At 37.5% G+C, this 144,179-nt stretch overlaps 2 protein-coding genes across 5 annotated transcripts; both read right to left on the bottom strand.

The window, feature by feature from the left end:
- Positions 1-63,051: 63,051 nt before the first annotated feature.
- cog3 (component of oligomeric golgi complex 3) lies at positions 63,052-82,578 on the bottom strand. The gene is made up of 23 exons (XM_067408797.1): positions 82,394-82,578; positions 80,436-80,582; positions 78,792-78,853; positions 78,413-78,578; positions 77,924-77,998; positions 77,761-77,853; positions 77,552-77,677; positions 77,402-77,482; positions 75,476-75,519; positions 75,215-75,341; positions 73,341-73,432; positions 73,016-73,155; positions 72,616-72,776; positions 69,245-69,347; positions 69,051-69,157; positions 68,760-68,849; positions 66,550-66,670; positions 66,248-66,336; positions 65,977-66,111; positions 65,711-65,786; positions 64,184-64,311; positions 63,960-64,058; positions 63,052-63,772 (listed from the first exon to the last, which is right to left on the bottom strand). Exons 1-23 carry the CDS (start codon positions 82,565-82,567, stop codon positions 63,746-63,748), a joined length of 2,463 nt encoding a protein of 820 aa, XP_067264898.1. The 5' UTR covers positions 82,568-82,578; the 3' UTR covers positions 63,052-63,745.
- Positions 82,579-83,425: 847 nt separating this feature from the next.
- On the bottom strand, positions 83,426-130,389 carry mid1 (midline 1). Of its 4 annotated transcripts, none has more exons than XM_067409731.1 (10): positions 130,134-130,389; positions 101,589-102,319; positions 93,747-93,842; positions 93,318-93,425; positions 91,906-92,054; positions 90,406-90,533; positions 89,906-90,049; positions 88,719-88,880; positions 88,367-88,574; positions 83,426-87,474 (listed from the first exon to the last, which is right to left on the bottom strand). In XM_067409731.1, the coding sequence occupies exons 2-10, from the start codon at positions 102,264-102,266 to the stop codon at positions 87,126-87,128; spliced, it is 2,022 nt and encodes a 673-aa protein (XP_067265832.1). In that variant the 5' UTR covers positions 102,267-102,319; positions 130,134-130,389; the 3' UTR covers positions 83,426-87,125. The 4 variants fall into 4 exon arrangements, with proteins under 4 accessions (XP_067265832.1, XP_067265833.1, XP_067265831.1 ...); XM_067409732.1 differs by lacking the exon at positions 130,134-130,389 and adding an exon at positions 127,921-128,051; XM_067409730.1 differs by lacking the exon at positions 130,134-130,389 and adding an exon at positions 115,623-115,744.
- Positions 130,390-144,179: the final 13,790 nt, after the last annotated feature.

Here is a 144,179-nt window from a genome sequence, read left to right as displayed (position 1 = left end):
GGCGTTGGTGGCTAGTGGAGACCAGGACAGAGACTTGGGCTGGTGACGGAGGAGGTTGGTGAGTGGACTGACGATTGTGCTGTAGTTTTTGATGAACCGGCGATAGAAATTGGAGAAGCCTAGGAATCTTTGGAGTTCTTTGATGGTGGTAGGAGTGGGCCAGGACTGTATAGCGGAGACCTTCCCCTCGTCCATCCGGATGCCACTGTGGTCAATCACGTACCCCAGGAACTGGACGGAGGGTTGGTGGAATGAGCATTTTTCAGCCTTGAGGAAGAGATGGAACTGCCGTAAGCGCTGGAGGACCTCCGCAACGTGGTGGCGATGTTCGGCCAAGCTCCGGGAGTAGATGAGGATGTCATCTATATAAACCAGAACGGACTTATGGAGAAACTCCCGGAGCACCTCGTGGATGAAATCCTGGAATACGGAGGGGGCGTTGACCAGGCCATACGGCATCACGAGGTACTCGTAGTGTCCAGTGGGCGTGACGAAGGCGGTCTTCCACTCGTCCCCCTCACGTATCCGGATGAGGTTATACGCGCTGCGGAGGTCCAACTTGGTGAACACAGTGGCACCGCGGAGATGTTCCAGGGCCGCTGGGACGAGGGGAAGTGGATAGCGGAACTTGATGGTGATCTTGTTGAGTGCACGGTAATCGATGCAGGGCCTCAAGCCTCCGTCCTTCTTTGCCATGAAGAAGAAGCTTGAAGCAGCAGGGGAAGTAGACGGGCGGATGTAACCTTGTTCGAGTGCCTCCTTGATGTATTCCTCCATGGCCTTCTCCTCCGGTATGGACAGGGGGTATATGCGTCCCCTGGGCACTGGTTCACCCGGCAGCAGATCGATGGCGCAGTCCCATGGCCGGTGTGGAGGAAGCTTGGAGGCGCGTTGCGGGCAGAAGACGTCGCTGAAGGGGGCGTAGTCAGGGGGAACATCCACGGAGCGCTTCTCAACAGGGCTCTCGATGGATGTGGCATTCACGAGAAGAGACTTGGAGAGTGGAGGTTTTGGAACAGGAAGCGCTGGGAAGCAGTCTGGGAAGCAGTGATCGCCCCACTTCAGGACTTCGCCCGTGCGCCAGGAGATGTTGGGGTTGTGTTGTTCCAGCCACGGGCGCCCTAGAACCACGTCAGCGGTGGATTCCTCCAGAACCAGCAAATGGATGTGTTCAGTGTGCAGGATACCGATGCTAAGTTGAAGTGGACCCACGCAGTGACGGATGTGTCTGCGGCTTAGGGGTTTGCCCGTGATGGAGTGGATTTGATAGCTCGTCGGTGAAGGAGAGATCTTAAGGTTGAGTTGTCTACAGAGGGTGCCTGAGATGAAGTTTCCGGCTGACCCTGAATCAAGGAGCGCCACCACTGGAACAGAGATGTTAGCAGCAGTAAGGGTTACAGTTGTAGTGAGTGGTTTCATTTTCTGAATGGAGGGAAATATTGCACTCACCACGGGTCGAGGAGGACGGATTGGGCATGTGGAGAGATTATGCCCCATTGTTCCGCAATAGAGACAGAGATTCAGGGCCAGCCTTCTTTGTCTTTCGTTTGGGGTGAGACGAGAGTGATCAATTTGCATGGGTTCGTTGGCTGGTTCTGGGGAGCTGACGGGTTCGGACCGACGGAGGAGGTTGGTGGTGGATGACTGGCCCTGGTGTTCTTGAATGCACGACTGCATACGGGACCCCACGCGGATGGCGAGTTGGATGAAGCGTTCTAATCCCATGGAGTCCTCGTATGCAGCGAGATGCAGCCGCACGGAGGGTTCCAGCCCCTGACGGAACGTGGTGATGAGGGCTTGCTCGTTCCATCCGCTGGTGGCGGCTAGCGTTCGAAACTGCAAGGCATATTCGTTAACAGATAGGTTTCTTTGCTTTAGATTATAAAGTTTCTCACCAGTCGAGGAATCAGTCAGAGGTTTCCCGAATACTTCCCGGAAGTGGGAGACGAACGCTGAATAGGATTGGACGACTGGGCCTTTCTGGGTCCATAACGAATCTGCCCATTGCAGAGCCTTCCCTTGTAGTTGTGAAATAATGAACGCTATTTTAGCCGTGTCTGTGGTGTAGAGGTGCGGCTGCATCTCCAGGACCAGCTCACATTGGAGAAGGAATCCGCTGCATTCCTCCGCCGATCCAGAGTAGGGCGCCGGTTTGGCCATGGGACTGGCGGTGAATGCAGGTGAAGGAGTGGTGCTGGTGGGTGCGGAGATAGCCGTGTTGTGGGATGACGATGTTGAGGGCTGTGGTGTGAGTGCTCGACGCAGCACGTCCACGAGTTCCTGGAATGGATCGTTTGTACTCATGCCGTTAGTTGTTAAGGTCCGGTCTTCTGTTATGATATAGACACGGAGGCAGAGATAAAAGCAATCCAGGTGAGTTTATTGGAACAATATGAGAACACAGAGTGGAAATGGCTGTTATCGGGTTCTTGAGAGATGAATAGAGAGTAATACTGTCCTTGTATAGTTGATAATCCAGGAGCTGAAGTGAGATGGAGGGAGACGTTGGAGACACTCACACACACAGAAGGGTAAGCACACGAAGGGACCAGGAGACGATGGAGATGAAGGAGATCGCTGGAGCAGGTAAGTATGATGAAGGGGAGTCCTTAAGGTAAGCATAAACACAAGGTATTGCAAACGAGACCGGACAGTGAGTGTGTGTGAGTGTGGTGGTTTTGAAGTGCTGGTGATTGCAGAGTGAATGAGAAGCAGGTGGCGGTGATTAGTATGCTGGTGATTGGGTGCGTGGGTACTGTGGTGAGGTGGAGCCTGGCGTGTCTGTGACACACAACTGTTAAAAAAGGTAAAAACATTCACTGATGCTCCAGAAGGAAACACGATGCATAAAGAACCAGTGCTTTTCCTGGGCTCTGAATAAGACCCTGTTTCTAAAAACTCAACACACAAGTCACAATAAGTTAGAGCAAAACTGTTGAAGGAAGTGTTGTACTCACCCTTGTGGTATTTGCAACTGAACGTTGTCCTGGTGCTCTCTTTCTCCTCTAAGAAATAAGAGATACAATCAGTGGATACTTGTGTTCTGCAATAAAACTTCTGTTGTTTGTGTGTTGCATGTGTTTGCAGGCACGTGACGCGATTTCATTATCAGAAGAGTGTGCGTGTACTGTACGTGCACCGCACATGTTCATTTAATTTAGTTTTTGCAGTAATTAGTTTATCCACAAGGTGGCAACCGTGACCTGGAGGTGTCGATTCAGAAGGTAGTCAAAGAAAAACTGCATAAACAGAACAGACCGGAACGCATGCAAGCTACAGCGACAATGGAGGCTTATATAGACGAGAGATTGTGTGAAGAGGTTAGAAAGTACCTTCATTCGTACAACAGCATGAAAGAACACAAAGATGTTTACATGGGTTGAACTTAGCGAGAGATTGCTCAAAACTGCGCATGCGTAGAACGCCTGTGTATGCGTATGAGTCAGATGAAGTATATTTTCCAAGGCTGTGCGTTTAACTGTGCTCATACACTAGTGCAGGGGTACTCAACAGGCGGCCCGCGGGCCGCATCCGGCCCGTCAGCATTAAATTTGTGGCCCGCATCATGCTACATATAAATGTATATTTATTATAATTTGCGTCCAAAATTAGCGTGAATATTACTTCGTTTTTTTTTACACGTACACAAGGGTAGACGTACAGTGCGCGTGACGCTGTAATCATCAGCAGAGAACGCGTATAGTGTACGCGCGCAATACAGTTTTTCTAAACGCAAAGAACAATATAAACTGAAGGCACTTTGCGCGCATTGAATAGTTTTTGCACTAATTTATTTTGTCCACAAGGTGTCAGCACTGAAACGGGCTGTTGTTTCAGTCTGAAAAGAAACGGATAAGACGGAACAAGAGTAACAACAAACACAATAGCCGACCGTGTTGAAGAGCGCTCGTTTGAGGGGATTAAAAGATACCAGCAACTCTAATTTTAAACAAGTACAAAAACATTTTACTGTAACTATTTGAGCGAAAAAGACTAGACAAGCATGAATCTCTCTAGTGCGCATGTGTCGAGCACTTGTGTTCGTGAACGCCATCAAAGGCTCGAGACTGTGCGCGCAAGTAAAAAACAAAGTAACCTTATTTTTCCATGATGAAATGCAGTTTACATTCCTCAAACTTTGCAGTGTGTAAGTTGCCGAGCAGCATGAAAAACAAACCTTTTATTCTTAATGTCAATGTGTTATAAACAGAAAGCAAGCAGCGCTCCCATTACAGATCTGTCATCACATCATTGAGCTCACGGAGAAAATCTGATTTATCATGTTTACAACGTTGGTTATAGTTAGATAATTCATGAGATTGTGATTGAACATTAAAAAAAAAGAAAAAAAAAGATTTTTGGATTCTTACCAAATTAAAAGGTAATAATAATATAAATAATAAAACGTTTATTCTCTGAGTATAAATAGGTGCTATAAAAAGTGTTAAAAAGGTGCAATGGAGTATAAAAAGACTATAAAAAAAAGTGCAATGTTTTCGTCTTACGGACAAACTCTTATCAGCCAGTGAACAACAGCCAGACCTTACATTTCTTGTGAAAAGAAATGAAATAAGGATGAATAAGGAATGAATAAGGATTTCTTTTCATCAGTTCTTGTTTTTCTTTATGCATTTGTACATTAAGAATACAGCAAGACAAGCTATTAATCATTTTTTTAAATGCCATTTATCATGTTGTGACACTTTAAAAAGGACACCATACTATTAAGACTTAGCTAGATAATAAACTGCACTTTTAGTAAATAAACAGTAAAACTACAAATATTGTCTTAAGTAGGCCTAAAAAGTCTTACGATCCAAGTAATAACTTGTGGCCCTTCGCGTTTCATTTGGTTGAAATGCGGCCCTCTTGGCCTCTGAACTTGAGTACCCCTGCACTAGTGTATGCGTAAAAAAACAAAGAATACCCAGAGCTTAAAGGGTTAGTTCACCCAAAAATGAAATTGTCAATCGGTCTTTGTCAGGTGACGTCACACTCGTGAAAACCGAAGTGCATTATGGGTGTCGCCGCCATTTGTGAGGTATCCAAACAATTTCTGTATCAGTGCAGAGCTTCTTTTCATTGTAAAAATGGCACACTTTTGTTGAGTGAAAAGCTGCAATAATATGTCCCACGATAGAAAATGTCAAAAACTTTACTACGAGATTAGATGTAGTCGGTTTCCTACTTAAAAAAAGGCTGTATGGAGAGTATGTAGAGGCAATAACAGGCGCCGGATCGCAGCGGTGAGACGCAAAACATCACTTTCATCAAGATATCTCCATTAATGTATGCTTGCTTTCTATATTTTCACAAAGGTAAGTTAGAAATTTCTGTTTTCTAAAGTAGCAAACGTTATAGCAACACGTTGTTTTGGATTGTATGTGCTATGAAACACTTGGGTAAAGTTGGTTTTATATTCACACATTCGGACATCCGTATTCAATAGCCTTGTTAATCACACTACATTGGACATTCTGTGGACATTCACAAGTAAATATGCCATTAAAACAATACTTGCCTATTTTGATCGACTGTGAAAAATGTTGTAAGTTGACAATTGTTGGTTGTCAATATCATGTCGCTGCTTAAAATTCACAAACATTAATTTATTGCACATTTATTGGAAAGTCTGAATTTATCAGAAGTCCCAATGTGCAAATATAAAACCAACTTTACCCAAGTCTATGAAACAATAGTCAATTTAAACGAAATCTCTTTACTTGAATGTCTACATGTTTTTAATTCTTAATTTTGCTAAGGCTTTTTACATTTTTATTTTATATACTTAAGGTATGACATTTTTGCTCAGTATCCATATACTGATTCTAATATTCTGACTAATTTTTACAGCTGTGGTCTTATGTTATGTAGCTAAAAACCTTTTAATTTCATTGCAGCTCAGCCTGCTTAAAGATTATGGAGACTGACCCCAACTGGACACCATCCCTCCGTACATTAGGGCCACATCAGCATTAAACACAGGGTGTGTCTCAATCAGCTCCCTAGTTCAGTAGTTAAAGTACAAAAAACTCTATGGGCGCCGCCATCTTGCCTGCCGCCATTACTGCGTGCCTAAGAAGTGTGACGGTGTGACACTTGCCGGTGCCCTCTGATGACATTTCAATGAAAGCGCATCCTGCTCATTAAAGAAAATGTCTGGTAAAATCGAACATTGGGTAGATGATGTCAGGCAGTGGCCAAAACTTACTGATAAAGGTAATTATTGACAACATAATATAATAATGTAAAAATGTAATGTAATTAAGAAGTGTATTAATTGATGACAACAATAAAACCGAAGGCTGTCATTACTAGCTGTGTAGCTAATATATTCACAAGCTTCACAAGTTTCAAATAATTATTAGGCCATCCTTAAAAATATTCTTGTTTGCCATAACCCGACCGACCCTTTCAATTTAGGACCGACCCAATTAATTATTTTTCCCCTTTTAGTCCAACCGACTTGCCGATTGTAATTGCGATAAGACCCACAGATTTTTTTTTTACTCTTCAAACAGCTAATACAAATGCAATAAAATGTGAGACACACGCAGTTGACGCTTTTCACACGCTCTCACGCCACACATCCTTTTTCTCACGCAAAGAAAAATCGTGAAGTAAAGAGGACAGAGAGACCGACAGACTAGACAGAGCAGGTTACTTATGATAGAAAAAAAATCTCAGCTCAGATTCTGTCAATTTTATTACGAAATTCAAACAATAAATACCGTTTTGGTGCTTGTAAATGTGACATGCTAGAAATACAGATTAAAAAATATTACAACATCAAACAATGTATAATATGTTCTTTTAAACATGTTTTTCAAAATGGATTTATGTATTCACACTTACCTTCGTCTGAGGTAAATCTCTCAGAAATGACCGAACGCTGTCAGCTAGCAGCCCCTCACACATGGCTGATATGTGTACTGTATTACTTCTTGATTACATTTTTACTTATATCATTAAATAAAGTTGTTATTATAATAAAAAATGCATTATATTTAAATTATTTTTAAATAATACTGCCAGCTGATAGGGCTCTATGTATGTTTACAGCATTAAGTTAGGTGAGTTGTGTTTTTCTTGAGAAAAATTAATGCCTACCTTGTGTAGCCTAGCTAATATTTATCCAAATGTGTCAATATTAAATCAAATCACAATAATAATTAAATAATAATAATTGAATAAAAATAATAAAAAAAGTGTAGCTTATTTTTTTGGCTGTTACGGCAAACCAAAATATTTTTAAGGATGGCCTTAGCAACGACCAGTTGTAGCAATAAAATGCATGTTCTTATAGATATTCAAGATTATTTTATTAATCATCTGGCATGCGATGAGCATCTCAGTTATGTGTTTCATCCATTTTTGACGCACATCTTGGTCCTCCGCTCGACCAGGAACTCTGTGCAATCCGTATGGCCGTAAACATGGGCAGTCAATGTGCAAAGCTTCGTGGATTACACAAACGGTTTTATTCAAGGCCTGTAGTTTTGTGCTGTTGTTAAAACAACCAACCACACAACACACTCTGCCCAGCATCACTGGACAGCATACGTACTAAAAATATATAGCTAACATCTGTTACAGCCTACGGGAACAACACGCTACTTCTGCTACTTCCTTAGCAGCAAGGCACGCAGTAATGGCGGCGCTGCTTTACTTCCGTGTTTCGCCGGATTTGTCTATAGGTTTATAGTGTGTGTGTGCGCAGAAGCTGTCTGAAAGTATGTGCATATAAATGAATGCATACTTCTGTGAATATGTAAGCATATATTTTGAGTATGTGTTTCCGTGCCTTACTTGAGGCAGATTCTTTGGTCTTCTTTGGGATATCTGAAAAGGAAATGTGGTTATAATAATACTGAAATATGTGGTATACAATATGTTAATATGTGGTAATAATACTGAAACTTTGCATGGCCAGTGTTGGGTGTAATTGTGTCTACAATCAGAATATATTCTCCTCTAATTCAGTAATAAGGGATTTCTCTTCATTTTCTCTTTTGTTATTTAAATTTTTTTTTTGTGTAATTATGAATCTGAACACTCCTGATGCAGTGGCACTTTTATGAGCTATTCTTTAAAGACCCAAAGGATGGAGCTATTTATTGGTTTACCAGGAATTACAAAAAAAATAAATAAATAAAATTGATTGGTCAAAATAACCAAGAGTCCAAGAATGAATAATGATGTTTTAAAAACGTAGTTCAGGAGGAACAAGTCAAATAAGATACCCAATCATTACATCATTTTAATCATTACGTCATCTCAACCAGCTGTCAACAATCTGTAATCAACGTATCTACCCAATCGGCATGAGTTCAGGCCTGTATATAATCACAGTCAAACTCACCCAAGGATCCTCGACAGTTTCCAGCATTTGGTCCCGCCCTAAGTTCCTAATGTGACCGAGCGTTCGTGCAGGGTTCGCCTAAAATACTTGGAAATAAGAAAACAATAAACGACAGTCGTCCGAACTTTCTTTTACTTTATTCTCTGCCACACATGTATATCCACCTGAAAAACCTGCGGTACTCCAGTACCCAAAAAGTGCACATGCCCCAAACCTATATACGGCAAGCCCAGAGGGGGAAAATACTTTGCACGCACAAATACACAACGAGCGCCAGAACATACAGAATTAATACATCATGACAGAATCAAATAAAATCTGTTACATACGTCCCCCCCTCACCAAATAAACATCCCCGTTTATGTATCAGAATAACAACATTCACAGTCGTAAACAATAAACAGCTGTGAACAATGAAACAGAGTACAAAGCACTTTTGTCTTTTCCCTTGTTTTCCCAGCAATAACATGCTCAGCAATAGAACAAACTCTCATTCACAGAGAAATGCAGCCCTTCAATACAAAACAAAATCATTTAAATGACTAGGAGGTCTACGAACCCTCCCAGTTGTACTCATGTCTGGTACAGACCCCTTAACTGAACACAGTGGGTCAGACAACACACTCAGATCCACCTGTGGAGGAACACACACCTCTCCACCAGAAACTTCTGACTCCAGGGAAAGAGACTCGGGCTGTGAGTCCTGAGCATTAGACAGTGTCCGGTTCTGTGACAGAGGAGACACAGGCAATGTGTAAGGCCGCAACCTATTATAGTATACTACCTGCACCCTTTCACCAGAGTCAAAAGGATTTTCAATCCTGTAAGTCAGACCTTGTTCCCCACCTGAGTCCATGACCTGTACAATTTTAACAAAATTGTCTCGCACGTTCCCACACACATTCAGAAGAGAAATGGGCAGAAGCTGGGGCCCTATGCAGTTGCAAAAGAATATCTGATATTAAAGCAGAGGGAACAACCATTTGGACTACAGGGCTACTTGTGAGGGGACAGAAAACTGTGCAGCATAATATAGAGAGATAGAGAGATGGTTAAATTCCGTCCAAAGCTTCCGTAAACACTGAGAAGTCCCTTGCAATTTTCTCCTGGATGGTCTTTGGGGTTGCATCACCCAACTCAAAGCAGTCTCAATATCGGGGTCAGCCTGCTGCATTGCCCTAATATCTGATAAGCTGTGAGACAAAGCATTCACGGAAGACATACTGTCTGAATTGTCAAGTGAGTCCTCAACAGTCGCATCTCCTGCCGAATAAGTGACTTGAGATGAACATTGAATGTAGTCTTTTTGATTAGAACTCACCACATTCACTTCCAGTACCCCCACAACACTGGACTCTGCCTCGCTAGGGCCAGGTGTATCAGGGCGGCGAGAAAGCGCATCAGCATTCTTGTGCTGTTTTCCATCTTTGTGCACAATGACCTAATTCAATGGATCAAGCTCCAGAATCCATCTCCCTCTTCTTCCTGTTGGATCATCATCAATGAACAAACGCCGAAGTGCTAAGAGTGGTCGATGGTCTGTGATAATGGTAAACGAGGCAAGTCCAATGTAATGCTTGAATTCCCTCACTGCCCATACAATAGCCCACAACTCACGATCGAATGTGGACCAATGTTTCTGAGTGGAATTCAATGCCCGGCTGGCGTACGCGACCACATGCTCGAGTCCATCTCTGTCCTGGGCGAGAACTGCACCAACGGCCAAGTTGGATGCATCAGTGTAGATTTTAAATGGCACGCTAAAGTCAGGCAATATTACCACAGGATCGGATGACAACACATTCTTCAAAAGGTTAAATGATTTTTTGCACTCAGCTGTCCACAGAAAGGGCACGTTTTTCCCAACAAGTTGATTTAGTGAAACAGCGAGTTTAGAGAAATCCTTGACGAAACATCTGTAATAGGAACCCAGTCCCACAAAGGCTCTCACCTCAGAAGGAGAATGGGGAATAGGCCAGTTTAAGACTTTCTCCGTGTTCTTTGGATCAGGCTGAAGACCTTTTTGAGAAACGACATGGCCCAGAAAGACCACGTGATCTCTGGCAAAGTGACATTTGCTTGGATTCAGTCTCAAACCAGCAGATTGGATTCTCAAAAACACCTCTTTCAGACTTGACAGGTGCTCTTCAAATGTTTTGCTATAAATCAAAATGTCATTGAGATATACCATGCAGATGTGCCACGGGAGCCCCCTGAGGACCAGCTCCATCAAACGTTGAAATGTGGTGGGGGCGTTGGATAGGCCCATCAGCATGGACCGCCACTGATAGAGGCCCTATGTGGTTTCTCTTAACACATGAAATACATGCTGCCACGACTCAGCACCCAGCTGAAATGTTAGAGTGATGGTGCCCAGTGTATCTAGCATTTTCCCATTCACAGCACGGGCTGACACATAGTCTTTTTTCAGTGGACGATTACAAAGTGTTGGAACTGACATACGGAAGTCTGCACTTATGAGAGATAAACTGGAACCGGAGTCGACTAACATCTGCACCTCCACACCTTCAATCACTCCTCTCACATATGACACTAGCACATTCCAACCAGCATCCCCAATCACATTAATGTCTTTCGAAATGGGGTCACTATCATCAACATTGTCCATTTCAGGGCCCACAGGCAGCATAGCTGGTGTTTGGGCCGCAACATCAGCTAAAATCCGTTTCCCAGCCCATTGCGGCGCTCTGCTCCACCAGGAGACATGAAACGCACACCCCGCTCATTCTCATAGCTGTTCCATCTGCGAGGACTGGGGCTAGGGCTGCGTTTAGCAGGGGACCGAGCAGAGTATTTATAACTACGATCATTCATACCTGATGTGTGCTCATCATGCTGTTGGAAATATTTTTTCTCAGGTGAACGACCCCTCCGTGCGGCAAAGACACGTGACTGGCATCCACGACCCCCGCAGACACACTGGCACATTCCACTAGACTGAGAGCGATCTCCACTCCACTCATCCATAGCTCTAGGACTCGCTCTTGTGTTCAGTCTTTGGTTTTCGTCACCCAAGCGCATCACTTCCATCCTCATGTCTCTCATTTCTTCTGTGAATCTGCCCGAGGCGGTGGTGCTGGAGCCTAGTGAAAGGTGGGACGGAGACCCGAATGCCGTGCTCCTGGGACGAGGTGGGGTGGCTGCCGTCCAGGAGGGAGCGGAGGAGTCGCCGCCGTCCGCCGTGGGCCGGAGCCTGGTGCCGTCCGCCATGAAGGGGAGGAGCAGGGGACGGGGGACTCGCTGCCGGCTGCCCTCAGCCGGAGGAGCCATCGCCGGCCGCCAGGAGGCGGTCGAGGATCGGGCCGTCCAACGAGCGTCCAGTGCCATTGCATGTGGCACCGCGAAGAAAAGCCTCTCGACAGGCTGAGGAGCGAGCGGCAGTGTGTCTGGGAACCTGGACCCAGAATTTTTTTTCCTCTTTCTTTTTCCTCTCTCCCCTCTCTCGTCCTGTCGCTCCCCTTGCTTCCATCTCCTTTCTCTCGTCTCGTCTGTCCTTACCCCCAGGTGCTGCGGCCGCCGAGACAGGCCCCGGGGGGGAGTAGAGCGCAGTCTCGGGAGTACCCCCCGGCCTGCGAGGGGCGATGGGGGTATGTGGCAACCAGGGCGGGCGAGAGCCGTGAGGGAACGGCGCGATGCTGGTGGCGCGAGTGTTAATGAGCTTCACCTGGGAGGCGCACCGGCCTTGAGTCCCTCACGGAGGAGCTCCGGGAGCATAAAAGGAGGAGCGACTACAGTGAAGCTCATTAGGCCTGGACTTTATTTTATGTTTTGTTATGTTTGTGTGGCCAGCAGACGTCCGCGAGGGTCTGCCGGCATTACTTTCGTTTGGTTCGTTTATTTTATATTAAAGTTTGGTTCAACGTTCGCCGGTTCCCGACTCCTTCTACCCGTATCTATGAACCTCGTTACAATGATGCTTCGCCTAAAGAAACCCTTAAGTAACACTTAAGGGTGTTGCAGAAAATAACCGTTAAGTTTAAGGGAAACATAAGGGCGATCTTATGGGAAAATTACACTTAAGGTGCTTTATGCAACCGGGCACTGGTATTGTGTAACAATGGCTGAACACACCTTATTGAATTGTTCGCTTGTTGGAGACCTGGAAATATAGAGAACTGTCTTTACTCTCCACCATTCTCTAAAATTACGCACTTGCTTAATAATATATTTTTGTTTTTTTAGATGGACAATCTGTCTTAACAAGATGTGTATCAAAAGAGGTCAAGGGCAGTTGGGGTAAGTGTCCCAGACAGAATCAACTTAAGTTTTTTAAGAATAGCAGACATGTTTTTGTGGGTAGATTTATTCAGGAGAAGATGATTACAGCATTGGGATCCACTTGGATAAAATGAGAACCTAATGCTTGGAGATCACCAAATCCTTTTAGAGGACTAAATGACACAAAGAGTGAGAGGACAAACTATATGAAACATCACTCCACAAAGGAAATATTATCATGATATCCTGCCCTTAATGTCCCCTCAGTAAATTGTGTTTCAAATTATAACTTGAAAGCAAATAATAATGGAAATTATGTATCATTTAATACGTTTATATTGAATACATACATATTATATTGAATATAACATTATTCTCTTCTTGTTTAGGAACCACGTACACCCAACCCTGTGCTGTATATACTGTATAAATGGATGTGCCTTGGATGAAGTCTGTTTTAGAAATAATGATGCAAGGGGAGAAGGTCTGTGAAGTAGACGATTCTAATGACAATGTACTTCATCTTCAACCTTGAATATGCTTCAAAGCCGAGAAACACTCTAACATTCTTTGAAAAATAAAAATGTCCTGTGTAATGTCCTGTTTAAACATTATCTTAAAAATTATATATAAATTAAAAATTAAAGGATTAAAATTAATATAAAAATGATATTCAGCTACATTCTGTTAAAGGTTGATGGAAATTTAAAGATTGATGAATGAAATTATTTATTTGATTGTTTATTTATTTATTTGAATGATAAAAAACAATATTCCTTTTTTCTTTTCTCTGTCCATTGGTGCCTGTGCTCATATTTATGTATTAAACATTTTATAGACAATCATTGTGTTCTGTATTCAATGTTTTGAAATGGGATTAAGATATAGTTATATAAGTTATACATACCACCATATACCTGCCAGCAGGGGCTTACCCATCCGATTGCTGCCAGTATTGAACTCCTGTCGGATGCCACAAGAGCCCTTACCAAACATTAACCCCTCTGCCAGCAGGGGGGCTTACCCGTCCGATCGCAGTGAGTATTGAACTCCCGCCGGATGCCGCAAGAGCCCCCCAATTACTAAACGTCCTCCCCACCGTCAGCTAGGGCTTACCCGTCAGATAGCAGTGAGTATTGAACTCCCGTCGGACACCTAAAGGGGCCCCCTCAGCTGAAGCTACCCTTCTAGTCGCCACAAGTAACGAACTCCCGTCGGATGCCATTCCTTCTCAATGTTCTGGCTGGTGGGGTTTTACCCATCCGATCGCTGCGAGTATTGAACTCCCGTCGGATGCTGCAGACGCCCCCAGCCAAAACATCTAAAACTTATCTTAGTTTGCTGGTCGAAGAGGTTTATATTCATTGGTTCACTGTGAGTATTGAACTCCCATCAGATAGAACCCTCCTGATCCGGCAGACGGCTTTCTCCTTGCAAACATCAACTTTATTTCTATATTTTTGGGGGGTTACAGTTCCCGGCTGCTGTCCGTAGCCAACATTTTGCATTTTTGGGGGGGTACTCTGTGTTCGGGGCGATTACCGAGCTCGGAGCCCTCTCCCCGGACAGCACGCCAAATACTTTACCAATTAATTTACCTGACTTATTTGTAAGTGTGAACTCGTGAATTATTATTTTGATTAAAGTGCACCTATTTTAGAGGTCTCCTGCAACAGGTTTACATGCATCAAAGGTCAAAAAACCCTTTCATTTTCTCATAATATACATTTCACTTCAAAGTTTTCAAAGATTCTCAAACGGCTCGTCTGAAGATGCTGTGTCCCAATTCAACTACTTATGCTATGCCCTAAAAGTATGTTCTGTTTTTCTTAAGTAAAAAAAGTACATACTGAAGAGTAGGTAAGCTTTGGAACACTACTTCATGACAATTTTGTCTTTAATGGACAGTTCCTTTTCTTAGTTGCATGAATCCCAGGGCTGGACTGGGATTTGACTTGTAATGAAGAATGTGTGTTTTTATGGCACCTTTCTAGTGATTATAGTAGTAGTCAAGTCAAGTCAAGTCACCTTTATTTATATAGCGCTTTTTACAATGCAGATTGTGTCAAAGCAGCTTTACATTGATAACTGGTACATAATTTAGCTGCACAGCAGCTCTTAAATACTAATGTCAATGCAGGCAGATCAGAAGCACTGTTGAATAAATGTCAATAATACTATTGAATATCAAATGTCAAGTGTCCCCAACTAAGCAAGCCAAAGGCGACAGCGGCAAGGAACCCAAACTCCATCAGGTGACATCAGGTGGCAAACAAGTGGCAAATAGGTGTTAAAATGGAGGAAAAAAAAACCTTGGGAGAAACCAGGCTTAGTCGGGGGGCAGTTCTCCTCTGGCGAACAGTGATTTGTTACAATCAGGTTGCTATCATAAGTCTGATAGGATCACATCAATCAAAGTATTTATTTCAGTTCCATCCAGTTGAGGATCATATTCATGTGTCATGGCGCAGGTCCTTGGTCTCAGCTGGATACGGCCCAGATTCGGTTGACTATGGTAAACCTCGGGATAAACAGAAAGACTAATATTAGCGTAGATGCCATTCTTCTTCTGATGTAACGAGTACATCTGGTGTTATAGGAAGTGTTCCCAGTTCCGGCTAACCTAATTTATGCAGCCTAATAATTCTTTAACGGATTTGAAAATATAAATTGATAATGTGTTATGTGTATGCCAGGTTAAAGAGATGCGTTTTTAGTCTAGATTTAAACTGACAGAGTGTGTCTGCTTCCCGAACAATGCTAGGAAGATTGTTCCAGAGTTTAGGTGCCAAATAGGAGAAGGATCTACCGCCTGCAGTTGATTTTGATATTCTAGGTATTATCAAGCTGGCCTGAATTCTGAGATCGCAATAAACGTGAAGGACTATAATGCATTAAGAGCTCACTTAGGTACTGGGGGGCTAAACCATTTAGTGCTTTGTAAGTAATTAACAAGATTTTAAAATCTATACGATGTTTAACAGGAAGCCAATGCAGTGATGACAGAACTGGGCTAATATGGTCATACTTCCTAGTTCTAGTAAGAACTCTAGCTGCTGCATTTTGTACGAGCTGTAGTTTATTTATCAAGCGGGAGGAACAACCACCCAGTAGAGCGTTACAGTAATCTAGCCTTGAGGTCATGAATCAGTACATAGAATGAATGGTCGGCTGAAATCGGGGTGAGCCAGCACAACAGATTCTAACAGGGCTGTCTTTAGCATTTCGAATGCCACACTGTGCTCTTGCTTCCAATCATCGGGGTTCAGTCTTTTGAATGATGCAATGCCTCTGACAGGGGTCTTCTTCCCTCTGGGTGCAGCAGTCAAAGCGAACAGTGGCTTTGCGATACTGGAGGAGTTCTGAATATAACACCATACCCAAAAAGGACTTTATCTTTTTCTGTGAAGGAGTCACTCCATCCGGCATCATGAGATACAGATACAGATATGGCAGATATGGCGCTAACCTTGTCTGGATCTGTTGCTACTCCAGTGCCGTCAATGACATGCCCTAGAAATTTCACACTTCTTCGAAGAAAATGGCACTTCTTTGGCGCCAACTTCAGTCCATGTGCACTGAGCCTAGAAAACACCAGCTCAAGCCGCTCAATGGCCGCTTCTTCATTTGGAGCATACACAAGAAGATCGTCAAGATAGCATAAGAGAGTGAGAAAGTTCTGATCACCAAAGATGTTGATCATGAGTCGCATAAAGCTGGCTGGACTGTTACAGAGCCCTTGAGGCAGACGGTTGAATTCATATAGGCCCATTGGAGTCGTGAAGGCAGTGAACTTCTTGTCCTCTTCAGACATTACAATGTTATAAAAACCAGAGGTTAAGTCCATCGCACTGAAGATCACATTCCCTCCCAAAGCTGCCAAACAGTCTGCCTGGTGAGGCAAGGGGTGGGCATCCTTAACAGTCCGAGCGTTCAGCCAACGGTAGTCAACACACACTCTGAGGTCTCCATTTTTCTTCCATACCAACACAAGAGGCGAAGCCCACTCACTAATAGACTTGCGTATGATTTCCTGTTCCTCCATCTCAGAAAGAACACTCCTCAGTTTCCGGTACTGCGCTGGTGGAACACGGCGGTATGGAAGCCTGAATGGACGATCGTCTGACAAGCAAATACGGTGGACAAACTCCTTGGCTTCTCCACAATCTAGTTTGTGTTTGGAAAATACGTCCTCATGCCTCCTAATAAGCTGTACTAGCTGACTCTTCCAATAGTGGGATACTTCACATGACTCAATGTCTAAATCGCCAAGACCAAGTTTCTGAAGGCTTTCACGAAGCTCGAAGGCAGAGCAATCTCCATCAATGCCTCCACTGATGTTCTGGTTCTGCACACTCATCATCTTATCATTCTTGCGATCAGGGTGCACATTGAGGTCCTCAACAGCCACAACAGGGAAGACGTCAGCTATTTTTGAGTTCCTTCTCAGTGTAATAGCCTTATCAAAGGGATTCATGATCCTGACTGGAACCCAATCATCACCAGACATAGAGGCAATGACTCTTCCCACCATGATGCCTTTCTTGTGGGTCTGCGCCTTAGGTGGCTCAATCACAACAGTACTTCCCATAGAAATAGGGGTGTTTGATGGAAGTTTACCCCACACAAGGTGTTCTTGTTTGGGCAACAGAGTAATGGCCTGGGCTAGTTTTGCAGTGCCCACAATATCAGGGATTTCACCACCCTTCCACCTGTTAACACTCTGAGGTCTAAAAACGCGCTGGCACGTTTTGCAGGTTTTTTTTCACATTGCAGCAAAACAGACTTAAAATACTCCGTCATTTCTTGTCATAGAGACATAAGTAATATATCAATTGAAACTATAGAATATCTTCTTTTATTTATATACACTCAAAGTAAAAAAAAAATGTTGTGCTTTTTGTAAAATAAAGAAAATGAATATGATGCGTGATCTCTCCTCTCCCTCTGAACGAAGTCCAATCTGATAATTCTCAGAAAATGAACTGTAACTTAGTGAATACTAATCACAGAAAAATTAAACTTATGTCTAAAAAAACGTTAAGATGTCAGGTTTTAAATCATGTAAGTCAAATCGAAAACAAACATTCTGTGTTTATGTAATCTGTATGAAAAGAGAGCCATGTCAGAAATCCGTGTTTCAGCTCATTATCCGCTAATGCGGCCACGTCCACGGAGCCAGCACTATTCAGACGCAAATTCAGAGGCAATACATGCATTCATCATCTCAATTGTGTATTTATTGTCTTGAAAAGTGTTTATCTGGATGTAAAAGTCATGGTTAGCGATCTCTAGAAGACTTGCAGTTAGTTCCTGTTTACTTTTCTTCTACAGATGAAGTTTAGATGAGTTTTTGTTTCTTTAGCGCCCTCCTGCTGCAGTATGTATTGGAAACTCCATTCATGGAATAGTCTCTTCTTCTTTTAGATGAATTTGTGAACTAAAATGCACAGAGCGCCCTCCGACTTCAAGGATGAATTGAAAACACCAGCGCTCATAGTAATGACAGTGAATATTAAATAAAAATAACTCCTCTGTATAGAAAATTGACATAAGCATATGAGAATCCAATATTTCTCCAAATGTGCATGTTTTTAAACTAAAAGCCTATATTCAGACTCTTTGCATCACAGAAATACATTATATTTTAAAGTATAATATAAAACCATTACTTTATATTGTAATAATATTTTTCTGTATGTTTCATATATCATAATGAGCTTGAGACATCACAGAAGGTTTTTTTTCACAGCCTACCTGACTGAAAGGCCTCATTAATATGCAAGTCATTTCAGCTCATTACTATCCAATTCTTTTGTCTTCTCAGGTTAGAATGGCCCATTTTCAGTGGTGATTCATGCCTCCTCGCATACTGTATTTCTTGGCAAAAATTGTCTTACAAAAACTAAATCAATATATTGTTTTATATGAAGGAGTAGGCAGCATAATTTTTACATAATTTTGAAGCAAAAACTCTAGTTTACAACCTCCAATACCCAGAAGTCTTGTAAACACAGATTTACTATACTTTTTTTGGCCTTATTTCAGTGACTTAAGTTTTTTGTTTTTTTCAATAACCACGCATAAATGTTATTCCTTCAAAAACACAAACATGTGCATACATGTTCCTCACATATTATTGTAGCCTAGTTTGTGCTGAATACAGTGTAATTACACTTTTGTCATTTATATGTTTATGAACAAATGAAAAAAGCACAAATGTCAGGGCATGTCAAAACTTCTCCAAGCCCCAAATCAGCCTCAGACTCCAGAGGGTTAATGCCCGACAACATGTTCAGGAACTGCTCAACATCAGGTTCTCCAGATGTTTCAGGACGAGTCATGACATTCCAATAGCCAGAGGTTTGTTTGAGGTGAGTAAGTATGAACTTAATGACATTAGTTCCCAGAATCAATTGATCTCTCTGTCCCGGGACGACTAGTGTAGGCACACTCACTAACTTGCCATACACGTCCATCTTCAGCTGATAGACTCCTTTTGGTCTGAATTTTCACACCACCACAGCCAATGAGAAGAACGTCCATATGTGGCTGATCTACCTGTGCAGACATTCCCATGTTCAAAAGTTCACGCTCTGTTTCTTCATTGATCGTACACGCCATAGATCCGCTATCCAGTAGAGCTTGGACTGTGAGTTTGTCATTCAACAGAACTGAAGTACAGAACAGACTATCTGCCTTTTCCAACTTTGTGACATTCTGGAATAAGACGATACTGTTACTGGAGACAGACTTGCAACATTCATCAAAAACATATAAATCATCATCCACATTGAGGGTTTGACATTTTGCACTCACATAATCCCCTCCCATACGTGAGTGTATTAGTTTCCCTGAGCATGCAGGTTTGAAGCAGATGGACTAGCAGGGCTGACGACTTTGTGGCATTGTTTCTGCTGATGCCCAATCTCCAAGCACAACAAACATCTCCTTTCTCTCATACAATGTGAACGTGTGGAATGATTTCTATCACCGCAGACTCTGCACGGGGGAAAGCTGCGCCACTGAGTTGTTCTCGGCTGTAAGATGGGAGCATTCTGACTTGTACGCTCTAGTACCTTTTCCAGCATACTTAAGACATGATCCAAAGTGCCAGCTTCTGAAGTTGCAGGTTCAGCAGCCTTCAAAGGACTATCAGGGACATAAACAGGAGCATCTGCCATCATATCATCTCCCTTGGTGACAGCGTGGGGGTAGGTTGATACTTTAGCTGCAGCGACTTGGACGGTGTTAACATCATGCGCGACAGCGGACAGTTTTTTAGACTCGACTTCCCTTTGGTGTTCGTCAATGGCCTCCTGAATTTCAGTGACTGACCATTTACTGATAGGTTTACACCTAAACATACTAGAGAGGTTTGGTTCTGAACAGTTTCTGATGAACATCATCGCAATTTCAGAACTCATGTTTTTCATCTTTTCTCCTTGTTTCTGCAAATGGCTGTCTGCTAATTCAGCAGCTGCATTTAATCAAACCCAGTAATCAACAGGGCACTCATTTACTTTGGGTCGTGTCGCGTAAAAGTCAGCAAGTGGATGACTGTCACATATCTGCTGTTTCTGTTTCCCCTGTGACCCAGTTTTCCCCAGTCTGATTAGTTCACTTGTTCCACCTGTGTCTAGTTAATTATCTCATCACCTTGTTTAGTTCCCTTTGTTAGTCTCTTGTGTATATATACCTAGTGTTCTCCTTCACTCCTGGTCCGTTCTCGTTGATGTGTAAATGCTGTTCCCTTTGTAGTAATCTCCCGTGTATTATTAAAGTATCTTATCGTTAGCTATTAGCTAGTATAGCTATTATCGTTATCTTCGTCTCTGTCGTGTCTGGTTGTGCAGCAACCGTAACAGAAGAACGGACCAATACTGTTTATTTTTTGCGGTGTTTTCTTTCGTTTATTTTTTCCCCGTCTTTATGGAACCTGCTGTTTCCCTTTTATGCCTGGAGCAGAAGGACCGCTCCCTGGAGGAACACACCATGGACTTTTTGGAGTTGGCGTGCCTCACAAACTATCCTGACCGCTCGCTCTGTGTTTTCTACATCGCCAGCCTGAGCGAGCGGTCCCGTGCACGCCTCCCAGGGAGCGGTCCACATAAAGATTTCGCCGCATGTGTGGAGTGGGTGCTGAAAAACAACAACTCGGCGTTCACCATCGGCCCAGCGGAGCCTATCAGCACCACTCCACCAAACCCAGCGCCCAGTCAGCTTACGCCCAGCCAGACGGAGCTGAAGCCTGATTCCACCACAGACACGGAGCCTGTGCCTGCCGCGGAGAAAGCGCCAGCGAGCCCAGCTGAGCCGTGCTTCACCCCGGAGCCAGAGCCCGTTATGATGTCTGACCAGGTGAGCGAGTCGGCAACAACGCCCGTCCCCGATGGAGTTTTAGTGGAGCTTGAGGGCTCGGAAGGAAGCCCCGCCTACACTCCCACTGCTGAGTGCAAAAGCTATATGGACACTGGGAGACAATTTAATTATTTTGAGGAGGATTTAATAGACTGGTTTTCTGAGGTCATTTCTGCAGACACCCCTGTATCTCCTGTTCTCCAAGTTTCTCCAGGATTCCCTGTATCTCCTGTACCCTATGTATCTCCAGCGCCTCCTATGTCTGCAGATTACCCACCCAGCCTCCCTCTCCCACCTCCTCTATTTCACCAACCTACTTCTACTGCTGTGACTCCTCTGGTTCCTGTCCGCCCCTCATCTCCTCCTCAGCCGCCTCTTCACGATGCTGCGGATTCGCTGCGGGGCTTCCAGTCTCCAGCATGGCCTTGGCGTAAGGATCCCCTGTCTTCACCTCCAGCCACAGAAACCCAGACTCCACCTGGATCCTATGACCCGTTGGTTTCGCTTTGGCTCATCGCGCCCTCAGCTCCACTGTGGCACGTCATCCCACCTGCTCCTCCAGGCTTCCTCGTCTCACCGGCTGCGCTTTGGTCAGGCATCACCCTGGTTCCACCTTGGGATTTCTGGCTGCCGGTTGCACCTCTGCCCTCCATCCCTCCGGCTCCACCGGGCTCTGCCTTCCCTCCAGCTCCTCCGTTATCCTCGGTCGCACTGGCTCCACAGAGGTCTTCCTTTGCCCCATCTCCGCCTCAGTCCCATGAGCCGTCAGCTCCACCACGGCCCTCCGGATCTTCGGTGTCACCCAGGCTCCGTGTCTCTTCGGCTCCGTCTGGTTCTCCACCGTGGCTGGCAGCGCCGCAGGATGAAGTACCCCTGTCTCCTCCATGGCTCCTCCCTCCTGCACCACCGCCAAGGAACATCATGCTGACTGTGGCCTGGGTCATGTTCCGGCTTCCTCTGCTCCAGGCTGTCCCCTGGATCCTCCCACCCTCCACTCCCCCTTGGACTGTTTTTGTGTTCTGTGGACTTGTTTTGCTCCTCCTCCAGAGCCCCCTCCCTCCCTCCTCTGTTGGACTCTGACGGCGCGAGGACGCGCCTATCCGGGAGGGGGCGAACTGTCACATATCTGCTGTTTCTGTTTCCCCTGTGACCCAGTTTTCCCCAGTCTGATTAGTTCACTTGTTCCACCTGTGTCTAGTTAATTATCTCATCACCTTGTTTAGTTCCCTTTGTTAGTCTCTTGTGTATATATACCTAGTGTTCTCCTTCACTCCTGGTCCGTTCTCGTTGATGTGTAAATGCTGTTCCCTTTGTAGTAATCTCCCGTGTATTATTAAAGTATCGCTATTATCGTTATCTTCGTCTCTGTCGTGTCTGGTTGTGCAGCAACCGTAACAATGACATGATATAGGACTTTCACTGAAGTAGCGTCTTCAACACATCATAGATGGTCTCAGGGGAGATGGCTTCGTTAGGGCTGCTTTTGAGTCTGACCTTGACAATACTCTTGGCCCTGCCTAGCAGGTGGCTCAGTATCTCATCTACCTGATCTGTGTCAGAGCAATCCGCTTCGTGGAGATACAATTCCATCAACTCAATCCATTCTTGAACTGTGTATTTGTCTGTTCCATCTCCTCTAAACATTGGAGGCTCTTTGACATCTGGCTTGACTATCAGGCTGACATTAGTTAGATTTCGGCCTGCTTTAGAGGGTTCTGGTGCAACAGCACTGAATGGGACTGAACTGGAAGGGGTGACTGGGCTTTGACTAGTTAATAGCCGGGTGACGATGGAATCACCTATCTGACTGCCTAATTCACCAATAAGTTCACGTAACTGCTGTGCAATGTTATCATTTGCATTACTAGGAGTAGAGGCGGTCGGCCCAATAGGTTGATCTAGTAGGGTATCATGTGATTGAGGACTATAAGCTAACACTCTAGGTTTACCAACGGCAGTTTCTTCCACCCCCAACAACCCTCTGCCCCTCCCCAGATATGGTGTTGTCATATCAGAGTCTTTCCATGCCCCGGCCATGGTGTAAATATATGACAGTGACAGAATAAACACAAAAGAAAACTGGCCTCATTCAATGTCCAGTAAGTATGATGAGGAAAAAACAACAGTTCAATATGTCAGTCCACGGAAAAAGGTCTCTGTTTTTTTTTTTTTTTGGTTTACAGTTACCAGAACAATGGTGAAATTGATTCCTCGATCTCCAGATGCAGCATCAATACGTCACGAACACGTTACACAACTCCGCCGATCGGCTGCGGCTGATCCAGTTGATCCAGTAGGTCACGGCACCATTTTTATGTAGCAGTTTTACTCTGGTTGTGTTTTGTTGCTCTCAAAGATGACAATACAGGTGGAGCAGGTCTCAGGAAGGTTTATTCTGAAGAAACAGGTCTGCAGAAATACACAGAGCACAATTAATGCTTTTTGGGATACACGTCTCTCCCCTTCAGTGATCCATACAGCATGGAAAAAGCAGCACTCTTGTTTGAAGAGCAAGAGAAAGCACAACCGACCTCGTCAATAGCAAATGCGTTTCTAAAGATGGCTATTTACTCAATTAACAGTTACAAAACATAAGACAAATAGGATAAATCAAATAAATTAAGTAATCTAGATTTAAAAAAAAATAAAGTCACAAAATACATGTCACCATTATATGGCAGAAAAGAAAAAAGAAAAATAAAGTTTTCTCACCGCTTACTCGCATCAGTGAATTAATTAAATGGGGGGAAAATGTCAAAAGTTACAGATTTTGCACAATTTAAATTGAAAATATTAAATTTGATAACATCACATTTGCATACAGACCTCACTCTTTTTTTGTATCTATCAAACTCGTATAAACTCGATAGTACACACATTTCAAACATTTCTCAACATATAACACAATAAACAATGAACATACCTGCAGAAATATACAGAGCACAATTAATGCTTTTTGGGATACACGTCTCTCCCCTTCAGTGATCCATACAGCATGGAAAAAAGCTAGTAAGCAAAACCAATCTAGGTAAAATGTTCAAAATACAATTCAATGCGTTACATTTCATGACATCACCGTCTTACATTACACTTAAACATTATTTATCTCATGAAATTAATCGATGATATTCTTTACACTTAGAGAAATCTCCTTACCAGCACTCTTGTTTGAAGAGCGAGAGAAAGCACAACTGACCTCATCAATAGCAAATGCGTTTCTAAAGATGGCGCTGTTCACAAATCGCACAAGGATATTGTGTGCATCACCATTATGTGCCCCATAAAATATTCTGCATTAACGGTTCCTACTAGAATTAATTATGCATGTTATGCCTCATTATAACATGAGAATATAAGAAAATAACAAGTTTTGATGAAGTTCATTAACATTATTCTTTATATATATATATATATATATATATATATATATATATATATATATATATATATATATATATATATATTGTAACATTTGAACCAGCTACAAACGCATGAACTAACTGTTCTGCATTCTTCATTGAGAGCATATGTCGTAGTTTAGATATATTTTTAAGATGGAAGAAAGCGGTTTTACAGATGCTAGTAACATGGCCTTCAAATTAAAGATTGGTATCAAAGAGCACACCCAGGTTCCTAACTGACGACGAAGACTTAACAGAGCCGCCATCAAGTGTTAGACAATATTCTAGATTATTACGTGAAGAAGTTTTTGGTCCAAAAATTAGAATCTCTGTTTTTTCTGTATTTAGTAGTAGGAAATTACTGGTCATCCAGTTTTTTATATCAGCTATGCATTCTGTTAATTTTGTGAATTGGTAAGTTTCGTCAGGGCGTGAAGAAATATAGAGCTGAGTATCATCAGCGTAACAATGAAAACTAACGCCATGCTTCCTAATGATATCTCCCAAGGGTAGCATGTACAGAGTGAAAAGCAACGGTCCTAGTACTGAGCCTTGCGGTACTCCATATTTAACTTGTGATTGATATGACATCTCTTCATTTACTACTACAAACTGATAACAGTCAGATAAGTATGATTTGAACCATGCCAATGCAATTCCACTAATGCCAACATAATTTTCAAGTCTATTTAAGAGAATATTGTGATCAATAGTGTCAAATGCAGCACTAAGATCCAGTAACACTAATAGAGAGATACAACCACGATCTGATGATAAGAGCAAATCATTAGTAACTCTAATGAGAGCAGTCTCAGTACTATGGTACAGTCTAAATCCTGACTGGAAATCCTCACAGATACTATTTCTTTCTAAAAAGGAACATAGTTGGGATGAAACTGCCTTTTCTAGTATTTTTGACAGAAAAGTGAGATTTGAAATCGGCCTGTAATTGACTAATTATCTAGGATCAAGTTGTGTTTTTTTTAATAAGAGGTTTAATAACAGCCAGCTTAAAGGTTTTTGGTACGTATCCTAGCGACAAAGATTAATTAACAATATTAAGAAGTAGTAGTAGTAGTAGTAGACCTGTTTGTCCTTTCAGGAGCTTGCCATCTCTTGTTATTTCACAGAATAGTGCTCCAATTGTGGAAAAGAGATTAAACATTCTTATGATGGTGAAAAATAGTAATTCAGTTTTCTATGTGAATATGGGAATTTATTCCTGTGAATTTTCAGCATCATTGATGATTTGCTGCTCAAGAAACATTTATGATTATCAATGTTGAAAACAATTCATATTTTGTGGAAAACGTGATACACTACAATTCAGAAGTCTGGGATAAGATTAAATAAGTAGAAATGTATACTTTTATTCAACAAGGACAGATTAAATTGATTTAAGCAGCAAATCATCATATTAGAATGATTTCTGAAGGATCATGTGACACTGAAGACTGGAAAATTCAGCTTTGATCTCATGAATAAGTGATATTTTACCATATATATTCACATGTAAGCATTCATTAAAAACCTCGATCACTTCAGATCCAGCGGCATGGGAACTCAAATGCTTCCACTAAGAAGGAGCAGAGGGCATGGCATGAGAACTTATCCGCCCGGCTCACTTATTTTGGACTTTCTCAGTGGGGCTGGAATATAATGACTCGAAGCTTATTGAGATTTTTAATGAATGTTTGGACTACCCTTTGCCTTCATGGGAGATTAAAGGATTTAAGAGCCTTGATTATGGGGATTGAAGTTCATTGCTGAGTGGCAAAGGTCAGGGAAGGAGTGTCCTCTACACTGTAAGAAGAAAAGGTTCAAAAATGAACCTTTTGAGGTTCCTGGCAATTGTGGGGAACCTTAAAGGTTCATTTTTGAACCTTTTTGAAAAGGTTCTAATTGGAACTTTCACTTAAAGGTGCATTAAAGCCCTATTAAGGTTCCATTTTGAACCTTTTCCTTTTAGATAGCAATAACATATATTAATAATAATTATTAAAATATAATATAAATTATACATTAGCTATATGTCTTATATATAACTTATATAACTATATCTTAATCCCATTTCAAAACATTGAATACAGAACACAATGATTTTCTATAAAATGTTTAATACATAAATATAAAAGAAAAAAGGAATATTGTTTTTTATCATTCAAATAAATAAATAAATAAATAAATAAACAATCAAATAAATTAATTCATTCATTCATTAATCTATACATTTCCATCAACCTTTAACAGAATGTAGCTGAATATCTATAATTTTAATCATTTAATTTTTAATTTATATATAATTTTTAAGATAATGTTTAAACAGGACATTACACAGGACATTTTTATTTTTCAAAGAATGTTAGAGTGTTTCTCGGCTTTGAAGCATATTCAAGGTTGAAGATGAAGTACATTGTCATTAGAATAACATGGTCATATGACCTGATCATATCGCCTACTTCACAGACCTTCTCCCCTTGCATCATTATTTCTAAAACAGACTTCATCCAAGGCACATCCATTTGGTTCTCATTTTATCCAAGTGGATCCCAATGCTGTAATCATCTTCTCCTGAATAAATCTACCCACAAAAACATGTCTGCTATTCTTAAAAAACTTAAGTTGATTCTGTCTGGGACACTTACCCCAACTGCCCTTGACCTCTTTTGATAAGACAGATTGTCCATCTAAAAAAATATATATATATATATATATTTTTAAGCAAGTGCGTAATTTTAGAGAATGCTGGAGAGTAAAGACAGTTCTCTATATTTCCAGGTCTCCAACAAGCGAACAATTCAATAAGGTGTGTTCAGCCATTGTTACAAAATACCAGTGCCCGGTTGCATAAAGCACCTTAAGTGTAATTTTCCCATAAGATCACATAAGGTTTGGAAAATTTCACCTTAAGTGTTACAAGGAGTGAGCAGGTTCAATCCAAGTCATCTAACGAGACACCATCGACTGCTTTATATGATGAACAAATTGTAATTTGGAATCTGTGAGGATTTCCAGTCAGGATTTAGACCATACCATAGTACTGAGACTGCTCTCGTTAGAGTTACAAACGATCTACTCCTATCATCCGATCGTGGCTGTATTTCTCTATTAGTGTTATTAGATCTCAGTGCTGCTTTTGACACTATCGATCACAACATTCTTCTAAAAAGACTTGAAAACTATATTGGCATTAGTGGAACTGCTTTGGCATGGTTCAAATCGTACTTATCTGACCGTTATCAGTCTGTGGTAGTTAATGAAGAGATGTCGTATCGATCACAGGTTAAATATGGAGTACCACAAGGCTCAGTATTAGGACCGTTGCTTTTCACTCTGTACATGCTGCCCTTAGGAGAGATAATTAGGAAGCATGGTGTTAGTTTTCACTGCTACGCTGACGATACTCAGCTCTATATTTCCTCGCGCCCTGACGAAACCTACAAAATCACAAAACTAACAGAATGCATAGCTGACATTAAAAACTGGATGACAAGAAATTTCTTATTATTAAATTCAGAAAAAACTGATATCCTAATCTTTGGACCAAAAACTTCCTCACGAAAAAACCTTGAATACTCTCTAACACTTGACGGGTGCTCCATTAAACCTTCGTCCTCAGTTAGGAACCTGGGTGTGCTCTTTGATACCAATCTTTCATTTGAAAGTCATGTTTCCAGTATCTGTAAAACCGCCTTCTTCCATCTAAAAAATATATCTAAATTACGGCATATGCTCTCAATGGCAAATGCAGAACAGTTGGTTCATGCATTCATGAGCTCAAGACTAGATTACTGTAACGCTCTACTGGGTGGTTGTTCTGCTCGGCTTTTAAACAGACTACAGTTGGTCAAAAATGCGGCAGCTAGAGTTCTTACTAGAACCAGAAAGTATGACCATATTAGCCCAGTTCTGTCAACATTACATTGGCTCCCTATTAAACATCGTATAGATTTTAAAATCTTGCTACTTACTTATAAAGCTCTAAATGGTTTAGCTCCCCAGTACCTAAGCGAGCTCTTAATGCATTATAGTCCTTCACGTTTATTGCGATCTCAGAATTCAGGCCAGTTGATAATACCCAGAATATCAAAATCAACTGAAGGCGGCAGATCCTTTTCCTATTTAGCACCTAAACTCTGGAACAATCTTCCTAGCATTGTTCGGGAAGCAGACACACTCTGTCAGTTTAAATCTAGACTAAAAACACATCTCTTTGCTCTTGCATACACATAACACATTATCAATACATTAACATTTTTCAAATCCGTTAAAGGATTATTACGCTGCAATAATTAGGTCGGCCGGAACCGAGAACATTTCCTATAACACTAGATATACCTGTACATCAGAATAAGAATGGCATCTACGCTAATATCAGTCTCTCTGCTTATCCTGAGGTTTGCCGGGTGCTGGATCCAGGCCGTATCCAGATCAGATGGAGAACCTGTGTCTGGACCTGACTACAACATAGTCCAGGAGACAATGGGCCTAAAGATCCAGTTCTGGCTGCATCTATAATTCAGATTTTTAATCCCCGTGTCCGCTTACATATATTTATATATAATCTATTTTTAATCTCTATAATAAAAATGTACAATTCAGATTTTGATCTCCATATACATTTACATATATTATATATATCTTCCAAGGGGTTTTTTCCCTCCTAGGACTTTTTTCCCAGTGCTAGCACGCTGGGTTTTTCTCCTAGGGGTTTTTTTCCACCCCTGGAAGTCAGCCGACATTGGCTTAATGTAGCACCATCTTGTATATGTTACATATTACCACGCTTGTTTGTACAGTTTATTTTTAACCACTTCCCTTTTTTCTGTGCTTCTAATATGTAAAGCTGCTTTGAAACAATTACCAATTGTAAAAGCGCTATATAAATAAATTTGACTTGACTTAATTTAGGCGTTTATTCACATAAACATAAACATTGATGGAATTACATATGTATTTATATCTCTTATGGTCAACGGATGTGGAAACATGTGCATCACGTGTAAGAACAAATCTCATTGGTTCTTGTGCTTGCACGCACATTCAAGCTTCCAAAACAGCCTTATACATTTGGATGTCTTTCAATGAATGGACATAAATGATGAGAGAATATTAAAAATATCTTTATTTGTTATCCAAAGATGAATGAATGTCTTATGGGTTTGTAATGACATGAGTGTGAGTGAATGACAGCAGAAATCCCAATTTTGGTATTAACAAATAACGTGTCCATGGCAATGGCAGCATTTTATAATGGCAAAACCTGGATTGCTGTCGTGAAACACTTAACGGTTTCTTTTACCTAAGAAAACAGGTATTATACAACACCCTTAAGTCATTCCCTTAGTTAAGGAGAAATCACACCTTACAGTATTAGTTCACTTTCCAATTCAAATTTCCTGATAATTTACTCTCCTCCATGTCATCCAAGATGTTCATGCATTTCTTTCTTCAGTTGAAAAGAAATGAAGGTTTTTGATGAAAACATTCCAGGATTTTTCTCCTTATACTTCACTGGATCCCAAACGGTTGAAGGTCAAAATGTCAGTTTCAGTGCAGCTTCAAAGAGCTCTACATGATCCCAGATGAGGAATAAGGGTCTTATCTAGCTAAACGATCGGTCATTTTCTAATTTGTTTTTAAAATGTATATGCTTTTATATAAACAAAATGATCTCCTTCAAGTGGTTCTGTCACTTCCGTATTCTTCAAACAGCATACCCTGTACATCCTTCGCCTTCCCTATTCAACTTATGGAATGAATGCAGCACCAGTTCCATTTTTTCCGTAAGTAGCATAAGCTTTTTGAATAATAAAGAAGTGCGGTTTTGGCTGAACCACTTGAAGGAGATCATTTGTTTATAAAAAAGCATATGCATTTGTATTTTTTTTAGAAAATGACCAATCTTTTCACTAGATAAGACCCTTATTCCTCGTCTGGTATCATTTAAAGCTCTTTGAAGCTGCACTGAAACTGTAATTTTGACCTACAATCGTTTGGGGTCCAGTGAAGTCCACTATAAGGAGAAAAATCCTGGAATGTTTTCATCAAAAATCTTTATATGTTTTCGACTGAAAGAAAGACATGAACATCTTGGATGACATGGGGGTGAGTAAATTATCAAGAAAATTTTATTTGAAAGTGAACTAATTTAAGATATTTTTGTTGATATGTTTTTAGTACATTAATGGATCTTGAGAGAGGAAATGTCATTGCTCCCTATGAAGGCCTCACTGAGCCATCAGATTTCAACAAAAATATCTTAATCTGCATTTTCAAGATTAATGAAGGTCTTACAGGTGTTGAGGGGCATGAGGGTGAGTAATAAATGACATTATTTTCATTTTTGGGTGAACTAACCCTTTAAGGTGCTTTATGCAACCGGGCACAGTTCTTAAGAGACAAGACCGGAAGAGTGTATGTAAGAACATGTCAGAGAGCCCTTCAGTTTAAATATATTAGCTATGTAAGTGAAAAGGTGTTATTTCATTTGGCATACTTACATCTACAATACTTGCCATATATTTAGTGTCGTAAGTCCTTGGACCCATGGTAAAATAACCCATTTCCTTATTTTGCCAAACCTGCTACGAATTTCATTTAGTCTTTCAATACCAGTCAAATGTGATCTTTCTTGAATTAGTTTTTAAGCATCTCATGCCATGTGTCACTTACCTGGCTCCTTACCTGTTCGTCTCATAATTGAGATCCCTCACCTTCATCGTCTTTTGTCTTCAGTCCAGACCAATCCGCTTACCATCATCTACAAACACAAAGAGACTGTTATCATCCAGCTAAGTTCATTCAACCTGTCATCATTCAATCTACTAACCTGTTTATTCTCCCCATCTCTGCCACCTGCAGTAATAAACCTTTGTGAACTGTATTACCTCTGTTGTCTCCTTCTGTCCGTGACACCATGACTCCTTTAAAAATAATATTATTTAAAATACTATCAAAGGTTTTATGAAACTGCAGGGCTCTTTGACACGTTCTTACATACACTCTTCCAGTCTTGTCACTTAAGACTGGTTTTTGGTAACCAGGGCTAAACTAACCTTGTTGTGTTGTTTGCTTGTTTTACCTGAAATTAAAGAAAGGCAATTTTAATTTTTTTTATTTTTAAGTGGTACACCCGGAATTATTTCTCCAGGGCGTTAAATTGACAATATTGTGGCCGCATTAACACGACGTGTCTGCTTAGGCCCGTCGTCATGTATTCATTATCACACACCTTAAAGTTATTATAACATTAAATAGGTGTTTCATAACTTTTCAAAAAGTTAATAGTTTATTTGAGACGTTATGTTGTCTTACCTCAGATTTTTGTGTCGTTCCGCTCATTCCCACTCGGTCCCGCTGTAATGTTTTTTTCTACGTGACCACTGACATCATTGCGCGAGAGAGACTTGTGGAGATTCAGTGCATTGGGTTGCGTACCAAAGCCCAGATATAGAAAACATTTAAACCATTTTGAAGGATTTGCTTATTCATGCTTGAAAGCGAAACAATATTAATAATCTCGTTTACTTTTAGTGAAAATAATGTACTTTGGAATTGCTAGTTATTTGTCAGTATTCTTATTTTGTAAAAACGTTTAGGCACAAGCAATCTCAGCACATAAATGATTAACAACAGTTGTAGTAAAAGCAATAGTAGTAGTAGTAATGATAATAATAATAAACTAAATAAAGAAAAAAATAATCTTCCTGATGAAACCTTACACAATACAATTATGAAATGTTTTCTAAAACATGAGCTAATAACAAAGTAGATAAAGTTGGAACAGAAGGAGAGATGAAACATGTAAAATAAATTGCCTGTGCATCACACCTTACTCATGATTTTTGCTCCAAAACTGCATAGGGTCCTTTTCAATTGGGGAATATTTATATGGTTGAATATTGAACACAGTCTATTTTTAGGGCTTAGAATTTACGTCACCTCTCCATTTAACATTGAACAGCTTCTTGTCCATTTATGAATGTAAAACTGAATTTTTATTCTTGGTCTTCTTAGTTTATGCTTTAAAAATGGACAAAAACATGGTGTCTTTCAATGTTATGATGCAATTTATAGAAATGTGCGCGGAGGTCGGGGGGTACAGATGAAACACTGTATCGACTGTACACTCCATAGAATCCAATCATATTAGAAAAGGTTCATAAACAAACCTTAACTACAAACAGGTTCTAATATGAACCCTGTTACCACAACAAAGGTTCTAAAAAGAACTTCCAAATAACCAGTTTGCCTGTAAGTTCAACGTTGAACCGTTTTGATAGTTAGAAGTTCATATTTGCACTATAAAGTTCTTTATTGAACTCCAAAGGTTCGACCTTCAAAGAGTGTAGTGGTCAACCTGGGCACACCAGCTAGTGACTGTGACAGTGCTACGATTTGGGACACACTTGCTGCATCCCAATTCGCATACTATCTGTCCTAGATAGTATTCAAAATAAAATTAGAATTAGTGTGTCCCAAATTGTGTTGAAATAATTAACATTTTTTCAATGTCTGTTTATCTTTGTCCATTATACACTTTCTCGAGCCAACCTGCTTGTATTTTTATATTTTGGTGGGCATTTTATTAATGAACTAACCCTTTAACATACATTTTTGACGTGTCAAACATGTCAAAGTAATCAGTTATGAATAAACAGTATCCCATAGAAAAATAAGCAATTATTAACTGGTTATGTTTTAGAGATATTTGCTCAAGATTGTTTTGATGTGTGTATTTATCACACACAGTTGAAAAAGAAAAACACTCACCTGAGTGAGGTGGAGATGTAGCACAAATAAGTGAGTCTGTAAGGAAACACAGTAACAGATCATGAATGAACAAGTGAAGCAGATCATATCTTTTTTCAATGGAACTACCTGTCCTGTCCTGTCACAGTAGTTTGATGAGGTGTTGCAATGATCTAACACACCCAAATACTGTAGCAAACACACAGTATTGTTTAGAGGGTTGAATCTCAAAGCTGCATTCTCCAAACTAAAAAGTTGCTTTGTTTCGGCTCCCATTCTGGTGACCCCTGATTCCTCTCGTCAGTTTGTGGTGGAGGTCGACGTGTCAGAGGTTGGGGCTGGAGCTGTTCTCTCCCAGCGTTCTTCCGCGGACGGTAAAATGCACTCTTTTTTGCGCTTATTTTTCCCATCGTTTGACTCCCACCGAACGCAACTACGATATTGGTAACAGAGAGCTGTTGGCAGTTAAGTTGGCCTTGGAACAGTGGCACCATTGGTTAGAGGGGTCGGGGGTACCTTTTATCTTCTGGACCGATCACAAGAACCTAGAGTAAATTAGAACCGCTAAATGCTTGAACTCTAGGCAGGCTCGGTGGGCTCTTTTTTTTTTCGTCCGTTTTGATTTTTCCATCTCGTACCCCCCGGGCTCCAAAAACACCAAGCCCAATGCCTTGTCTCGTATTTTTGATTGTTCCGAGCATCCGTCATCTCCCGATTCCATCGTACCGGAGAGACTGGTCATCTCTGCGGTCGTCTGGGAGATCGAGTCGAAGGTCCGCAGTGCCTTACAAGGGGTAACGCCTCCGTCCGGTTGTCCACCGAGTCGTTTATTTGTTCCTGAGAACTTGCGGTCCGATGTTATCCGTTGGGGTCATTGTTCCAGGGTCGCTTGTCATCCAGGGGTTAATCGTACCGCTTATTTGGTTAAGCAACGATTCTGGTGGCCTTCTATGGCTCGAGATATTCGTAGTTTTGTTTTGGCCTGCTCAGTTTGCGCAGTTGGTAAGACTTCCAATCGACCTCCAGCGGGGTTCCTACAGCCTTTGTCAGTTCCTTCGAGACCCTGGTCCCATATTGCGTTAGATTTCGTTACTGCCCTCCCTTCCTCCCTCCCTCCCAGGGCAACACGGTGGTTTTAACCGTGGTGGACCGGTTCTCGAAGGCGGCTCATTTTATTCCCCTGCCCAAATTACCTTCTGCCAGAGAGACAGCAGTTACTGTCATTGATCATGTCTTTCACATTCATGGCCTCCCAAAGGACGTGGTTTCTGACAGGGGTCCCCAATTTGTGTCCAAATTTTGGAGGGAGATTTGTCAATTACTGGGGGCGAATGTTAGTCTTTCCTCTGGTTATCATCCTCAGAGCAACAGTCAAACTGAGAGGGCCAACCAAGATTTGGAACGAGTGTTGCAATGTTTGGTTACTCAGAATCCTTCCTCCTGGAGCCAACAGCTCTCTTGGGTTGAGTACGCGCATAACTCGTTACCTGTATCGTCCACGGGCCTAACTCCATTTGAAGGTAGTTTAGGATACCAGCCACCTGTTTTTCCAAGTTTGGAATCCAAAGTCGCGGTCCCCTCCGTTCACGCTATTGTCCAGAGGTGTTCTCTACACAGAACATTCCTCTCCGCACCGTTTGTAATAAGCTTGCTCCTAAATTCATTGGCCCATTCACTGTCACTAAGATCCTTAGTCCTGTGGCAGTTCGCCTCAAACTTCCTCCGGCGTACAGGAGAATTCATCGGGTATTTCATGTAACCAAAATTAAGCCTGTTTTTCGTTCACCCATTAATCCACCTGCCCCGGTTCCCCCCCCCCTGCCGCGTCTCGTAGATGGGGAACCTGTCTATTCAGTAAAACGTATTCTGGACTCAAGGCGGCGGGGACGTGGATTTCAATACTTGGTGGACTGGGAAGGTTGCGGTCCGGAGGAGAGAAGTTGGGTTCCTGCGAGAGACATATTGGATCACTCTCTTATTGATGAATTCAATCAACAGGTAACTGTCCACGGGAATGCCAGGAGGCGTTCCTAGGGGGAGGGGTACTGTCACGGTTCAGAGGTATGTTGATTCTTGTCCTGTTTTTGTTGTGGTGTGTGTGTGTGTATGTCTTGACTGTCACGTATGGTTTCTGGGCAACTCACGAGCACTGATGAGCAATCAGCTTCAGCTATTGCTCGTCAATGCTGCTATTTTATGTCTCTGTATTTGTTCGTTCATTGTCGGATTGTTCTGTTGGCTCACACTGTGTTCCTTTCAGTTCTGCCTTTTCGTCTCCTGGGTTCCTGTCACTGTTCAGAGTGGATGTTTATCTGTCTGGTGTTCTGCGCTGTATTGCGTTTGGAGTTCAGCCCATTGTAGTCCCTGTGCTGCCAAAGGACCAGCTGTACCACAAACCTCCGACCATTCACATTGTTCATCTCTTCCTGTGCATATCCTCAATAAAGGAGCTTGTCACTTGCAATTGAATCTCGAGTTTTCTATCCTGACACCTTTGTCTTAGACTTAAATATGGAATAAGATTCCATTTTCAAGGTCCTTCTTTATAATGGAAAAAAGAGGGGTATAGTTTTTCTTTAGAATTGTTGATAAATCTTTATGGAGAATTACACCTAAATATTTGAGAGAATCTGCTTGCCAAATTTAAATTTCTGCTTGACTTATCTATAAGACTAATGGATAAGTCTTTCTAAAAATCAGCGGAGGTCTCCAGTAGGAAAGCATTTCAGTCATCTGTCAATTTGTATCCAGACATTGGACCAATATCATTGAGGAAATGCATCACATTAGGTATAGAGATTTCTGGTTTAGTCAGGAACAGTAGGACATCATCTGCGTCTTATGTTGATCGTCTTATGTTGTCCTGAGATTGTCTATTATTAATAAACCCTGTTTGATCGTTGTGAATTAAATTTGGGAGTATTTGTTCCATTTTTTTGGAACATAATTGAGGTGTATATACAATAATACACATTCAGAATCGAAATTGGTCTATATGATGCACAGTCGAGCCAAGTCAAGCTTCTTTGGGTGTTAGAGATATAATGGCTTCTTTCCAACTTGGGGGGGGTCTGAGCGTGTTTAAGTGCCCAATTAAAGGTTGTTGAAAGCAGGGGAGTAAGTGTTTCTTTCAATGCTTTGTACAAAGTATACTTTCTAAGTTTCCAAGCTAGTGGTTTAGAGAATTTTCATAATATCTTTGTTTAGTAAAGAGCATTTTCTTAATTATTTCCTGTGTGGTCAGATCATTAATTTAGTCTCTTATCTTTTTAATTTCCTGTAGCAACTGAGGATTTCTATTCTTTGTGTGATTGATCTCTAATTGTTTTAGTTTGTCCTGCAGATCGTTCAATTTGTTTCTTCTTGGTTGAGGTGATGGTGATAATTTTACCCCTCAAAATGGCCTTAGCAGCATCCCAGAGGATGGGTGGAGAAGTTTCACCATTATCATTTTCCCCTAAATAAATTGTGACATCATCAGATAGCTTTTTCTTCATCTGAAGGTCATTAAGCAGACTAGCATTAAACCGCCAGAGAGTATTTTTATGTTTTTCCTCCAATTCTATAGTAATGTAGATAGGGGCGTGGTCACTCAAATAATTCACAGCACATAGAAACTCTTTCACCTAGATATTATCACATAGAGACTGTGTCTGTACCTTGAACTAGTAAATACAAAAAACTTCCGAAACCTTTTAAGGGTAAAAATTTAATTGATGTTCAAAAAATTTAAATCACAGATAAATCAGATAAACAAATGATAAAGCTTGGGTTACTGAATATTAGATCTCTTTCTTCAAAAGCACTTATTGTAAATGAAATTATCACAGACAATAAACTAGACTTGCTGTGTTTGACAGAAACCTGGCTAAAACCAGACGATTACATTACTTTAAATGAATCTAGTCCTCAAGGTTATGATTATCGACACAATCCTCGACAGAAAGGCAAAGGGGGAGGTGTTGCTGTAATTTATAGTAATATATTCAGAATCATTCAAAAGAATTTCAAATATAATTCCTTTGAAGTGATGGTGCTTTATGTAACATTATGTAAGTTGACATTTGTGCTGGCTACTGTATACAGGCCACCAGGACACCATACAGTCTTTATTAAAGAAATTGCTGATTTTCTATCAGAGTTAGTACTAGCTGCAGATAAAGTCCTTGTTGTTGGTGATTTTAATATCCATGTAGTTAATAATAAAGACGCATTTGAATTGGCATTTGCAGACATTTTAAACTCTATTGGAGTTAGACAACACGTGTCAGGACCCACTCATTGTCGTAATCATACCCTAGATCTAATACTGTCACATGGAATTGATATTGATGCTGTTGAAATTCTACAGCAGAGCGATGATATATCAGATCATTATTTAGTCTCATGTATAATACATTTAGCCAAGGCTACAAAACCACCACCCAGCCATAAATATTGTAGAACCATCACGTCTACCACTAAAGATTGCTTTATAAATAATCTCCCCGAGCAGTTTCATTGCCTTAGTATACCTGACCACTTAGAATAACTCAATGCTGCAACAGAAACTATTGGCTCTCTCTTTTCCAGCACATTAGATGCAGTTGCTCCTTTACGTCTAAAGAAGATTAAGGAAACTAATCCAACGCCGTGGTATGATGAGCACACTTGGGCTCTAAAACGAGCTGTTAGAAAAGCTGAACGTAGTTGGAAGAAAACAAAACTAGAAGTTTTTCGCCTTTCGTGGAAAGAAAAAAATGATTGAGTACAGAACGGCTATAAGAAATGCTAGATCTACTTATTTTTCAAATCTCTTAATAGAAAAAAAACATAATCCTAGGTATTTATTTGACACAGTGGCTAAATTAACTAGAAACAGAGATTCAACTGCTGACGTTTCCATAGAGCACAGCAGTAATGACTTTATGAACTTCTTTACTTGCAAGATTGATAATATTAGAGAGAAAATTAAAAACATGCAACCGTCTACAGTTTCGCTTCAGACAGTGCACTGTAGTGTCCCTGAGGTAAAACTAGAATCATTCGCCGCTATAGGAGAGGACGAATTATCTAAACTTATCAAATCATCAAAATCAACAACATGTATGTTAGACCCAATGCCGACTAAACTACTGAAAGAAATACTTCCAGAGGTCGTAGGTCCACTTCTTGATATAATTAATTCATCCTTAACACTAGGATACGTGCCAAAAACCTTTAAGCAGGCTATTATTAAACCTCATATTAAAAAAACTCAACTAGATCCGAGAGATTTAGTAAATTACAGGCCAATCTCGAATCTACCTTTTCTGTCAAAGATACTAGAAAAGGCAGTTTCAACACAACTATGTTCCTTTTTAGAAAGAAATGGAATCTGTGAGGATTTCCAGTCAGGATTTAGACCATACCATAGTACTGAGACTGCTCTCGTTAGAGTTACAAACGATCTACTCTTATCATCCGATCGTGGCTGTATTTCTCTATTAGTGTTATTAGATCTCAGTGCTGCTTTTGACACTATCGATCATAACATTCTTCTAAAAAGACTTGAAAACTATATTGGCATTATTGGAATTGCTTTGGCATGGTTCAAATCGTACTTATCTGACCGTTATCAGTCTGTAGTAGTTAATGAAGAGATGTTGTATCGATCACAAGTTCAATATGGAGTACCACAAGGCTCAGTACTAGGACCGTTGCTTTTCACTCTGTACATGCTGCCCTTAGGAGAGATAATTAGGAAGCATGGTGTTAGTTTTCACTGCTACGCTGACGATACTCAGCTCTATATTTCCTCGCGCCCTGACGAAACCTACAAATTCACAAAACTAACAGAATGCATAGCTGACATTAAAAACTGGATGACAAGAAATTTCTTATTATTAAATTCAGAAAAAACTGATATCCTAATCTTTGGACCAAAAACTTCCTCACGAATAAACCTTGAATACTCTCTAACACTTGACGGGTGCTCCATTAAATCTTCGTCCTCAGTTAGGAACCTGGGTGTGCTCTTTGATACCAATCTTTCATTTGAAGGTCATGTTTCCAGTATCTGTAAAACCGCCTTATTCCATCTAAAAAATATATCTAAATTACGGCATATGCTCTCAATGGCAAATGCAGAACAGTTGGTTCATGCATTCATGAGCTCAAGACTAGATTACTGTAACGCTCTACTGGGTGGTTGTTCTGCTCGGCTTTTAAACAGACTACAGTTGGTCAAAAATGCGGCAGCTAGAGTTCTTACTAGAACCAGAAAGTATGACCATATTAGCCCAGTTCTGTCAACATTACATTGGCTCCCTATTAAACATCGTATAGATTTTAAAATCTTGCTACTTACTTATAAAGCTCTAAATGGTTTAGCTCCCCAGTACCTAAGTGAGCTCTTAATGCATTATAGTCCTTCACGTTTATTGCGATCTCAGAATTCAGGCCAGTTGATAATACCCAGAATATCAAAATCAAATGAAGGCGGCAGATCCTTTTCCTATTTAGCACCTAAACTCTGGAACAATCTTCCTAGCATTGTTCGGGAAGCAGACACACTCTGTCAGTTTAAATCTAGACTAAAAACACATCTCTTTAACCTGGCATACACATAACACATTATCAATACATTAACATTTTTCAAATCCGTTAAAGGATTGTTACGCTGCAATATTTAGGTCGGCCGGAACCGAGAACATTTCCTATAACACTAGATATACCTGTACATCAGAATAAGAATGGCATCTACGCTAATATCCGTCTCTCTGCTTATCCTGAGGTTTGCCGGGTGCTGGATCCAGGCCGTATCCAGATCAGATGGAGAACCTGTGTCTGGACCTGACTACAACATAGCCCAGGAGACAATGGGCCTACAGATCCAGTTCTGGCTGCATCTATAATTCAGATTTTTAATCCCCGTATCCGCTTACATATATTTATATATAATCTATTTTTAATCTCTATAATAAAAATGTATAATTCAGATTTGAATTATCTGATTATTGAATTACCCTCCAGGCTGGAGGTAAGGGTTCCCTCAGAGTGGTTTACAATCAAGTCTATAACATGAGTATAGAAAATGAAATCGCTCATTGGTTGGGCATATACATTTAGAAAAGTAAATACCTCTCCATTAATAGCACCCTTAACGAGTACCAATCTTCCCTCCTTATCTTTATATTCAAAGCTCTGTTCAAAAGTTATTCGGCTTGAGATCAATATGGCAACTCTCCTCTTATGTCTACCCTTGAACAAGGAAAAGTACAGTTTATTATAACCAAGTTTAGTTAGTTTTTGTTGTTCTGAGTCATTTAAATGGGTTTCTTGCAAGTATGTGATGTCTATTTTTTTCTTTCCTCATTTTCGTTAGTATTCTTGACAGTTTGATTGGGCTTAATATGCCGTTAACATTAAAGGATGCTACTCGTAACTTATCAGATGCCATTGTTTCACTTGAATTGAATTCACCACCATTAAAACATCAATATGCTAAAGCTCTTTGGTCAAACAGAAAACATTAGGACAGGAACAGCAACAACAATTAACATAGAAAAAGAAAAAAAGGATTTGTACAAAAAACGCGCGACGATTCCAAAACCTGATCAACTAAAAGATCAAAACTTGGAGACAGAGCCATCTCTAAATGAGGGCCCTCCATACCAAGACTTCTGGTAACCATCCAGGCATGAAAACATAGGTAAGCCACTATGCTCTGCTGCCTTCATTAGTAATATATTGAATTTTCTCAAACCCAACCCTCCACATTTGTTACTCGCAGGAGTACGTATTTGTTGACACATAGTGAAAGTACTATGATCACAGAGCCAATGACAGGGTATTTGATTATAAGTGTCCAGTAACTCAGATGCGTTGTATCAGATAATTACCCAAATAAAGAAGGTAATGTAATCATCTGAGTCTCATTTGCCCCAGAACATAAAACAGAAAAAACAAAACGGCCATATAGCTACATTTCTGGGCTGCTTCAGAGCAAAAAAGTCTCATAAAGTACACGGATCTCTTTCAGTCCATCTGCTCAGTCCTTTGCACTGCTTTGTTGCATTTTTTTCAGGAGGCACTCTGCCTCCGTTGGTGATTTAAACACATATTTCTTTCCTTCGTATGTCAACAGCAATGTAGCGGGGAAGGCGAAACCATTAGGTTAGGTTAGGTTAGGTTAGGTTACTTTATTAATACCCGCAGGTAAATTTGTTTTGCAGCATGATGAGTACAAAGGCATCGATATCACAAAGACAAAAAAACAAATAAACAAAAACAATAACAAAATAAACAGTTACATGATACATGTGCAAAGGCTCCACCACACAAGATTTGTAATATATACATAAAACCTGTACCTTCATATACAAATGCACATCCCTGCATATATGTATATATATATACCTATACCTATATAAACATACATACCCAAATAAAAACCTTAATTATTATTTAACACTGTTAAAACAGCAGGAATAAAGCTGCTTTTATACTGCTTTGTTCTACATCTTGGGGCCAAAAACCTCCTTCCAGAAGGAAGAAGCTGAAACTCACTGCGCAAAGGGTGGGAGTCATCATTTAAAATAGAGGCAGCCATCCTCTGTAACTGTCTAGTGTACAGGGATGCTGGATACAACTGTGACTCACCAACCAACCGACTAGACCATTTAACGATCTGGTTTAAAGAATTTCTTGCTTTTAAGGATGTATGACCAAACCATGCCACCAAGGAAAAGGACAAAACTGACTCAATAAAAACATGATAAAACATGGTCATTATCGTTTGGTCAATATGAAAGTGTGCTAATTTCCTTATACAAATAAACGCTGGTGGCCTTTTTTACACACAGCTGCACAGTTAGCTTCAAAGTTCAAATTTGCATCAATAATAGTCCCAAGATATTTATAAGACTGCACAGTCTCAACTATCATGCCTTAGTTTCTTTCTTCTTAATTCCTCGCAGACCTGCTGGAATTCTGCTCGCTGCTGCGAATGGGGTATGGTAAATCCTGGGCAAAGTAGATCTTCTTCCCCTTGTACTGGATGTTTTTCTTAAGCCTGTTTTTGGAAACGAAAGTGAAGATTATTTGCATAATTACTCTGAATCATACTTGGATATGTTACATATACACTGTTTCTGGAAACCCCCAAGGTCTCTGTGGTTCTACCCATTTGTATGAACCAGTTTATCTAGCTCAGTGCACCTGCAGTTAAACAAGGCAGGGCTACCATTGAAAAATGTAATATGTCCTCATGCTCTCACACAGTGAAAAATCACAGAGCTAGAGGACACTGACAAACAAGACAGAGGTTACTTTGATATTAAACAAAGTCTCAGCTTTTGAATTCTGTTCATTCATTATGAAATTCAAACAATAAATCTTGTTTTGGTGCTTTTTAATGTGATGTGACAGGTCACTGTAGTGCCTCAATTGAAGCGGCACATGAATCGATCATCTCTTCATCTTTCCTATTAGTTAACAGTAAATAAGCACAAATGAACATCAAATGGTGTGTTGAAAGATACAGTACAACTTACCAAAATGTATCATGTCTCCCCCAGGTGAAAAAAAACCATACTTGAATGCACGAAAAAACACTTAAATACAAGCAAGTACATTCTTATTTATTTTTTTTGCTAAATAAAATTGTAAAAGTTATACACTATAAATACACTAATTAAAGTACATTTCTACTTCAATAATACTTCAGTGCACTTAAATTGACTTTTTTTAGTGCATTGAAATCAAGTATACTACTGCAAAAATATAAAAAAAGATTTTTATTTGTGTATTTCTTAAAAGTGTGCTTTGAATGCTTTAAAATTTAGTTCAATCTTAGTAGACTTTTATATAGTAATCCTTAACTTAAATTTAATTGATTATACTAGTTACAAGAACATTTTCCCAACTGTGGTACGTAAGTACACTTAATATAAATGCACTAATTAGCACTAACACTTAAACTGATTGAATAGTCATATAACGTAAACCAAATATACAAAAGTGTTTTATAAGTGCATTAGAGGAGAGCGGGGTAAGTTGTCACATGGGTAAGTAGTCACACTCTTCATAACTCCAAAACTACTACAAACTGATAACGGTCAGATAAGTATGATTTGAACCATGACAGTGCAATTCCACTAATGCCAACATAATTTTCGAGTCTATTTAAGAGAATATTGTGATCAATAGTGTCAAATGCAGCACTAAGATCCAGTAACACTAATAGAGAGATACAACCATGATCTGATGATAAGAGCAAATCATTAGTAACTCTAATGAGAGCAGTCTCAGTACTATGGTACGGTATAAATCCTGACTAGAAATCTTCACAGATTCTATTTCTTTCTAAAAAGGAACATAGTTGTGATGAAACTGCCTTTTGTAGTATTTTTGACAGAAAATTGAGATTTGAGATCGGCCTGTAATTGATTTATTCTCTAGGATCTAGTTGTGTTTTTTTAATAAGAGGTTTAATAATAGCCAGCTTAAATGTTTTTGGTACGTATCCTAATGACAAAGATGAATTAACGATATTAAGAAGAGGATCTATGACCTCTGGAAGCATCTCTTTCAATAGCTTAGTTGGTATAGGGTCTAACATACATGTTGTTGATTTTGATGATTTAACAAGTTTAGACAATTCTTCCTCTCCTAAAGCAGTAAATGGCATGAATTTTTCCTCATGGATACTACAATGCAATGTCTGACACAATACTGTAGTAGACGGTTGCATGGTTATAATTTTCTCTGTAATATTATCAATCTTGCAAGTAAAGTTCATAAAGTCGTTACTGCTGTGCTCTTTGGAAACGTCAGCAGTTGAAGCTGTATTTTGTTGTTAATTTAGCCACTGTATCAAATAAATACCTAGGGTTGTGCTTATTTTCTTCTAAAAGTTTTGAAAAATAGGCAGATCTAGCCATTTTAAGGCCTTTCTGTACTCAATCATTCTCTCACTCCATGAAAAGTGAAAAACTTCTAGTTTTGTTTTCGTCCAGCTGCGCTCCATTTTTCTGGCTGCTACCTTTAGGGCCCAAGTGTGCTCATTGTACCACAGCGTTGGATTCATTTCCTTCATCTTTTTTAAATGCAAAGGAGCAACTGAATCTAATGTGCTGGAAAAGACAGAGGCAATAGTTTCTGTTGCAACACCAAGGTCTTCTAAGTTGTCAGGTATGCTAAGGCGATAAAACTGATCAGGAAGATTAATTATAAAGCGATCTTTAGTGGTAGAAGTGATGGTTCTACCATATTTATGGCAGGGAGGCAGTTCAGCCTCTTTAACTAAATGTAGTATACATGTGACTAGATAATGATCTGAGATGTCGTCACTCTGCTGTAGAATTTCAACGGCGTCAATATCGATTCCATGTGACAATATTAGATCTAAAGTATGATTACGACAATGAGTGGGTCCTGACATGTGTTGTCTAACACCAATAGAGTTTAGAATGTCTGTAAATGCCAATCCTAATGAGTCTTTTTTTATTATCTACATGGATATTAAAATCACCAACAACAAGGACTTCATCTGCAGCTAGTACTAACTCTGATAGAAAATCAGCAAATTCTTTGAAAAAGTCTGTATGGTGTCCTGGTGGCCTGTATACAGTAGCCAGCACAAATGTCAACTTACATAATGTTACATAAAGTACCATCACTTCAAAGGAATTATATTTGAAAGACTTTTGACTAATACTGTAAATATTACTATAAATTACAGCAACACCTCCCCTTTTGCCTTTCCGAGGAGGATTGTGAAGATAATCGTAATCTTGAGGGCTAGACTGATTTAAAGTAATGTAATCGTCCAGTTTTAGCCAATTTCTGTCAAACACAGCACATCTAGATTAATTTCCATACTGAACTTGTGATCAGTGTGACAGGTTATGTTTGGAGAATAAGTTTCTATGGCTACTTACATATTAGAAAGCTACCTCCATTTTTGGAAATGTAAGTTAAGATTATTTGCATAATTACTCTGAATCATACTTGGATATGTTACATATACACAGTTTCTGGAAATCTCTAAGGTCTCTGTGGTTGTACCCATTTGTATGAACCAGTTTATCTAGCTCAGTGCACCTGCAATTAAACAAGGCAGGGCTGCTAATGGAAAGTAATGTGTCCTCATGCTCTCACACAGTGAAAAATCACAGAGCTAGAGGACATTGACAAACAAGACAGAGGTTACTTTGATATTAAACAAAGTCTCAGCTGTCGAATTCTGTTCATTTTATTATGAAATGAAAACAATAAATCTTGTTTTGGCGCTTTTTAATGTGATGTGACAGGTCACTGTAGTGCCTCTTCATCTCCTCATCTTTCCTATTAGTTAACAGTAAATAAGCACAAATGAACATCAAATGGTGTGTTGAAAGAGACAGTACAACTTACCAAAATGTATCATGTCTCCCCCAGGTGAAAAAAAAGCATACTTGAATGCACGAAAAAACACTTAAATACAAGCAAGTACATTCTTTTTTTTTTTTTTTTTTGCTAAATAAAATTGTAAAAGCTATACACTATAAATACACTAATTAAAGTACATTTATACTTCAATTATACTTCAGTGCACTTAAATTGACTTTTTTAGTTGCGTTGAAATCAACGAGAGGAACATTGCCAAACGTAACAAAGTAAAAGTACAGATTTTTTACAGATGACTTTATGTATTTATTTACTGAGAAAATCGAAAGTATCAGAAATACAATTGTAAATGTACAACCTTTAACAGATTTTTATGATTCAGCCTCAATTATCGCCCCTCAAAAACAGTTGCAGTGCTTTACAACTATAGGACAGGAAGAGCCAAATAAACTTTCACTGCGTCTAAAACGACAAGATGTTTACTAGATCCAATACCCACTAAACTACTGAAAGAATTGTTACCTGTAGCAGAAGAGCCTCTTCTCAATATTATCAACTCGTCTTTATCTCTAGGTCATGTCCCACGACCATTCAAGCTAGCAGTTATTAAACCTCTCATTAAGAAACCACAATTAGATCCAAATGTATTAGCAAATTACAGACCCATCTCAAATCTTCCATTTATGTCTAAAATACTAGAAAAAGTAGTGTCGGTTTTTTGCTCCTTCTTGCAAAAAAACTCTATCTATGAAAAATTTCAGTCAGGATTCAGGTCTCATCATAGCACAGAAACTGCGCTCGTTAAAATTACAAACGACTTGCTTCTAGCTTCTGACCAGGGCTGTGTCTCAATACTAGTGTTACTTGATCTCAGTGCTGCGTTCGACACTATAGATCATAAAATACTCCTAGATCGACTACAAAATTACACTGGTATTCAGGGACAGGCATTACGGTGGTTTAAGTCATACCTATCAGACCGTCATAATTTTGTTTATATAAACGGGGAAAAATCTAAGATCACGATAGTAAACTATGGAGTGCCGCAAGGATCTGTGTTAGGCCCTCTGCTATTTTCAATCTACATGCTATAATATTATAAGAAAACATGGAATTAGTTTCCACTGCTATGCCGATGATACTCAGTTATATATTTCAACACAAACAGATGAAATCTCTAAATTATCCAATCTGACAGAATGTATTAAAGAAGTAAAACATTGGATGACTAGCAATTTTCTTCTATTAAATTCAGATAAGACTGAAGTATTACTTATTGGGCCAAAAACCTGTACACAGAATCTCTCAGACTGCAATCTGCATTTAGAAGGATGTACTGTTACTCCATCCTCCACAGTTAAAGACCTGGTGTTATATTAGACAGCAACTTATCCTTTGAAAATCATATTTCATATGTTACAAAAACAGCCTTCTTTCACCCCAGAAACATTGCTAAGATACAGAATATGTTATCTATTTCTGATGCAGAAAAGTTAGTTCATGCTTTCATGACGTCTCGACTAGATTACTGTAATGCATTATTAGCTGGCTGTCCTGCTTCCTCAATAAACAAGCTACAATTAGTCCAAAATGCAGCTGCTAGAGTTCTTACCAGGTCAAGAAAATATGATCATATAACACCAATTTTATCATCTCTACACTGGTTACCTATTAAGTTCCGTATTGATTATAAAGTATTGCTAATGACCTATAAGGCTCTAAATGGTTTAGCTCCTGTGTACTTAACCAACCTTCTATCGCCCTACAATCCTTCACGCTCCTTAAGATCACAAAACTCTGGACTTCTGGTTGTACTTAGGATAGCTAAGTCCACTAAAGGAGGGAGAGCATTTTACACATTGCTACACATTACAAAAGTGTAAATACAGACCCAGTTACTGAGATACCAGTCAACACAAGAAGAAAGGAATTAATTCATATTTTGAAGTTTCATTATTCCTGAATTAGGTTTTCCTGCCCTTTGTGTACTTGCAGTAAATAATTCAAAAAACTATTTGGTAATTTCATCTAATACAGTTACAACTAGAAAACTAGAAAATAGTAGATACATACCCCATTATTAAGAGGCCAGCCAACACGAGAAGAAAGATGTTAGCAGTTTTAAAGCATTTAATCATTTTTGCATTAGGTTTTGTGTCCTTGTTCACTCGGAGAACTGAATGTCTGACAGGGTTAGTGACAGATAAGTAATTGATTAAACAAGTGAATGTTTCTTATTCCTGCTGGACTGGTATAGCGAGGAAAAATTTATGCAAACCAGGGCTGAATACAGGTGCTGGACATATAATTAAAATATCATCAAAAAGTTGATTTATTTCACTAATTCCTTTCAAAAAGTGAAACTTGTATATTATATTCATTCATTAGGGTTAAGGTCAGGCGAGTTTGCTGGCCAATTAAGAACAGGGATACAATGGTCCTTAAACCAGGTACTGGTAGCTTTGGCACTGTGTGCAGGTGCCAAGTCCTGTTGGAAATGAAATCTGCATCTCCATAAAGTTGGTCTGCAGCAGGAAGCATGAAGTGCTCTAAAACTTCCTGGTATACGGCTGCGTTGACCTTGGACCTCAGAAAACACAGTGGACCAACACCAGCAGATGACATGGCACCCCAAACCATCACTGACTGTGGAAACTTTACACTGGACCTCAAGCAACGTGGATTGTGTGCCTCTCCTCTCTTCTTCCAGACTCTGGGACCCTGATTTCCAAAGGAAATGCTAAATTTACTTTCATCAGAGAACATAACTTTGCACCACTCAGCAGCAGTCCAGTCCTTTTTGTCTTTAGCCCAGGCGAGACGCTTCTGACGCCGTCTGTTGTTCAAGAGTGGCTTGACACAAGGAATGCGACAGCTGAAACCCATGTCTTGCATGCGTCTGTGCGTAGTGGTTCTTGAAGCACTGACTCCAGCTGCAGTCCACTCTTTGTGAATCTCCCCCACATTTTTGAATGGGTTTTGTTTCACAATCCTCTCCAGGGTGCGGTTATCCCTATTGCTTGTACACTTTTTTCTACCACATCTTTTCCTTCCCTTCGCCTCTCTATTAATGTGCTTGGACACAGAGCTCTGTGAACAGCCAGCCTCTTTTACAATGACCTTTTGTCTTGCCCTCCTTGTGCAAGGTGTCAATGGTCGTCTTTTGGACAACTGTCAAGTCAGCAGTCTTCCCCATGATTGTGTAGCCTACAGAACTAGACTAAGAGACAATTTAAAGGCCTTTTGCAGGTGTTTTGAGTTAATTAGCTGATTAGAGTGTGGCACAAGGGGTCTTCAATATTGAAAATTACAAGAAATAAACATTTGAAATATATCAGTCTGTATGTAATGAATGAATATAATATACAAGTTTCACTTTTTGAATGGAATTAGTGAAATAAATAAATTTTTTGATGATATTTTAATTATATGACCAGCACCTGTATATAGAATGAGGGTGCATTTCGTTTTCATGGGGGGCACAATTTTTATTTTCGGAGAAACAGACATTCACTAATAATATCCCGTATTCAGCCTAATATAACTGAAATAGTGTCACGTAATGGCACAGAGACAAGAAGGTAAGGGGTAATCCAACACGTAATCCACAAACAGGCAAGGGTCAAAATCCACAGAGCAGTCCAAACAGAAAACAAAGAAAACAAACAGAGAAACCGGTGACCATAAATGAAACCACAATAACAAAAGTAGAAACAAACCAGATATAAATAGACAGACACTAATGAACATAACACAAGACAGCTGGGTGCAATGAAGAGGTAATGAGTCCAGGAAGTGAGTTCTGGGAAATGAAGTCCAAGTGTAGAGTCCGGGTTGGAGTGCCCTCTAGTGGCTAGTATAGCGCACTCCAACTAGTGATTATGACAAATAGAGCATGTTCTATATTAAAACAACACCAAAACACAAAATATGTATTTTCTGATCATAGGTGATCATATTCAATCTTTTTTTAACATTTAAATAGATTTCTTTGGAAGAATTGTGTCACCTCACAACCTACAGTGGTGGTCAGAATTTTTGGCACCGTTGGTAAATATGATCAAAGATGACTGTAAAAATAAATCTGCATTGTTCATCCTTTTGATCTTTAATTAATAAAATTTGCAAAAATCATTGAAGGAAAAGAATTGAAAGTGTGGGAAAAATCACTTTATGAAATAAATGTTTTTCTCCAATACATGTTGGTCACAATTATTGGCACCCCTAGAATGTTATATGAGTGAAATATCTCTGAAGTATATTCCCATTCATATTTACATTTTTTAGCACACCAGGGTGATCATGAGCATGAAATTGTCCAGCCATGACTCCCTGTTCCACAGGAGTATAAACATGAGGAAACACAGAGGCCAAATTCCCGTAACCATTCATCGCAATGAGTAAAACCAAAGAATATAGTTCTGATGTGCAGCAAAAGATTGTTAATCTTCACAAAATAAAAAGTGGCTGTAAGAAAATAGCTAAAGCATTGAAATCCACCATTTCCACCATCAGGGCAATAATGAAGAAGTTCCAATTAACTAAAGATGTTACAAATGTGTGAAGATGTGTGTTGTTTTATGGTGTTTCATTTTTACCTTAACACATTTAACCTTATTATTTATTATTCTCAGGTTAGCTTGAGTAAGTAAAATCTGGGGTAAATCATAAGCATTCAAACAGTAATTTACAAGTTGTTCAGAAGACTTCTCTGTGGTCTGTTCGTGCTCAAGGGTTTAGAAATAAAAATATCGACAGTTATTTGCAATTAATGTAGTAATAGTTTTAATTACAATTTAACAAAAGTAAAGGCAAACAAAGGTTATTAACAAAGTTAACAAAACAAAGCAAAGTTTCAATCAAAGGTGTAATAAGCTGGGTTTCTCGCATCGAGAGACACTGCTCACTCAGTATCTGTCTAGCCAGTCTTCTCATCAGTCTTTTATACTCAAACAGTTCACTGCCGATGTTAAATTTTCTTCTGTTGTCATCAGTTGGAGAGCTGCCAAGTCTTCCACAATCCTTTTAAGGTGTTTCTGACGTAGCCTGCGTTTTCTCCTATCAGCTCTCCTCTAGGCTCTTCTCTGTGTCCGTCTCCTTTTCGTCTGTAAAATATGCCTTATCTACAGCATTACAATTCCCTTTTATCTAATACATAAATGTTCTCTACTCTGTTACTTTAATATAAATTTCATACTATATGCTACAGTTTAATATTTCCTTTTAACATAAACATATACTGTAAGTAAAGTAGTCATATACAAATTAGTTTAACATGGTTAAGTATACATGCATACATAATAGCAATTAATATCATTCTTAGACATAGTTTGCTTTTCTACATTCCATCATTACAATACATTTTAATGCATCATCACTAATTGGGTTACATAACACTACTACAAAGCAAAAACAACTTTAAACAAAACAGAGTAATTGTATAATCATCATATTCATCAACAGTGTCTAACATGACAAACTGGGGCCCAGGTCAGGAAGCAGACAGACCGGCTAAACCGACTATCTGCTAGCTGCCTCATGTTACAGAAGTCAGATAATTCACAACACATAGAGACTCTCATACCTAGATATTATCAAATAGAGACTGTGTCTGTACCCCCGATTAGTAAATACAAAAACTTCCAAACCCATTTAATGCTAAAAATTTAATTGATGTTCAACAAATAAAAAACAGAGATAATAATGATAAACAAATGATAAAGCTTGGGTTGTTAAATATATGATACCTCTCTTCAAAAGCACTTATTGTAAATTATATCATCACAGACAATAATCTAGATGTGCTGTGTTTGACAGAATCCTGGCTAAAACCGGACGATTACATTACTTTAAATGAGTCTAGCCCTCAAGATTACGATTATCGTCACAACTACTCGTCACAAATACTTTTGGCAATATATAGTGTATATAGTGGACAAATTTAAATTGGTTTAAGTAAATAAGACAGTTATTGAGACTCTTAAATCTCAATCCATCATTTCGATCCTTTTGTTTCAAGAATCCAGAATTGGAAAGCCACCTACAGGAGAGATGCAAGAAGAACAGTATAAATGGATTAGAAGTAGTGGTGGGCATAGATACATTTTTTAAATCTTGATTAATCTCACTTGGAATTAATCCTCATTGGAGTTAAATTGTGTATATTGACATCTTTCTGCATTTGAAACAACATTGATTCTGATGTTAATTCATGTTTATTTGCTTATTTGTTTATTTGTTTATTAGCAATCTGTCACAACCATGGTCACGACACAATGAAGAGCAACAAAATGTATTTGTATATTTATTGTCTGAATTTCTTAAAAACAACACAGTTTTAAAGCTGGGACTTTGTTTAATATCATAAGTAACCTGCTCTGTCTTGTCAGTGTCCTCTTTGCTCCGTGATGCATTTATCACTGTGTGTGGTGTGACAGCTGGGGCTTGTCGGACAAAGCAACAGTACCGTAACTAAGGGGGGCGGGTCTTTGCGAAGGGTCAATTCGGCTAGGTATACACCCGCGCTAAAATATCAAGGTGAAAGTCATCATAGCTTGCGTAGTATAGACCCAGCTCCCAACCCAACTTTGAGAATAGATTAACGGCTATATTTTTTTTTTTATCGCCCGATAAGAGTCTCACATTAATGCAGCACGTTAACGCCGATAACGGCCCACCACTAATTAGAAGATAACACAAATCTGAGCACTACTATTTTAAAGATGCACTACAGACAGTCTTCCCCAACACTGGAATAAAGCATCTTTGTTGTAAATGGTGTTTTTTTATTTCTTTCTTTATAAACATTATAATCATCTTTAGGCAGGCAACAGCTTCAACTCAAAATTATCATTCTGAACACACAACGTTCCAGAAGTGATCCTCTTCCAAATGTACAAAAGCAATGAATGTACTTATTTTGTATGCTTCATATAAGATCTATAATGTGTCAAGACATGTTTGCATTAGGCTTCAGTGTCAAAACAACGCATGTGAAACACCTGATGAAGATCCAAAGAATCATGTCAGTCATCAAAATGAATTGAAGTTTCCACGTAAGGAAATGAGGAAGTGCTAATGATCATGAAAGGGGAGAGCAGTATTTTTTATTCATTCATTTCATGAAGTTCATTGTCAGATATAGTTTTGCACAATTGTATAAACAAGAACTCACACATGAGCTCCTTCTACAGGGCAACAGGAGTTTTGTTAACTAACAATGAACTTGAGTCCTGTCAGATTGCTTACCATCGGCTGAGGTGAAGATAACAACTCCCATGATTCCACGCTGAATGAAGCCCAGTATCACTGATACTAATACTGCTAATGATGTCTCTATGAAATTATTATTATTTTTTTTTTATTTTAAACAATTACTGCTATTCAACATTACAGTGAAATTGAAAGCTATATATTTTAACATTTATTAGTCTCCAAAAAATAAAACTTTCCATTTAAATGAACTTAAAACTACATAAACCCATAATAAATGTAATATTTATATGGAAGCCCATTTCCACCACTAAAAAAAAAACAAAAAAAAAAACAAAACAGTAATTTCAACTTTATGGGCCCTATTTTAACGATCTGAAACGCAAGTGTCAAAGCGCGAAGCGCAAGTAACTTTGTGGGCGGGTCTCGGCGCTGTTGCTATTTTCCCGGCGGGATAAATGGCTCTGGCGCCCGGCACAAATCTAAAATGGGTTGGTCTGAAGTAGCTTCATTATTCATAGGTGTGGTTTGGGCGTAACGTGAAATAAACCAATCAGAGCGTCATCCAACATTCCCTTTAAAAGCAGGTGCGCGAGTTCCATTATGGATTGCTATTATTATGGCGTATTTACCAGGCGCACGCCAGGAGCGGTTCACAGCCGAGGAGACTGATGTTCTTGTAAGAGCAGTGAAAGACAGAGAAGTTGTGTTGTATGGGGATGGGAGAAACCCACCCAAAATAGCGTCGGTTAAACAGGTTTTTTCACATCTTCGTGGCACACCACAATGATTTCCGTCATCTCATGTGTTAATATTTTTTTAGTGTAACATATGATTTGCAAAAATAACTGTTGAATCTGTGTAGATTACATGAGCAAAGTGTATGCGCGTTGTGCACGCTATACATTATGGTCAAACATGCGCCCTTAAAATAGCATAATGAACAACGCGCAACGCGCCACTGACTTTAGACTAGTTTTTTTTTCTGGTCAGTGGCGCAAGTGTTTAATGGAACAGCAAAATAGCACCAGGGATTGTTTGCGCCGGAACACGCCCCCTTTTTTAAGCAGAACCGCCAAGGGAGCGCAAGTTCAATCGCTAGTTTAGCGACGTGCTTCTGTGGAGGGAAAAGCGCGCTTTGCGCGGGTGCAAAATAGGAATGACACATGCGTCGGTGTACAAAGTCAATTGCGCTGGGTGCAAGATAGGGCCCTTAATCTCAAAATTCTGACCTTTTTTTCTAACAATTGCATGATATAAACTTGCAATTGCTATATAAAGTCACAATTCTAAGATATAAACTCGCAATTGCTATATAAAGTCACAATTCTAAGATTTAACTCGCAATTGCTATATAAAGTCACAATTCTAAGATATAAACTCGCAATTGCTATATAAACTCACAATTCTAAGATATACAATCGCAATTGCGTGATATAGTACCGATTCTAAGATATAAACTTGCAATTGCTATATAAAGTCACAATTCTAAGATATTAACTCGCAATTTCGTGATATAGTACCGATTCTAAGATATAAACTTGCAATTGCTATATAAAGTCACAATTCTAAGACATAAACTCACGATTGCGTGATATAGTACCGATTCTACAATATAAACTCGCAATTGCTATATAAAGTCACAATTCTAAGATATAAACTCGCAATTGCGTGATATAGTACCGATTCTAAGATATAAACTCGCAATTGCTATATAAACTCACAATTCTAAGATATAAAATCGCAATTGCGTGATATAGTACCGATTCTAAGATATAAACTTGCAATTGCTATATAAAGTCACAATTCTAAGATATTAACTCGCAATTTCGTGATATAGTACCGATTCTAAGATATAAACTTGCAATTGTTATATAAAGTCACAATTCTAAGACATAAACTCACAATTGCGTGATATAGTACCGATTCTAAAATATAAACTCGCATTTGTATATAAAGTCACAATTCTAAGATATAAACTCGCAATTGTGTGATATAGTACCGATTCTAAGATATAAACTCGCAATTGCTATATAAAGTCACAATTCTAAGATATAAACTCGCAATCGCTATATAAAGTCACAATTCTAAGATATAAACTTACAATTGCTATATAAAGTCACAATTCTTAGATATAAACTCGCAATTGCTATATAAAGTCACAATTCTAAGATATAAACTCGCAATTGCTATATAAAGTCACAATTTTAAGATATAAACTTGCAATTGCGTGATATAGTACCAATTCTGAGATATAAACTCGCAATTGCTATATAGTCACAATTCTAAGATATAAACTCGCAATTGCGTGATAAATTCACAATTCTAAGATATAAACTCGCAATTGCTTTATAAAGTCACAATTCTAAGATATAAACTCGCAATTACGTGATATAGTACCAATTCTAAGATATAAACTCGCAATCGCTATATAAAGTCACAATTCTAAGATATAAACTCGCAATTGCTATATAAAGTCACAATTCTAAGATATAAACTCGCAATTGCTATATAAAGTCACAATTTTAAGATATAAACTCGCAATTACGTGATATAGTACCAATTCTAAGATATAAACTCGCAATCGCTATATAAAGTCACAATTCTAAGATATAAACTTACAATTGCTATATAAAGTCACAATTCTAAGATATAAACTCGCAATTGCTATATAAAGTCACAATTCTAAGATATAAACTCGCAATTGCTATATAAAGTCACAATTCTAAGATATAAACTCGCAATTGCGTGATATAGTACCGATTCTAAGATATAAACTCGCAATTGCTATATAAAGTCACAATTCTAAGATATAAACTCGCAATTGCGTGATATAGTACCGATTCTAAGATATAAACTCGCAATTGCTATATAAAGTCACAATTCTAAGATATAAACTCGCAATTGCGTGATATAGTACCGATTCTAAGATATAAACTCGCAATTGCTATATAAAGTCACAATTCTAAGATATAAACTCGCAATTGCGTGATATAGTACCGATTCTAAGATATAAACTCGCAATTGCTATATAAAGTCACAATTCTAAGATATAAACTCGCAATTGCGTGATATAGTACCGATTCTAAGATATAAACTCGCAATTGCTATATAAAGTCAAAATTCTAAGATATAAACTCGCAATTGCATGATATAGTACCAATTCTAAGATATAAACTCGCAATTGCTATATAAAGTCATAATTTTAAGATATAAACTCGCAATTGCTTGATATAGTACCAATTCTAAGATATAAACTCGCAATTGCGTGATATAGTACCAATTCTAAGATATAAACTCGTAATTGCGTGATAGTCACAATTTTAAGATATAAACTCGCAATTGCGTGATAATTGCGTGATGATTGCGTGATAAAGTCACAATTCGAAGATATAAACTTGCAATTGCTATATAGTCACAATTCTAAGATATACAGTAAACTCACAATTGCTATATAAAGTCACAATTCTAAGATATAAACTCACAATTGCGTGATAAATTCACAATTCTAAGATATAAACTTGCAATTGCGTGATATAGTACCAATTCTAAGATATAAACTCGTAATTGCGTGATAGTCACAATTTTAAGATATAAACTCGCAATTGCGTGATAATTGCGTGATAAAGTCACAATTCCAAGATATAAACTTGCAATTGCTATATAGTCACAATTCTAAGATATACAGTAAACTCACAATTGCTATATAAAGTCACATTTCTAAGATATAAACTCACAATTGCGTGATAAATTCACAATTAAGATATAAACTTGCAATTGCGTGATACAGTACCAATTCTAAGATATAAACTCGCAATTGCGTGATAGTCACAATTTTAAGATATAAACTCGCAATTGCGTGATAATTGCGTGATAAAGTCACAATTCGAAGATATAAACTTGCAATTACGATATAAAGTCACAATTCTAAGATATAAACTCGCAATTGCGTGATGTAGTACCGATTCTAAGATATAAACTCGCAATTGCTATATAAAGTCACAATTCTAAGATATAAACTCGCAATTGCATGATATAGTACCGATTCTAAAATATAAACTCGCAACTGCTATATAAAGTCCAAATTCTAAGATATAACCTCGCAATTGCATGATATAGTACCAATTCTAAGATATAAACTCGCAATTGCTTGATATAGTACCAATTCTAAGATATAAAACTCGCAATTGCGTGATAAATTCACAATTCTAAGATATAAACTTGCAATTGCGTGATATAGTACCAATTTTAAGATATAAACTCGCAATTGCGTGATATAGTACCAATTCTAAGATATAAACTCGTAATTGCGTGATAGTCACAATTTTAAGATATAAAACTCGCAATTGCGTGATAATTGCGTGATAATTGAGTGATAAAGTCACAATTCGAAGATATACACTTGCAATTACGATATAAAGTCACAATTCTAAGATATAAACTCGCAATTACGATATAAAGTCACAATTCTAAGATATAAACTCACAATTGCTATATAAAGTCACAATTCTAAGATATAAACTCACAATTGCTATATAAAGTCACAATTCTAAGATATAAACTCGCAATTGCATGATATAGTACAGATTCTAAGATGTAAACTCGCAATTGCTATATAAAGTCACAATTCTAAGATATAAACTCGCAATTGCGTGATATAGTACCGATTCTAAGATGTAAACTCGCAATTGCTATATAAAGTCACAATTCTAAGATATAAACTCGCAATTGCATGATATAGTACCGATTCTAAGATATAAACTCGCAATTGCTATATAAAGTCACAATTCTAAGATATAAACTTGCAATTGTGTGATATAGTACCGATTCTAAGATATAAACTCGCAATTGCTATATAAAGTCACAATTCTAAGATATAAACTCGCAATTGCATGATATAGTACCGATTCTAAGATATAAACTCGCAATTGCTATATAAAGTCCAAATTCTAAGATATAACCTCGCAATTGCATGATATAGTACCAATTCTAAGATATAAACTCGCAATTGCTATATAAAGTCATAATTTTAAGATATAAACTCGCAATTGCTTGATATAGTACCAATTCTAAGATATAAACTCGCAATTGCGTGATATAGTACCAATTCTAAGATATAAACTCGTAATTGCGTGATAGTCACAATTTTAAGATATAAACTCGCAATTGCGTGATAATTGCGTGATGATTGCGTGATAAAGTCACAATTCGAAGATATAAACTTGCAATTGCTATATAGTCACAATTCTAAGATATACAGTAAACTCACAATTGCTATATAAAGTCACAATTCTAAGATATAAACTCACAATTGCGTGATAAATTCACAATTCTAAGATATAAACTTGCAATTGCGTGATATAGTACCAATTCTAAGATATAAACTCGTAATTGCGTGATAGTCACAATTTTAAGATATAAACTCGCAATTGCGTGATAATTGCGTGATAAAGTCACAATTCCAAGATATAAACTTGCAATTGCTATATAGTCACAATTCTAAGATATACAGTAAACTCACAATTGCTATATAAAGTCACATTTCTAAGATATAAACTCACAATTGCGTGATAAATTCACAATTAAGATATAAACTTGCAATTGCGTGATACAGTACCAATTCTAAGATATAAACTCGCAATTGCGTGATAGTCACAATTTTAAGATATAAACTCGCAATTGCGTGATAATTGCGTGATAAAGTCACAATTCGAAGATATAAACTTGCAATTACGATATAAAGTCACAATTCTAAGATATAAACTCGCAATTACGATATAAAGTCACAATTCTAAGATATAAACTCACAATTGCTATATAAAGTCACAATTCTAAGATATAAACTCACAATTGCTATATAAAGTCATAATTCTAAGATATAAACTCACAATTGCTATATAAAGTCACAATTCTAAGATAGAAACTCGCAATTGCGTGATAAATTCACAATTCTAAGATATAAACTGTAATATCTGCAGTAAATAAGTGCAACAAGCCATGAAAAAGAGGCTGTTTTATGTGTACGTACTAGGAATGAAGCACTGGAATGAAATCATGTGCAAACCCCGCAGAAATTTGGACCAACGTTTCTTTCGATTCGCATTTTTATTATAAATTTGTTTGTTTTTTGTTGTTATTGAGGACATCAGAGATTGATGGTACATAATAAATTGTTGAAGGAGTTTTTACACGGCACCCAGTTTGGGAAACACTGCTCTAAAGGCCAAACTTACATACTGTGCCTTTAATGTGTTATTGTCACTCTGACAGCCCTGAATTCAACACAAGAAAATGTTCTTCACACACAGTATGAGCTGCAGTCAAACATATTTTCCTGCCCACTTTTGATTAGCAGGAAATAATCGGATGTTTTTAAACAAGCGTCTGATGGCTGACAGTGAAAATTAGTGAATTAGAGCTATAAAAACGGTCCGGTCAAAAATAGGGGTTGTGAGTTGATAATGAATAATTATATTAATTAGATATTTTATTTTTTACCTGCATGTCATGTGACCATTAACCCAACATCAAAGAACCATGAACATGCAAATATTGTTGTTAAAATATTGAAAAATTAACTTAAAATGTCAAGGGGTAAATATTAAGGGGTTTAGCTGACAAAACAGTTTCTACCCATTAATTAATTTATTGAAAATCATATGATAGATGATGTAAGATACAGTTTCAAAATCAGTAAAGCTCACCTGATAACAGCACAAAGATCAAATCAATCCTCATGACGACAAGCAGGCACGTGCACACATAGACAAAAAAGGGGCTTGAGCACCTGCCCTTTTTCTTTCTCGAGAGAAAGTGCCCTTTTTTTTCTAGGGTGCTTTTTTATAAATAAATTAATATTCCTCTTTGCGCACAGCTTCCCTGTCAAACAAATATATTTACTGAATAAAACAAATTAAAAAAATACTATATCAGGTCGGCATTGTCGAGTTCAGATGCCCTCACTCCGCGACGCGCCATTCATGCCCGCACGCTCGCGCGCCCCGCCCTTCCTCACCCCACCTCGAGTTTGCTGCTGGATGAAAACTTGTGACAGCTATTCCCGTGAAAATGCAACTGCTGTCTGGCGATGAGAAGCGAAAAAGAAAAAAAGCTCTAGATGGATGCATCCCGTGCATTTCTTTCAGGTAGGCTAGCCTATGTTCACAAACCTGAAATTTTGGCTATTTATGGTTATTTTTACATGTAACGCTGCATTAATAGTTTGACCACCATCAACGCATCTGCCTGATTTGATAATAATTTATGTTATATTATAATTTCAATTATTTTACTGTGCTATGCATTGCGTTTTGAACCATGGTGAAGATAACTGTAGGGCTGTCAATACCAGAAGAGGATCATTCCATGGACGCACATGAACCGCATTATTAGACAGTTTTCTAAGGATGCATGGTTTATTAAAACTATTTAAAAATCATAATACAGCATTAGCTACATAATTATATTCTTAAATCTACGCACATGATAATACATCAACAAAAGTTTAAACCCTCGCTCTGTCTTTGCATGTTTGGTGTCCACATATTCTTGTTGAAGAACTTACAGTGGCTGTAGCATTTCTATCACAAAGAAGTGGCCGAATATTATTATTTAGCTATAGTATTATAAATATGTATTATAATAACATATTTTGAATCATGGTTGGCTTTGATCGTGTATTTGATTGTGCTGTGCTGTCTAACAACAAAAATCAGCACGCTTTTGGTGCCCTCTGCCGGCATTTGTTATAATATATAATGCATTAACAGTTCAGGAAAACAAATTATTGACGTGTTTAAATATGCAGATTAGCTTGTTTTGGTTCATTTAGAATAAATCTACAGATGCAAACAGATGGAGGGTAGTAGGCTTAAAACAAACACCATCTAAATGTGTAGGTTAGGGTTGAGTTTTCTTTCCATTAGAGTAAAAGACATGGCAGCAAAAATGGACCACAATCTTAAAACTGTCCACTTCATGAAAGAAGTATTAATACCAAAAAAAAAAAAAAAAAAAAAATTAAAATGATTTATTGATTTAAACAAATTATTAGTGAAACTATGTCCCTCTCCTAGATGCAGTCATTTATTCTAAATATATAGCTTGAAAATAGTTGCTGTTGCCTTCTCTTGTGATAAACCTAGTGAATACTAAAGAAGACCATGGTCTCTATATGTGAATTAATTATTTTGTAGAAATCTGTGGAGTATAAAACAATTGCATGAGTGTAAGGGAAGTCAGGAGTTGTCTTAATATATTTAAGGGTTTATTTATTTTTTTTAATAAATATAAGTGCCCTTTTTTTTCCACTTGAGCCCCTGCCCCCCAAAATGTCTGTGCACGTCCCTGACGACAAGTAACAAATGATCGAAGAGAAGCACGATGACTCAAACCGCTCTGTTCAGAGACAAGGAAAAGTTTGTGGACCGTTTAGGTTTGTTATGCGAGACGTTTGTTGACATGATCATTTTTACATTGGAAATAACATTCAAAGAGAGTCAGTGAAGATTTCCATTTCCACTGTCTGTCTAATGTCAACAGATGAGCTTGTGCTTTCACAAAGAGTTTACATGAGCAATAACCCTTCAGACAGCAAAAGCTTGCCTTCATATTTCAGTCCAAGAGTTCGTTTGGAAGCAGAGTAATCGAACTGAACCAGCCAAGTGTGAACACACCCAAACAAACCGCTGCTTTAAACAGGCGTCTGTCATGCTTGATTAAGTTAAATAATAAAAAATAATTATATTTCTTATGATCTTATTGTCTTCTAATCATGTGCCTTGATCTATATTTGGATTACTTTTTCCAGGAACCAAAAACAAAGGTTGAGTTTTACTGTACTTACATTCATGTATGACATTTAACAAAAATTACATTTATAATATAGTATTTTTCCCTTTTATTTGAGGGGATATTAGTAAAACCAAATGTAGCATTTTCTAAACACAAGTACAGAGTGTGGTCAGTGTTATCAATTATAAATCTAGTCAAATCTTTCCGAAATATCCTTTCATGGAGTTACAGCATACTGATGTTTCTGACGCGACTCGAGAGAAAATTACACGTCACATTTGTTTTTAATATGGAAATAGTTCATTATAGCATTAAATACATCATGTTTGCCTAGGGAACGTACAAAAACAACAAGTCATGCTTTGGTAAATCTTATTATGATTTAAGTCATATGCGTCTAATTAGGACTAATAATTATGAGCTTAGTGAAAAAGTGAAATTAAGCATTATATTTTTTTGACTTTGTCAGTAATAATTACTTTTCAAGTCATAATTTCAACTTAAGCCATAAATCAGTATGTATGTATGTATATCAGAAAAAATACAATTGTTTAATTTATTTTTTTATGTTCTTTTGATGATAATGCAGATTTTAAAATATGGTGTATTATGATTTTAGTCATTGTATATTAAATTCTTGACCCACAAATGTAAATTGACACTGAAAAAAACAACTTATTTTATAATATAAATAGATCACTACTGTACGTTAACAGAAAAAAAGTACAAAAAAAAAACTGTAAAAACAGCATTTCTTTTTCTGAAAATCGTTAAATCTATCCTTTGAATAATTTATAATGGACAAAATTTATCATTTGACCTTTTCTTTATATTGTACTGTATTTATTTGTCTTAGTTGATTTGATGCAACTGATTAGTTAGTATTGCCTTTAATTATATGTTCACTGATTGCAATAATAAAAAAAAAAGACTAAAATGAACTAATATTAAAATGAAAACAATATAAAAATGTTCAATCCACTTGAATTTAGTTTAAGTTATTCTGTTGGAACTAAGTTCACAATAAACATAATTGTTTTTAACATGCAATGATCTAACACAAGAATTGAAATCTATTAATCAAAACAACTGAAATAGTGAATTCGGTTTAGTCTTGTAATTGCATGGAAAAGTTTTCCTTAAAACGAACTCTTCTTTAGAGAGTGTGATTTGAGGAATCTGCAGGACGAGTGAACTTTGGATCACATCTCCAATAAAATGTGTCAAAGAAACATCTAAATAATGCTGCTGCTCCTACTGTAAATATATGATCTGATGGACTCACTTCAGCATGTTTTCTGCTTTAAAGAGTTATTACTTCCATAAATCAGCATCAGCTTTATTAAACGGCAGAAGTAAAGGCACCGGGAAAGTGTTTTAAGTGTTTCATCTGTTGAAGCTAAAGGAAATTTCCCATAATGCAAGAGAAAATGAAGATTGTTGGCCCTAAAACACCATTTTAATGCTCCGTCACGTAACGATCGCGTCAGATCTCATTTCCAAGCCGTAAAAGTTCATAAGAAGTTTGAGAGCATTAATTCAGAATAAATCACAACATGTCAGAGAAAACGTGTGAGAAACCTTCAGCTTTACTTCAGGATCGACATGAAATCATCACAATCTACAGAAATGAAGGGTCATTCGTATCAAATATTATATGAAACTTATAGCATATATAAAAAGCCCAAAGAGAGAGAGAGAGAGGATTCTTCACAGATCTCCTAAACTCAGGATGGAGAATAATTCACCCTAAAATGAAAATGAAGTTATTTACTCGTCCTCACGTCATTCCAAACCTGTATAAATCAATCTTTCATACAACATCAGTTTTCGCAGCTTGACGGATGATGAACATGATGCGCTCGTCGGGACAAAATAACATCATACAGGTTTGAAATGAGGTGAGAATTAACATTTCTGAGTGAAATAATAAATTAACGCTCATCATCACCTTTACATGCATTTGCTCTCTTATAAGTCCAGATTTACTCTTTCATCCTTCAAACTCCTGTAGCCCCGGACACACAGCGCCCCCTGGCGGATAATGTGCCGGTCAATCGACTCGCATCACTCCCGCCTTCGTATAATTTAAATCTGTACAAACTGATTCAGTATCAGTGACACCCAGCACCTGCGGCGGGGCGGGACGGGTCACACTGTCTTTGGTCTTAAAGACTTGTCTGTCTCCAGAATCTTCTGGAAGGTTCAGGATGAAGCCCTCTCGGGGAGGTTTTCCGTCTCTTTTCCCAGCGCTGGTCCGAGGACGGAAGATCTACTTCACAGACAGCAGCAGATTGATCTGATGGCAGGAGAACAAGAAAGACTCAATGTTCAAATGACCTTGATTCAGTGATGTTTACGGTCAGGACTGTTACGGATCTGAATAATGTCTTCTGTAGAGCTGCTTTCACAGCTCATTTCATAATGGATGACTTCTGCAGCAGTTTTTGATGTTCATGACAGTGAATAAAGCTCGAGTACAGCACCTGCTCCATGGAGGGACACGCGATGATCTGCAGGTCCTCTCCGCTGTACTCCTCCTGCAGGAACGCATGCAGTCTCTGGAACACCTGCTGAACGTTGTTCTGAAACCAGAGGGAACTCATCGCATGTGCTTGGCCCCGCCTTCAAATCTTACTGACCAATCCTGCCTTAGTATAGTAATGACACTAGAATAACCAAGACTTAATCAGTATTTTATGATACTCACCCTGACCGGCTTGAACAGAATGAACTCTGTGTCCTTATTGGCCAGATACAACGACAGGCTTTGTAAGGTGATGGGCAGCTTGTTCTTCAGAATCCGATAGGTGGTCATCACAAGGTCATTAATTTTGGCTGAAACACAGAAAATACATCCTCATTAAAGGATTAGTTCACTTCAGAATAGAAATGAAGGAAAACATTGCAGGATTTTTCTCCATATAGTGGACTTCACTGGGGTTCAACGGGTTGAAGGTCCAAATGTCAGTTTCAGTGCAGCTTCAAAGAGCTCTACATGATCCCAGACGAGGAATAAGAGTCTTATCTAGAGAAACCATCAGACATTTAATAAAAAAAATAAACATTATACACTTTTTAACCACAAATGCTCGTCTTGCACTGCGCTGTGATGCTCCACGCATGACGTAATGTTGGAAAGGTCACGTGTGACGCAGGCAGAGGTAAGGATCTCATTTTCTCCTCCAACATCGTTGTTTTACCTTTTTTTGTAAAGGTTGTTTGACTTTGTCTTTGACGTTCGCTTTGTAAACACTGGATTGGTACTTCCGTGATCTTTCCAACATGATTACGTCATGCGTGGAGCATCACAGCGCAGTGCAAGACGAGCATTTGTGGTTAAAAAGTGTATAATGTTTATTTTTTTTATTAAATGTCCGATGGTTTCTCTAGATAAGACTCTTATTCCTCGTCTGGGATCATGTAGAGCTCTTTGAAGCTGCACTGAAACTGACATTTGGACCTTCAACCCGTTGAACCCCAGTGAAGTCCACTATATGGAGAAAAATCCTGCAATGTTTTCCTTCATTTCTTTTCCACTGAAGAAAGAAAGACATGAGCATCTTGAATGACATGGAGGTGAGTGAATTATCAGGACATTTGAATTCTGAAGTGAAACGTGAATAAACAGGCAATTGACCCTTCGCCGGGAGTTTGATTGACAAGCGATCTAACCAATCATAACGCCGAATCCGCCATTTTCTTAGAAGATTAACCTCGGTGGACTTGAACTTGAAAAATGGTGTGTATTTACGTATTTCCGCATTTTAAACAACATACCTTCTGATGTTCATTCATGTTTATTTGATGCTATAAATGAACTAGTAGGAAGAGATGATCGGTTCACGAGCCGCTTGAGCTGACGCGCTACAGCGATCCGTCACGACAGATTAAAGAGCCATAAAACGCTTTTTATTGTTTGAAATTGTTAAAAAACTACACAATTTGAAAGCTGGGACTTTGTTTAATATCATAAGTAACCTGTTCTGTCTTGTCTGTCGACGTGTTGTCAGTGTCCTCTTTGCTCCGCGATGTATTTTTGACAGCGCCACGGCTTGTCGGACAAAGCAACAGTAACTAAGGGGGCGGGTCTTTGCGAAGGGTCAATTAGCGTTTTACATGTAAATCAGTCAAATTCACGCTTCAGTGATATAGAAGTGTTTCTAGATGTGCAGCAGATCGTTTAATGTCCTCAAACAGCTAATTAGGGCTAATTATTAGATAATAATAAACTCACCAGGCTGAGCCCAGGGCTGCTGCGAGAGGTTGTACGTCGGCCCTCCTTGAACCGCCATCGTTTTTAAAGCTGCAACCTGTGATTGTGATGGAGAAATGAGGAATATATGAAGAAAACTCAAGACTACAATGGAGGCCTTTCAGGGAGTTCAGAAACAGACACTGATATAGAGAATAGATCCTCTTTAATAACTAAACTGGAAATACGCTTTCACTTTGCACCATTCATGACTGCATTCGACACAAATGTGAAATGTGAAACTTGACCTTGCTGAGGAACTCCTCCAGGTTTCCCACAAACATGTGCGTCTGCTGCTGGATGAAGTGCTCACAGCTGGACTTCAGGTGTCGATCCACGTCCTTCTTTGAGTCGATGTAGTGCTCTTTTATCTCCGGCGAACCCTGGTGTGAAAGCATTAGCTTATGATGAATGATTCAAATGCGAGCCATAAATCATTCATTATGGATCACAAGTCAGGTGTGAGCGCTGGAGACTTTGAAGAGCAGACAAGAAGAATAAATAAATAAAAGACGTTACCTCCAGCAGAAACTCAAGGATGGCATTATGGCTGTTCAGCCGGAAGAAATGGTGCACAGCCTTGGGATTGAAGATTTTGAAAGCGGCGTCTGAGGAAGAAGAGAAACTAATGTTGCTCTGCCATCTGCTGCCGCTTCACTGATATTACACACATATCAACATTTCACAGTTTTATAAAAAAACTGCAACATTTATGATATCAAATGTATAAAAAATGCTGGATGCATGAAAAACAAATCTGATTTTTGTTGTTTGTTCAGCAGTGGACAAATAAACATTCAGATTTACCCACAGAAACATACCTCTGGTCTTCTTCAAATCCAGAGAAATCTCTTTAATGGCGAAGTCAGCATGGAACGGGGCGATCTGTTCGCGCATGATAAGGAGATGTTTGATAAGGAAGAGCTGCCCGTCTATTTGAGTCTGTGAAGAAAGGTTCATTTTACACGTCTGAGATCCAGCACAGCGTTTACTCTCTGGAACTGAAGCTTCACTAAACGGCGTCATCAGAAACGTTACTGAGCAATCCTACCGTAGCCATATGACACATTATCAGACACACTTCTTGTGTAACTCTATAGGAATCCTGTGTTTTTATAGAATGTAATATAATATAATATACAGTGCTCAGCATAAATGAGTACACCCCCTTTGAAAAGTAACATTTTAAACTATCTCAAAGAACACAAAAACAATTTCCAAAATGTTGACAAGACTAAGTTTTATATAACATCTGTGAAAGTAAGGTTAATAATATAACAGAGAACAAAATTTGCAGTTTTACTCAAATTACGGTGATGCAAAAATGAGTACACCGCCCTGAAAGTCTCTGGAGCAAAGCTAAATTTTAGACTAAAAATGTCTAATTTAAGTGTCTAAAGGTCAGGTGAGTCTAATTATTCATTACACAGGTGTCCAGCAGACAGATGACAATAAAAGTGTTAAAACCCCATTTCTTACTGTCAGCAATGGCTCTACATGGAAGAGAAATGTCACCAGACCTGAGAAAGAAAATCATTTCTATAGACCAGAAAGGTGAAGAAGATCAGCGAAGCTTTACTTATCAGTCAGAATACTGTAGCAAAAGTGGTACAAAAATTTAGAAAAGATTTCACAGAGACGTCCAGGTCGTCCGCGGAAGTTAACACCTCCACAGGAGCGTCTTCTGATGAGAAGGGCTGAAGAAAATCGTCATGCGAGTTCACTGCAGTTATCTAAAGAAGTAGAAAGCTAAACTTGGGTGACTATTTCCCGTGACACAACACGGCGTACACTGCAGAGGAATGGCATCATGGGTGCCGTCCACGAAAGAAGCCTCTCCTAAAGCCCAGGCACAAAAAAGCCCGTCTAGAGTTTTCCAGGGCCCATGCTGACAAAGATGAAGACTACTGGGACTCTATACTCTGGAGTGATGAGACCAAGATAAATGTTTTTGGAACTGATGGCTTCAAAACTGTATGGCGTCGCAAAGGTGAGGAATTCAAAGAAAATGCATGGTGCCTACAGTGAAACGTGGTGGTGTCAGTGTCCTTATGTGGGGCTGCACGAGTGCTGCTGGTGTCGCTGCATTTCATTGATGCATCATGAATTCACAGATGTACTGCTCTATACTGAAAGAGAAGATGCTACCATCACTCCGTGCCCTTGCTCATCGTGCACTTTTCCAACACGACAATCATCCTAAACACACATCTAAAGGCCACTGTTGGATTTCTGAAGAAGAACAGGGTGAAAGTGATTCAGTGGCTCCTGATCTGAACCCAATCCAACACCTATGGGAGTATCACTCTCCATTAAACATCCAACCTCTAAAAGAGCTCACTCTTGAAGAATAGATGTTGCAAAATGTCACCAACTTGTTCATTCATGTCTAGAAGAGTTGGTGCTGTCATTAAAAATCATGGAGGCCATACAAAGATGTAGTAGTTTTTGTTGTGGGGTGTATTCATTTTTGCATCAAGCTAATTTGAGTAAAACTGACAATTTTGTTCTCTAAGTTATATTATTAACCTTACTTTCATGTTATAACTGTGTTATTATTTCCATAATTTGTGGAAAGGAGATCAGTAAGGAGGTCAAAAGTTGTAGAAGCTCATAAATCATGTAAATATGACATCATACAGTTTGTGGCCTTTTACGGTGTTTGAATACTGCTGTCTTTCAATGCATGATTCATACTCAGAAAGTAGAACTGAAATGACATTCATTACAAGATGATTAATTAAAACATTTCAAATGCACCTGCAGACTATTTTTCTAGTCATGTGTTTCGTCATTGAGGATTTCTTAAAAACACTGTGTAAAAATCTCATCTCGTTATTGTTCTCATGAACTCAATCGCTAACTAATAACTATAAAAATAAAGGTGAACTGACTATTAAATAAACATTTTCAGTTTTGGCTAAATTAAATTAACATCACTAAAGCTTGATTCATTCATGTTTGAATTTCTCATGTATGAAATGATTTAATGACTGGTTGTGCTGTACAGAGGTGCATCAAGCTCTCTCACCTTGTTCTTCTGAATGACATCAGAAGCTTTGAGGAGAGACTGGATGCAGGCGGACAGCGCTTCCTGTGACAGACCTTGAAACACTGCCCTCTACAGGACAAAACAAGAAAAACACTGTCATTATTTACTGACCCCATATTATTTTCTGTATTTGGAAGATCATAAAAGGTCATTTTTTAAAGATACCCTTACTGCTCTTGTTAATACGGATAGTAACTTCAATGTGCCACAAAATAAACTCAGTGACAGATGGCTGTAATTATTAATCATTGATCAGTCTAGAATACTCACGTCTATGCAGCGGTAGAGTTTGGACAGGCAGACTAGCGTTCGTCGGACAGTCGGATACCACATGCCATGAAGATCTGCAGGAGAAACTGCGGTTTGCACTCGAGGATCTGCAGGAAACACAAAGCATTTCATTGATTAGATTATAATCTGATGATTCCAGAAACTGTGTGTCACGACAAACACGCGCCACACACCAGAGCTGATGAGCTTCCTGTTATCAGACTCCTCCAGCTGAACGTCGGAGAAAGAGCTCGAGGTCTGCTTCATCTGCTCCTCTTTCAGACTCTGAGCGATTTTCTACAACAGAGAAAAGCGGTCAGATGAGAATTCACTGTTCAAAACATTGTGAATGATAACAACACTGATGCATTTGCATTAAAAAAAGAAACGGCAGCGCTTTCCAGGCAGTGTTATCTTAGTAGAGCTGAGATACTATTATAGTTTTTATGGTAACACTTTACAAAACAGTCTCATGTGTTAATATTAGATAAAGACCCTCTGAGGTGGAAATCAATTGTTAATATTGTTTATGAGTCTGTGTGGTGTTTTTATTATGCTTTAAGACAAAAAACATCTGCAATTTCATCAAGTCAACACCATTGCTGAGTAGGGCATGAATATCAATAGTTTCTTAGTTACACTAGTTCTGTCGTAAAAGAGATTTGCCGGCATCTTTGGTCTAAAGCAGAGTCACATCAGTGAAATGTCAGCATAATTTTGCATGCAAAAAAGTCCACTGTCTGTTCTCAATAGTGTAGTGATATATAAAACACAGATCACACAGAACTCAAACCAAGCAGCTTTAGGTCATTCAGATGATTCCAAAAAGAATCGATTCCTCCATTTCAAGGCGTTGAAAAATCAAGAAACGATTACACAAGAATCGATTTCAAGCTGATGGGAATCAAGAGTCGATTCCAAAATTAACTGATTCCTTGATTCCGAGGCATTGGGAATCAAGAGTTGATTCCAAAAAGAATCAATTCCTCGAATCCGAGGCATTGGGAATCAAGAGTCAATTCCAAAATGAATCAATTCTGAGGCGATGGGAATCAAGAGTTCATTCCAAAAAGAATCAATTCCTCGATTCCGAGGCACTGAGAATCAAGAGTCGATTTCAAAATAAATTGATTCCTCGATTCCGAGACATGGGAAATGAAGAGTTGATTCTAAAATGAACTGATTCCGAGGAGTTGGGAATCAAGAGTCGATTAAAAAAAGAATTCCAATGCAATGGGAATCAAGAGTCTATTGCTGCGTCCCAATTCGCATACTATGCGTCCTAAATAGTATTCGAAAAAAGAATTAGTATGTCCCAAATCGTAGTATGTTGAAATGAGTATTCCAAAGATACCCGGATGGTGTACTTTTTCCGGTTAGAATTCGAAGTGCAGATCCGTGCACACTTCTAACGGCTAATATTGCCCATAACACATTGCGCTGTGGACGAGGATTCGATTAGAACTACAAATACGAATAAAAAGTGTTTAAAAACTACAAACATGACGGACGTGCGAGGTACGACGGTTAAGATAAAGGGGCTTGAATGATTAATAAGCAGTGTCTAACCTGACAAAAAGATAATTATTAAATGTTATTCCACATTATATTTCATCTGCAACAGCATTGTGAACTTTTATAACGATGTGTTTGGTCATTAACTTTTAAATGCATCATTATGCAAAGATGAGGAGAGTTCTCTGCATGAAAGACCCATGACTGGCAGATCAACGTGCGACTACATTTCTCTCCGAAACTGTAAATTTATAAATTTATTTCAATGTGGAGGATTTTAACTATGACAAGATGATTGACAGGGTAGTTTAAACAGTTTCTGGTTGAGTAACTAAGCAACAGAACGTCCGTTAAAGACGCAGTTATGACGAGGTAGTATGTCCCAAAACTTGCATACTCTTCTACTACACACTCAAAAGTATGTACTTTTTCTTTACAAAAACAGTACATACTTTTAGGACGTAGTATAAGTAGGCGAATTGGGACGCAGCATATTTTTTTTTTTTTTTTAAATAATTGATTCCTCATTTTCTGAAATATTGGGAATCAAGAGTCAATTCCAAAATGAACCGATTCCTCGATTCTGAGGCGTTGGGAATCAAATGTCAATTCCAAAATGAATCAATTCCTCGATTCAGAGGAGTTGGAAATCAAGAGTCGGTTCCAAAATGAACCGATTCCGAAGCATTGGGAATCAAGAATCGATTAAAAAAAGAATCGATTCCGAGGCAATGGGAATCAAGAGTCTTTTTTTTTTTTTTTAAACAATTGATTCCTCAATTTCTGCGACGTTGGGAATCAAGAGTCGATTCCAAAATGAATTGATTCCTCGATTCCGAGACACGGGAAATCAAGAGTCGATTCCAAACTGAACCGATTCCTTGATTCCGAAGCGTTGGGAATCAAGAGTTGATTCCAAAAAGAATCAATTCCTCGATTTAGAGGAGTTGGAAATCAAGAGTCGATTCCAAAATGAATTGATTCCTCAATTCCAAGACATCGGTAATCAAGAGTCGATTGCAAAAGTTGTAATCGATTCCATCCAGGGGAATCGACTTCAGTTCAACAATGCTACTCATTAATTCGCCTCTCGCTTGCTAATAACAATAATTGGAAGTCCAATTCATTTCTGCGAACAGGTTCTTTTGGACTGTTCGTTTCAATGAACTAGTTCAAAAAAATTATTAAGTTGTAATAAACTAGTCTTGGGCCGTGCGTCCACCCAAGCGTTTTTAGCCAGCTGAAAACGCTAGGCGCTCTGCTTAAAACGCCCGTCTTTGAGCGCTTGAGAGCGCTTCTGCAGCGTAGCGTTTTTTTCTGTTGAGACGCTTTGTTGCTATGATACGGAATATCCGCGTCACTGTTACTTATAACTGATTTTGCAGGTAATTTGTTTCAGGCTAAAAATGTTCACACAATGTGGAATAACTTGCTATTACTTGTTCGGAGACCAGAAATATTAATTTCTCATACATTTTGTTTCTGTTTGTTAATGTTGTTGTACAGCAAGAATGTGACAGTTGGTCAGAGTTGTATTTGTCCCGCCCCTCCTCCACTCTGATTGGACGGCTGGCTAAAAAGTGACAGTGATGAGTGCAGCGTTTTACTCAAAGTTGAACATTCTTCAACTCGAGGCGACCAGTAAAAAACGCCCAGCTCTCAGCGCTTTCACGCTCAGCGCCTCGTTACGCTCCTGGCGTATTAAAAAAAACGCGCCGTTCCCATTGAAAACAATTGAAAAAATACGCTAGCAGCTGGAAAAAACGCTTAGGCCTTATAATCTCCATGGTTTAGTGTTTTTGCTCATATTCTCCATTGTTGCAGCTCCTCACTTCCCAGTCTGTCAGTAACGCTCTGTTTAGTACCTGTTTCTATGAAGCCCCTCCTTCTGAAAAGATCAATGTGCTCTGATTGGTCGGCTGGAGCAGTGTGTTGTGATTGGTGTTTGGGAAATGTCCCGCCCCTTACCATAACTGCCAGTTTTAACACACTACTAACTAACTCAACCCACTCCCAGATCCCCGATCTTTTGGCTGCAGTCGCCGCTCACCTCCATCATCTCTAGTTTGTCGGGGTAGGCCAGGTCTCCTGGTGCAGGATTGTACCCAATGATGTCGGTCTGGATGTAGATGTGTGTCCTGTAGACCAAACGCTCCTGCACGTCCTCCAGCATCTGCTTCACTAATGCATCAAACGCTGCCAGCTGGACCACTGTGACAAACCAACACAAAATATTATGGCTTTTCCACATTTTACTGCTTTATTGCAGTGTTCTCAATATCACTTTCCATCCTGTTTGTGTTTAGTAAAATCTCTAACAGTTAATGTGCCCCATCAGGCTTTTTAAAGGCTCCCTTTTGTTTTGGAGTCTCCTACAACATGTTCACATGCATGCAAGGTCAAAAAGCTCTTTAGAGGATAGACATGGTGGTGGGAAAAGCGCATTTTACCGTTGTTCAGGACGTGATCCTCCAGCATCTCGTTCTTCAGGATGCCACAGAGCTCAGACAGCGTCTCCAGATGGACCACATGGATGATCAGAGGCCTCAAGAAGTCATACAGGGACAGGCAGAGTTTCTCCAGAAGCTCACTGTCACAAATACATCAAATTACACGACATGACAATATTCTCAAGGACTATTATAATAATACAAATATAGTTAGAAGCAAAGCGATTCGGCTTGATTCTAACAGCTCATGTTGTGTTTCACGCAGTAAAGACAATAATGAGAACAATGATGAGAGTTTTCATGTTTGGATGATTCTGGTACTCACTCCAGTTTGGACGTGGGTTTGGAGAAGAACTCATTGTAAAGCTGGTGTTCATCTTGACAAACGTGGACCATGAACGCACAGCCACTGCGCACCTGAAACAACATCTCCAATCACTAGCTGAACATTACAAACAAACAACATCTATCTTCATATCATTACGAATTACATTGTCTTTGATATTTTAAGATTGTTTTATAGGCAATTTAACTGAACTAACTTTAACTTTCAGTCAAGAGCAATCAGAAAAGCACAAACAAAACTGCAAAAATTCAGATCTTCCACAACTTTCTGAAGAAATTTGTTCTTGTTTTTAGCAAAAACTCAATTTTGATACATTTTCCAGTAAAAAAAAGTCTTAATATCTATCATTTCTCTTCTCCAGTAAATGTATCTTGATTTAAGAATGTTTACATATTTGTGCTGGAAAACAAGTTTACCTCACTGAATCCATTTCGAAGTGCTCAAATACACTCGCGCATTATTCAAAAACAGTTCCTCGATTCAGAGGCGTTGGGAATCAAGAGTCAATTGCCAAAATAATTGATTCCTCCATTCCAAGGCGTTAGGAATCAAGAGTCGATTCCAAAAAGAACCGATTCCTTGATTCCTAGCCGATGGGAATCCTCAATTCCGAGGAGTTGGGAATGAAGAGACGATTCCAAAACTAACTGATTCTTCAATTCCAAGGTGATGGAATCAAGATTAAAAAAAAAATTAAAAAAAAAAATAAATAACCAATTACTTTATTCCGAGGCATTGGGAGTCAAGAGACAATTCCAAAAAGAATTGATTCCTTGATTCCGAAGAGTTGGGAATCAAGAGTCGATTCCAAAATTAATTGATTCAGAGACATTGGGAATTAAGAGTCGATTGCAAAAGTTCTAATCAATTCCATCCAAGGGAATCGACTTCAGTTCAAGATAGTTCACTTAAACGGCCCATAAAACATACTTTAACTTTCAGTCAATAGCAATCAGAAAAGCACAAAGAAAACTGCTGATTCTGATCTTCCACAACTTTCTAAAGATATTTCTTCTTGTTTTAAGCAAAAACTCACTTAATTTTGATACATTTTTTTTGTCGGTCATTTTGCTTCTCCAGTAAATGTATATTGATTTAAGATTGTTTAGATATTTGTGCTGGAAAACAAATATACCGCACTGAATCAAAATACACCAGTTTTATGATATTTGGACAAACCGTTCAGAAGATATAAGTAAAAAAAAAATTTTTTTTATTATCTCCTGACCAGTAGGTGGCACTGTGCTGAAACTCTACATGTAGCCTAGGTCATGTTTGTGATGACACATACCAATATTCGTCTCAATACGCTAAAGTGTTGCAGAGATATAGCCTCGCATACGTTTCGAAGTGCTCTTCGTTGAATACACTCGCGCATTATTCAAAAACAGTTGGGTCTATCAAAAAGCTTTTTACAGATGGTTTGCAAACACGATCTGAAGATGATCTGTGCCAATTTTGGTGGAAATCGGATGAACCATCCAGGACGAGTTTGAAAAAGCAGGTTTTTCTGAAAATTCATCATGGCAGAAAATAACGCCACAGAGTGCAATCAAATCGTTCTGATAAATTCAGACAGTTGGTGGCGCTAGAGGGAATGAGTTAGAGACTCCAAATTCACTGTGGTTAATGTTCCGACTGTCCTCTATCTGTGTGCCAAATTTCACCATTTTCTCACAAGTGGTTCTATGGGCAGCCGTAGACTCAAGAGCGGACGAAGAAGAAGGAGGAAGAATAATAAGAACACTAACAGATACAACAGTTGCCTACACACCCTCATTGCTTTACCCCTAATAATCAGTGAAGATTTCAGAATGATTTCCCTAAAGAGAAACAGAAGTTGATTCCCTCACCAGAGCGCAGTGATCCTTGCTGTTCTGGCTGGTGAGGTCCGTGATGGTGGAGTTTATACTGGGACTGAGCAGAACTTCTCTCTGGTCCAAATAACACTGGTGAATCTCGTCCAAGAGCTGCTGATACCTGGAAGAGATTCAGTCACGAGTTATTTCTCATCACATGGCATTTGTGGGAGAAAGACGATTCAATCTTTCCACTGTTGCACATTACTCATTTATTTCTTCAGGTTTAAACGAAAGAAGGTTCCCATCACTCACTCTGGGATTATTTCAGACCGCTGTTCAACTTCCTCAATGAGCCTCTGAAACAAACAACAAATATATATGTCAACTAAATTATTTAGGTTTTGGAACAACATGAGTGTGAAATTAGATGAATTATTGCTATAAATCCTACTGTGTCATATTTGATGCTTGCAAAAAGTCTATTAGTATAATTGTACAAACGTCCTCCTTCAGCTCGTGTCTTTCTGCCTGTGAAATCTTGATTTTTATCAAGTAAACGTGAGAATAACTTTGATATTGTTAGTAATATTATTTCATCAGGACTGAAGCAGGTATTATCCAGACATCATTTATTATAAAAATCATGAGTATCAAATATGATCATCAGGTTTATTTGTTCATCTCTCGATCATCATTGCACTATGTTTTAAAACCACAGAGATTTGATCATAAAACTGAACATTTAAATATCATCTTACTAAGACATATTATTCACAGATATTGATATTTATATGCATTTTATCTGCTATACTGTTATAAAGATCTCATTACAAGCTTCAGAATTTCATATAAATATCAGAATCTGCACCAAATTAACATATTTTAGAATAAAATTGAGCTCCACATTCTCACTATATCAGACTATATGAGCCATAAAAGACTGATGGATCAAATATGCAAATGTATTCATTTATTTATTGATTGATTAAGAGGTTCAATAAACTGTTCCACCCCCCCATTATGTTTTGGACTATTATTGCACTTATTGGACTATGTCAGGCTTTACAGGGTTAAACGAGCCTAATTAACCCTTATAGGGTATTTTTTAGACCCCAAACAACGTTTGCTAAAATTAAATAAAATGTTCTCTTTATCCAAATGACATGAAACTTTGTACAGTTGTTAACATCATATCTAAAAATAAAAAAATAAAATAAATAAAATAAATTGGAGGATTTATCTTATCTTTTAAATGTATATTTATAAATAAATAAATAAATATTTTGTTGAGTAGGTTTTTATACAAAAACAGCTTTTTATGTAAAATTCACTTTATAAAAGACCCACATTTCTTACTTTCGTTCATTCATGGGGATCACATGGATAATTTGACATGGTTTAGTGTGAGATTTTTGCCCATCTTTTGGAAAATGCAGTTTTAAAAGTAAAAAATGATCACTTTATCCAGTAGATGGCAGCAGAGCTCCACTATCCACTAAAGACATCTTATTTTCAGTTGGATTTATATCTAAATATTATAAAAATCACTATTATGACAATAAAAGCTACTTTTTGTCAAAGTTTAGCATTTTTTATGTACTGAAAAAAAAAAGTTTTTCAATAATGTTGATTCTGAGGATTAATTTTTGTTCATTTTCTAAGCGGGGTCTCAGCATATTTGTAACAATATTGAAAAACTGATGTTTTGCATTACAATAAATACTAAACTTTGACAAAAAGTAGCTTTTATAGTAATAATTGTGATTTCATAATATTGATATAAGATATGAATCCAACTGAAAATACTTGTGAAAAGAGTCTTTCAGTCAGTCAAACAGCAAATAGTGGAGCTCTGCTGCCATCTACTGGATAAAGTGATCATTTTTTACTTTTAAAACTGCATTTTCCAAAAGATGGGCAAAAATCTCACACTAAACCATGTCAAATTATCCATGTGATCCCCATGAATGAAAGTCAGAAATGTGGGTCTTTTATAAAGTGAATTTTACATAATTTTTGAATTTTTACATTTTCACATTTTATATAAATTTAAAAAATATGATAAATCCTCCAAAAACTGCACAAATGTGGAGGAAAAACATTAATAAACAGAGTAAAATTACATTTGTTTTTACAATTATTTTGTTACAAAATTACATTTTGTTGCCTGTGGTCTCTGGAGACTCCAAACTGCACAAGGGTTAAACAGGTGAAGAGATCTGGTGTCACAAGACTTACTCGAACTTTAGGCGCCGCTGCTCTGAACTTCACGTAGTAGAGTGTGAAGGCGTTGTCTGCGTTTGGAGCGCCCAGCGGGTCCTGTCAATGAAATAATACAGTCAGCTGAGGACTAATAACTATCAAGGCTTTACTTTACACTAAACGTACCCTTTTAGTCAGCTGACCCGTGAGGTTCTGCAAGGTGTTGACAGTGTGGCTTTTGATGAGCTGCATGGCTTTGGACAGGCACTGCTTGAATTTGGAGAGATAGACTGGATAGTCTTTGAAATTTGGCTGGAAGAAGACACGAGGAATAGATTATACACATGTTCTTGTCCAGAAGAATACTCCAACACTGTACACAATGTTTTGCTTACATGTGATGAAACGTATTCTATGCACTCATCTAATTTGGAAAGCATCGGAATGAATCCCTCGCTGTTCACCGATAACGTCGTCGAGTTGAGTTTCTACAGGAGGAAAGCCGATTAATAAGCAGATGACAAACACGTGACGAACATGTTTTGGAAACGGCATTACCGTGTTTATGTTTTCCAGTTCATTAAAATATGACAGTTTCTCCTGGATGCTCTCGGCAAGATCCACCAGCTCCGACTGTTGACGGCAGAGAGAGAAGTTAAACAAACCTTGTTTAATAAATCACGCATCTCTAATTACACACACTACCGCTCAAACGTTTGGAATTTGTTAATGTTTTTATTTTAAGAGTCTCTTCTGCTCACCGAAGCTGCATTTATTTAATCAAAAATACAGTAAAAATAGTGAAATATTATTATAATGTAAATCAGCTGTTTTCTATGTGAATATATAGTAAAGTGTAATTTATTCCTGTGATCAAAGCTGAATTTTCAGCATCATTACTCCAGTCTTCAGTGTCACATGATCCTTCAGAAATCATTCTAATATGCTGTAATAATATTTCACAATTTTTACTGTATTTTTGATCAAATAAATGCAGACTTGGTGAGCATGTGATTTGAGCATGTGATCTAGGTCACATCATCAGACCTGCTCCTTCAGCAGTTGTTCACAGGCCTCATGAAGCGTCCCTGTTTTGGTGGACACAAACAGATACTGCTTCTGCAGAGAGTCCAGGTGCTCCAGAGCGGCGTTCACGTCGTTTAAAATGGCATCGCACTGCTCCTGATAGCCGTTCAAAACATCTCGGGTCTTCCTGTGGAGTGAAGCACAACTCTATTGATCCAACATCAGCTTTAGTGTAACTGCAGTGCTCTCGGTCATTAAAAGGAACAGTTAGAGCTTGACTGTGAACTGTACAATTTTAATTTTGAGCATTCCTTCCATCTTTAATTGCGTGTACACAACGAGAACTTCTCATATTATACTGTCATGGTTGCTCTCAATGAAACCGGACACGAACACACACCTGTATTTAGTGGCCTCATCTTGATCCATCTGAACCTGCAGCTTTGAGAACCAGGAAAAAAACTGACAGACAGATGATGTCATTAGTCATGTGACGATGATGATGTCATTCATCATTTGCACAATGAAACAAGACAAAAAAACACGAGAGTCTGCAAACGCTTTCATTTGTTGAAAGTGAAGTGTTTAATATTTTTTATGTTAAAAGAATACTTGGTTGTATCCCAGCAGGTTAATAGGCAGTTTAACTTGTTCAAAATGTTTATTTCCCTACTTTGATTTATATATTTTCTTAATAAAACAGTCGCCATTATTCCATGATCAACACCAATATGCCACACTGATGTTAGATGATCTCTTCATTTATAACTAGATATACATCTAGTTATAATACAAGACATGTTTCCTATTATTAGTACAGTGTCCGAACTTTTGGTAGTTCAATCAAGTGACGAGTCATAAATATACAGTAATGTCCAAAAGTGATGTCCAGCCTTGTAAAACTGACATCTTCACCCGTTATCCAAATATTATTATAGATTTTGTGGTCATATTGTGCAGTTGTGCTTGGAGACGTTTGTTTTATTTGTGATAATAATGCAATGAAACATGACAGATTGTGCGATGTAATTTTTATTTGTAATTTTATTATTATTTATATATATTATTTTATTATTAAAATTTATAATTTTATGTATTTATTTTAATTATATTTATTTATTAGAATTTTATTTTAATCTTATTTATTTTTACTTTAATTTTATTTATTTTAATTATATTATTTTAATATTATTTATTTATTGACCTAATTAACTTAAATTATTTAACTTAATTTAATTACTACATTTTTATTTTATTTAAATTATATTTATTCATTAGAATTTTATTTTAATCTTATTTATTTTTACTTTAATTTATTTTAATTATATTATTTTAGTATTATTTATTTATTAACCTAATTAACTTAAATTATTTAACTTAATTATTACATTTTTATTTGATTTAAATTATATTTATTTATTTACCTCAATTTTATTTATTTACTGTGTAACATACTAATAGATAAACAACATCCTCCTCTTACAATTTCTGCTGTATATATGTATATTGTAAACATTATGTGCATTTTATGTACAGTAGTGTTTTTAATGAACGTACAAGTTCAATTAACCATCAAAATATGAGGAAAATATTTGATTTTTATTTTAAAAAAAGAAATTAAATATGAGGGAAGAACAAACACTAAACTTGGTTAAGGTATTTATCTGACAAAATTATAAGGCGAACTGTAGCTACAGGTTTTATTTTACTATGCAAAAAAATTCACAGAAAAACAAAAAGCTGACAGGAAAAACATAAGACAATATGTTACTAATATTTGGTTGGTTCTCTCTTGTTTTTGTTCATAATTTCTTTGTATGACAGCCTGGACAATAATTATTTCACACAATCTGTCATGTTTCATTACGTTATCACACATAAAACAATCGTCTCTAAGCACAACTTGTATGTCTATGAAATCTTTAATAATATTTGAATGAGGGTCAGTTCTCCTCAGCCAGAATGTCTGGTTGAGTTCATTTAACTGGAACTGGACTGTATTTTTCATTCATAACTCGAGCAGGCAATGGTGTCAGTGCCGCACCTGTTGAGCTGTCTCGATCCGGTCATTCTCCAAGTCCAGCATCTGAAAGCCTTGCAGAAGAGCTTCTTCAGTGGACTCGGGCAGAGCGGCTGTGAACGACGAGCGCAGGGAGCGAGACGTCAGACCGCAGATGTCCTCGATGGGCAGCTGAGGAAACATTCAGAGCGCCCTTACTATCGCTCAACACATCAAACACTATTCATGAGTTCACACTTTATTTCGATAAGACATTCTACTAACTACAAGTAACTTTGGAACTACATGTCAACTAGCAGTCAATAGAGTATTAGTAGTCTGTCTGTTTAATATCTACTACCAACACTTTATTTTAATCGTCCACTTTAAAAATCCAACCAACTACAAGAAATTTCGTAACTACATGTCAACTAGCAGTCATTAGAGTATTAGTGCTTAATATCTGTTAACACTTTATTTTGATGCTCCTCAATAGAAATTATACTAACTACAAGTAACTACATGTCAACTAGCAGTCATTAGAGTATTAATATCTATTAACACTTTATTTTGATTCTCCTCAACAGAAATTATACTAACTACAAGTAACTTTATTTTGATGCTCCTCAATAGAAATTATACTAACTACAACTACATGTCAACTAGCATTCATTAGAGTATTAATATCTATTAACACTTTATTTTGATGCTCCTCAACACACATTCTACTAACTACAAGTAACTACATGTCAACTAGCAGTCATTAGAGTATTAATATCTATTAACACTTTATTTTGATGCTCACAACAGACATTCTACTAACTACAAGTAACTACATGTCAACTAGCAGTCATTAGAGTATTAGGACTGTCTGTTTAATATCTCCTACCAACACTTTATTTCAATTGTCCACTTTAAAAATCCTACCAACTACAAGTAATTTCGGAAATACATGTCAACTAGCAGTCATTAGAATATTAGTGCTTAATATCTGCTAACACTTTATTTTGATGCTCCTCAACAGAAATTACACTAACTACAAGTAACTACATGTCAACTAGCAGTCATTCGAGTATTAATATCTATTAACACTTTATTTTGATGCTCCTCAACAGACATTCTACTGACAACAAGTAACTACACTCTAATGATATACTATACTCTATAGTATAGAGAGTTCGTTGACATGTAGTTGCAAAGTTACTTCTAGTTAGTAGAATGTCTAAAGTGGACTAACTAAATAAATCTGTTGCAATGGATTTATTTTTAAAGAAAGATGCATAAGAACACGGTTTACAAGCAAAACATTTGATAAAAAGAAGTCTAATTGAAATGCAATAGGAAAAACAGCATACTTCGCAAAGATTTTCTAAAGTTCATTAAAGGTTAACAACATGACTTAATATCTCATTGAGGAATGTTTTAATTCTTTTATATGCGACAGACCCCCAAATATAATCATGCTTGTACAACCCTAAAATGAAAAAGGAAGAGTATATTTTCATGGATAAAGAACAATAATGTGAAAAATATTTTCTACTCCATATAGTACTGTATTGTTAGATGTATTACTTTTATTATTATTATTATTATTTGAATTTAATTAAATTATTTATTTTAATCTTATTTTGTATTATTTAATTATTTTTTGTACACTTTGACCGTTTTTCTCTAAACTTTCCCCAGTTTGATAACCCCTGATTTAGGTCATAGGGATTCTGCTTGTTTGTGAACACTTTCTTAAACTAAATTTAAGCAATTTTAATAGTTATAAAAGTTAAACGCAAGTCTTGTTTAGCTAAACGGACTCATTTGCATACAGAATGGATATTATACGTGGCATACTTCCACATAATAACCCACTGACCTCACCTAACCAGCCAGATGAGTCTTTGAGCTGACTGAGTGTACATCCTAGTGCACTAAAGAGCATAAGTGTCGCTGTCTAGTGAGTGAAGATTGTTTTTGTGCTGTTAGCAGACGGGCTACCACACTTCACTCACCTCAGCTGGAAGAAGCGTCACTTCTGCGGCTGCGCGGATCTCCAGAACCGAGTCCGTCTGTTTGTCCGTTAACGGCGCCATTGGATCATCGCGACGCTCCCACTGTGACAGTTTCTCCCGAGTTTCCTTATCAGTGAGCTCCAGGAGACACTGCTCTGTGGACGACGCCATCATGGCCAACAACACTCGACGTCACCTACACGGAGGCTGCTTCCGTGTTGGGCGGAGTCAATGCGCCAGCAACCAATCAGCGAATGGCTTTCACTACCTCGACACCATCAGATAATTTATTATTCAATTTATTAAAATAAACAGTTTTATAAAGAATCTCACACTTATTATTGTAGAAAATATATTCTACAAAAATATATCCTGACAAATATTCACATACAGATCTGACAACACACACACACACACACACACACACACACATATATATATATATATATACACACACATTTATACACACACATACACATTTATATACACACACACACATATATACACATTTATACACACACATACACATTTATACACACACACACACACACATATACACATTTATACACACATATACAAATTTCTATTTATACACACGCACACACACATTTATATACACACATTTATATACACACATATATACACATTTATACACACACACACACACATATACACATTTATACACACACATATACAAATTTCTATATATACACACACATTTATATACACACACATATACACATTTATATATACACACACATATATATATATATATATATATATATATATATATATTATATATATACACAAACACACACACACACTTTAGATAGCAATATATATTAAAACAAAATATTGATGATTGATCCTATAAAGCTTAACTTGCTGCTTCTTTAAAAACTTTAAACTGTAATGCGTTTCATTTTAATCTTTAATCTTCTTCAGCATTTCAATCTTTCATTGTAAACACAAATATCTGAATATTTTGGAGAGTCATATTTAATATTTAGAGGCGTTCACACTGATAATGGGACAAACTATTTTATTATTCCAGGGCAAATCATTTTTCACAATTTTTTTTTTTTTATTCAGAAAAAAATGATCTGAAATACAAAATATAACTGTAACACTGTACATTGAACCAGATTTGAGAAGCATTTCCAGAAAAGGGCAAAAAAAGAAAAACAAAAAGTGAATCAAATCATGCGCAGTGCAGCAGGTGCTAATCAATCTGCTATAAGACATTTCTAACAGAAGTCATTAACTGATCGTGACAAATGAAAATATTTAACTAGCATCCCTTTCTGCTTCGGGTCGAACTATCCAACACAAACCTCCGTGTGACGATGAAAACATCATCAAAGTTAAATAATTACTTGACTATAAACTCATTTCAGGATATATCCATACTTCTTACGTCACATGATAAGCATGCCAGCGAAGCGGGACCAAAACAATCCTGAAAATTAAATTAATCAAATGAAACGTCACAGTTTTCTTGCAGAGTTACAGGGTAAAGGTCAGATACATAGAAAAAGTGCACGTACAATATGGCTCTGTTCGGAATATCATACTGCTGTACTACTGTACTACTACTGCATTATTTAATAAGACGCTCGAAAATTATTTGTCAGAACTGTTCACATATTAACCACTTTATTGCCAATGTGCGAACAGCTTGTAGGGAACCTAAAAAACGAGACGATTGTTTCTAGGTTGTCTATGAAAGCCTGCAGATTTGTATGTGAAGGACTCGGAACGTTTTTGCCGGGAAAATCAAACGGTTACGTAGCCAGATCTGTCTCAAATAGCCTAAACACTTTATAATTATAACAGTGTAAATTTAATGACCTCATCTGTCGACATGATGCCGGTGAATCACAGAGCTGATGCTAGCATATCCACATCCACAAAACAGATGCTTCTTAACTGCTGTTTTCTGTCAGTTTTGTTGTTTATTTTGTTATTGAGAGGAAAGAGAGCAGCACAGATTTACATATTCATCTAACCGTCGCTCTCAGCAGCGTGGACGGCGTCGGGATGTTCGTCAACAGTAAAGGTTTTTACTTTTTACTTCTAAGCGAAGAATGAAAAGGTACGGAACCTTGTTTCCAACACCGAATAAAAAATAAAAAAAGATAATTGCGACTTTTTTCTCGCAATTGCGAGATATAAACTCACAATTGCAAGAAATAAAGTCTGAATGGCGAGAAATAAAATCAAGATTGCAAGAATTTATATCTCCCAATTCTGACTTCTTTTCTCACAATTGTGAGATAACGTCAGAATTGCGTGATATAAAGTAAAGACTTAAACTTGCAATTCAGAGAAAAAAGTCAAAATTGTGAGTTTATATCACGCAATTCTGACTTTATATCTCGCAATTGCGTTCATATCATGCAATTCAAAGAAAAAAGTCAATATTGTGTTTATATCGCACAATTCCAAGAAAAAAGTAAAAACTGCGAGTTTATGTCACGCAATTCAGAGAAAAAAGTAAAAATTGTGAGTTTATATCACGCAATTGAGAGAAAAGTAAAAATTACACGTTTATATCGTGCAATTCAGAGAAAGTAAAAATTGTGAGTTTATATCGTGCAATTCAAAAAAGTAAAAATTTTGTGAGTTTATATTGCGCAATTCAGAGAAAAATAAAAATTGTGAGTTTATATCGTGCAATTCAGAGAAAAATTAAATTGTGAGTTTATATCGTGCAATTTAGAGAAAAAAGTAAAATTTGTGAGTTTATATCACGCAATTCAGAGAAAAAAAATTAAATTGAGTTTATATCGTGCAATTCAGAGAAAAAAGTAAAAATTAAGAGTTTATATCGTAATTCAAAGAAAAAAGTAAAAATTGCGAGTTTATATCATATTTTTTTAATTCAGTGGCGAAAACCAGCTTCTATAAAGCCCTTTGCTGTGAGTATATCAGGCCTTGAATCACATTCAGTCTCTTGAACGTCAAGTGTGCATGAGCAGTAATTTGCTGCTGCAGTTCACTTAACAGCCACTGGTGTCGCTAAAAACAAGGCTTTCTGAATTCTACATATAACCCATATAATTACATAATCCAATTGTTATAAGAAATAAACTGTAAAATAACTTTATTTCCCAGCTAATAGAGTTTAGCTCACAGTATTGAGTACGCAGTAAGCTAGTATTCCATTCCGAACACAGCCGAGAAGAGCACCAGTCAGTCACACAGGAGCAGGATCACAACAGTAAATCATGTGAGTGTCAGCACTGATTCCATCTCATGAATTTGGTGTTCGCACACAATCTTACACAGACACTAAAACCCTAAAGAATGAGTAAATAAAGTGACTCGAGGTGCAGGAGACAGAAGAGTCATAAATAATTCTGCTCGGATGACAACTATTACGATTCAAGGTGCTTAATTATGGAATGTAGGTCAAGCGATTATTATTAGGTGAACCCGGGAACAGTGTTGTGGAATTTTCTTACAGGCAAACAGAGATTCTGGTCCAGTTCTGCAGGAGCCTGGTTTACCCTGTATTAACATCCATCTCAAATGATCACGTTTAGTAAAATATATCATCGAAATCGCTCAGTTGATTGATTATATTAAGAACTGCAAACATTTTCTGTATGTAAATATGCAAATGAGGCATTATCTAATTAAATATGCACTCATTTGCATACTTTTCCAGAGCAGAAATCTGAACTTTGTATAAAGCCAGATTCATCATTCCCGTTTGATTTTGTTGACATATTAAAGGTTTTTCCAGAGAGGATTCTCTTCACTCCATAAACCAGAAAATACTGTCAACAGACAGAAGAAAAATGTATTTTCATCATGTTTTTAGGAATGAAATGTTCTATAAACAAGGCGAATGATATATGAACAAAGCTTCAGAATATAGCTATGAATGAAACTGTAAAGTTTGTGAATGTAAAGCTGATGAAGTGGAGATTTCTGACGCAAATTAAAACTTAAAGATGCAAACAGATAAAGTGCAATAAAATAAACACTTAAAAGTGCATTTTTGATGTTTTCTTTCCACTAGTCTGGGAAAAAAAGCCAAAACAGCCCAAAATCTTAAAATTGAGCAGTGCATGAAAATAAAAAACAATATATTTGCCTGTAGTGTCCTGCCTCGAAGGGACATTCACCCAAAAATGATAATTCTGCCATCGTTTACTCCATAACACTTTCCTTCATCTTCGAAACACAAATTAAGATATTTTAATGAAATCTGACAGATTTCCGTCCCTCGATTGAAAGTCTGTTCAAACAAAACTCGCTTCTAAACATTCATAAAGAGACGGTAAAATAAATCCATATGTTTAGAGCGGTTTAATTCATATCCATTCATATGGATTTATTTTACCGTCTCTTTATGAATGTTTGGAAGCGTCAGAGATTTCTCAGACTTCATTAAAAATATCTTCATTTGTGGAAAGGAAAGTCTTACGGGTTTGGAACGACAAAAGAGTGAGGAAATCATCACAACTTTCATTTTGATGTGAAATATCCCTTTAAATCTGCCAAGTTTGTGGTTTTCCAGCAGAATTGGGCTCCTTGTAAACTCTTTCCGCGGATTGATTTTTCTCCGGTGGTTTAAAGGTTCGACAAATTGCATAAATTGACTGAAATGTGTGCACTGAAAATGTGTGTTTTAGGTATGAGAGTGGCATATGTGTTTTTGAGTTGGTTCTGGTACACAACCCTTCATCTGAGATGCATGTTAACAGCAGGTTTAACGGCTTCAGTCGTGCGGGTCACTGATCTCTAAGTGGTCAGGAATGGGCAGCCCCGTCAGGACGGTCAAGCACTTGTTCCACACGCTGAAGACGGGGCAGATGGGCTGTGAGAAGGCGATGTCGAAGGTGTAGAGGTGCTGTGTTCCCGCGGCGTCGTAGAACGCCAGAGAGCCGGAGTCGTAGTCCAGCAGGACGCCCAGACGCCGCATGTGAGGGGACGGCTCGATGGGAAACTCTTTACTGTTGTGACGCACGGCCCACGAAGTGTTGCAGCGGCTCAAGACCCACGACGCCGAGTCCTTACCGACCCAGCCGTGTTTGGGAGCAGATTTATATGCGATGCCAATGGCAAACCTGGAGGGAATTACAGAGCATCAGTACAGCAGGCTTCGGTTATTATATTAGAACAGTTACCGTTTGGAACAATTAGGACTTGTTTCTGAAAGATGGAAAGACTTATCAGTAAAAACAGTGAAATATTGTTATAATATAACTTTTAGTGTCACCTTATTTATTGCCTTTTTCACCATCACACATTTTAGAAAACATTATAAATTAGGTTTCACTGAAAAGCTTAAACACAAAATTCATCCTGCGAAAAACGTTTTAAAATTTGACATTGCATTATCATGAAAATGGTACTTAAAATCATTTTAGCGGCTTAATTTATTTGATACTTTAAACACGACTTAGACTCTTTAAGGTTAAAAAGGTTAGACTAACATTTTAAAGTGTTTGTGAACTACAACCATTAAAGTTCAGATGTGTGGTAAAAATGAAGCTAAATACAAATGTAAAAAAAAAATTACAAAAGCACAACAAAATGACTAAAACTGAAATAAAAATTAAGCTACAAAAGAGGTAAAAAATAATAAAAATTACAAAAGCATATAAAAGTACTAAAAATGAAGCTAAAAAGAAATGTAAAAGAAATAAAACAAAAAAATTGCAAAAGCCCATAAAATTACTAAAGCTGAAATAAAAATTAAGCTACAAAAAAGTAAAAAAATAAAAGCACATGACAAAATTACTAAAACTGAAATAAAAATCAAGCAAAAATAATATTTAAAATAATAAAAATGACAAAAGCACAAAAAATTACAAAAACTGAAAATATATACAAATACAAGCTAATTTAAAATAGTAATAAATACTAAAATATTACATAAATAATACTAAGTGTCAGCAAATGGCCAATGAAAGAGTGTAAATCTCCGCTGACCCGGTGTGTGTGCGTGTGTTTTACCATGTGCTCCCTCCGATCAGAACCTCCCAGTAGTGCCGCCCGCTGTCAATGTACACGTTCCCCGTGACGCCGTAGTTCCCCGTGCCGCCGAAGCGGTCCTGAGCGTGGCTCTTCATGGACGAGGCTTCGTCCCGCTCCACCGTCAGATTGTCATGAGAGACCTTTAACTTCCTGTGAGCCGACTTGGGGTCAAGCTTAAACGGCTGACCTGCGATTCAACAACAATGCCATTACTGCATCTGTTAGCAGTGACAGTGACTTCTGGAACATTCAGGACATCCTAAAGTATTTTACGCTGAGCTCAAAGACACTAAACTTCAGTGGATCTTATAATAGAAATGTGTGAACTCACTGTTTGTCTTGAGTTTTCCCGGCGGACTGCTGCGGCTCCCGGCCTGATTCATGGCCTTCACGATGAAGATGTACCTGGTTCCGCTCTGCAGGCCGTGAACGGTGTAGTGGTTCTGCTTAATGTTGGGCACGATCATCCAGCTGTCCATCGAGTTACACAGACCTGAAACAGCAGAGACATTTAAAACATCTGGACCATATATTGAAATGAACAAAGGTTCATATGCAGTTATTAAAAATAGATTTGCATGTGCTATTTTAGAAAGTTAAAATCATTTCAGACTTCGTTCTAGTATTCCTGCAACTACGTATATATGTATAGTTAGAAACAAAACATAATTTTAATAAGTAAATCTATCCCAGCAGGATTTCACACACATATATATATATATATATATATATATATATATATATATATATATATATATATATATATATATATATATATATATATATATATATATATATTTTTTTTTTTTTTTTTTTTTTAAATTTTGTGGCAACATTTCGGAATTGCAACTTGATCATGCATCGATCACAAAATCCGGGCAGCACTGACATTTACATTTATATATACTACAAATAAAATTCATATCAATTCACACTCATGATATTTGTGAATAAACTCACTTTATTTCAGACAGACGAGGGAAATAAAGTGTCTGGAGTAGCTGTGAAGCGTGACAAAAGCAGAAAGACGGTTCTGACGATCAAAATGGCAGCCATCTAATTTTATCGCATGGAGATGCATCACGTGCTTCGCGTGCATTGGTTCTGTGTTTTACATTCGTCCTCAGATCTGCCTGACACCAGCGGTTGCTCTTTAAGTACGCCGTGACCTTATTCACTCAGTAAGCTTTTCCGTCTGCAGCGGCCTCGTCTTCAGGCTATTCTCGACTCATATTGTACATTATAATCTGCTCTACTTTCTGTCTAATCCACACATCTACGCGGATACAAAATCAACGACACATTTCTGGCTGAATTCTGTTTGCTTTTGTGTCATAATACCATCACAACCCCTGCAGTGCTTTATGAAGTGCTGGATTTATAATAAGATCACAGCGCGAGATGATTCGATTTCTTCAGATAATGGCATTAGAGACGGATACGGTCGACCTGTATATTACAGACAGCTCATATGGGCCGAGTTTGATTTTCTGTTGACTTCCTGCTCGGTTTACTTACTGACAACATTAGCCTGGCCGGTGGAGATGGTATACTGGAGTTCATATGAAACCACGCTGAATTCATCCTCTGATGTCCAGTGGACTGTGATGGTGTCGTGAGATGCCGTGCAAAGCTCCTCACGGATGGTGGGAGCGTTCGGAGCTGTGACAAAACAACAGATTTCAGAAAAATGTTTGTGTCTTATGTCACACATCTCACATATGCAGTGTGTCAGTGTCCCCGCCTGTATTAATATTCACACTGCACGCAAAAGGCCAGAAACATACGCTTGACATTATTTACTGTACATACAGTAACATGCAATGTTAAACAAACATAAAGCTGCAGTCACAACTCAGATAGCTAAAGTAGTTTCACTTCATGAGCAGGAAATTATCTTCAAACTGTTTCTGCACCATGACACCAGAAAACTTGAATATGTATAACAGAACAATAGAAGTAGAACCTTTTATATATTAGCTGCATGATTTTACATACAAACCAAGCATTGAACCAACCTGTGAGATAATCCAGACCTTCCAGCATCTTCTTCTCTCTGGAAAAGTCCAGTGCGAATGCGTCAAACGCGTCATTTAGGTTGATCTCCGGAATCAGGACCTGTGAGGACGCTGTTGCCATTGAGACTCTGTAATTATATAACATGAAATGGGTTAAGAAAAACTAATAGAGTCCACAAGTTGATGTATAAACTTATCTATTTGCTTCCATTGTATCTTTTGCACTAGTTAGGAAGCCAAGCGTGGATTTCTGCAGATTGGAGTAATGGGCATGCTGAAAGGTAGGGGGCGTATCAAAAGGTAGGGGGCGAGTTGAAAGGTAGGGGGCATGCCGAAATGTAGAGGACGAGTGGAAAGGTAGGGGGCATATCAAAAGGTAGGGGGCAAGGCGAAAGGTAGTGGGTGTGCCAAAATGAAGGGGGTGTATAAAAAGGTAGGAGGCGTGCTGAAAGGTAGGGGCATGCCGAAATGAAGGGGGCGTATCAAAAGGTAGGAGGCGTGCCATAAGGTAGGTGGCGAGATAAAAGGCAGGGGGCGTGTCGAAAGGTAGGGGGTGAGGCGAAAGGTAGGGGGTATATCAAAAGGTAGGAGGTGTGCCTTAAGGTAGGGGGCAAGTTGAAAGGTAGGGGGCGAGTTGAAAGGTAGGGGGTATATCAAAAGCTAGGAGGCAAAGCGAAAGGTAGAGGCAGTGTTGAAAGGTAGCGGGCGAGTCGAAAAGTAGGGGGTATATCAAAAGCTAGGGGGGAAGCGAAAGGTAGGGGGCATATCAAAAGGTAGGGAGCATGCTGAAAGCTAGGGGGCATATCAAAAGGTAGGGGGTGAGTTGAAAAGTAGGGGGTGTGTTGAAAGGTAGGGGGCATGCCGAAATTAAGGGGGCGTATCAAAAGATAGGAGATGTGCCGTAAGGTAGGGGGCGAGTCGAAAGGTAGGGGACGTGTTGAAAGGTAGGGGGCATATCGAAAGGTAGGAGGCGTGCCGAAATGAAGGGGGGCGAGTCGAAAGGTAGGGGGCATATCGAAAGGTAGGAGGCGTGCCGAAATGAAGGGGGGCGAGTCGAAAGGTAGGGGGCATATCGAAAGGTAGGAGGCGTGCCGAAATGAAGAGGGGCGAGTCGAAAGGTAGGGGGCATATCGAAAGGTAGGAGGCATGCCATAAGGTAGGGGGCGAGTCAAAAGGTAGGGGCGTGTTGAAAGGTAGGGAGCATATCAAAAGGTAGGAGGCATGCTGTAAGGTAGGGGGCGAGTTGAAATGATGGGGGTGTATCAAAAGGTAGGGGCGAGTCGAAGGGTAGGCCACTAACTGCTCTCTAATCGCTCTTGCAGTACTTTGATGTCATACACTGCTAGGGGGCGAGCGCCGCTTAGGTTCTGCGCAGCGCCGCTTCAAGTCGAACACACCTATTGTGTACCTTTCGACACGCCCATTACCCCGACCTGCAGCTATTCCAGTCTCGCTGCAGCCAGTTCTACTCTAGTGTGGCATTATGTCATGTTTTCTCACCTCTCTGAGATGCTCTTTGCAGTTTGTAGGAATCGAGCGTGATCGGTCTCTTTCAGAGCCTGATCCGCTTGAGCGATGAGGGAGGACGATCTCTCCACAAACTGTTTGCAGTTAGCTATCTGTTGAGCTAGCTTTCTCAGCCGAACCACCTACACACAGACAAACACGTTATGAGACCGAAAACAGGCCATTAGGATTGAGATACACACAGACTTTACTAAACCAACATTAAAAGATGGCTTTCATTTTCTTGTGAAATAAAAAGGCAAATGATCATCCATTTTGGCATCAAATCTAAAAGGGCTTTTTGTGTAAACAGAAATATACATGTCAAAACTAAATCCATAATATCACATTGTCTGAATAACTAACCCTCTCACTTTGGCGATACACAAGTGGCCTTTGACACCGACACACAGTAAGGAAGGAAACAGAGTTTCCTCTGAGAGAAAATCTCAAAGCCTTTTGTTCTTTCCCATTTGAAGTACAACGAAATTTAGAGTGGCAGCTTTTAAAGAGCAAGAGACACCACACAACCTTTGAAAGTTTGGGGTCAGTAAGATTTTTACTTTTATTCTGCAAGAACGCACGACAGTAAACACATTTATCTTCTCTCAGTAAAGACTATATATTATATTGCTATATATTTATATTACTCTTTCAAAAATACGGACAAATCTTACGACCCCAAACTTTTGAACAGTAGTGTGAACTTACAAAAAAAGTAAGAACAATTTTAAATTACAAGTATACAGAAAGAGGTACACGCTAAAATATATGCAATATTAATGTACATATAATACAATAATTTAAAATATAATTACAATAATTTGTTTCAGAAGCAGAGCAAGTTTTACTAAAACATTATGAAGGCAAACAGACCAGGAACATACATTAAGAAAGTAAATATTTTTCAAAACAATATTTAAAATTTCATGTTGACTTTAACAGTGACCACTGAACTATTCCTTAAAGAAGTCATGATTAACTATAATATTTTTATGCAAATAAAAGGTGCAATCATAGTTTAAATGTTTGAGGTCTGTAAGATTTTTTAATGAAATAAGTCTCTTCTTTTCAACAATGCTGCATTTATGTGATCAAAAATACAGTAAAAATTTTGAAATATTATTCCAGTGTAAATCATCTGTTTTCTACGTGAATATATAGTAAAGTGTAATTTATTCCTGTGATCAAAGCTGAATTTTCAGCATCATTACTCCAGTCTTCAGTGTCACATGATCCTTCAGAAATCATTCTGATATGATGATTTGATGCTCAAGAAACATTTATGATTATTATCAATGTTGAAAACATTTTATTATAAATGTCTTTACTGTCTCTTTTGATCAATTTAATGTGTCATTGCACTAATTTCTTTACAAATGAGATGACTATGTTGATGATCGTACTTTTCCCTCTTTTATTTTGGTCCCGATGATTTGTCTCCTCTGCTGTACGATGTTGATCAGCGTGTCACACTCTTCCGTCAGTTTGCTCTCCTGATGAGCCGCGTTGTGCTGAAATCAAAACAAGCAAATCAGCGGAAATGTCAAAAATAACACAAAGTTATGTGCAACAATAAAATATATCAATGTTGCATAAACAGCTCATCCAATCAGAGAATCAATAAGAGTCTGAACTGAATTACTGTCACAAAAACATGTTTTCAAGCTTACAAGTGATAAATAACAATAAAAACTTTGGTAAATAAGTAAAACAACACGGGGAAAGTGCCTGACTTCCTCTTATCGTCCGTTTTATTTTTTATATTTTAAAGTAAATCGCTAAAATCAAGTCAATATCATATAAGAAGCTTAAATGCAGCTGTCCGGCTTTACCTCCACATGTTGGCACGTCTGGATCAACTTCCCCATGAGGTTTTCCAGCTCGCTGTTCCTCTTGATCAAATTGCTGAGGTTGGAATCCAACATTTGCTGAGGAAAAACAACAGCAAAGCAGCAACATCAGAAAAGAGTGCCAGTTCACATCAGTGCAGCACAGTTTAACTCATTGAGGGAAAAAGTGATCATCTACCAAACATCCTACATCCATAATTCAGTGTGGCGGTTTCTGCTCCTTCGTTTGAAGCAGGGTCTCGCGCACCGATGCACCAATCTGTCGCTCAGCACGTCAAACAGCGTCTGGCTGAAGCCCGCGGGCCCAGCGTTCAGACTCGTCATGGGGGAGGGAATAGAGCGTCTGTCACGGATTTGGAATTAGAAAAAAAGTAGATCGAGTGTATTTGATGAGCTTTAACCCAGAAGCAGCTTGTGCTTCACCTTAACGTCCGAGATCACTAATGCAAACGCTTTTATTGTGCATAAACATCATAATAATCTGAGTGACAGAAAAACATGAAATAAACCAGAGAATCTGATTTTAAAATGTAAACCAAAGCTGTTATTCAAGTTCAAGCTATTTATAACTGAAATGTACTAAATTGCAACTTCATTATACTCCCAAAAAAAAAAAAAAAAAAACTGTAAAAAAAAGAAAAAAAAGAAAAAGAAACAAATTTACACAATACAATATACAGTTTTCCACTGAAACAGTTATATTCTATAAAAACAATGCATTCTGGGTAATATTATTTGTCATTTTCGAGAAAGTAGCCTACAGGCCTCTTTTTAAAAAAAAAAATACAAATATTACCTAGAATGCACTGTTTTTATGGTATATTACTGTTTCAATGGAAAACGGTATTATACTGTGTAAATTTGGTTCTTTTTTTACTGTTATTTGTTTAGTATGTATTGCAAATGTGTGAATACAAATATATATATATAAATATATGCCATCATTAGAAATGACATTAACATATATTTGTTTACTATAAATGCTTGTCAGTACATTCAGCACATTCTTTAACCATGTTAAACCTCACCAAATCTGCATTTATTTGATCAAAAATACAGTAAAAATTTCATTTTTTTTAAATAAATGCTTGAACTTTCTATTCAAAGAATCCTGAAAAATAAATGTATGATGGTTTCCACAAAAATATGAACTGTTTTCAACACTGATAATAACTTAAGCATTTATTTGATCAAAAATACTGTAAAAATTTTGAAATATTTTTACAGTGTAAATCATCTGTTTTCTGTGTGAATATATAGTAAAGTGTAATTTATTCCAGTGATCAAAGCTGAATTTTTAACAAAGTAAAAATGTCACTTTTGTAAATCTGATGATCATTTTCTCCAGCATGATTTAAAGTAAATCTGATGCATGTCACTAATTTGCTTAATTGTTTAGTGACCTAGAACCAGAGCAGAATAATAAAAATATCTTAATTTTGAAAAAATATTTAATTAGTATTAAATATTTAATATTTTAATGAATATCATCTGAGTCATAGGTCTGGCCAGTAAATAAAACAGCAAAGGCATGTAAAATATGAGATTTGATATGTTCATTTGTAAAGATAGAAAATGAGGTCGGTGAGTTCAAACGATGACAAGAGACCAAAGAGAGCATGTGTAATGTGCACAACGCTAAAAATAGATGGAAACCACATTCTGTGCTGGAGATCTGATTTACTGTATGACATTTAATTCTGTTTATCTTTGGGATTTTAACCCAAATAGCAAATGTGAAAAACAAACCCACCTCATTTTGGGAAAGTGAAAAGATGCAGCAGATTATGAACAATCATGAATATTGCAGTAACGGAGTCGCTTCTTCAACTAGTAAAGTGGCGCAATAATGCAAAAATGAAACCAAGTATTCAATTATAGATTTGACATAATCATGTCCTGCACGTTTGGAAGTATGCATGCAGAATTAATCATGCAATGCAAGATTTTGCACTTTAGAAGCAATAAAAATCTGTATTACAATGTTGGCTATAATACTTTTATTGCAACTTTATCATAAATAATTGCATCCACAACCCTGATTCTGACAAAAATACAAGATTAAACCTGTTCAGCAGCATTTGTAGATGTGCAAAACACTGTAAATGATCCTCACTGATGATAATAATATACTTGTAGAAGACATGACAGCATTGTATAGCATGATTTACCCTCAGGAGACTGTAAACCTGCCATTTCTCCTGAACAGAACGTCTCATCTTCAGAGCAGTGAACAATAAAACGCAGTTATAATGGGAAGATGGAGGAATCAAGCAGGAAAATCCCACATGACTTTGAATGGAGCGGCTCACGTCACTTACGGCAAGTTTTTTAGGCCAGAGACTTTCAGTTGCGTTTCAAAGTGCCCCGGCCTGCACGAAAATAGAGGCTTTTATCTGAAACAGTGAATCATTTATGCAATACATGTTCAGGTGTGAAGAGCCAGAGGAAGGTGGAGAAACCTTTCCTATAGTTAGCAGGCATTAGAGAGATTTCAAAATGGGATCCATTAAGCATGTGTAACACTGACATTTCAGAGCAAAACGAAAGCTGCTTAGTTAAATACTTTATCTCTGATCAGAAGAAGTTCTTAAAGAGGTCCTATTCTGCTTTTATTACATCTTCATCTGTCTTTAGTGTTTAATGCTGCTGTCTGAGCATGAAAAGGTTCTGCAAACTCCCTGAAACGCCTCCACTGCAGTCCTGAGTTTTTTTTCCGGGAACAAACATGTCACAATATTCCTTATTTAAATAATTAATATGCAGAATAAAGGGGCGGGGCCTGGTTGAGTTAGTAAAATCCTGGGTTAAAAACAACCCAAGTTGAGTTGAAAATGGACAAACCCAGAATTTGGGTTAAATGTTTATTATATGCTAGATTAAAATGAACCCAAAATATGTTGGAAATTAAAAATCAGACACAATTACTAGAGGAAACAAATAATATCCAAAAGGTGAACATTTATTAAGCAGTTTAATACATGTTTATTGTTTAATTATTCATTATAATAATTAAACAATAATAAATGTTTAAAATAATAAAAGTTAATTTCCAACATTTTGGATTCATTTTAAGCAAGAAATACAGTAATTTTTAAACAATAGTTGAGTTAAATAAAACTACCCAGCAGGTTGGGCAAACTTTTAACCCCAACTGCTGGGTCAAAACAACCCAACCGCTGCGACCGCTGGGTCAAAACAACCCAACCCCAACTGCTGGGTCAAAACAACCCAAACCCAATCGCTGTAAACACTGGGTCAAAACAACCCAACCCCAACTGCTGGGTCAAAACAACCCAATCTCTGTGGTAAAACCCAATCGCTGGGTCATAACAACCCAAACCCAATCGCTGTAAACACTGGGTCAAAACATCCCAACCCCAACTGCTGGGTCAAAACAACCCAATCTCTGTGGTAAAACCCAATCGCTGGGTCATAACAACCCAAACCCAATCGCTGCAAACACTGGGTCAAAACAACCCAACCCCAACTGCTGGGTCAAAACAACCCAATCTCGGTGGTAAAACCCAATCGCTGGGTCATAACTCAAACCCAATCGCTGCAAACACTGGGTCAAAACAACCCAGTCGCTGGGTCAAAACAACCCAACCCCAACTGATGGGTCAAAACAACCCAAACCCAATTGCTGCAAACACTGGGTCAAAACAACCCAATCTCTGTGGTAAAACCCAATCGCTGTCAAAGCAACCCAAATGCTGCAATCGCTGGTTCAAACAACCCAATCTCTGTTAAAACAACCCAATCACTGGGTTTGTCCATTTTAAACCCAACTTGGGTTGTTTTTAACCCAGCATTTTTTAGAGTGTAGTGTGTTGAAACTGGTGGTTATGGTAAGGGGCGGGACATTTCCCAAACACCAATCACAACATGCTGCTCCAGCCGACCAATCAGAGCACAGAAGGAGGGGCTTCATAGAGACAGGAAGTAAACAGAGCGTTACTGACAGACTGGGAAGAGAGGAGCTGCAGCAATGGAGAATATGAGGAGAATAATCAACCTGTTCTAGAAGAGCCCAAAAACAACATCAAGACTCGGCTGATATTTCTGCAGTACAAGTTCATTTTCAACAGCACAAGCATCAGACAAACCCCAGTGAAATATGATAGCTGGAAATTATTACTGTAGTGTCTGTGAGCTTCAGAATCATTCCCAACGATCTGATTTTTCTCAGGAAGGAACGGGGCGCTTCGAGACAAAGGTGTAGAAACAAACACACTTTCCAACAAGAGGAAACCGCCTGACTTCCCTTATTCATCCGTTTCCAATTACTTTCCACTCATTGTCCACCGGTGAGAAGGTCACAGTGTGTTTGGTTAGTGTTGCTGCTCCATTCAGCAAAATTAACATCTATATTATTGTTAGATTAGATTCGATAAACGTTCTTTATCCACCGAGAGGGAAATTCACATGTTACAGCAGCATTTGATAGAAACCATTTTCAGCAATACATTCAAAGAAGAGAAAACAGTGTATTCTTCTGGAGTCAGACGTGTTCGCGTGTCTTCGCTAGGGTCTGAATGTTTTATGACACCACTTTAGGCTTTCTAAAATCTTCTAGCAGTAAATATAACCTCTGTCTATTATTTATTAGAAAACAACAGTTATGAGGGGTTTAGTGTATAGATGGAGAGCAAAAATAACATTTTACACTATCAGTCAAAAGTTTGGGGTCACTGAGATTCATTAATGTTTCTGAAAGAGTCTCAAACTTGTGTTTATTTGATCAAAAAATACAGTAAAAATAGTGAAATATTATTCCAGTGTAAATCAGCTGTTTTCTATGTGAATATATAGTAAAGTGTAATTTATTGCTGTGATTTTCAGCATCATTACTCCAGTCTTCAGTGTCACATGATCCTTCAGAAATCATTCTAATGTGTGTGTGTGTGTGTGTGTGTGTGTGTGTGTCCATCCGTGCTAATCCAAGCGGTCACATACAACACAGCACATGTGCTCCTCTGTTCACAACACAAGCATGATCAGGCAGAGAAATCCTGTAAAATAGGTCACATGACGCAGCAGTGACCCTCAGCATGAATCATTCATGGCCCGCAGCAGCGACAGACAGCAGAAGAGCAGAGGACGCGATGATCTGCTGCATTCGCTTATTGTCTTCAGTGTGTAATAGTGTTGTGTTGATATGAAGGGATGGAGGGCAGGCCAAAGGTCACATATATAGAGAATCATAACAGACGTAAACATAAGAGTTTATGATTTATGCATTTCAGAAACATTTTATGATTTATGTTATTCAGCCTCGAGGGGGTTATTGTTTTTATAAAATGTGGGCATACAATATATGATAAATTATAAATATTTAAAAACTGCTCTGCCAAGAAATATAGTTTGTTAGCATAGAAGTTGGCGAGCAAAACAGAAACTTGGCACATTAATAGCTGGAAAAGTATTAGCATTTTTGAGGCGATACGTCAAAAACGGTTTTGAATCACAAAGATGTGAGTTAATGAGCTTGACGAATCAGTTCTTATAAAACACGACTTCAGAATTCACTCACTGAGGTCTGACTGTGATTTATGCTGGAGAATAAAACATGCAAGTCTCTTCTAGTAACCTCAGACCTTACTTTACTCATAAATAGACAATATGGTATTATAGAAACCCAGAGGAACTCATGATGAATATCCTTCACTGTCCTAATGACTGTAGAAGAAATACAGAGTAAAGATTTTACAGCGTCCAATCAGAATTTAGAGTAAACAATTTTACATCAAGAGTAAACATTTTATATCAAGAGATCGACAAAATCTGTTTGATTTTCCCCCAAATTCTGTTTTATGATTTAATACAAAATTGGTATTCTTGAAAATGATGGTGAAACAGTTTAATTAATCTCTTAAAAATTTAATAAAATGTAAATGTAACAATTCCTTTTATTAAGTGTTGCGCAAGTTTACTGTTCAAAATAAAACGAGGAAAGAAAATTTGTGATATTCCTTAAACATTTTAATAAACTGTATTATTATTATTATTATTATTATTATTACTACTTTAGAAAATTACATTCTACTGTAAACATTTCTTCAGTTGTAATGTAAAATAAATTATTATTAAATTATTTTTACAGTGAAATATAACAATAGCAATATTTCTTGTTTTGTTTGCTTATTTAGTTATTTTTATTTTGTAATAATAATAATAATAATGGAAATCATATAACTTTAATGATTTAATAATTTATTAACATTTTAACAATAATAGGAAAATAAATTTTAACCTTTCTTGATTCTGTGTTTTATGATTTAATAAAAAAAAGTATTTGTCTCATATAATGAAATGATAATGAAATGAAGGCATAACTTACATATGGATAAAATAATAATAATAATAATAAAAACAACAATAATGAAAATAACAGTTATTATTATTACTACTATTATTTGTATTATTATTAATTTATATCCATATTGATATAATAATAATAATAATAATAATTATTATTATTATTATTATTATTATTATTATTATTATTATTATTGTGTCAATATGGCTATAAAATACTATTACTACTACTACTAATTGTAATTATTATTATCATTATTATATAGCCATTTTGATATAAGAAGAATGATAAGTTATTATTATACAGCCATTTTGATATAGTAATAATAATAATAACAATTATTATTAGGGCTGCACGATTAATCGCATGTTATTCTCACGCGCATTTCGTCAGTAAAGCCGGTTCCCTGATTACCGCTAAATCGCCATCACCTGTTTTTAAACGGAGCGCCTTTTAATAGACAGAGCCGTAGTTCACAGACAAGCCACGCAATATCGCGTTCATTATCGCAGGCGATTCATCTGCGATATGAACGCGATATTGCGTGGCTTTTCAGTGATCTACGGCTCTGTCTATTAAATGCCGCTTCATTTGAAAGCAGGTGATGGCGATTTAGCGGTAATCAGGGAACCGGCTTTACTGACGAAATGCGCGTGAGAATAGCATGCGATTAATCGTGCAGCCCTAATTATTATTACTATTATTATTATTATTATTAGTATGTATCAATATGGCTATATAAATACAAATAATAATAATGATAATAATAACAATAGATATTATTATTTTTATTATTTTATAGCCATGTTGATAAATAATAAAGGTAAATATTATAATTATAATAATATAATAATAATAACTGTTATTATTATTATACTTATATCCATATTGACATAATAAAAATAAAAATAATAATTATTATTATCATTATTAATATTATTATATTAATATGGCTATATAATGATAATAATAAACATAATTATTATTATGTTATAGCTGTATTGTATTGACTATTATTATTATTATTATTATTATTATTATGTCAATACAGCTATTAAAATACTACTACTACTACTACTACTAATAATAATAATAATAATAATTATTATTATTATTATCATTATCATATAGCCATATTAATATAATAATTTTTATTTATTTATTTATTTATTTATTTATTTAATTTTATTATTATCATGTCAATATGGCAGGTTATCACAGTTATTATTATAGATCAATACGGCTATTAAATACTAATAATAATAACAACAGTTATTATTATCTTTATTGGTTTATAGCCATATTGATCTATCATAATAATAATAACATTATTATTGTTATTATTACTAATTATTTTATAATTTATATATAAAATCACAACATTTTCGCTCTATACACAAGCGTAGCAAACCTGGATTTTAAAATTTTTTTGTAATCACAATCTCAATTTTTATTCGGTTTTTCCCAACCCCTCCCGGCTGGTGTTGGAGAGCGTCTCTCACCTTCAGCTTGTCGAATCGCTCCCCCAGCGCCGCCACCTGGTGTTCGCGGTGATGCCCCACCAGCTTGCACAGAGAGCAGATCAGCTGCTCGTCCGTCACGCAGTACATGTTGACCTTCTCCTCTCCGTGCTCGGGACAGGCCAGTCCTCGGAGACGCGCGTCCGGCACGGGCTCCGTCAGCCGGTGTCCGGTGAAGGGCTTCTTGTTGGGGTGAGTCGCACGCAGGCATTCCTGGCAGTAGGAAACCTCGCAGGTGACGCAGGTCTTCACCGCCTCCTGCGGCGGGTCCTGCTCGCAGAACTGGCACTGCACCGCCTCGCACGGTGAACTCATGGCCCTGCCGTCATCCACGGCCGGAGGGAACTGGCAGCGCCGGGTCTCGGTCGGCGAGTTGGGCCCGCTCAGAGAGGCCTTCTGGAAGCGGTCGATGATGTTCTGCAGAGTGACGTTGCGCTTGAGGCCGTCTAGACCCTGCTGGTCGAGGGTGATGACATAGCGACAGGTGGGACACTGGAAGGCGGAGTACGGTTTGCTGGACTCGTCGAATGAGCTGCAGTGGGACACCAGGATGCGGTGGGCGCAGTTGAAGCACAGGCTGTGGGCGCAGGGCAGCAGCAGAGGATCCTCGAAAAGCTCCAGACAGATTGGGCAAGTCAACTCCGACTCCAGTGTGTCCATCTTCAGTGAAGCGATGGTGACGTCAGCGAAACCCAGGGAAGCCGTTTAGCCGTCTGTGAAGGAATGAGAGTCTGCGTCAGAGAGCATCGTTGGTACTTTAACACTCGAAACAAATCAAGACCAGAGATAATCATCCATTCAAGCACTTTTAGGACGCATTAAACGGGACAGTGAAACACTGATGATAATCATAAATGCATCAAATCAGCATATCAGAATGATTTCTGAAGGATCATGTGACACTGAAGACTGGAGTAATGATGCTGAAAATCACAGGAATAAATTACACTTTACTATATATTCACATAGAAAACAGCTGATTTACACTGGAATAATATTTCACTGTTTTACTGTGTTTTTGATGAAATCTTTGCGCAGTAGTGTATTTTATTTATTTATTTTTTAACGGTAGTGATCTTTATTTTGAGCGGTAGTGTTTCTCGCTTCACATCCCACTCAAAGCTTTCATTTATATTTGATAATCATAAGCTGTAGGAAAGAAAAAGCTCAAGTGAGAGCTCTTTATCCTGAAGTTTTCTCCTGCTACTCCAACGTTTCTCCAGTAATAGTAAAATCCTTTAGAGTTTCAGATCTCAGATTTGTCTGTAATTAGATCTCAATATGAACTCATTCATTTCTCATTAAACCAGCTGCTTCAGTCCATCTCATGTAAATCATTTTAATTTTTTGAGTGCTTAAAGGGGCGGTTGATTATGATTTGACTTTTTTTTAACTTTAGTTAGTGTGTAATGTTGCTGTTTGATCATAAACAACATCTGCAAAGTTACGACACTCAAAGTTCAATTCAAAGAGAGAGATTTTCTTTTACAGAAATCACTGGTAGGGACTACAACAAGCTTATTTCTGCGTTAGTGACATCACTAACCCCCAAGATTTACATAAACTCCGCCCCCGAGAACACGCAACAAAGGGGGCGGGGCCATGTTGGGCTGCTTTAGAGAAGAGGAAGAGTTGTTGTAGTAGAGTGTTGTTGTCATGCCGTCATTTTACGCCGGACTGCTTCACAAACGAGGGTCAATTCAACACAAAAGATGAACATGACGGCACATGCTAGTGGATGAGTTGAATCAACTCCACAGCAACTACATCAATTTATCCACTAACCATTCAGAAACGTCTAAAAGTTGTAACTTCTTCCTGAGTCTCTCCATCAGTGTCGACTCCGGTTTGAACAATGTAAGGCTGAACACTTTCCTCATTTTGGCTGCGTGAGATTCTCCAGCTTTGTTGTTGTTGAGCTGTTAAAGCTCCGCCCTCTTCTGGAGCAGCAGCTCATTTGCATTTAAAGGGACACACACAAAAACGGCGTGTTTTTGCTCACACCCAAATAGAGGCAAATTTGACAAGCGATAATAAATGATCTGTGGGGGATTTTGAGCTGAAACTTCACACACACATTCTGGGGATCTTATATTACATCTTGTAAAAGAGAGGCATTATAGGTGCTCTTTAACTGTATGTATTGTTAATGCAAAACCACCAGACAAATTTTACTTTATTCAACAATCTCTCACGCATACGTTGTGCTGATCACATGATCAGCTTTGGCCAATACTGAGCCAGCATTCGGACGTAAACACAGAAGCTTCACTGTGTTTCTGCTTCACCTGCGTAAGGCTGAACCACTGCAGTCACATGACTGTTTTAATGATGTCTTTAGTACCTTTCTGGACCTTGAAAGTGTTGATTATATTGCAGTCTATGGACGAGCAGAGCAGCTCTCAGAAAGGCGGAGTTGAGAGAGACCGAATCTTTGATCGAAGCGTTTCAGACACTGAGAGAAAAGAGCTGATGCTGCTGTGGATATTATGACTTTGGATGAATGTGAACCTGTTAAATGACACTGCAAAACTAAATTAGGAACCTTTTAAATAGCATAACAGCCGCTTTTTAAAATTACCCTAATGTTTGAGTTGATAATCTCTGGAAGCAGCAACCTAAAATGTTCAAATATAAGCCCTCTGGTTGCATTCTAGTGTAAAAATGTTTGAGATTTTACAACCAGCCAAAATCCAACTTCAAAGCAACCAACTTTATAATTTTTGAACCAGACCCAGTGACAACTATTGGCTCATTTGATGTAGTTTTGTTTCCCACAGGGAATTTGGGGAGAAACGTCTGAAATAAGTTGATACTTTCTGCTCTATTAAACAACTGCAAACACAGTGAATATTTCTATATGTCATTAAAGCACCACCGTGATTCTGCGTCAGGCCTGATTTCATTGTGTTTCTGATTGTTTAATATTATACTGTGATCTCCTCAGAGAGTGGCTTGACGGCTCAGTCGAGCAGAATCACCTCTCGTACACTGAGGCTTTGTTTCTGATGGGTCCATCACGCCAAACCGGCCGAATTCTCATCATCCGCTCATTATGTGTGAAAGAAGCTCAAACTCGTTACTCCACAATGACCTCTGAGGCCTGTGAAGATGCAGTAATTACTGTCGGAGCAACTGTTCCTCAAAGCCATCAGGAAACAAAAGACCGATTGTTTAAAGTTAATTCAATATCTGTAAAAGTTTGCACAGAAACAGTCGGCTGATGTAAACAATGACCTTCATTTTTTATGTGATGAATCTGTGAATCTGAACCACAATGAGTAAGTTCAAATAAAGCATGCATTATATTAATATTAGTGCACACAAATATGGCCACACATATTTCATATTTTAAAATACACTAAAAAATGCTGGGTTAAAAACAACTTCATTTTAAGCAACAATATAGTAATTTTTAAACATAATAGTTGAGTTAAATAAAACTACCCAGCAGGTTGAGCAAACATTTAACAATTCGCTGTTTAAACAACCCAATCGCTGGGTTAAAATGAAATTGGTAGATTAAAACGACCCCATCTCTGTGTTAAAACGACCCAATCACTGTGTTAAAACGACCCAATCACTGTGTTAAAACGACCCAATCTCTGTGTTAAAACGACCCAATCGCTGTGTTAAAACAACCCAGTCGCTGTGTTAAAACGACCCAGTCGCTGTGTTAAAACGACCCAGTCGCTGTGTTAAAACGACCCAATCTCTGTGTCAAAACGATCTAATCGCTGGGTTAAAACGACCCAATCGCTGTGTTAAAACGACCCAATCTCTGTGTTAAAACGACCCAATCGCTGTGTTAAAACGACCCAATCTCTGTGTTAAAACGACCCAATCGCTGTGTTAAAACGACCCAACCCAATCGCTGTGTTAAAACGACCCAATCTCTGTGTTAAAACGACCCAATCGCTGTGTTAAAACGACCCAATCGCTGTTAAAACGACCCAATCTCTAGGTTAAAACGACCCAATCGCTGTGTTAAAACGACCCAATCGCTGTGTTAAAACGACCCAATCGCTGTGTTAAAACGACCCAATCGCTGTGTTAAAATGACCCAGTCGCTGTGTTAAAATGACCCAATCTCTGTGTTTAAAATGACCCAATCTCTGTGATTAAAATGACCCAATCTCTGTGTTAAAAATGACCCAATCTCTGTGTTAAAAATGACCCAATCTCTGTGTTAAAACAACCCAATCGCTGGGTTAAAATGAAATGAAATTGCTAGATTAAACCAATCTCTGTGTTAAAATGACCCGATCTCTGTGTTTAAAATGACCCAATCTCTGTGATTAAAATGACCCAATCTCTGTGTTAAAAATGACCCAATCTCTGTGTTAAAAATGACCCAATCTCTGTGTTAAAACAACCCAATCGCTGGGTTAAAACGACCCATTCGCTGGGTTAAAAAATGACCCAATCGCTGGGTTAAAACGACCCAAACGCTGGGTTAAAATGAATTTGCTATATTAAAACAGCCCAATGGCTGGGTTAAAACGACCCAATCTCTGGGTTAAAAGACCCAATCGCTGTGTTAAAACGACCCAATCTCTGTGTGAAAATGACCCAATCGCTGTGTTAAAACGACCCAATCTCTGTTAAAAAATGACCCATTCGCTTGGTTAAAACAACCCATTCACTTTTAAAAACCAATTGTTAGATTAAAACGATCCAATCGCTGGGTTAAAATGAAATGAAATTGCTATATTAAAACAACCCAATCGGTGGGTTAAAATTAAATTGCTAGATTAAACCAATCTCTGTGTTAAAACGACCCAATCTCTGTGTTTGTCCATTTTTAACCCAGCTTGGGTTGTTTTTAACCCAGCATTTTTTAGAGTGTAATAAAGTCAAGCCAAGAAACCTCAATGATACAATATAATAAATAATACAAATGCAACAGAATTAAATCCCAAACAGCAGCTTCGTCTAGATTTGTGCCTCATTTCTACTGTAACCTAAACCATAATAGATCATCAATCAAAAGTTCTGAACGGGTTAAAATCGAAGCATCAGGGCGAATTAATGTTTAACTGTTCAAATGCCTTCAGAGCAACAGACCAAAAACCATCTTCTGTTACTCCAAACATTCACTGACTTGATAAGAGCAGCTTAACACAACAAAATCTGGTCCATTTCCACAGGAATCAACTTTTAACTCTGTGCGGGCGCAGTTACACACCGAACGCGGAATATTAGACAGAGTATCAGTCTGCTGTCACACACACACACACTATTACAGTACGCAGTTCTGTTTCACCCACCGATGGATTTCGCGTCGCTTCTCGCTTCACAGCCATTTCCAGAACTTCTGTACAGATTTCAGAAAGCGTGTTTTACGCGGAGAAAAGCTCCAGTGCCAGAGCAGCAGTTCCAGATGGTTCACGCTTAATCCAAAGTCACTGCCAGTGCGCAACGGTGAACTCACACACACACACACATTCTCTCTCTCTCACACACACACACACACACACACACTCTCTCTCTCTCTCTCACACACACACACACACATACACACGCTACAGAGGGAAGTCCGACCCATTTCCGCGAATCGGTTCTTTCGAACAGTTCATTTCAGCAAACAAGAGATTCGGCTATTCTTTTACGTCATCACGTCACCCTTGACATCACGGCGTTCCCATAATATGTCAGCATATCAGTTATTTCAGTGTCATATATTATTATAGTTTTTGTTAATATTTTGAATTAAATTTTATTTTTTATTTTTTGTTTTCATTTTAATAAAATATCTTATTAAATATCTGAAATATTTTAAGTAGCTTTAGTACCTTAACTATTACTTTATTTCAGTTGATGTTTATTTTTCATTTCAATTAATAATTTCTTCTTTTTTTAATGTTTTTAGTTTTAGTTAACACTAATAACCCTGAAGATTATGTATTTTGGTTGTTTATTGTAATTTCACAGATTCCAGTTCAGATTCAGATTTGAAATGGAAAGGAAAAGTTTTGGTCAATATCATTTTGTGACGATTTTGCATTAAAAGAAAACAAATGAAAGCAACATTTTTTAAAACAATTAAAACATGTGAAATCAGAACATAGAAAAATACTAGAACTTCGTAAAATTAATTTGCATCTTTCAGATTTTGCATGTTCAAGCTGTAAATATTTCAGCACATTTTATTTCCTAATATTTCTGACAATTGTACAGCAAATTATCAATCAAATCCTTGCATGATTATCAAAATTATCAAAAACTTTTTAACTGTAAGTTGCATCACCAAATATAGTAAAAATTATATTTTAAAAGAAAATTCATTTTACGTGAAATGATGAGCCTGCATTCAAGTTCTAATGATCTTGATATTTAATAAGCATATATATCATTTTAAATATATAGGCAGGATAGATAGCCAAATAAAATATTATTAAAATTATTAATTCTCAGAATTAACTATGAGAACCACTAAAATTTGCATATGTTATGACCCCATTGTTTACTGTAATGTTTAACAAAAATAAAAAAAATAAAAATAACATTATGAATCACACATGAGCCGCTCCCAATGATTCAAAACGATTCATGAACGAATCCTTTAGAGTGCAGTATTGTGAACTGGTTCATGAGCGGACTCGACTCAAAAGAACGAATCTTTGGTGAATCGGACATCACTAATAAACACACAGACTCAGAGAGAGAGAGAGACGCTGGTAAGTGAAGTCAGCACAACAGGAAAAGCTGCTGATAATTCCAGGAAAAGCTACTCCACCTAGAGAAGTGCCGTGGAAAGAGATTCGGGAGTCACTGTCTGTCCGACTCACTTCTGAGTGACAGAGAGGAGTAAAACACTGGGAATAAATGTGTTGATTTAGTGAAGAGCAGAGACTGATCCAGATTCAGCCGGTTAACTGTAATTATATGGTTTATCCTGATGGATTGACCTCCTCCTCTGCTGTCCAGTCGATTGGTTTTGCTTCAGGCCCAGATGTTACACGCGTATAAAAAGTTCTTCAAATTAATTAATCTTTTAAATTAATTAAAGCCAAACAACATGCAACATCATGAATCTGACAGAGAAATGTGAAAACAGCAGATTCACGTCGGATACACAGAACAAAATCTGGGACAAATATTGTTCTATATGAGCCATAATACCAAGTGACAGATTGATTTATATCAAAACATCAGAGTTTTTTGGACACATGACCTTTGATGAGCCGTTATGATTTAGACAAATGGTTTATATATATATATATATATATATATATATATATATATATATATATATATACACACACAAAAATATACAAACAGGGACTGCAGATGAAAATTAGCCAGAATGGCTAAATCTGGCACATTTACATAAGAGACTTGTTTTTTAAAAAATAAATAAATAAATATAATATATTGATATATAGAAACGCTGCAGTGCAAACTGGATCTTGATGATTCTAAAATAAAATATTTTCTTTATGCAGAATGTTTATTTTATTTATTTATGTGTTTATTATTATGAAATATGATTTGCACGTTCTTGACAGATTCATCAAATTCCCATCGGTGCAGTTATTAATTATGGATGATAAACAGAATGTGATTCCTGCAGTATCACTCACATCTCTCTGATGGAAAATGAATTGTGACCGAGCGAGTGTGTTTTTCCCAGCAGCTGTTGGAGGATTCAGAGTCACTCGTGTCAGAAGTGGCCTGAGGACCAGCACTGACTGCCATCATCACACTGAGATCCAGTTCAGCACACACACACACACACACACACACACACACACACACACACACACACACACACACACACACACACACACTCAGTGTTAAAACAGCACATTACACTGACTGCAATCAGCAGGCGAGTGAGAATCTAGTTTGCATGTGTGGCCTTGGGCCAATAAAAACCTTTCATTCGTTTTTTTTCTTTCACTATAAAATTACAATAATATGAAGTCTTGGTATATAAAATAATATTAAATAAATATGCTTAAAATGGTAGAAGAAAAATAAAATGAATTCAAAGTGTATTCTTTGAATACTATTATGATTTTGCACAGTTTTGCTTCTCGAGTAAATCCATGTAGTATGTTTAGACACGTTGCAGTGTATATTGTGATATTTGACAGTAATTATTCATCTGAACACTTCTTCACCATCACTCTCTCATGTGACTGACCTACACGTGTCCTGATCTCACTGATCAATCCGTCCAAGTACGTAAATATACTGCATTAGTGTGAACCAAAACTGACACTGCCAGTCAATGACACACAGATCAATGCTGTGAACGACCCGTCCTTGTTTCGATCCAGAGCTCCTGAATGAAGGGATTTCAGGATTAACCTGGAACTGACGTTTGAACACATCCGGTGTGATTATTGGCTGCTGGACGAGATGATAAATGATAACAGAGGCTTTCTGCACTTCAGATCTTGATCTCACCACTAAGATATTTCAATACTTCACTCAGCTGCATGAAAGCTGCTCGTCTCTTTATGGATCTGGACACTTAAAACAAGTGACTGTCTCTGCATTTACACACTCTAAACTATCCTGGGCTAAAAATTGGGTTGTTTTAACACAGAGATTGGGTTGTTTTAACCCAGCGAATGGGTTGTTTTAACCCAGTGAATTGGTTGTTTTAACCCAGCGATTGGGTTGTTTTAACCCAGCGATTGTGTTGTTTTAACCCAGCGATTGGGTTGTTTTAACACAGAGATTGGGTTGTTTTAACACAGAGATTGGGTTGTTTTAACCCAGCGAATGGGTTGTTTTAACCCAGTGAATTGGTTGTTTTAACCCAGCGATTGGGTTGTTTTAACCCATAGATTGGGTTGTTTTAACACAGAGATTGGGTTGTTTTAACCCAGAGATTGGGTTGTTTTAACCCAGCGAATGGGTTGTTTTAACCCAGCGATTGGGTTGTTTTAACCCATAGATTGGGTTGTTTTAACACAGAGATTGGGTTGTTTTAACCCAGAGATTGGGTTGTTTTAACCCAGCGAATGGGTTGTTTTAACCCAGCGATTGTGTTATTTTAACCCAGCGATTGGGTTGTTTTAACCCATAGATTGGGTTGTTTTAACACAGAGATTGGGTTGTTTTAACACAGAGATTGGGTTGTTTTAACCCAGCGAATGGGTTGTTTTAACTCAGCGAATGGGTTGTTTTAACTCTGTGAATAGGTTGTTTTAACCCAGCGATTGGGTTGTTTTAACCCAGCGATTGGGTTGTTTTAACCCATAGATTGGGTTGTTTTAACACAGAGATTGGGTTGTTTTAACCCAGAGATTGGGTTGTTTTAACCCAGCGAATGGGTTGTTTTAACTCAGTGAATAGGTTGTTTTAACCCAGCGATTGGGTTGTTTTAACCCAGCTAATAGGTTGTTTTAACCCAGCGATTGGGTTGTTTAAACCCAGCGAATAGGTTGTTTTAACCCAGAGATTGGGTTGTTTTAACCCAACAAATAGGTTGTTTTAACCCAGCGATTGGGTTGTTTTAACCCAGCGAATAGGTTGTTTTAACCCAGCGATTGTGTTGTTTTAACCCAGCGATTGGGTTGTTTTAACCCATAGATTGGGTTGTTTTAACACAGAGATTGGGTTGTTTTAACCCAGAGATTGGGTTGTTTTAACCCAGCGAATGGGTTGTTTTAACCCAGTGAATTGGTTGTTTTAACCCAGCGATTGTGTTGTCTTAAACCCAGCGATTGGGTTGTTTTAACCCATAGATTGGGTTGTTTTAACCCAGAGATTGGGTTGTTTTAACCCAGAGATTAGGTTGTTTTAACCCAGCGAATGGGTTGTTTTAACCCAGTGAATGGGTTGTTTTAACCCAGTGAATTGGTTGTTTTAACCCAGCGATTGTGTTGTTTTAACCCAGCGATTGGGTTGTTTTAACCCATAGATTGGGTTGTTTTAACACAGAGATTGGGTTGTTTTAACCCAGAGATTGGGTTGTTTTAACCCAGCGAATGGGTTGTTTTAACTCAGTGAATAGGTTGTTTTAACCCAGCGATTGGGTTGTTTTAACCCAGCTAATAGGTTGTTTTAACCCAGCGATTGGGTTGTTTAAACCCAGCGAATAGGTTGTTTTAACCCAGAGATTGGGTTGTTTTAACACAGAGATTGGGTTGTTTTAACCCAGCGATTGGGTTGTTTTAACCCAGCGAATAGGTTGTTTTAACCCAGCGATTGGGTTGTTTTAACCCAGCGAATAGGTTGTTTTAACCCAGCGATTGGGTTGTTTTAACCAAGCGAATAGGTTGTTTTAACCCAGCGATTGGGTTGTTTTAACCCAGAGATTGGGTTGTTTAAACCCAGCGAACAGGTTGTTTTAACCCAGAGATTGGGTTGTTTTAACACAGAGATTGGGTTGTTTTAACCCAGCGAATAGGTTGTTTTAACCCAGAGATTGGGTTGTTTTAACACAGAGATTGGGTTGTTTTAACACAGAGATTGGGTTGTTTTAACCCAACAAATAGGTTGTTTTAACCCAGCGATTGGGTTGTTTTAACCCAGCGAATAGGTTGTTTTAACCCAGCGATTGTGTTGTTTTAACCAAGCGATTGGGTTGTTTTAACCCATAGATTGGGTTGTTTTAACACAGAGATTGGGTTGTTTTAACCCAGAGATTGGGTTGTTTTAACCCAGCAAATGGGTTGTTTTAACCCAGTGAATTGGTTGTTTTAACCCAGCGATTGTGTTGTATTAAACCCAGCGATTGGGTTGTTTTAACCCATAGATTGGGTTGTTTTAACCCAGAGATTGGGTTGTTTTAACCCAGAGATTGGGTTGTTTTAACCCAGCGAATGGGTTGTTTTAACCCAGTGAATGGGTTGTTTTAACCCAGTGAATTGGTTGTTTTAACCCAGCGATTGTGTTGTTTTAACCCAGCGATTGGGTTGTTTTAACCCATAGATTGGGTTGTTTTAACACAGAGATTGGGTTGTTTTAACCCAGAGATTGGGTTGTTTTAACCCAGCGAATGGGTTGTTTTAACTCAGTGAATAGGTTGTTTTAACCCAGCGATTGGGTTGTTTTAACCCAGCTAATAGGTTGTTTTAACCCAGCGATTGGGTTGTTTAAACCCAGCGAATAGGTTGTTTTAACCCAGAGATTGGGTTGTTTTAACACAGAGATTGGGTTGTTTTAACCCAACGAATAGGTTGTTTTAACCCAGCGATTGGGTTGTTTTAACCCAGCGAATAGGTTGTTTTAACCCAGCGATTGGGTTGTTTTAACCAAGCGAATAGGTTGTTTTAACCCAGCGATTGGGTTGTTTTAACCCAGAGATTGGGTTGTTTAAACCCAGCGAACAGGTTGTTTTAACCCAGAGATTGGGTTGTTTTAACACAGAGATTGGGTTGTTTTAACCCAGCGAATAGGTTGTTTTAACCCAGAGATTGGGTTGTTTTAACCCAGCGAATAGGTTGTTTTAACCCAGCGATTGGGTTGTTTTAACCAAGCGAATAGGTTTTTTTAACCCAGCGAATAGGTTGTTTTAACCCAGCGATTGGGTTGTTTTAACTCAGCGAATAGGTTGTTTTAACCCAGCGATTGGGTTGTTTTAACCCATAGATTGGGTTGTTTTAACACAGAGATTGGGTTGTTTTAACCCAGAGATTGGGTTGTTTTAACCCAGCGAATGGGTTGTTTTAACTCAGTGAATAGGTTGTTTTAACCCAGCGATTGGGTTGTTTTAACCCAGCTAATAGGTTGTTTTAACCCAGCGATTGGGTTGTTTAAACCCAGCGAATAGGTTGTTTTAACCCAGAGATTGGGTTGTTTTAACACAGAGATTGGGTTGTTTTAACCCAACGAATAGGTTGTTTTAACCCAGCGATTGGGTTGTTTTAACCCAGCGAATAGGTTGTTTTAACCCAGCGATTGGGTTGTTTTAACCAAGCGAATAGGTTGTTTTAACCCAGCGATTGGGTTGTTTTAACCCAGAGATTGGGTTGTTTAAACCCAGCGAACAGGTTGTTTTAACCCAGAGATTGGGTTGTTTTAACACAGAGATTGGGTTGTTTTAACCCAGCGAATAGGTTGTTTTAACCCAGAGATTGGGTTGTTTTAACCCAGCGAATAGGTTGTTTTAACCCAGCGATTGGGTTGTTTTAACCAAGCGAATAGGTTTTTTTAACCCAGCGAATAGGTTGTTTTAACCCAGCGATTGGGTTGTTTTAACTCAGCGAATAGGTTGTTTTAACCCAGCGATTGGGTTGTTTTAACCCATAGATTGGGTTGTTTTAACACAGAGATTGGGTTGTTTTAACCCAGAGATTGGGTTGTTTTAACCCAGCGAATGGGTTGTTTTAACTCAGTGAATAGGTTGTTTTAACCCAGCGATTGGGTTGTTTTAACCCAGCTAATAGGTTGTTTTAACCCAGCGATTGGGTTGTTTAAACCCAGCGAAAAGGTTGTTTTAACCCAGAGATTGGGTTGTTTTAACCCAACAAATAGGTTGTTTTAACCCAGCGATTGGGTTGCTTTAACCCAGCGAATAGGTTGTTTTAACCCAGAAATTGGGTTGTTTTAACCCAGAAATTGGGTTGTTTTAACCCAGCGATTGGGATGTTTTAACCCAGCGATTTGGATGTTTTAACCCAGCGATTGGGTTGTTTTAACCCAGCGATTTGGATGTTTTAACCCAGCGATTGGGTTGTTTTAACCCAGCGATTGGGTTGTTTTAACCCAGCGAATAGGTTGTTTTAACCCAGCGATTGGGATGTTTTAACCCAGCTATTGGGATGTTTTAACCCAGTGATTGGGATGTTTTAACCCAGCGATTGGGTTGTTTTAACCCAGTGATTGGGATGTTTTAACCCAGCGATTGGGATGTTTTAACCCAGCGATTGGGATGTTTTAACCCAGCGAATAGGTTGTTTTAACCCAGAGATTGGGTTGTTTTAACCCAGTGATTGGGATGTTTTAACCCAGCGATTGGGATGTTTTAACCCAGCGAATAGGTTGTTTTAACCCAGAGATTGGGTTGTTTAAACCCAGCGAATAGGTTGTTTTAACCCAGCGATTGGGTTGTTTTAACACAGGGATTGGGTTGTTTTAACCCAGCGATTGGGATGTTTTAACCCAGCGAATAGGTTGTTTTAACCCAGAGATTGGGTTGTTTTAACCCAGTGATTGGGTTGTTTTAACCCAGGGATTGGGTTGTTTTAACCCATCGAATAGGTTGTTTTAACCCAGCAATTGGGTTGTTTTAACCCAGAGATTGGGTTGTTTTAACCCAGGGATTGGGTTGTTTTAACCCAGCAAATAGGTTGTTTTAACCCAGAGATTGGGTTGTTTTAACTCAGCGAATAGGTTGTTTTAACCCAGAGATTGGGATGTTTTAACCCAGTGGTTGGGTTAAATGTTTGCCCAACCTGCTGAGTAGTTTTATTTAACTCAATTATTGTTTAAAAATCACTGTATTGCTTAAATGAACCCAAAGTAGGTTGGAAATGAACATTTATTAATGAATAATAACTAAACAATAAACATTTATTAATTTGTTTATTAATAAATGTTCACCTTTTGATTATTATTGTTGCCTTTAACATATTTTGGGTTCATTTTAAGCAAGAAATAGGCCTACAGTCATTTTTAAACAATAGTTGAGTTAAATAAAACTACCCAGCTTTGGTCAAACATTAAACCGAATCGCTGGGTTTGTCCATTTTCAACCCAACTTGGGTTGTTTTCAACCCAGCATTTTTTAGTGTACGGATGACATCTCAACAGTGACATCTATTGGTAGATATTAGACAAACAGAAATGTCCCGAGATAAACTTTACCAATCACTTCAAGACATCTGAGGCGCTGCGTTCATATAAAGTTTTCTTTCCAGCCACTGAAGGAAGTAAAGAGACTGGCTCATGATTCAGTCTGACTTAATAATGACTTTCACAGACGCCCGAAACTGAAACGAAAGCTCCTCAAAACTCCGTGTCTATTCAATATAAAGTACTGAAAAGAAGAAATCACTTCTCTGAAAGCAGCTTCATTCGGCCGGAGGAATGCAGAATGTTTCTTCTTACCTGCAACATGATGAAAGTCTCACTGTCTGATAAAAGCGAGCGAACGGAGACAGTTTCGGGCTGAATGAGTGGAGAGTGTGTCCAGTTTCAGACTGTCAAAGAGCTGCTGTGTTTCACTGTCTTTCGCTTCAGTTTCTGCCCCTCTTTCCATCTCTAATATCAGCCGATGACGGACCACCGAACAAGCCAATCAGAGCGCAGGAATCGGGCGTCTACCAGTGTAGGCGGGGTTAAGTGATGTTAGGGTTTTCAAACTGGAGTCCGAAATAAATGTAAAAATAAATAAATAAGAAGATTAAACTAAAATAAAAAAAAATAATAAAATAAATAAAACATTTGATTAAACTATTTGATATTTGATAAAACTATTTGATTACATACTTTGGAAAACATGCAAATTCATGTTCCAAACTGCTGAAAAGCAGTCGGGACGGATTTCGCGGGAAATAAGCTACTCAGAACTGAAGCACAAGCAAATCAATGTTCTTCTGCGGCAAGATTCTTGTAGTTTTATTTTAAAAAAATAAAAAGAGTAATTGCGACTTTTTATCTCAGAATTCTGACTTTATATCTCGCAATTCTGACTTTATATCTCAGAATTCTGACTTTAAATCGCACAATTCTGACTTTATATCTCAGAATTCTGACTTTAAATCGCACAATTCTGACTTTATATCACATAATTCTGACTTTATATCTCACAATTCTGACTTTATATCTCAGAATTCTGACTTTAAATCTCACAATTCTGACTTTAAATCTCACAATTCTGACTTTATATCACACAATTCTGACTTTATATCTCACAATTCTGACTTTATATCTCAGAATTCTGACTTTATATATCACAAGTCTGACTTTATATCTCGCAATTCTGACTTTATATATCACAATTCTGACTTTATATCTCGCAATTCTGACTTTATATCTCGAAATTCTGACTTTATATCTCACAATTCTGACTTTATATCTCACAATTCTGACTTTATATCTCACAATTCTGACTTTATATCTCGAAATTCTGACTTTATATCTCACAATTCTGACTTTATATCTCGCAATTCTGACTTTATATCTCGAAATTCTGACTTTATATCTCACAATTCTGACTTTATATCTCACAATTCTGACTTTATATCTCACAATTCTGACTTTATATCTCGCAATTCTGACTTTATATCACACAATTCTGACTTTATATTCGCAATTCTGACTTTATATCTCACAATTCTGACTTTATATCTCGCAATTCTGACTTTATATCTCACAATTCTGACTTTATATCTCGCAATTCTGACTTTATATATCACAAGTCTGACTTTATATCTCGCAATTCTGACTTTATATATCACAATTCTGACTTTATATCTCGCAATTCTGACTTTATATCTCACAATTCTGACTTTATATCTCGCAATTCTGACTTTATATATCACAATTCTGACTTTATATATCACAATTATGACTTTATATATCACAATTCTGACTTTATATATCACAATTCTGACTTTATATCTTGTAATTCTGACTTTATATCTCACAATTCTGACTTTATATCTCGCAATTCTGACTTTATATCTCGAAACTCTGACTTTATATCTCGAAATTCTGACTTTATATATCACAATTCTGACTTTATATCTCGCAATTATGACTTTATATATCACAATTCTGACTTTATATCTCACAATTCTGACTTTATATCTCACAATTCTGACTTTATATCTCACAATTCTGACTTTATATCTCGCAATTCTGACTTTATATCTCGAAATTCTGACTTTATATATCACAATTCTGACTTTATATCTCGCAATTATGACTTTATATATCACAATTCTGACTTTATATCTCGCAATTCTGACTTTATATCTCGCAATTCTGACTTTATATCTCACAATTCTGACTTTATATCTCGAAATTCTGACTTTATATCTCACAATTCTGACTTTATATCTCGCAATTCTGACTTTATATTTCACAATTCTGACTTTATATCTCGAAATTCTGACTTTATATTTCACAATTCTGACTTTATATCTCGCAATTCTGACTTTATATCTCACAATTCTGACTTTATATCTCGCAATTCTGACTTTATATCTCGCAATTCTGACTTTATATTTCACAATTCTGACTTTATATCTCGAAATTCTGACTTTATATCTCACAATTCTGACTTTATATCTCGCAATTCTGACTTTATATTTCACAATTCTGACTTTATATCTCGCAATTCTGACTTTATATTTCACAATTCTGACTTTATATCTCGAAATTCTGACTTTATATCTCGCAATTCTGACTTTATATTTCACAATTCTGACTTTATATCTCGAAATTCTGACTTTATATCTCACAATTCTGACTTTATATCTCGCAATTCTGACTTTATATTTCACAATTCTGACTTTATATCTCGCAATTCTGACTTTATATCTCGCAATTCTGACTTTATATTTCACAATTCTGACTTTATATCTCGAAATTCTGACTTTATATCTCACAATTCTGACTTTATATCTCGCAATTCTGACTTTATATTTCACAATTCTGACTTTATATCTCGCAATTCTGACTTTATATTTCACAATTCTGACTTTATATCTCGAAATTCTGACTTTATATCTCGCAATTCTGACTTTATATTTCACAATTCTGACTTTATATCTCCCAATTCTGACTTTATATTTCACAATTCTGACTTTATATCTCGAAATTCTGACTTTATATCTCGCAATTCTGACTTTATATCTCGCAATTCTGACTTTATATTTCACAATTCTGACTTTATATCTCGAAATTCTGACTTTATATCTCACAATTCTGACTTTATATCTCGCAATTCTGACTTTATATTTCACAATTCTGACTTTATATCTCGCAATTCTGACTTTATATTTCACAATTCTGACTTTATATCTCACAATTCTGACTTTATATCTCGCAATTCTGACTTTATATCTCACAATTCTGACTTTATATCTCACAATTCTGACTTTATATCACGCAAGTCTGACTTTATATCATGCAATTTTGAGATATAAACTCGCGATTGCGAGATAAAAAGTCACAATTACTCTTTTTATTTTTTTTATTTAGTGGCAGAAACAGGCTTCCATACAATTTACCTAGTGTAACTTTAATAAATTAACTTTTGAACGCGATAAAGTATGACTAAATGTTAAATGAACGATTAATTAATGCTTTAGAATTATTTTTCATTGCTAGGTCATGTTAACTAATGTAGTTAACTAATGTTAATAAATGGAAAATTTCTTACTGAAAGATTAAAGATTAAAAAAGATAACAGCACACAGGTTTGAAACCACATCAAGACCTTTAACACTAAAGATAATTTAACTACATTTTTGCAAGCACAGACTCGTAGTTCATGCCTTCACTTTACTGCAGAACACATGATGACAGTAAAAGCCAGACTGAGAAATCCAGTTTAATTTGATCTCACGGCTGCCAGTCAGTGAGAGTCAATCATCTTATGGAGAGACAATAAGTGACGACACAAACATTAGTGTCAAGCAGCAGCTGACACAATTCCAACAACATTTGATGGTTTAAAATGCAAGGAATAAAGGATCATCTGTGATGTTTGTCTTTGCTTTTGGTCCAACATCAAAAGTGGGAACATTCTGCCGAATTCCTGCATTACATCATGTGTGACACATTCAGGGTGTTTCTTCAACTTCAGCCACTTTCACAGCTTGATTTTTATTCAGACTAATAACAGATTTCAATTTTTTGTTATATGAAGGTCTAGGTATATGCCTCTAATAAAGTTGTTGAAAAAAACCGAGTGTACTTGTTTACAAAGAAAACAGCAGTGACAGTGAAGAGCTTGAGATGAAATATGAGATGCATGATGTAAAAACAAAGACAAATTAAGATAAACCACTTTTATTCTGCATTATTTCCAATCAATATGCAAATGATGCAAAAATATGGTTAAATATACATGCACTAAAACTATGAAATTAAAATAGTCCAGATAAATATGAGATCATTAGCCATGTTTCCATCTATTTTTATGCGCATTTTAGGATATTGCATTAAAAAAACACTGGATGGAAATAACAAGATGTGCATAAATTCTAAAAATGCAAATAAAAATCATATGCACTCAATTGAGGTGAATAATAATTTTATCTGATAAGAAGACGTGCATAAACTACAACAGAAACTCCAAAATTGAAATATAGCTGCAAGCAGCAATGACAGGTCCAAACCTTGGCGCCACGTCACCTTAAGAAAACATATGCATGGTGGGCAACAAACAATTTTAATTTAATTTAAATCAAACAATGATTTTACATGATATGAGACACTTCCTGTTTTCCTTTTTTTGTCATTACTTTAATCCCTCGCCATGGCAACGCTGTTCGAGACATCCTATCCTATCCTATCCTATTGATGAAAACAATATATGTACCAAGTTTGGTGACTGTAGGTAAAACTAACCCCTAACTTTAGACAAAAGGTGGCGCTATAGAGGCCCTCCTCCACGCCCATTTCTAAAGCTTTGTCCATGTCTTCTGGCTGGCAACTCTGATGTGTTTCATGCAATTTGAGGCATGCTAAGTGCCTCAGAAACCCCCATAATGAATATTAATGTTTTATGCGTTGCCATAACAACAGTATTCAAGATATCAAGAATCCTTTCACAGGTGTGCATCTGCAGTGTCTTGACATTATTCTGACAAAGTCTGAAGCAAATCGGGTAAAAATAAGAGGCTGATTTCACAGCATTTTGAAAGTGACACACTTCCTGCTGCCAGTTGGTGGCGCTATGACTTTGATGACGACGATTCCTACGTGTTTGCAAAGTTTGAAGAGTTTTTGAGCATGTTATGGGACTCAAAAGTGCCCAAAAGTAAAAAAAAAAAAAAAAAATTCACCTAAGGAAAACAATAGGGCCTTTGCCCTTTTTGAGGACTTGGGCCCTACTAAAACCGATGCACAACAATAAACTTGCGTGTCTTTGCCTCAGCAGAGGCTGTGATTGGATAACTGGACTAATGGACCAATCACAACGCAGCATCTCAAATGTTGGTTTGGTGGTTCTGAAATGCCTGAGTCAAAGTCTGTCATCAGAATGATTTGGTTTAATTTCGTCCAGAAGCGTCTCACACGATTGTGTTCCCAAACACCAGCATCCAAACGCAAGATCACATGACAGCGTTTATTGTGTTTCATCTGACGCTCTGAGACCAACTCATTTATGATGGAGGAAAAAAGAGCCACAGTTTGGGAACCGATTTTGCACCTTTTTCGCAGGAAGTGATGATTTTGTTCTCTTGAACACATGGAAACGCTGCTTTATTAACAAATGTTCCAATAAGTTTGCACATAAGTTTAGGATGGAAACATAGTCATTGTTTGTTTGTTTGTTTGTTTGTTTGACTGAACTAACCTGTAATGATGTGCATGTGTGTCTTGAATGTTGTTGATTGTCAAATTAAAAGTTCACAAGACAACTTTCCAGCGTTGAAGAAACACTCGCTTCTATAGATTTAACACGCTGCTTTTTATGATTGGACATGCAATCTGATAGCCTGCTCTAGGGAACTCAACCGCTTTCACTAAACAAACGTTTATTCTGCTCTGTACAAAAGCGTTGGCGTTTCCAGTCAGTGGCGTTGTGTGCATGTGTGGAAATACTTTGGTTGACTGCTATAATATCACTGCTGCTCTTTCCCAAGTCTGCGGTAAAACAGAAGAATGCTGGAATTTCTGCTGCCTGCAGTCAGACGAGTTCAACAGAAACTGCCCTTCATCCTCACTCTTTTCAACTTAGATAACGTTTACCAAGTGAACTGTTTTACCAGCTCTTGCAGCATGAATGTCATCGATACCTCCAGCCATCTGATATGGATTGTGATAATGATTGTTCCACGTATGATCTGTGGATCTGTGCCCGGATCATGCGTTTTTTCCAAGCCTCACTCTGGCATTATTCTGCAGCTCTAATTCTGTCCGAAGACCTTCAGCCAAACCAGAGCAACACAAACCACAGTCTCAGTGAGTGTGGGCGATGGAACAGTGAACACAACTATAACTAACTAACAAAAACGGGTATTAAAATGGGTGTTAAATGGCCCAACGCAGCTGCAGTACGAGGACTGAGAGTCGACATCGATTCCAGGATGAGATCATGTAAATCTGGCTTTTGTGAATTCAAGGGAGAGTTCAGATGGAAGTGAATTACTCTTGTTGTTTATCTCAAGCCACATTGGACATTTTTTCCAGCAGATGCAAGAGTTGCACCACTAATGTTTATTTCCTGAAGGAAATATCAGTGTTTGTGCAAAATGCAATCAAGTTTTAGGTAAATTCAGTTTGTATTTTTAGCATTTGATTCTGTGTAAAAAAACATTCAAAACATAATCTAACACAGTCTTTGCAGTGCAGTAAACAGTTAAATAGATGCAAGAAAGAAAGCCAATCAGAATTCGGTATGCAAATATTACAAGAGACCATTCAATTTTGAACATTTAAATAATGCAAATCAATGGGGATTTTTTTTTAAACTTTAATCTTAAAATTCTTAAAAAGTACAAAACCCTATACATTTTTGTGCACAGTGTAATTTTCTACTTATTACACTCTAAAAATGCTGGGTTAAAAACAACCCATTTTGGGTTGAAAATGGACAAACAGTGCAATTGTGTTGTTTTAACCCAGCGGTTGGGTTAAATGTTTGCCCAACATGCTGGGCAGTTTTATTTAACTCAACTATTGGGTTAAAACAACCCAATCTCTGTGTTAAAACAACCAATCGCTGGGTTAAAACAACTCGACTATTGGGTTAAAACAACCCAATCTCTGTTTTAAAAAAAAAAAAATCTCTGTTTTAAAACAACCCAGTCGCTGGGTTAAAACAACTCGACTATTGGGTTAAAACAACCCAATCTCTGTTTTAAAAAAACTCAGTCTCTGTTTTAAAACAACCCAGTCGCTGGGTTAAAACAACCCGATCTCTGTGTTAAAACAACCCAATCGCTGGGTTAAAACAACCCAATCTCTGTGTTAAAACAACCCAATCTGTGTTAAAACAACCCAATCTCTGGGTTAAAACAACCAATCTCTGTGTTAACACAACCCAATCTCTGTTTTAAAACAACCCAGTCGCTGGGTTAAAACAACCCAATCTCTGTGTTAAAACAACCCAATCGCTGGGTTAAAACAACCCAATCTCTGTGTTAAAACAACCCAATCTGTGTTAAAACAACCCAGTCGCTGTTTTAAAACAACCCAGTCGCTGGGTTAAAACAACCCAATCTCTGTTTTAAAACAACCCAGTCGCTGTTTTAAAACAACCCAGACGGTGGGTTAAAACAACCCAATCTCTGTGTTAAAAACAACCCAATTGCTGGGTTAAAACAACCCAATCTCTGTGTTAAAAACAACCCAATCTCTGTGTTAAAAACAACCCAATTGCTGGGTTAAAACAACCCAATCTCTGTGTTAAAAACAACCCAATCTCTGTGTTAAAAACAACCCAATTGCTGGGTTAAAACAACCCAATTACTGGTTTAATGCATAAAAAAATAAAATAAATAAATAAATAAATAAAAAGTAGTTGCATCCATAAGGTAAAATGATCTGCCAAACAAAGTTTTGAATGAAGACTGCATGGCAAACACTTCAGGCTTAATGAACTGTTGAAGCACTTCAGGTTTAATATATTTTTAGGTTTAGAAATTTAGAACAAACTGTGAGCAGAAGGAAAAGAAACAAACACTCCGCGTCTTACCCTACTTATATCCAGCATTTCTGTGCGAAAACCCTGTCTGTTCCTTCAGCACCTTCCACTAAAAAACAGATACTAAATGTAGTATCTCCCAGCGTTATACTGGCAATCCCAATCCAAACGCTTCCAGCAGTTTCAAGCTCTGAGCTTTCGTTTTTTTATTAATGTTATGTTTTTGTCTGTTCGCTCACTCCTGTCGGACGGTGAAGCTGCCACTCACAGTGAGAGACATGCGGAAGGAGGCGTTTGTGCTCAAAGACACTTGCTAATTAGGACAAAAGCATTAAAACAAGGTTAGAAGGACCTGACAGCGTGAGGGCTGCGTCTAAATAACGGCCTCTCGTTCCCAGCGCTCATTTGCATTGAAATCATGCCAGGCTGCATTCACTTGATCCCAGATTAAAACAGGCCGTGGAAAGGGAACTCAAAGGATGTCATGGTGAGTAGTCGACTTCAAGACTGAAACTTAACCAATTTGTACCCAAAATGCTAATCCACAACATCTCTTTATCAAACAGAGCCTAACTTTAAGATTTGTGTTTGTGAATTGCATATAAAGTTTCCATGCATTTGGATTACGACTAGTGCTGTCAAATCGATTAATAGCAATTAATCAATTAAAATTTGTAAATAACACTTTTATTTAATTTACAAACTTAAGATGTTAGATGCAATTAATCATCATAAAATATCCAACAGAAGAAAATAACAGTGAGGAAATTTTTGTTATTGAACTGAATTGATCTGTATTTTTAGAGCTGCTTTACAGATTAAATTGATTTAGTTGATGAATTTTGCAACATTAACACCATTTTTCCCTGTTTATCCCTGCAGAGCTGCTTTGAAACTATCTGCATTATTGTATAAAGCGCTGTAAACACAAAGCTGAGTTGATGTGGGTGCACTGTTACTTTAAGACCATCGCATGCTTGTCATGCCAGCTGTTGCCATGGTGTTCTGCGGGCATCTGCCACACATCTTGGCGCTGCTGTAAAACCCCAGACTCCTGCACTCTTGGAAACACAGAGGAGTTTGGGGCAAAGCAATTGGTTTTAAATTGTGCTAATGACACACAAGCCTTCAGATGATGGAGCTCGACTGTAAACTATGTTACGCTCACACACGGGGTGACCAGCGCTGATCTGACAGAGTTCCTCGGGTTAGTGACATCACACGGTTATTTTCAGACATTGTGGTCTGAGTTATGTCTGTGAAATCATCAGAAATACTAAAATATGAAACTAAAACCAGAAAACATTTTTGTTACTTTAAATAAAATAAAGCAAAATATTTAAAAACGTATTTTATTTCAGCTAGTTGCCAAGACAACATTTCTCATTTTCACTTAGTTTCACTCGATGTACTAAAATAACTCAAACTAAAACTGAAATAAAAAAGAATAAACACTATATAGACATAAAAAACTATAAAAATTGAATGAAAATTACTACATTTAAAATGAAACCATAAAATATAAAAATAAAACCCAATCCAAAGTATTGATTAAAAACTATAATAGTATCCTAATTATACTAAAGTTATCATTATCATATCATCAGAAATTTTCATATTGATGGAATCTGCCTAGCAACAGCCCAGTAACCTCCCAGAACACCCTAGCAACCATTCAGAACACATTCGCCTTAACAGTAGCCTAGTAGCGACCATTCAGAACACATTTGCAACTCCTTAGCAACACCTTAGTAACCACTCAGAATACCTTAACAGTAACCTAGTAGCAACCATTCAGAACACGTTTGCAACTCCTTAGCAATGCCTTAGCAACCACTCAAAATACCTTAACAGTAGCCTAGTAGCAACCATTCAGAAAACATTTGCAACTCCTTAGCAACACCTTAGCAACCATTCAGAGCATATTTATATCTGCTTAGCAACACCTTAGCAACCATTCAGAGCATATTTATATCTGCTTAGCAACACCTTAGCAAATGCCTAGCAACCACTCGGGAAACCTTTAACAGTGGCCTAGCAACCATTTAGAACATATCTGCAACTGCTTAGGAACACCTTAGCAACCACTCAGAATACTTTACTGGTAACCTAGTAGCAAACATTTAGAACACATTTGCAACTGCTTAGCGACACCTTAGCAACCACTCAGGATACCTTAACCCTAGCCTAGTAGCAACCATTCGGGACACATTTGCAACTCCTTAGCAAACACCCAGAAAACCTCAACAGTAGCCTAGCAACCATTTAGAACACATGTGTAACTGCTTAGCAACACCTTAGCAACCACTCAGAATACCTTAACAGTACCTTGGTAGCAACTATTCAGAACACATTTGCAACTGCTTAGTAACACCTTAGCAACCACCCAGAATACTTTACTGGTAACCTAGTAGCAAGCATTTAGAACAAAATTGCAACTGCCTAGCAACACCCTAGCAACCACTCAGGATACCTTAACCCTAGCCTAGTAGCAACCATTCAGAACACATTTGCAACTCCTTAGCAAACACCCAGAAAACCTCAACAGTAGCCTAGCAACCATTTAGAACACATGTGTAACTGCTTAGCAACACCTTAGCAACCACTCAGGATACCTTAACCCTAGCCTAGTAGCAACCATTCAGAACACATTTGCAACTGCTTAGTAACACCTTAGAAACTGCCTAGCAACCACTCAGAAAACTTTATCAGTAGCCTAGGAACCATTTAGAACACCTTTGCAACTGCTTAGCAAACCTTAGCAACCAATCAGAATATCTTAACAGTAGCCTGGTAGCAACCATTCAGAATGCATTTGCATCTGCTTAGCAACACCTTCGCAACTGCCTAGCAACCACTCAGAATACTTTCCTGGTAGCCTAGTAGCAACCATTCAGAATACATTTGCAACTGCTTAGCAACACCTTAGCAACCACTCAGAATACTTTACAGTAGCCTGGTAGCAACCATTCAGAATGCATTTGCATCTGCTTAGCAACACCTTCGCAACTGCCTAGCAACCACTCAGAATACTTTCCTGGTAGCCTAGTAGCAACCATTCAGAATACATTTGCAACTGCTTAGCAACACCTTAGCAACCACTCAGAATACTTTACTGGTAGCCTAGTAGCAACCATTCAGAACACATTTGCATCTGCTTAGCAACACCTTAGCAACCACTCAGAATACTTTACTGGTAGCCTAGTAGCAACCATTCAGAATACATTTGCAACTGCTTAGCAACACCTTAGCAACCACTCAGAATACTTTACTGGTAGCCTAGTAGCAACCATTCAGAACACATTTGCATCTGCTTAGGAACACCTTAGCAACTGCCTAGCAACCACACAGCACACATTAGTAACTGTTGAGCAGCACCCTAGCAACCACCACAAACACTTTAGCAACTACCTAGAAAGACATACTAGAAGTTTCCCTTCAAACTGATAAAAACTTTTTAAGCAAGTCTGTGTCAGATTTTCAGTCGTTCAAACGTACGTTCTCTTTTCCTCCTACGCGACACATAAAACACACTTTCAATCTGAGAGCGAAACTTTCAGATCAATATGTGTCTTCCTCTCAGCTCGTGTCAAGAGTTGATGCAAAATCCACCAACGCTGGAGAAGGAACGTTTCTGTGCTCACGGTGAAGTGTTGCCAAGTCCACTGTTTTCCCGCAGAGCTGGATTAGTTTCACACTGTTGCTGTGGGTTGTTTTTTCTTCTTTTTTTAGCCTGCAGATTGAAGTGATTTTCACCCCCCAGAACACGATTGGGCTAGATTTAACCGGGTTTGGGGCTGGTTTTGAATAGTATTTGTGGTGGTTTTGTTACGCAAATCTGGCAACCCTGTCCCTGAGAGAGGATCGTACTGCACTGACTTCAGTGTTAGTGAGTGAATGACAGCAGCTCAACTCTCCGTTCTTCAGGAGCTACGATAGCAAATGCTGAGCATTGATCTATTTAACACGCTTGAATTATACATCAAAGCACGGACCTGACCCTTTCAAATGAACTCAAAGTGTCCAGTGCGCTAACTGTATATAACCACATGATAAACGTGTGTTAAAAAGCATTTAAATCATTATAGACAATATTTAATCGTTTCTGAGACATGAATTAAGCAGCAGAATTAAAACATGCACATATCAAAACTATGTGTTTGTGATTTTACACTGCAAACAAAGCCTTGCTTTTCAATAAAAAAATATTTAAACATTCTTAATAAGTGTATATACTTTTCTTCTTTTAAGTTTAAACTTCCACTACATTGTGTTAGAATGTTTTTTACAGTGTACAACTGATCATAATAATCTTGTTTTCCCTTTGAATTAAGATATTTGTTCTTGTTTTAAGCACAAACTCACAAAATTACACAAGTCTTCTTCAAGTGCTTCTCCAGTAAATGCATCTCGATTTCAGAATGTTTCGAGACAGAAACACAGAGGAAGAGCATGATTAGTTTGCAGTGCGCTGGTGTCCAACACTGTCATCTGCTGCTCAACCAACAAATAAAGCAAGCAGGTCATCAATTAAAAGGCCGAAGCGACAGACTCGTTAAAGCATTTAGAGCGACTTACACTGAATCTCAGCTGAGCGTCCACCAGTAAACATCTCCAGGAGCCAAACACAGATGATGTTCGGACAGAAGCACATGGAGGACAACAGAACAATCGTGTGTCCGCGCCGCCCCTCCTGTAGGCCGTGTTCACGCGAGCATGAAGCGCAGCGGGGGAATCGCCTCCATCAGCCTCACAGCAGAGCGCTTCACCACAGACAAAACTAACTGCTGTCCAGTACAAGTATCTGAACATCCTTAAATCAACATCTTCTCACTGTACTCTAATGCACACAAAAAAGTGTTTAATAGCACCTTCTGCTTCACCTTTGAACTTTTAAAGACGTCACATTGTTTTGTGATTAAGTGTTTTCTGAGCACGTCTGAAAGAGTAAACGAGGGCGAGCTCTTCACACCGACTCGCTCGTGTGTAATTAGCACGTGCTCAGCTGACCGGAAAACTCTTTCTTTCGCTCCTGGAATAAAGCGAGGGAACTCCCACCACTGCTCTGTCTGCTATTGTGCCATCGACTATTTCAGAAGACATGTGACAGCAGAGTGAGCTGTGATTGGCTGCTCAGACGATCTGATTGCATGTGGGATCAGACGTGTGTATCGACCACAGACTGGAGATCACAAGCACGCTTCAGAATCATACGTGACAGACGGGACACGGGCGACGGCCATCACACTAAATGAACATGAAGGGCTCCATTAGAGAGCGAGTATGAGTGACCTCAAGCTGACCTCAATAAACTGAGTCATATGAACAAGAAGAAGTAGAACTAAACTGATGTCCTCTGCAGATCGAGTCCCACAGCCTTCAAACACCTCTGATGAAACGAAAGTCAATAATATATTATTTTAATCATCCATTTAGATACTTATTATACCATTTAAATATATGTAAATGCTGATTAAAAATATAATTAATTTATAGAAATATTTATTTGTTTATATATAATGTTTTATTTTACTTTAATTATATATATAGTTCTGGTAAAATACATTATTAATAAAAAATATTAAGTATATTTATACACATACACATTTATAGTTACAGTAAAAGTTGTTGTTATTAATAAAAATTATGATTAATTTGTATTAATTAGTACTTTTTTATATTTTACTATGATTTATTGTAACAATATGCATATCGTTACAATAAACAAGTCAAATATAAAAAATATTATTTTATTATTTAATAAAAATTACTCAATTATTTACATATACAAATAAACACAAACAAATAAACATAAAAAATATATTATCAAATTTGATATATCGCTTAAATAAATGCAAAATGGAGTTACATTTATATATATTTAATACATATACACATACATACATATATTTAGTTACAGTAAAAGTTATTAATAAAAAGTATTATTAATTATTTGTGTGTGTGTATATACAGTAAAAGTTGTTATTAATAAAAAATATTAACTTTTGTTAATAATAAATAATTAGTGTATATTTTTTTATATTTTACTATTATTTACTGTAACAATATACTTATATATTGTTATAGTAAATAATATTATATAAAATATTTAAATATATATATACATATATATATACATACATATATATATATATATATATATATACATACATATATATATATATATATATATATAATGATATAAAATATTTATTTTATATATATAATGATATAAAATATTTATTTATATAATTTCAATAACTACATGTCATTTTAAATAATTTAGCTTTAAAATATTTATAATATATTTATATAAAATATATATAATTTGAGTTTACTGTAACTATGCATTCATAATGATATGTATCAAGGCTTTTCATTACTCGGCCCACGCTGAGTTTAATAGTTTATAGTTCATAGTTTATATTTTATCCGCTCTGAAGTATTTCATCTGCATGTCTTTGACGTCTTTAGTGTTTCTGAAGCTGATCTGATCCAGATTTCAGACCTTCACTGACATTAACAGTTAATTCTGAACATCATCAGTGTTTGACCACAGAGTCACAGAGACGTTTAAGAGCACAATAGTTGCTGAACAACACCAGAGACCTCCACAGCACAACCATGATCAGAAAAACATGTTTGTGCTTGACTGTGTATTGACTCTAGGAAATAAAGTAACTCCCGTAGTGAAGATGAAGTTCAACATTTCAGCCACTTCTGCACGAGTCTCCTCTGGAATGGAATGGGAAATAATCTCAGCCTGTAATAATATGAGTCTGCTGTCTTACCTGCTTCCCCATGATGAAGATGATGATGAAGATGATGATGGTGGTGGTCAGATTCAGTGTTTCTGATGCAGGAAATCAGGCGTCTGATGATAGTGTTCATGCAGAGGTGAAAATCCTCCGTCTCTATCAGGGTGTGTTCATGAAACACGCCTCGCTCCAGACCGATCCGCAGACAGGTTCACACAGGAGCCGTCAGGAGTCAACACACAACTACACACACTTCAACACACACTTCAACACACACTTCAACACACAACTACACACACTTCAACACACAACTACACACACTTCAACACACACTTCAACACACACTTCAACACACAACTACACACACTTCAACACACACTTCAACACAAACTTCAACACACACTTCAACACACAACTACACACACTTCAACACACACTTCAACACACACTTCAACACAAACTTCAACACACACTTCAACACACAACTACACACACTTCAACACACACTTCAACACACACTTCAACACAAACTTCAACACACACTTCAACACACAACTACACACACTTCAACACACAACTACACACACTTCAACACACACTTCAACACACAACTACACACACTACAACACACAACTACACACACTTCAACACACAACTACACACACTTCAACACACACTTCAACACACACTTCAACACACAACTACACACACTTCAACACACACTTCAACACAAACTTCAACACACACTTCAACACACAACTACACACACTTCAACACACACTTCAACACACACTTCAACACAAACTTCAACACACACTTCAACACACAACTACACACACTTCAACACACACTTCAACACACACTTCAACACAAACTTCAACACACACTTCAACACACAACTACACACACTTCAACACACAACTACACACACTTCAACACACAACTACACACACTTCAACACACACTTCAACACACAACTACACACACTTCAACACAAACTTCAACACACAACTACACACACTTCAACACACAACTACACACACTTCAACACACACTTCAACACACAACTACACACACTTCAACACACACTTCAACACACAACTACACACACTTCAACACACAACTACACACACTTCAACACACACTTCAACACAAACTTCAACACACACTTCAACACACAACTACACACACTTCAACACACACTTCAACACACACTTCAACACACAACTACACACACTTCAACACACACTTCAACACACACTTCAACACACACTTCAACACACAACTACACACACTTCAACACACACTTCAACACACACTTCAACACACAACTACACACACACTTCAACACACAACTACACACACTTCAACACAAACTTCAACACACAACTACACACACTTCAACACACACTTCAACACACACTTCAACACACAACTACACACACTTCAACACACAACTACACACACTTCAACACACAACTACACACACTTCAACACACACTTCAACACACACTTCAACACACACTTCAACACACAACTACACACACTTCAACACACACTTCAACACACAACTACACACACTTCAACACACAACTACACACACTTCAACACAAACTTCAACACACAACTACACACACTTCAACACACACTTCAACACACACTTCAACACACAACTACACACACTTCAACACACAACTACACACACTTCAACACACAACTACACACACTTCAACACACACTTCAACACACACTTCAACACACACTTCAACACACAACTACACACACTTCAACACACACTTCAACACACAACTACACACACTTCAACACACAACTACACACACTTCAACACACACTTCAACACAAACTTCAACACACACTTCAACACACAACTACACACACTTCAACACACACTTCAACACACACTTCAACACACACTTCAACACACAACTACACACACTTCAACACACACTTCAACACACACTTCAACACACAACTACACACACACTTCAGCACACAACTACACACACACTTCAACACACAACTACACACACTTCTACACACACTTCAACACACACTTCAACACACAACTACACACACACTTCAACACACAACTACACACACTTCAACACACAACTACACACACTTCAACACACACTTCAACACACAACTACACACACTTCAACACACAACTACACACACTTCAACACACACTTCAACACACACTTCAACACACAACTACACACACTTCAACACACAACTACACACACTTCAACACACACTTCAACACACAACTACACACACTTCAACACACACTTCAACACAAACTTCAACACACAACTACACACACTTCAACACAAACTTCAACACACACTTCAACACACAACTACACACACTTCAACACACACTTCAACACAAACTTCAACACACAACTACACACACTTCAACACACACTTCAACACAAACTTCAACACACACTTCAACACACAACTACACACACTTCAACACACACTTCAACACACAACTACACACACTTCAACACACACTTCAACACACACTTCAACACACAACTACACACACTTCAACACACACTTCAACACACAACTACACACACTTCAACACACACTTCAACACACAACTACACACACTTCAACACACACTTCAACACACACTTCAACACACAACTACACACACTTCAACACAAACTTCAACACACAACTACACACACTTCAACACAAACTTCAACACACAACTACACACACTTCAACACAAACTTCAACACACAACTACACACACTTCAACACACACACTTCAACACACACTTCAACACACAACTACACACACTTCAACACACACTTCAACACAAACTTCAACACACACTTCAACACACAACTACACACACTTCAACACAAACTTCAACACACAACTACACACACTTCAACACACAACTACACACACTTCAACACACACTTCAACACACAACTACACACACTTCAACACACAACTACACACACTTCAACACAAACTTCAACACACAACTACACACACTTCAACACACAACTACACACACTTCAACACACACACTTCAACACACACTTCAACACACAACTACACACACTTCAACACACAACTACACACACTTCAACACACAACTACACACACTTCAACACACAACTACACACACTTCAACACACAACTACACACACTTCAACACAAACTTCAACACACAACTACACACACTTCAACACACAACTACACACACTTCAACACGCACTTCAACACACAACTACACACACAACTACACGCACTTCAACACACAACTACACACACTTCAACACACACTTCAACACACAACTACACACACACTTCAACACACACTTCAACACACAACTACACACACTTCAACACACACTTCAACACACAACTACACACACTTCAACACACACTTCAACACACAACTACACACACACTTCAACACACACTTCAACACACAACTACACACACTTCAACACACACTTCAACACACAACTACACACACTTCAACACACAACTACACACACTTCAACACACAACTACACACACTTCAACACACACTTCAACACAAACTTCAACACACACTTCAACACAAACTTCAACACACACTTCAACACACAACTACACACACAACTACACACACAACTACACACACTTCAACACACAACTACACACACAACTACACACACAACAACACACACTTCAACACACAACTACACACACTTCAACACACAACTACACACACTTCTACACACACTTCAACACACACACAACTACACACACACACACTTCAACACACAACTACACACACACACACACACACACACACACTTCAACACACAACTACACACACTTCAACACACAACTACACACACTTCAACACACAACTACACACAACTACACACACTTCAACACACAACTACACACACAACTACACACACTTCAACACACAACTACACACACTTCAACACACAACTACACACACTTCTACACACAACTACACACTTCAACACACAACTACACACACACACTTCAACACACAACTACACACACACACACACTTCAACACACAACTACACACACACACACACACACACACTTCAACACACAACTACACACACACACTTCAACACACAACTACACACAACTACACATGCCGTTACATATATATATATATACTTTTATTCATCAAGGATGCATTAAATTGATCAGAAGTGACAGTAAAGAGATTTAAAATGTTACAAAAGATTCTGTTTCAAATAAATGCTGAACTTTCTATTCATCAAAGAATATTGAAAAATAAAATGTATGACGGTTTCCACAAAAATATGAATTGATAATAATCATAAATGTTTCAAATCAGCATATCAGAATGATTTCTGAAGGATCATGTGACACTGAAGACTGGAGTAATGATGCTGAAAATTCAGCTTTGATCACTGAATATAAATTACACTTTACTATATATTCACATAGAAAACAGATGATTTACACTGGAATAATATTTCACTATTTTTACTGTATTTTTGATCACATAAATGCAGCCTTGGTGAGCAGAAGAGACCAGAATGTTGGAAAGATGCTCTATGAAGTCCTGCAGTAGAGCACTGAGTGGAAACTGATCTATAAACAGTCAGAGGAATTCCCCGGCTTCTCCAACTCTATAAAGAACGTTTACTGCTTTTATCCCGTCACCTTCTGCTGCCCCGTTTAATTATCATCCGTCTTTATGTGCAGTCATTCCCAGACTCCCTGCAGATGCTCCAGACGAGCACAAAAACATATTTTAAGGGATTATAATAGTTGAACTGAAACTAGAAAAAAATAAAAAAAATCATTACTTGAAATAAAATAATGTTGTTTAAACAACTAAAAATAAAATGAAAAAAAAAAAATATATAAAAAAACTAAAATAGTATCTCAATTACACTAAAATAACACTGGTTTAAGATGTAATTTACAACATAACAAAAAGCATGAAGAAATCGTTTGATCATTCCAGAAACTTTGGGCTGAAATGCTGTAATTATTTCCATTCCTGCCGTCGTCAGGGAAGGGCCGTGTTGTGTTTACACTCCGCTGGGTTGCCATGATTCTCCCGTCTCTGCAGAGCTTGAATGATACATATAGATGTGTTTTTAATAGACGTGCTTAAACTTGACAACGAGTATACAAAGTGTTTTAATGCCAGATGAGTGAAAATCAGAGAGTGCTTCAGATCAGCAACTCGAAAGTGAGAGTCTCACATCTGCAACTAAACATATAATATAATATATATGTGTGCATTCACAATAAACTCAGGAACACAACAGCCGAATGAATGTGGGACACATGGAAGTAAGAATAGTTTGCAGATTTTAAACAATCAATTGTTGTTCCAGTGGAACATCTGGAGATGTTTTGGATGCGCTGGAGGGAAGACGGCGTGCTCTTGTATGAGGATTGTTTTTGAGGCCGTGTTGAAGAGCAGATCGTGTTCAGATGGAAGAAACGAGTGTTTGATCAACGGCTGAACTGGTCTCAGATCTGCTCCTCTCATCTCATCTCATCCCTGCAAACAAGCCTGTACTGGCCCTTCACGGGCACACTGAGGGCGAGCGTAAGGGCCCCCAGGAACCCCTCACAGGGCCCGCACTATTAATCTACAACAATGAATCTGGCAGCACAGGGTGCCACACGTTTATCAGTAATGAAAATAACGGTTAACGATCGTTAAAAAATAAATGGTCAATGACTGACAGGAGCGTCTGCCACTCAAATATTCTCTGTAAAATGCAAATCTCTTTGATTCTGACTACTGCATGATGGTTGAATCATCAATAAATAATTAACCAGTAAATAATCTCGCAGTTTTTGCTTTAACGAACATGATTCAGAAACACAGTTACAGCAGAGAAACACTAAAGTGAGGAAGAAGAGCCCAACTAAAGCAAACACTGACCTCCATAATGGTGACTTCAATATTACTACTTTCAATAAAACATCAACATCTGAAAGTTTTGCATGAAAGAAATAGTCAAACTGGATTGTAATAAGTGAAGATCTCTAGACCGATCTGTTCTGCTGCTGCACAGTGTTTTCAGGAGATTTAAATAAGGAGATTTTACTTTATTGCATTAATTACAAATGTGGTTAAAGCAGAATCTCCTAGTGTTAAACGACAACAAAACCAAAATCATTCTGTTTGGTTCAAAGTCATATGAAGACCCTTCATTTTGGTCATCTCTCTTCTTACCTTACACCTTGTGGCAAAAAATCTTGGAGTTGTTTTTGATTGCAACCTGGGTTTTGAGAATCAAATTAGTGCATTGGTCAAATCATGTTTTTTCCATCTACAGCGTTTACCAAAAATCAAATCTTTACTCTCCGTTAAACAGTTTGAACAGATTATTCACTTGTTTGTTCGATCTTTTTTGGTTAAAAATAATCCAAAATCAATTTTTGAGCAAGTACATAACCAGCCAGTGTTCAAAACTATCTCATTATCTTGTCTTGATTCACAACGGTAAGCTTGTAATAATGTTTTATAATAAGAGCGACATGGTGGATTTCCGCAGGAAATTCGAGTATGCAGCAGTTCGTCTGTACGTCATTACGTCACATCCGTAAACGGAAAGGAAGGAGTCCAGGCTAGTCGGTTTTATCACGTGAGGACGCTGCGTGTAACAGATCATTTATAGCCTTTTCTCACAGCAGCTGAAGTAAGTCTGACACTGACAATCATCAGTGACAACTGGAGATTCACCCGTAGTCAAAAAGACTTTGGACTGTGGAGTGGCTACAGGAATTGAAATCTACAGGTAATGCTAATACACACTAAATACACATAGCGTGCGTCTCAATCAGCTCCCTAGTTCAGTAGGCAGGCACTGATCAGAGAATCGGCCACATTCATTTACACGATATACTGATTCACCAGCTAGGGAGCTGATTGAGACGCAGGGATAGTCAGGCAATGCTGATATTGATAAAATTAACACTTTGAGAACAAAGTATAACAGTAATAATAATTTGCTCGGTTTGGCGTGATCTGAGCGAAGCGATCGTTAGATTTAATCATCATTGGCAGCGCGATTTATTGTAGGCCTAATGCTTTTTTCCTCAGTTGGTCAGAACAAAAGTGGCAGAAATGTTACTTGTTCAGATGATATTTTCCAGTGAAAATTCTTATATTGGTCACACTTTCAAGACGTAGAATCTGTGATTCTGAAGTTCACACCGGTGCGGTGACTGACAGCAAACATTAGATTCATCCGCGCTGATGAGCCGTGCCGAGGCACAACGCACGTACAGATGACTGTTCCGCATATGACTGCAATCGCATGTTTCAAACAGAGATGGCAACAGAGGAAAAATGGCGGACTGCAGCTTTAAGAAAACAGAAAATACTGTATAAAATGCAGCCAATCAGAGCATGGGAAATGAAAGTGGGCTGCTTACACAAAACCTGCATGGGCCCAAAGGTACAAAAGTTGCTCAGAGCCGCAGTGAGCCTCGCTCGCAGACAAGCTACGCAATATCGTGTTCATAATCGAAGGCGATCCATCTGCGATTATGAACACGATATTGCGTAGCTTGTCCGCGAACTACGGCTCTGTATACTAAGTGTCGCTCCATTTGAAAGCAGGTGATGGACATTTACCGCTAATCACAGAACCGGCTTTACTGATGAGACACGATGCGATTAATCGTGCAATCGTGCAACCCTACTAACAACATGCTAAATCATATTAGCAAAATGTTAACAATGTGTTATATAATGCTAACAACATGTTAAATCATGCTAGCAAAATGATAGCAATATGTTAAAATATGCTAGAAAAAATGCTAACACGCTAAATCAACATCTAAAATGCTAACAACATGCTAAAACATGTTATCAAAATGCCAAATCATGCTAGTAACAATGCCAAATCATGCTAGCAAAATCCTAAATCATGCTAGCAAAATGTTAAATCATGTTAGCAAAATGCTAAATAATGCCAGCAATATGTTAAATAATGTTAACAAGCTAATTCATGTTAACAACATACTAAATCATGTTATCAACATGCTAAATCATGCTAACAAGCTAATTCATGATAACAACAATGTATTAAATCATGTTTACAAAATGCTAAATCATGCTAGCAACATGTTAAATCATGCTTGCAAAATGCTAAATCATACCAGCAATCTGCAAAATCATGCTAACAACATGCTAATTAATGCTAACTTGTTAAATCATGTTAATAATGTATTAAATATGCTAGCAAAATGCTAAATCATGATAGCAACAAATATCAACAATGTGTTATATCATGCTAGCAAAACATGTTAAATTATGCTAGCAAAACATGCTAGCAATGTGTTAAAATATGTTAGCAAAATGCTAAATCATGTTAGCAACATGTTAGCAATGTGTTAAAATATGTTAACAAAATGCTAAATCATGTTAGCAAAATGCTAACAATATGTTAAAACATGCTAACAATGTGCTAAATTATGCTAGCAACTAGCATCTATCTATTTTTTATGGAAGAGGATTAGTGCGAAGCAATAATTATAAAAATAAAACCATATCGAGAGTCGTCATTTCGAGAAAAAAAGTAAAAATAAAATGTCGAAAATAAACTTGTTCAATTTTGAGAAAAATGTCCAATTAAAATGTAGAAAATAAACTCATTAAATTTTGAGAATAAAGTCGTTAATAAAATGTTGAGAATAAACATTCAATTTTGAGAAATTCGATAAAATGTTGAAAATAAACTCGTTAAATTTTGAGAAAAAAAGATGATAATAAAATGTCGAAAATAAGCTCATTACATTTTGAGAATAAAGTAAATAATAAAATGTTGAGAATAAACGCATTCGATCAGTGTCATGATCATTGCATACTGATATAGGACATGACAGAGTTGGATCACTTAAGCTTAACGTGGCTTAATGCATTAACAGTGATATTAAAAGATCAAATTCTTTAAAGACCTTATTAATAAACTATACTATGTGCAGATAAACATAATGACTTCAAGCTGTATGCTGTAAGAGTGTGTATAGACTTTTTTCAATAGTCTATAGGCCTATTTCTTTTTGTGTAGCCTGTATAATATGCCTGTAAGCCTGCTTATGTAGCTAGATAGAGACTGTCCTTTTTATTTCTGTTTGCACATGTACATTAAACATATGGACGGCACTTTTTTCATTCTTGAAGTGAACTTTTTGTCTGCATGGTGATTAGATTCACTGTTTTGATCTGCCACCTTGAACTTGAGAACGCGCCGCATCTGGTGTGCACATGACTCTTCATCCACAGCACACACAGAGAGCGAGCGAATTTACCCTTGAACGGACAAATGCACATAATTAGCTAAAGCCAGTAGTATATTTTTTACTAAAAGAAAGCCTAAAATATGCTTGACTAAGAGATCCACCTCTGTCATGTCCTCTATCAGTATGCAATGAACATGACACTGATCGAATCCGTGTTTATTCTTGACATTTTATTATCAACTTTTTTTATTTCGAAATGTAATGAGTTTTTTCTCGAAACAGAATGACTTTATTCTCGAATGTAATGAGTTTTTTCTCTAAACAGAACGACTTTATTCTCAAATGTAATGAGTTTTTTCTTGAAACAGAACGACTTTATTCTTGAAATGTAATGAGTTTTTTCTCGAAACAGAATGACTTTATTCTCGAATGTAATGAGTTTTTTCTCGAAACAGAACGACTTTATTCTCAAATGTAATGAGTTTATTCTCTAAACAGAACGACTTTATTCTCAAATGTAATGAGTTTTTTCTCGAAACAGAACGACTTTATTCTCGAATGTAATGAGTTTTTTTCTCGAAACAGAACGACTTTATACTTGAAATGTAATGAGTTTTTTCTTGAAACAGAACGACTTTATTCTCGAATGTAATTAGTTTTTTCTCGAAACAGAACGACTTTATTCTCGAAATGTAATGAGTTTTTTCTCGAAACAGAACTTTATTCTCGAAATGTAATGAGTTTTTTTCTCGAAACAGAGCGACTTTATTCTTGAAATGTAATGAGTTTTTTCTCGAAACAGAACGACTTTATTCTCGAATGTAATGAGTTTTTTCTCGAAACAGAACGACTTTATTCTCGAATGTAATGAGTTTTTTCTCGAAACAGAACGACTTTATTCTCGAATGTAATTAGTTTTTTCTTGAAACAGAACGACTTTATTCTCGAATGTAATTAGTTTTTTCTCGAAACAGAACGACTTTATTCTCGAAATGTAATGAGTTTTTTCTTGAAACAGAACGACTTTATTCTCGAATGTAATGAGTTTTTTCTCGAAACAGAACGACTTTATTCTCAAATGTAATGAGTTTTTTCTCGAAACAGAACAATTTTATTCTCGAAATGTAATGAGGTTTTTCTCGAAACAGAACGACTTTATTCTCGAATGTAATTAGTTTTTTCTTGAAACAGAACGACTTTATTCTCGAATGTAATTAGTTTTTTCTTGAAACAGAACGACTTTATTCTCGAATGTAATGAGTTTTTTCTCGAAACAGAACGACTTTATTCTCAAATGTAATGAGTTTTTTCTCGAAACAGAACGACTTTATTCTCGAAATGTAATGAGGTTTTTCTCGAAACAGAACGACTTTATTCTCGAATGTAATTAGTTTTTTCTTGAAACAGAACGACTTTATTCTCGAATGTAATTAGTTTTTTCTCGAAACAGAACGACTTTATTCTCGAAATGTAATGAGTTTTTTCTTGAAACAGAACGACTTTATTCTCGAATGTAATGAGTTTTTTCTCGAAACAGAACGACTTTATTCTCAAATGTAATGAGTTTTTTCTCGAAACAGAACGACTTTATTCTCGAAATGTAATGAGGTTTTTCTCGAAACAGAACGACTTTATTCTCGAAATGTAATGAGTTTTTTCTCGAAACAGAACGACTTTATTCTTGAAATGTAATGAGGTTTTTCTCGAAACAGAACGACTTTATTCTCGAAATGTAATGAGTTTTTTCTCGAAACAGAACGACTTTATTCTCGAAATGTAATGAGGTTTCTCGAAACAGAACGACTTTATTCTCGAAATGTAATGAGTTTTTTCTCGAAACAGAACGACTTTATTCTTGAAATGTAATGAGTTTTTTCTCGAAACAGAATGACTTTATTCTCGAATGTAATGAGTTTTTTCTCGAAACAGAACGACTTTATTCTCAAATGTAATGAGTTTTTTCTCGAAACAGAACGACTTTATTCTCAAATGTAATGAGTTTATTCTCTAAACAGAACGACTTTATTCTCAAATGTAATGAGTTTTTTCTCGAAACAGAACGACTTTATTCTCGAAATGTAATGAGGTTTCTCGAAACAGAACGACTTTATTCTCGAAATGTAATGAGTTTTTTCTCGAAACAGAACGACTTTATTCTCGAAATGTAATGAGGTTTCTCGAAACAGAACGACTTTATTCTCGAAATGTAATGAGTTTTTTCTCGAAACAGAATGACTTTATTCTCGAATGTAATGAGTTTTTTCTCGAAACAGAACGACTTTATTCTCAAATGTAATGAGTTTTTTCTCGAAACAGAACGACTTTATTCTCAAATGTAATGAGTTTTTTCTCGAAACAGAACGACTTTATTCTCGAATGTAATGAGTTTTTTCTCGAAACAGAACGACTTTATTCTCGAATGTAATGAGTTTTTTCTTGAAACAGAACGACTTTATTCTTGAAATGTAATGAGTTTTTTCTCGAAACAGAGCGACTTTATTCTTGAAATGTAATGAGTTTTTTCTTGAAACAGAATGACTTTATTCTTGAAATGTAATGAGTTTTTTCTCGAAACAGAACAACTTTATTCTTGAAATGTAATGAGTTTTTTCTTGAAACAGAACGACTTTATTCTCGAATGTAATTAGTTTTTTCTCGAAACAGAACGACTTTATTCTCAAATGTAATGAGTTTTTTCTCGAAACAGAACGACTTTATTCTCGAATGTAATGAGTTTTTTCTCGAAACAGAACGACTTTATTCTCGAATGTAATTAGTTTTTTCTCGAAACAGAACGACTTTATTCTCAAATGTAATGAGTTTTTTCTCGAAACAGAACGACTTTATTCTCGAATGTAATGAGTTTTTTCTCGAAACAGAACGACTTTATTCTCGAATGTAATGAGTTTTTTCTCGAAACAGAATGACTTTATTCTCGAATGTAATGAGTTTTTTCTCGAAACAGAACGACTTTATTCTCAAATGTAATGAGTTTTTTCTCGAAACAGAACGACTTTATTCTCGAATGTAATGAGTTTTTTCTCGAAACAGAACGACTTTATTCTCGAATGTAATGAGTTTTTTCTCGAAACAGAACGACTTTATTCTCAAATGTAATGAGTTTTTTCTCGAAACAGAACAACTTTATTCTCAAATGTAATGAGTTTATTCTCTAAACAGAACGACTTTATTCTCAAATGTAATGAGTTTTTTCTCGAAACAGAACGACTTTATTCTCAAATGTAATGAGTTTTTTCTCGAAACAGAACAACTTTATTCTCAAATGTAATGAGTTTATTCTCTAAACAGAACGACTTTATTCTCGAATGTAATGAGTTTTTTCTCGAAACAGAACGACTTTATTCTCAAATGTAATGAGTTTTTTCTCGAAACAGAACGACTTTATTCTCGAATGTAATGAGTTTTTTCTCGAAACAGAACAACTTTATTCTCAAATGTAATGAGTTTTTTCTCGAAACAGAACAACTTTATTCTCAAATGTAATGAGTTTTTTCTCGAAACAGAACAACTTTATTCTCAAATGTAATGAGTTTATTCTCTAAACAGAACGACTTTATTCTCGAATGTAATTAGTTTTTTCTCGAAACAGAATGACTTTATTCTCGAATGTAATGAGGTTTTTCTCGAAACAGAACGACTTTATTCTCAAATGTAATGAGTTTTTTCTCGAAACAGAATGACTTTATTCTCGAATGTAATGAGTTTTTTCTCGAAACAGAACGACTTTATTCTCGAAATGTAATGAGTTTTTTCTCGAAACAGAACGACTTTATTCTCAAATGTAATGAGTTTTTTCTTGAAACAGAACGACTTTATTCTCGAATGTAATGAGTTTTTTCTCGAAACAGAATGACTTTATTCTCGAATGTAATGAGTTTTTTCTCGAAACAGAACGACTTTATTCTCAAATGTAATGAGTTTTTTCTCGAAACAGAACGACTTTATTCTCAAATGTAATGAGTTTATTCTCTAAACAGAACGACTTTATTCTCGAATGTAATGAGTTTTTTCTCGAAACAGAACGACTTTATTCTCAAATGTAATGAGTTTTTTCTCGAAACAGAACGACTTTATTCTCAAATGTAATGAGTTTATTCTCTAAACAGAACGCCTTTATTCTCGAATGTAATGAGTTTTTTCTTGAAACAGAACGACTTTATTCTTGAAATGTAATGAGTTTTTTCTCGAAACAGAGCGACTTTATTCTTGAAATGTAATGAGTTTTTTCTCGAAACAGAGCGACTTTATTCTTGAAATGTAATGAGTTTTTTCTCGAAACAGAACGACTTTATTCTCGAATGTAATGAGTTTTTTCTCGAAACAGAACGACTTTATTCTCGAATGTAATGAGTTTATTCTCTAAACAGAACGACTTTATTCTCGAATGTAATGAGTTTTTTCTCGAAACAGAATGACTTTATTCTCAAATGTAATGAGTTTTTTCTCGAAACAGAATGACTTTATTCTCGAATGTAATGAGTTTTTTCTCGAAACAGAATGACTTTATTCTCGAATGTAATGAGTTTTTTCTCGAAACAGAATGACTTTATTCTTGAAATGTAATGAGTTTTTTCTCGAAACAGAACGACTTTATTCTCGAATGTAATGAGTTTTTTCTCGAAACAGAACGACTTTATTCTCGAATGTAATGAGTTTATTCTCTAAACAGAACGACTTTATTCTCGAATGTAATGAGTTTTTTCTCGAAACAGAATGACTTTATTCTCAAATGTAATGAGTTTTTTCTCGAAACAGAATGACTTTATTCTCGAATGT

This window comes from Chanodichthys erythropterus, chromosome 14 (genome assembly GCF_024489055.1).
Source record: "Chanodichthys erythropterus isolate Z2021 chromosome 14, ASM2448905v1, whole genome shotgun sequence".
Classification (NCBI taxonomy): Eukaryota; Metazoa; Chordata; class Actinopteri; order Cypriniformes; family Xenocyprididae; genus Chanodichthys; species Chanodichthys erythropterus.
The sequence above is the reverse complement of the archived record's forward strand: the minus strand, read 5'-3'. Positions and strand labels throughout refer to the sequence as shown.

What these genes read in the sequence shown, in the direction of transcription:
- mid1 (XM_067409731.1), bottom strand. Translation starts at nt 102,266, where the DNA reads ATGGACACACTGGAGTCGGAGTTGACTTGCCCAATCTGTCTGGAGCTT. An exon ending in AGGTCTGGATTATCTCACAG is followed by an intron (nt 90,050 to 90,405) that starts GTTGGTTCAATG and finishes GTTTTGTCACAG; the next exon opens with CTCCGAACGCTCCCACCATC. An exon ending in GGGAAAACTCAAGACAAACA is followed by an intron (nt 88,575 to 88,718) that starts GTGAGTTCACAC and finishes GTTGAATCGCAG; the next exon opens with GTCAGCCGTTTAAGCTTGAC.
- cog3 (XM_067408797.1), bottom strand. Translation starts at nt 82,567, where the DNA reads ATGATGGCGTCGTCCACAGAGCAGTGTCTCCTGGAGCTCACTGATAAG. An exon ending in GCAAGGATCACTGCGCTCTG is followed by an intron (nt 73,433 to 75,214) that starts GTGAGGGAATCA and finishes ATGTTGTTTCAG; the next exon opens with GTGCGCAGTGGCTGTGCGTT. An exon ending in GGATCACGTCCTGAACAACG is followed by an intron (nt 72,777 to 73,015) that starts GTAAAATGCGCT and finishes GGTTTGTCACAG; the next exon opens with TGGTCCAGCTGGCAGCGTTT.